Consider the following 144179-nt stretch of genomic DNA (forward strand, 5'->3'; position numbering starts at 1 on the left):
CAAAGAAAGTATCTTCCTGAGATGGAATCTAGTCTTGCCGAAGATGTGGTGAACATTATTGAAATGACAACAGAAGACATAGTTGGGGAAGCAGCAGCAGGGTTTGAAAGGATTGATTCCAATTTTGAAAGAAGTTCCACTGTGAGTAAAATGCTATCAAACAGGGCATGCTGTAGAGAAATAGTTCATGAAAGAGTCAATTGCTGTGGCAAACCCTACTGTTGTCTTATTTTAAGAAATTATCACAGCCAATCCCAAACTTCAGTAACCGCCACCCTCATCAGTCAACGGCCATCAACACTGAGGCAAGAACCTGTACCAGCCAAAAGATTATGAACTCACTGAAGGCTAAGATAAATATTAGCAATTTTTAGTAATAAAGTATTTTTAATCAAATTATGTATATTGTTTTTAGACACAATAATATTACACACTTAGTTGTTTTAGACACAATGCTACTGTATATTTAATAAGCTAATAAGCTACAGTTTAGTGTTAATATAACTAGTATATTCACTGGGAAACAAAAAGGTTTGTGTGACTTTGTGAATGGCAGAAGGGATCCGAGTTACTGGTGGTGAATCTGTATGGATCTGCAGCGACCTCAGTTCTTGCCTCCTCAGAAGAGTTTGACTGAAGGATGTAAGGCAGAAAAAAGAGACCGAGGCAAGTTTCAGAGCAGGAGTGGAAGTATATTAAAAAGCTTTAGAGCAGTAAAGAAAGGAAAGTACACTTGGAGGAGACCCAAGTGGGCACTGAGAAGGTCAAATGCAGCATTTTACCTTGATCCTAGGACTTTATAGAGCAGCCCACCTCTGGCGTCTTGTGCCCCTTTCCCATGAATCTTCCCTTAAGTTGGGCTGCCCACAAATGCAGTGCCCTCCTTACACTTGGGAAGTGAGCATGCGCAGTGTGCTTAGGAAGTTCTACGCATGTCCATCTGAGGCTTTCTTCCCTTTTTTTTCCAGTGGAGTGCCCCTGAAAGGTCATACTCCTCCATTTTGTCTTTTAATGTTGATGCCCCGGGAGTTACTTCTTCCTGGTATCTTCCTTCAATTAACACTTTAACGTGACAGCTGTGGACCATCAGGAGATTGTCGCTCCCTGGCAGTGACAGCCAAATTATCATTTTTAGAGAGGCAACGCGATAACTGTCAAATCATCCTCCAATAATCACCTTAGGGTCCTGGTGGGTTGGGGAGAGAGCCCTCTCCTCCCCTACTCATGGCCTGTCTAACTCTCTGCAACAAGTTGCTTTATTGCAATATTTGTTTTATTGTGTTGGTCTGGAACTGAACCTGCAGTATCTTTGAGGGTTGCCTGCATTAAAGAATTTCTATGGTATGGAACTGAGAAAACCTATAAAGAGAAGGGAATATATTTAACACTCAAAAGTTACATTTTCTGGAGGTAATAACAGACCAATAATACTAATAGCAATTATTTATGAACTTTTATCCATCTAAGATTGACATTGGTTTATTTTCACATATATTGTTCCACTTAATAGCTACAATTTCCATGCAAGTTAATTTTTAGTAGTATTATTTTTCATTTTACAGATAAAGGAAATCAAACTTAAAAAGTTACGTGAATGGTTTAAGAAAGCAAACTTCAGAAGAGCCCATGACCTTTAATAGAAATATCTATGTTCGTTTATTTAAAAACTATTCATAGTTGCTTAAGGTATTTTTTATCTTTAATAATACACATCAATTCATTTTCACAGGCTATATTCTACATTTAACAGTAACATTATTAGCTATTTATTGCAATATAACAAACTCATCCTAAAACTTAATGGCTTAGGGTTTTATGGGTTGGACTGAACTTAGCGAGACTAGTTCATTTGTGCTACTTAGCCTCACCTAGCATAGCTTGATTTGGGCTGGAAATTATACTTTCATAAAGGTTCACTCACTTAAATGGCAAGTGATGATAATTGTTAGTTGGGAGCTCAGCTGTGGCAACTGACCACAAGTCTCTGTTTTCTGCAGGTGATATCTCTTGATGTGATAGCTCTATTTTTCTTATAATATGGCAGTTGAATCCCAAAGAAAAAACAGTTTCACAGGACAATACCTCAAGTAAGATCTCTTATTTTCTCCTGTGACGCTCTCTAATGTCCCATTGACCAAAACCAGTCATATGAATAGGCTCACTGTGAAAGTGTGACAGGACTGCCCCAAGCATGAAATCTGGGAGACATGGATCATGGTGAGCATCAAAATAACATCAATATGAAAATATTTCTACAATTTTGGTGGGAAAGTGTAAGAAAAAGATATTTATTATTTATTCGTGGATGAACATTCAAGAGTAGTAAGAAACAAAGTGCTTCCTTCCATTATAACGCAAAATAAGCATTTAATAAGTACATTTAAAATGTTACTAATATGGAGTAAAGATTATGCTAGAGCCGTATGTCTAAAAATAATATTTTTAAAATGTGTAAGTGTAGTTTTTAAACATATGAGGTTTCTTCTCAGCAAGCAGACTAAGTAGCTTTATTGAGAATCTTACTGGGAAAACAAGAGAAAAATATCAAAAATGTACAATTAAACATTTTGAAAAAAATGTTCTTAATGGAATTGATTAAATACTGATATAGTTAGAAATATTTAAATACCAAAACTAAGTGAAAATAAAAATTCTATATCTGGCTTTTTCGTTAAGAATATTTGCAAATAGGGTAAATTTGAGTTTCAATTACCTTGACCTTGAGGCACACAGGGGCAGTTGGTAAAAGCCCGTGTCAGCCAATTTGAGGCAAACTACAAAGGTAGAAGCCAAAATTTCTTCCCCTTGAGTTATTAAATCCAAACTCAAAAAATCACATACACACACACACACACACACACACACACATACACACACACAAATGCAACAAAACCTCTGGACTGTGAGAAATGTATTTCTGCTCATTAAAAATTAGTCTCAGGTTTTCTGTTATAGCAGCATTTTGGTAATAACTAATAATAAAACAATACACTCTTGAGAATTCATAGCTATGTGATATAAGTATTATTTATAAGAACTAGTTTACAACTAAGATGTAATTCACTGTGAAATCAGAAAAAAGTATTAATGCCTAATTATTGGGAGTTATGACTGCATATTGTAACAATTTTGAACTGCTTGAGTTCAGTAAAAGAAGTCTTCATGGAAGTAAAGTAACTAACATCAAATTAGAGAAAATAATTCAGAAGCAAAACAATAACAAGTAACAGTGAACCTTCAGTACACTTCTCTGCATTAAAAATTATTTGTATATTTTAAAGACATAATTTAGAACTTCCTGACACTGCTGTAAAACATAGTCTACTGATCAGAAATATAAGTTTTCCACACATAATGCTTATCTTACTTGAAGAAAAATGTTTCAAGCAAAGATGTCTTTTATAACAAAAGACAGCCACCTAAGAAAAAGTAGAACACTTCTGTGGTTTGAATATGATCTTCAAAAAGCATGTGCTGGAGACTTAATTCCTAATACAGCAGTGTTGGGAGGTAGATCCTAATGAAGGGTGATTAGACTGTGAGGGCAGAGTGAATGAATCAATGTCATTATTGCAGGGGTAGGTTAGTTATAAGACGGGAAGTTCTGCAATCTCTCTCTCTCTCTCTGTCTCCTCTTCCCCTCTCTTTCCCTCTCTTTGCCCTTTCATGATCTGATACCTCCAATGTGTTATGAGGCAGCAATAAATTATTCACCAGATGCCAGCCCCTCAATTCTGGAATTCCCAGTCTCCAGGACTGTGAGAAATGGATTTCTGCTCATTATAAATTGCTCAGTCTCAGGTTTTCTGTTATAGCAGCATAAAATGGACTAAAACAGACACTATCTTGATTTATAGCTCTTTGCAATTATGTTTAATTATTTTGGAAATTTTGTTGCATTCACTGGTTTACCCTAGTGTATTAGTCCATTCTCACAATGCTATGAAACATTGAACTGCCTGTGACTCCGTAATTTATAAAGAAAAGAGGTTAAATTGAATCACAGTTCTGTAGGGCTGGGGAGGCCTCAGGAAACTTACAATCATGGCAGAAGGGGAAGCAAACATGTTATTTTTCACATGGCAGCAGGAAGGAGAAATGCCAAACAAAGAGGGAAAAGTCCCTTATAAAACCATCAGATCTCCTGAGAACTCACTCACTATCATAATAACAGCAGCATGGGAGTAACTGCCCCAGTGATTCAATTATCTTCCACTGAGTCCCTCCCAGGACACGTGGGAATTACGGGAACCTCAGTTCAAGATGAGATTTCAGTTAGGACACAGTGAAACCATACCATTCTGCCCCTGGCCCCTCCTAAATCTCATGTCCTCACATTTCAAAACACAATCATGCCTTCCCAAGAGTCTCCCAAAGTCTTAATTCATTTCAGCATTAACTAAAAAGTTCATAGTCCAAAGTCCATTCTGAGACAAGGCAAGTCCCTTCTGCCAATGAGCCTGTAAAATTGAAAGCAAGTTAATTATTTCCTAGATACAATAGGGATACAGGCATTGGGTAAATACAGCCATTTCAAATGGGAGTGATTGGTCAAAACAAAGGGGCTACAAGCCCCATGCAAATCTGACATCCAGCAGGCATTCAAATCTTAAAGCTCCAAAATGACCTCCTTTGACTCTATGTCTCATATCCTGCTCACATTGATGCAAGAGGTGGGCTCCCATGGCCTTGGACAGCTCCACCTCTGTGGCTTTGCAGGGTACAACCCCCTTCCTGGCCGCTTTCACAGACTGGCATTGAGTGTGTGCTGATTTTCCGGGTGTACAGTGCAAGCCATCGGTGGATCTCCCATGCTGGGGTCTGAAGGATGGTGACCCTCTTATCACAGCTCCGCTAGGCAGTGCCCCAGTGAGGAGTCTGTGTGGGGACTCTGACCCTACATTTTCCTTCTGCACTGCCCTAGCAGAGATTCTGTTTCTGTTTATCCTACTCTGTGTGGGCCAGGCCCAGGGCTCCCTGCTCTATGCAGCTTAGAGATATTGTGCCCTGCATCCCAGCTGCTTCAGCTCCAGCCATGGCTAAAAGGGGCCAATGTACAGCTCAGGCCGTTGCTTCAAAGGATGCAAGCCTCAAGCCTTGGTGGCTTACATGTGGGGTTAGACCTGTGGGTGCACAGAAGACAAGAATTGAGGTTTGGGAACCTCCACCTAGATTTCAGAGGATCTATGGAAATTCCTGGATATCAAGCCAGAAATTAGCTGCAGGGGCAGAAACCTCATGAAGAATATAAGGTTATTTTTATTTATCTTTTTATGTGATCCATATTTTTTCTCTCTCTCTCTCTCTGTCTGTACTTTCCTCCTTCATTCTCTCAAATTGCAGGTTATTCTTTTTCTCTCCAGTGTGCTAAACTTTCTTTACTTCCTGCCCTAGAAAAAGTCTATATTCTTGCCCAGGTTTAGGGCCTCAGTGGACCCTGAATTAGGAAATGTTCTTTAGTCCTGACCTATTTTCATGATCTCATTAAGGGTTTTCTACACTGTTTTCTTTTTGGAAACAATGTATAGGTTTATGCGTAATCTGTTCATAGGAATGGTGCATTAAGGAGGGGCCTCACTGACAGTCTCTTCAGTATTTCATTTTGGGCTGGTCAGTTTCTCTGGGAACTATTCCCGAAAGGTCTTTGTTTGATAGTAGAGGACAGGGTGAAAATAAAGATGGGCATTGGCTTTCAGTTTGCATGCATAATGAAGATTTCTGCTTTTGGCCTGTTACCTCTGCCTACAAAAGTGTCTGAATTCCCCTCATTAATAAGTCCTATTCTTTATCATCTCCAGAGAACAAATTGGCATTCTTCTCTCTGTTTGAGGGACTGTTAGACATGTGGCTGAATGCAGTGGAGGAAGAAACTCAGGATGCTGCTCATTCTTGAATAGGTTTTAAGTGACTATCCTAATTTTGTGACCCCTGGGTTATCACTACTTTCAGAGGTATCAGACGCTTTTAATTCATGAATCTTGTAAGTATTCTGTATTATAAATATATACACTTGATTATTAATCTTCCCCACTGCCAATTTAGAATTTCCATTTTATAGCTTATTTCACTACTAATTTATTTACTTTTCATTGTTCAACATTTCATTATTTTTTAAACAATCATTCCTTGAAGATAAGAAATTTGTCTTAAAGATCAACATTTATTTTACTCTCAAAAGCAACTCTAGTTTTGTGATACGTTAAGATTATACAGTTTGTGGAGGAGGTCCATTTTAAAAAAGAATAGATTGGAAATGCCTCATAGAGTAACTCTGTGGTTTTATTTTACCCACAGGACTATGGTTAAATATGTGGGAAAGAACTACAAGACAGTTGTTAAAAGTATGAAAAAGACAGTTGCTAAATGTATGAAAGACCTTTTTTACCTTAAGTATTGGCATATTCCACACGTCTGTACTATTCTTGAGTGAGCTCGCTTAAGAATGAATATGACTTGAACTCATTCATGTTTAGAGAGGATGTCAAATTGAGAACCAGGTGTATCTACCAACACTAAAAATGACCCTAAAGTAAATTGGTTGAAGAAATTAGATCTCAAAGATTCTTGGTGAATTTTTAAGTCTTCATCCGTATATCCATATTCAAAGGAGATGACAGAAGCCAAAATAAAAGAATTATGGGCTGACAGGACAACTGGAATAAAATAAGTATCAGTTTCATTAAAAAGGGCTAACTTGAAGATAAATCTTTTGAAGATAAATTTTAACTCCAGCTCTTTAGAGGATCTAAAGTGACCTTAATGGACAGTGGAAGAATCACAACATAGAATTCCTCGAATAAAAATTTATTGACTTTAAATAAAAATAAATAAATAAATAAATAAAATAGAAATAAAATAGGAAATTTCATACAGAATCTTGAAAGCAGTTCATGCAATTTATATGCCCTAAAGTTTAAGATTAACTAGCTTCATGATAAATGTATTTCTGATTCTAGTGTCAATTGTTTGGGGAGGACGATGAATTAGATGCTTATTTTCAGCTTGCCCTCATTATTCAGAAGTCTGATTTGAATCACTTTGTAAGTGTGCTCACTCAAAAATATCATGTTTTGAAACCGTTCATTTTTTGTATTTTTTTTGGTTATTGGATATTAACATATAACTAGAATATAATTTTAATGGCCTTAGGCCTTTACATAACACCTAAAATAAATTTAGCCTCATTTCCTCTATCATATATGCAAACTACTTTCAGCATGGTAAAACTTATTGTCTCACAGAATACAAGTAAGTATCAAGCCCATACAATTACACAAATATACATAATATACGAGTGTATAAATGCCAAAGAGAAAAAAAAATATGAAAATGAGGAAAAGGAAAAACTTGCAGAGAAGGTATAATTTTAAAGGGATCCAATACATCTAAAAAATGTGGTATTTAACAATCAGTCAATTGGTTTCTAGACATAAGCAATTCCATGAGAAACAATAGTAAGTGTAAAGGCCCTAAGGCAGGAGCTATTTGATGTATTCCAGAGACAATGAGGAAGTCAATGTAGATGAAGAGCAGTAGCAAAGGTGTCTCAAATGAGAGAAGGCAAGATCAGAGTTGTAAGAACAGGGGCGGAAGGGCAAATATGTGGCATCATCTATGTAGCATAAGTGTAGGCTATTCTATGGATTTTGGCTTTGAGACATACTGTTAACTATTTAAGGGTTTGTTCATAGATTAAACATTTAATTTGAGATATTTGTCATGAATAATTCCAAGATTTTTTGAAGAAATGTGTCCAAAGTCATGCAAAGGAAGACGGAATATGTGTGTATAGATGAGAAAATGAATTTAAAAAATTAGAAAAGAAAATTAAGTGACATATTTGGAATGATTAGTAAAATGACTAGCACAGAAAGAAGCAAAACTACTATACTTGTGGCATAAATAAAAATGAACATAAACATAAATATGAATAAAATTGCTTAGCTCCATAAAAAAGTAACAAATTTAAATAAGCACAAAATATGTCATTTTCAAATAAGACAAAATATTATATATCTCCACATAAAGTTATGTGGACTCATCTTGAAATCTTTTATCTTTTCATCTTTATTTGAAATTTAGAAATTCTAATTCTAATTCTTACATGTATTTCTTCTTTAGAAAAAGCTTACTGATTTCTGTAAGTTAATAGGAACCCTCTGTCTCTCTGTCTCTCTTTCTTTTTCTATAGACACATATAAAATACACACAAATATTTTACTTGTATATGCATGTACCAATAAATTATATGGTTTCATCTTAAAGTGTCAAAAAAGCTGCAGTGAATTTTAATAAAATTAGATGTTTACTATTTATTTTATTTTATTTTAAATTGACAATAGTTGTATATATTTATGGGGCACAATGTATTGATTTGATACATGTAAGTATGGTGAAATAATCTAATCAGGCTAACTAACATGTACATCACTTCACATAGTTGTCATTTGTTTGTAGTCAGGGCATTAAAAACCCACTTTAATTATTTTGAAATACACTATAATATATTCAGTAACTATAAATATAATTTAGTATTATAGTATAGTTAACTATAATTTAACTAAAATTATTAACTATAGTCACTATGCTGTGCAATACATAAACAGAACTTATTTCTCCACAGGACAATAATGCAAGTTTGTTGAACAATTTTTGCTGAAGCACCCCCCAAAACCAAAAACAAATATTTAACTACATGGATATTGGGAGTACCAACAAACTCATATAATGTAGAAGACCATAGAATAATTTGTACAAATTGAAAGATGATACGGGAACTTGACAATGACATTGCCTTTAATGTTAAACATGATGCAGAATTCAAAAAAGATTATGGAAAGGTTGTATTAATTTCAGCAGAGATGGAAGGATTTGGACATATTGTTTGGTACTGTCATATGAGATACAAAATCAGAAGAGGGAAAATAATAAAGACCAATGAAATTTAGAACATTATACACTTTTTGAATTTTAGGAAAAAAAATACTGCCAACATAAATCAGAAAAAGAGCATTAAAAAACCTATTTATATTATTATTTCACAATTACAAAATGGAGTAGGACTATCTGTGCATAAAAATATGTCAAGAAAGTGATTCAATCTATAAAAAGAAAACACGCTAACTTTATATAATTTGTCAGAAAAGTGGCATACTAAAGACAATAGAATTGTATACTTTGAAAAAAGATATTCAAGAAAAAAGAAAGAAGACATTATTACTTTCAAGGAAACCGAAACAATTCCTGGAGGTATTATGGATGAAACAAAGCTTCGTGTTGTGTTCTAGATTTAGAAACTGACAGAAGCACTTTGAATTTGACTCAGTTTTATAATATACTGCAGCTGAAAAACACTGAGTTGTCACAAATGTAAAAATTTATACTGAATTTTTATTGTATATAATAAAAAAGTTTGGTTGGGAGAAATAAAAAAAAAACTCAACAAGTTAAATATAAATTTAGCCAGATCTGAAATTATCAAAAAAGTTAAAATTTGTGCAACATTATTATTCATGTTTTTTGACTTCCCATAATTATCTTAAATATGTTAAGAAATGTTGAGATCTACACAAGATATACGTTAATATTTCATATTGGTAAAGACGGTATATGTCAAAAAATTATTTGATGTGGTCCAGACAATAGTACATTTCATAACACAAGGCAACAAAATTTATACCACTCATGATAAAGGAAATGATATGGTGGTAGATAATTTTCTTGAATATTTTACTTCACCCTAAATGTTTTAAAAATAGGATTTTTGTTTAGTTCTCTGAAACATATTACATAGCTTTTATTTAATCGGCATAGAGAACAAATTTAAGACACAGTACCTAATTAGGTGAATTAATTTTAATTCCACATGAATCCTTTAATTTCTTTTTTAATGAAAACTCTACCATAAAGAAAAACATAATTATTTAGTTATACTTTCCTCTAAAATTGGTCTATTATTATTTGGTTTTCTTACAATGAAACCAGAAATATATATAATAAAATACATGAGGCCGGGCGCGGTGGCTCACGCCTGTAATCCCAGCACTTTGGGAAGTCGAGGCAGGCAGATCACCTTGGGTTAAGAGTTTGAGAACAGCCTGGCCAACATGGTGAAAACCCGTCTCCACTAAAAATACAAAAATTTTCCGGGCGTGGTAGTGGGCGCCTGTAATCCCAGCTACTAGGGAGGCTGAGGCAGGAGAATTGCTTAAACCCGGGGGGGCGGATGTTGCAGTGATCTGAGAAGCTGAGATTGTGCCACTGCACTCCAGCCTGGGTGGCAAAAGTGAAACTCGGTCTTGGAAAAAAACAAACAAAAAAAGCATGAATGATGAGGAAAAAGTGATCAGTACAGTGAATGAAAGAACTGAGGAAAAAATAAAGGGACACATTATCTGTAGCTTGAACAATCAATTTTCAGGGGAAAAATGCTCCTTTATAAGATTGATCATAAGACCTAGCCTTGTGAAGCTATATTGAATATCAAATATAAAGAAATAGTAGCATTCAGGCAAAGAAAATAAAATTTTCCTCAAAGTCTTTTTTTAGTAGTTTTAGGTGTCAGAAAAGCAGATAAAAAAATTTCCTAAATCAAATAAACAATTACTAGAACCGAGTAAATTTAAACTTTACATAATACAAAGTTAATGTACAAAATTTAATTGAATTTTTATATCCTGGAAATAAATCAAATATGTAAACATCTGATAAGGGGATTTAAAATGACAGTAGTTTTGAGATTCAATAAACATTGCCCCAGAATATTATACCTGAGACAAAAGGTCAGTAGAGCCAATAGCCAAGATCTTACACCAAATTATATTAAAATGCATTTGCAACATACACCTATTATAGGTTATATATTTCTCTGTAACTAGAAAACCAAAATGTGTGTATGCTCAGGCTAAGTATAACATTGTTTTCTAAAGAACAGAGTTAGCTTTGCCCAGTCATAAATTCACTTCCTTCCCAGAGCATCAAAATATTAAAATAAGCAAGAATTATCAACTTGGCCTTAAAGATCTCTATTAGAATGTTTCTGAAATCAAAATCCTAGAAAATCCAGCCACCAAATTATAGTAAGCTTCACAAAGTTTGGTATTATGGACACCCACACAAAATTGTGTCCTATTTTTCTTGCCCAATCCCCCCTAAGTTTGCTGGCCAGTGTCCCAGAATATCTTCTGTGCATATCTCAGATGCTGGTACAATTCTGGCTTCAGGTTGTAGCTATGGATGACCATAAGTTCCAAAAACCAAGAATAATAGCAGCTTGGAGATGAGTTTTAGCATCCAGACTCGGATGTCTCTTGGAGTATATGTCATTTAGGATGCTTTATATCATGTAACAAGAAATAAAAAATGACAAGAAGTGTTTTAAAATAAGGTAAATTTATTATTTCAATTAACAGGAAGATTTAAGAAGGGAGCAATTTTATGGCTACTTAACTAAAACTTCATAAAGATCATCAAGAAATCATCAACATCCTCAAGGAAGGGTGATATGGTTTGGCAGTGTCCCCACCCAAATCTCATCTTGAATTGTAATCCCCATAATTTCCAAGTGTCTAGGGAGAGACCTGGTGGGAGGTGATTGGACCATGGAGCCATTTTCCCCTATCCTGTTCTTCTGATAGTGAGTGAGTTCTCATGAAATCTGATGGTTTTATAAGGGGCTCTTCACCCTTCGCTCTTCACTCCTCTCTCCTGCCACCATGTTAAAAAGGTCCTTGCTTTCCCATTGCCTTCCTCCATGATTAAAGTTTTCTGAGGCCTCCCCAGTTATGCAGAACTGTGAGTCAATTAAACCTCTTTCCTTTATAAATTACCCATCTCAGGTAGTATTTTTATAGCAGTGTGAGAATGGACTACTACAGATAGATTATATCAATTATTCTCCTCTGCCATTCTTCACAGGTTGGCTCTTAATAATTCATTCTTCATATGGGAAAATCTAAGGCCATAGGAGAAGAGAACATATTCTTTCCACATGTCTTTTTTTTAGAGAAAAGAAAACTTTTTTAAGTCTCTCACACCCCAGCAGATTATTTCAACTGTTAACAATACCTGTCAAAAATCTACAGAGATATGCAAAATGCCCGTGGGTTATCAATAAATTGAGAGCATAAGGAATATATGTATAATATGCTTTTAAATTAGGAAAATAGTAATTTTCCATCCATTGAGATATTTTTAAATACCAAAAGATTGAATGTACTCAAAACAATATTTTAGGCCTTTTGTTATATTGACAAGAGCAAAGAAATTCATTCTTTGCAGTTGACATTTCTAACTCCTGTTATGAATTCTTGTTTTATAATGGTATTTTAAAAGGATGTCAGTTTTAAGTTATCCTTTGTTGATTTAATTCAAACTGCTAGGCATTTCAATTTTGTATTTATTTTTCTCTTCTTTTTGTATAACACTTTATGGTGCTATAGATATGTTTGGTGCACCCAAAATGAAAAAAAAAGTTGGTGACTCACTTAGTATAGATATTCCATCTTTCAAAATTAGACTGCATATTAAAGCTTTTTAAATGAACTTATGTAATGCTGAATTGCTCATTCAAATGTAGTATTCAATTTTATGAACCATATATGTTTGGCTAACATCTGGAAAACTGCTCCAGCCTAGCAGCCCTCAGTGTGAAATTTAAGTGGTTGGTACCATCTACCAATTCACAAGCTTCTTCTCTTAATATTTAAGTACTTCTAAAACTACAGATTTTTAACTGTATTATTTAAGAAGAATCAAGAATCTTACTTAATATTAAGATTTAATATTAAGATTATCTCAAGCAATAATAAGAGACGATAATAGCAAATATTATAAGATATTACATGCTTACAAGGTAACCTATGTTGTTTTAAATGCTGTGGGTGTCATCTCAAATCATCTTCCCCAAATGTAAGTGCAATGGGTTTATATTTTTATGTTACATTTTGATTTTATTTTATAAATTTTACTTATATAGATGGTATTACAGATTTCCCCAGAGTCATATAAGGTGTTTCTGCTCACTGGAAGGCTTTCCCTTCATCAGTGTCCTTCAGGGATATCCCAGAAAGGGGCTGTAGTGCTTCAGCTGTACACTTTCAGGAGTGCCAGCATGTCACATAGGACCAAGTATAAACCAGGCTCAAGTCTCCTCTTCCTTTGTCAACTGGTCATAGGAAATTCCTAATGAAGCAATAGGTATGGGCTGGAAGAGAAAACAGTGCAAGAGAGGAAGGGGACATGGGTGAATTTTCTACTTGTACACGCATCCTATTTCTTCCTTCGGGGCCAGCTTGGGCCCTACCTCATGTATATCACTTTGATTTGATAATGCTGTGTTGCTGTGCATGCTCATATTTATGGCTTGACTCACCAGACCACACCCTATTCATGATGAGCGACTCAGGCTTCCATCTCCACTGAGGCCCAGCAGCAAGCCAAAAACCGTTTCTCAAATGGAGAGCAGTTTTCTGCATAAGATGACAAGACTTTTTTCCCCAAATTCTAAGGTCCTTCATGGTGATTCAACTATTGTGGCCTACCAGAAGCTCTAAACAGTATTAGTGTCTTCCACGAACATTTCAAGTATCACTGGATCTGCTGGATCTTACAACCCAAGTTTTAAAGCATTTTTAATGACAGCCTGAGCCTTTTGCAGAGCCGTCTCTTTGTCTAAGCCTCACTCAAAGTTTGCTTTTAGGGGTTATGCAATAAACAGAGCAGAGTAAAACATTCAAATGAGGAATATATTGTCTCTAGAGTTCAAAGGGAATTACTAGGCATTTTTTCCCTCGTGTGTGTGTGTGTGTGAGAGAGAGAGTGTATGTGTGTGTGTGTATGTGTGTTAGGAGGGACCAGAGGGAACAACCTATCATTTGCATTAAAAGGAATATCGCAACATTGTCCCCACTACTGAACCCCAACAAATTTTGGTGAGGTAAAATTCCCCTCAATTTTTGTAGGATTTATTTCTCACCTTCTGACATACAAGCTTCATACAAATATGTCTAGAGGTAGTTGCTATTTTCTGCTTACCAAGTCCAATCAGTATAATACCATCAATGAAAAGGATCCATATTAAGTCCTCTGGAAGGGAAAAATGATCAAGGTCTCTGCAGACTAAATTATTACAAAGGGCTGTAGAGTTTATATCCCCTTGGGGGGTTGGTCTCGCCACCTTAAAAAACAAACAAACAAGCAACAACAACAACCAAAAAAAAAAAAAAAAAAAACAAAAAACACAGCGTCTTGTGGTATTTACCAAGAGATAGAAAGAAAAGAAAAGCATTTGCAAGATGAATAGTTGTATGTCAGTAACTGGGGACATGTTGTCCAAACAACAAATTCTACATCTGGAACAGAAGCTACACTTAGAGTCACCTGAGTAAATTCACAATAATTCACTGTCATTCTCCAGGATCAATTTCTTTTCTGCACAGGCCAAATAGGCAAGTTAAATAGGTAAGTTGAAAATATTGTGGGAATAACCACCTCTGCATCTTTCAAGTCCTTAATGCACTAGTTTCTATAATCCATTCAGAATGTGGTGTTGCTTTTCACTTACTGTTTTTTGTTTGTTTGTTTGTTTTAGGCAGAGATAATTCTGGGAGTTCCCACACAACATTTCCCACCATAGTAGCCCTCTGTACAAGTCTGGGAATGAAAGTGGTGCTTCTGCCAGTTGCTGAGTATGTTTATTTCAATTATGCATTCTGACACTGGGAAAATAATCATGTGATGGGTTTGGGGACATAATCTAAAACTCCATTAATCACCTGACTTTCATAAACCTTTATTCTGAATACTGAACCATAGTAATGTCTCCAGGAATTAGTTATCAGCTGAGAACTAGTGTTCAGTAATCAATAAAAAGTCTGATCATTTCCCTTTCCCCAATGCACAGTCACCCCACTCAAAGGCTGTGAGTTAGTTTGGAGAGGCTGGGAGAGATTACCACTCTAAATTTGTTTTGAGGACTCAAATCAGTCTTTTGTTCACTAGACCTAGAATTCGGATTATGCAAACTAGTGAAGAATTCATTATAGTATCTGTCTATTTTCTAGGAACAGTAACATCAAACAACCATTGCTACAGGTCTCTTTATGGGTCAAACGATCCTGATTACTCTTTTGGTTCTGATGTCCATCATGGTAACAGCACCCACTGCATCTTTGGTGATTAAGTGCCACCATTTGATGCTAACACCCTGCGATTCTATTATTCCCGTTACAACTGGGGATTTTAGCTCAGTGGGAACCCAGCAGTTCTCACTGTAACTTCCCACTTACAAAGGAGATTAGAAACAGAATGCTTCAAAAAATTTGGGAGCTTCTCTCATGAATTTAATACTGACTGCCTTGGTGAAAAGTGTCCTGGGGACTCCTCCAAAGAGAAGCAAGTCTTAATTGATATATCCGTTGTAACATTTCATTTCCCTAAGCCTTTGGTTACATTCTTTTACAGAATACAAAGACAATTTTAATTTTTTAACTTAGAGTTGACCATTTTCTTTGTGTTGCTAGAAAGGGATACCTGTGGCTGAGGCTGGGTAATTTATAAAGAAAATAGACTTATTTGGCACAAAGTTCTGTGGGCTGTACAAGAAGCATAGTGTCAGCATCTGCTTTGGGTGAGGGTTTCTAGAAGCTCCCCCTCCTGGTGGAAGGTGGAGGAGTGGCGGCATCACAGGACCCTATGGTGATAAAAGAAGGAAAAGAGAGAGGAGGGAGGTGGCAAGCTATATTCAACAACCAGCTCTCGTGGGGGTGGGGACACTTGCATGAGTTAATAGAGCAAGAATTCACTCATTACCTTGAGGATGGCACCAAGCCATTCATGAGGAATTCGCTTCCATGACTTAAATTCCTCATTTTAGGTCCCACCTCCAACATTGGGGATCAAATTTTAACATCAGATATGGAAGGGATTAAATATCCGAACAATATCACTCACCTTGTGCCCATGTAACAGACAACAACCCAAATGGTTAGAGCCCTTCTAATTCTTCAACTTACAAAATTTATTAATATGGGGTCCATTATTGGGAACCCATATTAATAAATTTAGGTTGAATCTACTTTAAATTCGGTCCACATTAATCCCCCATTCTTAAAATCTATTTCTAGATATATTCTCCAGATTCTGTCTGTATAATTTGGCAAAATCATGTAATCCTGTCAGTGTGTAGTATACCTTGTTCTTTGGAGACTGCCTAGACTTGAGTGTAGTTATAGGTCTCAAAGCAAAGAGGTATGATGGAGTGTGATATGGTTTGCCTCTGTGTCCACATCCAAATCTCATATTGAATTGGAATCCCCATGTGTCTAGGGAGGGAACTGGTGGGAGGTGACTGGATCATGGGGGTGGATTCCCCTCCCCTGCAACATCTTCTTATAGTGAGTGAATTCTCATGAGATCTGATGGTTTCTAAGTGTGACACTTTCCCCTTTGCTCTCTCTGTCCTGTCGCCATGTAAAACGTGGCTTGCTTTTCCTTTGTCTTCCACCATGATTGTAAATTTCCTGAGGCCTCCCTAGCCATGCAGAACTGTGAGTCAATTAAACCTCTTTTCTTTATAACTCACCCAGTCTCAGGTAGTTCTTTATAGCAGTTTGAAAACAGACTGATACAGGGTGGGTGCTGAGGAGAATCAGCAGTGCCTTCTAAGGCAACTACCTCAGAAAAGGCCATTAGAGATTTATCAGGCAATCAAGGACTAACTTCCCCTGGCAAGGGTGGAGGGGTTGCATCTGTAGGCAAAAAAGACTTATCAGAATATGAAGGTGCAATAACCCAGGCTCATTAGGACCTGCCCCTATGTTTCAATTCCAATTTGTGATATCCTGTCCTTCTCAATCAATACACTCGCTTTAACAGAAGACACCCTGCCATGTTGAAAATAGAAATTATATTGTGATTCAGCCGCTAGAGAATTAGATTCTAGGTTTAGTTTTCAGAAATCTTAGCCCTCTGGTTATAGGATATGAGTTTCTGTCAGGGCCGAAATAGCTTCTATGTCATATATATGGGGGTTGAGCTAGGAATTTTAGTCCCTCAGCTCCTTGTTTTCTTTTTCAACTTTGTCCAGCTGAATTAGGAACAACCATCAGGCTGGATGTGATGACTCATGCCTGTAATCCTAACATTTTGGGAGGCTGAGGCAGGCAGATCACTTAAGCCCAGGAGGTCAAGACCAAGACCAGCCTGGGCAACATGGTAAAACTCTGTCTCAACAAAAATATAAACAATTATCCAGTCATGGCGTTGCATGCCTCTAGTCCCAGCCACCTAAGTGGCTGAGGTCAGAGGATCGCTTGAACCTGGGAGGTGGAGGCTGCAGTGAGTTGTGATTGCACCACTGCACTCCACCCTTCCAGCCTGGGTGACAGAGTGAGACGTTGTCAAAAAAAAAAAAAAAAAAAAAAAAAGGCAGTCTACTATACTCACTAGTTTCACTAGTTTGACAAAAATTTTCTCAAGGCACCAAATATGGGGCCACCCATCACCTCATAAGTATTTGGCTAAGTGTAGCCAATGGATACTTTTAAGAATATTTTGGGTATCGCTGTTGCCACAAAACACCATACAAACTTTCTCTTTCCCATTAAAATCAGGATCATTAGTGCCTTCAAATCTAATCAGAAAAACCAGTTCTCACACAGAGCCAATTCAAACCTCATCCTTAACATTTTCTTCATTTAGAACAACCCTTGGCCGGGTGCAGTGGCTCACGCCTGTAATCCCAGCACTTTGGGAGGCCGAGGTGGGCAGATCACGAGGTCAGGAGATCGAGACCATCCTGGCCCACATGGTGAAATCCTGTCTCTACTAAAAATACAGAAAAAAAAAAAGAAAAATTAGCCCGGCGTGGTGGCGGGCGCCTGTTATCCCAGCTGTTCTGGAGGCTGAAGCAGGATAATCACTTGAACCCAGAAGGCAGAGGTTGCAGTGAGCAGAGACTGCACCACTGCACTCCAGCCTGGCGACAGAGGGAGACTCCATCTCAAAAAACAAACAAACAAACAACACACACACACACACACACACACACACTCACACAAAACTACTCTCAGTACCAAAGTCTGTGTCTGTCAAGTTTCTCTAGGTCTATCAAGAGAAGTATACTAAGGTATTTATTGCAAGAAATGATTACATAATTGTGGGAGCTGGCCATGAGGAAGAGCTTGCTTGATCTTCTAGAAATAGGTCGAAGCTGTTGCCCATAGGCAGAATTTCCTCTTCACTAGGGAAGTCCTAACTCTCCTTTTAAGACCTTTTCGCTGACTGAATCAGGTTCATCCAGACTATCTAGGATAATATTTCTTAAATAAATGGATTATGATTATCTGATTATGGAATGTAATCACATGTACAAAGTATACCTTCAAAGCAACACCTAAATTAGTATTAGATTGAATAACTGAGAATTTTAGCCTAGACAAGTTGATGCATCAAAATGACTATTACATTAACCAACAGGAATTGCATGTAATTTGTGTTCAGAGGTAATTTTCTTCAGAAAATAAATAACATATATTCTCCGCTGAGAAGTTCAGGTTATATCCTGTGAAAGATGAAGAGATGATAAAAAATTTTAGGCAAGAAAATTGCCAAGATTTGAGCTCATTTTGTAATGATAACTCTGAGCCCTTTGTAGTTAATGCCAAGAGGCTTCTCTAATAAAAAGCCTAAAATATAAATGTTAGAACCATCAGAATAGAAGTTGTAGGAGGTGTAAACCATGGGAATGGGTAATAATCACTCATGAAACACATTTTAAATAAGATTATATTTAAAATCACTTCTTGAGTTCTTAGAATATGTTTAAAACTATGTTAGGATTTAAAAATGCTAACTTGATAAAAATCCTGTTCTTGACTATAGAAGCTGACAGTGCAGTGGCACTAAATTTGGAAAGAGGAAACTGCGAATACAAAAAACTGAATATAAAGTGATTGAGATATGCATGGAGTAATGTAAGTGCAGCAAAGGGCTGTTGGTGTGCAGGGGACAAGGCAAGTTCCAGAAGCAAGACTAATACATTGAATAAGATAAGAGGGCCTGGGGCAGGAACACTCTTTTTAACAAAATAGACTAAGTCAAAGAAATTGAAATTCAATATTTAGCTTGAATGCCAGGGGAACTGAGAAAAACCTAGTAGGGAATAATGTTACAGAAACTAAGAAAGGCCATTTTGAAGAATAAATTAATGGACCACAGATTTAATAGTGCAGCAAGGTCAAGTGAGACAGGAACTGAAAGGAATTTATTATATTTTAAAAATAAGAGGAAATGGCCAGGCATGGTGGCTCACGCCTGTAATCCTAGCACTTTGGGAGGCTGAGGAGGGCGGATCCCAAGGTTAGGAGTTCGAAACCAGCCTGGTCAATATGGTGAAATTTCATCTCTACTAAAAATACAAAAATTAGCTGGGTGTAGTGTGCGTGCCTGTAATCCCAGCTACTCAGGAGGGCGAAGCAGGAGAATTGCTGGAACCCAGGAGGCAGAGGTTGCCGTGAGCTGAGATTGCACTACTGCACTCCAGCCTGGGCAACATAGTGAGACTCCATCTCAAAAAAATGAATAAATAAATAAATAAATAAATAAATAAATAAATAAATGGTAATTTGTTAACTGGGAAAACAGTTTTATTAGAAACGTAGAGGGTAGAAGTTCTACTATAGTAAGTTGAGGAGTTAATGGAAGATCAGAAAAATGACTAACATTTGCAGACTCTAGAAACTTGGCTTTAAAACAAATTTATATTAGATGGTTAGAGGAGAATGGAGACATGGGTTGTTTTTGTTTTGTTTATGGATGGTAATAGAGCACATTTTAGGCTGGGGAAAATTAATCTAGTGGTTTGGAAGACATTAACAGAGCAATAAATGATCTGTTTTCCAGAACATAAGAGCCAAAAGGAAAAAGAATTTCTATTTGTTTGGTTTGCTGTTGTGTCACATGCATAGTAGTTATTCAAAAATATTTGCAGAATGGATTAAACAAATCCTTAAAAATAAGAGGTCTTCTAAGCTCAAAAGTGACTAATGGGGGAGAATTTTCATAATCATATAAGAAGAGCATGATCATCCATGTAAGAGAATGGACAAAAATAATATTTGTAGTATTTATCCATTTGCTATATTCTGACTTACTTCTAATTTAATTTGACCCTATAAAATTATTTTATTTAAATATTATTTTCCCACAATCACAAAACCTAAAAAAGTTTCAGAGAATTTAACAAACTGGAGAATCCAGAAATTTTAATCAAGGTTGCTCTGATTTTATAATCTTTGTGCTAGATGATACATATAATCTATCTGGTATGCTCTCTAATATTTTTTCTTTATTCTTTTAGGTGAAAAAACTTATAAAATATATAACTTGTTATCAAAGTAAAATCAAATCATAATTGTGTCCACATCTTCTCTGGTTTTAAAGATATAACACATAATTACTCAGGTGTATATATATTAAATAATATTGAGTATCATGCTTCAGATGTTGCTTCATCTGTCACCTCCTCAAAGGAGCTTTCTCTGATTTTCACACTAGAGTAGGTAATTCTCTTACATGTTCCATAGCACAATTTTGTGAAAGAATTGTCTTAGATGAGAAACTAAGCTTCTCTGCCCTTGTGTCTTAAATCCAGTTTCCTTGAAAATTAAGCCAAGGCAAGGCTTAAGTGTAACTGATTTCTTCAGTAGGGCATTTGCAGAACATAGACAATGAGGGAGGCAGAGACCGAGGTGGGGAAGATGGAAGTCAAATGCACTTGCTAGGGCTTCATTGTAATTTGTGGAGAGTTTTAGCTAGTTGCTGCACAAGAGTGCTCTCTCTACCATGTAGCTGTCTTCCAAGAGGCTATACAAAAATACTGTGTCTCCAAATTGTCCTCTGTAGGAAACACAGAGAAAAAAAATCTGGTATTTCCCTTCCTGATCCTGTTGGTAGAGTTTCTCCAGAAGGAGTTCAACACCACCCCAACCATGCCAAAACATACCAGAGAGCATTACCTGGTCACTTTTGCAGCTTGTGGAGAAGCCAGATTTCATGTACTAAGTGTGCAGGTATTTTAAGTATTTTAACCAAAGTCCACACTCAGTTCTTTATGGCCTCGGATGATGTAATTAGGTGTACTTGCACAGTGACCTTCATTGCTTTTTCAGTGAAGAGACAGACAGACAGAGCGAGAGAGAATGCAGGAGATAAATGAGGTCCAGTGAAACCAAGGAAAGGAAGAACATATGCAGAAGGCAATTTGCATCACTTGTTTCATAGGCACCTCTACTGTGTATTTCTCTGGGCAGAGGAAATAGGAGGGAGGGGGCGGATGAACAGACATATTCTTTTTGCTGCAAAAGGAAGTATGCTACCAGCTTCCAGAAAACAAAAGCAATTAGCAGATACAAATATGGGAGGTATTATTTATAAATTTAGTGATAACTTGTTTCATGCTTGCTCATTAAAAAATAAGAAATGGATCTGAGGGGATGTAAAGATTATAAAAAAAACTTTATTCTAAAATAATTTTCCTTCACAGAAACATTATTCTAAATTATTAGAAGACTAGAAGGAGAGAACAAATCAAAATTTTCTCTTTTGATGATGATCTGAGTTCTAACCTATCTTCTTCAACGTTCTCTGGACAAAAACCTTAGAAAGCAGTGCAGCCGAGTCATAATTCATGAGTGAATATTAGTTATGTATTTGCCCTCAAGCATATTTTCCTTGAAGGTGAGAATCCTGAGACTATAAGAACATTTTGTCCTGTTAATGGAATGAAAGAATCAGGATAATAAAAAATGAATATCATATCTTTACTTTTAATTGCACTAAATAAGGCTTTCTAAAGTTTCTGCTCTTGTTCTATATAAATAAACCTTAAAACAATGCATTTTCATGCTTCTAGCCAACTTAAGAATTACCTGCACAAGATGGCTCTCCACACTTTTCTCATGTAGCAGACTCTGTGCTTTCTGATTTGAGGGAAGAGTTATGGGAAACAGAGACATGACAGCTGTCAGGTCCTTTGTCCAAATTTAATCAGGAATCAGCCAGAGAGGAATGTCCTAATCCATCAACACCTGCTTGGGATAAGCAGTAAACCCACCAGAGACAGAGCCAAATATAGTGATTTAATTAATTGAAAGGTGTTGGCAATTCATCAACATGCGGTGCTTCTGAGCAATTTCCAGTACCAACTAATGTAGAGCAGAATTTTGCATAAGTATCTTAAAGATTTTTAATTTGTTATAATTTTTTAAATATCAGTTAATTTGAAAATATTTCAGAATACCAAGAAAAGATACAAAAGAACATCATCTTGACTTTTTGTTTTAAATTGATATTTGCTATTTTTTAATAAACTTTTAGATGGTAAAATTTTATAAACATTCACAATCTGATGCAGAGTTATACTTCTATATGAGTGACATTTTTACACAGCTAACATGGTGCTGATTAAACTGATGTGTGAGTGTTCTAAGACAAGGCTATATTTATCACTCTTGTTCTGAAATGCGTATGTAATAGCCTAAAGACAATTATTTCACAATTAAATTACAAATCAAAGTCATCATTTAGTCTTCCTTATTTTTTTCTTGTATACTAATTTGGCCTGAGTCATGTTAGATCAATCCACAATATTTCTCTCATCTCTTCCCTTGTTTCTGTACCCAGCAGCTATTCAAATCATTATTTAATGATTTCTTTCTCACACAAACCAACTTATTAATCTCCCTCCTTTTCCCTGACCCTTGATTATTCTACACTCAGTCTAGCCAGTCTAGATTTTGTTAATTGGTTACTTTTTTCCAAATATGTCTCCCCTAGTTTCAATAGATTAAAAATATGTACCTTAATTCCACATCTTTTTTTTTTTTTTTGAGACGGAGTTTTGCTCTTGTTGCCCAGGCTAGAGTGCAATGACCCGATTTCGGCTCACCACAACCTCCACCTCCCAGATTCAAGCAATTCTCCTGCCTCAGCCTCCCGAGTAGCTGGGATTACAGACATGCGCCACCACCCCCAGATAATTTTGCATTTTTAGTAGAGACTGGGTTTCTCCATGTTGTTCAGGCTGGTCTCGAACTCCCGACCTCAGGTGATTTGCCTGCCTTGGCCTCCCAAAGTGCTGGGATTACAGGTGTGAGCCACTGCACCCGGCCTCCAATTCCATATCTTTTTAAAGACTATTCATATTTAAACATTAATTTAAAATACTTTCTTCTCCAAAAATGCTTTCTTAATCCAACCAAACAGAATTGGTTGTCTTTGTTTTTTTTTTTTTTTTTTTTAAGTCCACATGGCAATATGATCTTCCCTTGTGGTTTGTAGTTACAATTTTTGTTTGTTTCATATATTTGCGTTTTCTATTGAAGGGGTGTGTGGGGATTTTAAATATATGTGCTTAATTGCATGACTTTCCATTACAAAGTCCTTTAAGACAAAGATCGTTTTGCTCTTTTAGCCTTTTGTTCTTATTTTTTTTTCTTTTTTGCTACTCAACTTTAATTTTCTACAACCTAGCACTATCCATTGAACTATTTTATTAAATTATAAAACTCTTTGGGGCATATGCTTGCAAATTCAATTTAGTTAAATTAACACAGTCTTTAAAATCTCTAAATATTGATCTCCAGGTTTGAAAACTTTCTCTAAATAATATTTATGCCAGAATTTTGGGCAGCCAATTCATAGTCATGATATCTTCAAATATCCTAACCTTATCAGCAAAATCTTTTGTTCTTCCAAATTTAGCTACTTATTTAAAACTACATAATGTCTTTTTTTTTCCTTTTTCTTTGTAAGTTTACATAATGTCTTTTTTTCCTTTTTCTACATAGATTTTTACCTATTTATAAAGCTCTGATTTTGGCCAGGTGCGGTGGCTTACGCTTGTTATCCCAGCACTTTGGGAGGCTGAGGCGGGTGGATCATGAGGTCAGGAGTTCGAGGTCAGCCTGACCAGCATGGTGAAACCCTGTCTCTACTAAAAATACAAAAATTAGCTGGGCTTGGTGGCACATGCCTGTAACCACAGCTACTCAGGAGGCTAAGGCAGGACAATCTCATGAACCTGGGAATTGGAGGTTGCAGTGAGCCGAGATCAAACCACTGCACTCCAGCCTGGGTGACACAGTGAGACTCCCTCTAAAAATAAAAATAAAAATAATAAAAAAAGCTCTGATTTACCCCCAACCCAGTCAGAAGTCCTCACACACATCAATAAAAAGAAATGAGTAGAGTGAACATTTTATGTATATCCAGTGCATTTTTACACTTCTCTCTCGGAGTCCACATGACTCCTTTATTTCTTTGAAGAATAGACTTTTATCCTTGCCAAATTCAGTTATTGTTTACCTCATTTTCTTATCTCTGCCTTCCCTACCATCTCTTCCAGTGGCTTGCTTTCTTGAATATTCTCTGCTTTTCCTTCCCTATTGTCAGACTTTCCACACTCATTAACTCATTCCTGTAAATGTAAAAATACACTCATTTTTTTCTAATAAATTATTATTTTTAGAAAAAATTTAAGATTTACAGAAAAACTGAGAAGATAGTAAAGAGGGTCCCATACACCTGGCACCCAGTGTCTTTTGTTTTTAACATAGCTTGTTAGTATGGCAGGTTTGTTACTGTTAATAAACCAATGTTGGTAAATTAGTATTAATAAAAGTTTATATTTTATTCAAATTTTCTTAATTTGTATGTAAAACACTTTTTCAGTTCCAAGATCCTACTCAGGATATCATGTTACATTTCAGCATGAGGTCTCCTTAGGCGTCACTTGTCTGTGACATTTTCTCAGACTTTTATTATTTTGATGATTCTGACCGAGAAACAAGGGTAAATTAGTTTATCAACTGCAGCTAGATTATAATTTGTCTTTTTTTCTCATTATTAAACCAGAGTTATAGATTATAGGGAGAAAGACAACAAAAATAAAGTGCCATATCCATTATAGAATATCAAGGGTATACACTGTCAACATGAATTACAACTGTTGATGTTGACCTGATACCTAGCTGAAGTAATGGTTGCCAGCTTTCTCCTCTGAAAAGTTACTTGCCCTCTTTCTCTACCTTTTTTGTGAGTCCAAAATCTATGTGAATATTTGTAATTATTCTGTACATATTTTTCTCCTCCCCCAAAAGCTCCCCCATTTATTTATTCAGTCATTTATTTATATCAGGATGGACCAATAGATATTTATTTTATACTTTGAGTTCTAATCTGATACTACTTTATTTATTTTGATGTTCAAATTTTCCATCGTTGCTTATCGAGAGGCCTTTCAGGTCCTGTCTCCCTTTGCTGTCCATAACCCATCAATGTGCCATTGTCATTACCTCCTTCTTCCTTTTTGTTCTTTACCTCCTCCCCCTCCTCTTTCTACTTCCTCTTTCCCTCAGCATTTTCTTACTTTGGCCACAAGATCTTCCATGCTCATCTTGTGTATTTCCTACCCTAATTCTAGAATCAGTCATTTCTCTAAGAAGCTTTGCTTCTGTTTATTGGAGAATGGTATGATAAACCAAGATATGGGCACTGGGTGTGCTAGTTACTAGTGAGGTGTCATTGATTCTGAAATATCTCAGCTGACAGAGAAGGAACACATATGTGTCTAGGCTAACCACATATCTATAAATATGTCTGTGGGCAGCTATGTACATCTCTGTTAAGCTAAGTAGGAGTTCATATGGATGTCTTTAACCCTACCTCATGACCACAAGGGCAATTCTAGACTCCTTCTCTTGCTTATCTGTAAATTCCCACTGCAACTGGCTGGTTCCAGACATTCATGATATATTCACTAAGTTGTTGAATTCCAGTATACACGTATTGTAGTATCAGAATTTGTAATCCAGATCCTTGCAGGAAATACCTTTTATTAACTAGAGTACAGTGATTATGAACAGTTTTATTTTTTACCTTTACTTTTATAGATCCATCACATTTTTACTCATTTTGGTGAGCCTTTTTTCCTCCCTAAGCCTCTTTAGTGAAGTTGCTTCATACATTCCTAATTAGGTTAAATTGTTTTGTCATATTGTGCATTTCATCCTGGAATTCCACTCTCCTACAAAATGACCCCATACAATTTACATATTTGAAGGTTCACTCTTCTATGCCTTTGGAGAAATGTACAGTGTCATGCATCCACAATTAAAGTATCATGCAGAATAGTTTTATATCTCCCCCCAAATCCCTATTCTTTATATATGAAACCCTCCCTTTTCTTCACAAAACACTGCAAAACACTAATCTTTTGCTGTCTGCATGGTCTGCTATTTTCTTTCTTTCTTTTTTTTTTTTTTTTTTTTTTGAGAAGGAGTCTCGCTCTGTTGCCCAGGCTGGAGTGCAGTGGCCTGGTCTCGACTCACTGCAGCCTCCGCCTCAAATGATTCTCCTGCCTTAGCCTCCAGAATAGTTGGGATTACAGGCACCCGCTGGGCTAATTTTTGTATTTTTAGTAGAGACGGGGTTTCACCATGTTGGCCAGGATGATCTTGATCTCCTGACCTGTGATCCCCCCGCCACGGCCTCCCAATGTGCTGGGATCACAGGCTGGAGCCACTGCACCCGGCCTGTTTGCCATTTTCATAAAGTCTTTTTTTTTTTTTTTTTTGAGATGGAGTCTCATTCTGTCGCCCAGGCTGGAGTGCAGTGGCGCAATCTCGGCTCACTGCAGGCTCCGGCCCCCGGGTTCACACCATTCTGCTGCCTCAGCTTCCCGAGTAGCTGGGACTACAGGCACACGCCACCACGCCTGGCTAATTTTTTTGTATTTTCAGTAGAGACGGGGTTTCACCATGTTAGCCAGGATGGTCTCGATCTCCTGACCTCGTGATCCGCCCGCTTTGGCCTCCCAAAGCGCTGGGATTACAGGCGTGAGCCACCGCTCCTGGCCTAATGTCTTTTATTAGAACCATACGTCATAGAGCATTTCAGACTACCTTCTTCACTAAGCAATGTTTAAGATTCATCTGTGTCTTTCTGTGGCTTTATAGCTCTTTACTTTTTATGGTTGAATTACATTCCCTGATATGGATGTACCACAGTTTGTTTATGCATACACATATTGAAGGACATCTTGGCTGTTTCTCATTTGGGACAGTTATTAATAAACTTTTCCTAAACATCACTGCTCAGGTTTCTCTGTGAACCTAAGTTTTCGAAACAGTTTGATAAATACCTACAAGTGCAATTACTTGTTGTAACTAAGATTATATTTTGCTTTGTAAGACATTGACCAACTGTCTTCCAAGTGGTTGTATGATTTTTGTATTCTCGCCGGCAAGAAATGAGAATTTATATTGTTCTTCAGTAATTGGCATTGGCAGTTTTTTGAAACTTATTTATTCTAATAGGTTGTAATGGTATCTAATTGTGGTTTAACTTTGAATTGCCTAATGACAGATGACATTAAACATCTTTTTATATTTTTATTTGCCATTTGTATAAGTTATTTGGCAATGTCTCGAGATATTTTGTCTACTTTATTGAGTTATTTGTTTCCTAATTATTAAGTATAGGAGTTTTCTGTCTGTTTTGGATACAAACTGTTTATCAGTTATTTGATTTGTAAAGAGTTTCTCTCAGCCCGAGGCTTGTGTTTCCAACTCTAAACATTCCTTTTGCAAAGTAGAAGTTTTTACTTTTATTAAAATCAACTTACCAGTTTTTCTTTTCTGGATATTTTTGCTATTGTGTCTAAAAATTCATCATTAAATCCAAGCTCACTTAGATTGAGGGAGGAGACCACCCCTCATATTGTCATATGCCCAACTTCTGCCTCCAAAGAAAGAAGGAGTAAAAACTAAAAGGCAGAAATGGAATCCACAGGCAGATAGCCCAGCACCACACCCAGGGCCTGGTAGTTAAAAATCAACCCCTGACCTAACTGCTTGTGTTATCTACAGATTTTAGACACTGTGGAAAAGCACCGTGAAAATCCCTGTCCTGTTCTGTTCCGATCTAATTACAGGTCCATGCAGCCCCCAGTCATGTACCCCCTGCTTGCTCAATTGATCACGACCCTTTCAAGTGGACCCCCTTAGAGTTGTAAGCCTTAAAAGGGACAGGAATTGCTCACTCGGGGAGCATGGTTTTTGGAGACGTGAGTCTGCCGATACTCCCAGCTGAATAAAGCCCTTTCCTTCTACAACTCGGTGTCTCAGGGGTTCTTGTCTGCAGCTCATCCTGCTACATTTTGCTCCTATGTTTTCTTCTAGAAGCTTTAAGGTGTCATGTGTTACCTTCAGATCTAAGATCCATTTTAAGTTAATTTTTATCATATGATTGCCTGTGTATAGGAAAATAATTTACATTAGTATATCAACCTTGTATCCTGCTACCTTGATTTACTTATTCCAAATGTTTTATTTTCCATTTTTACTTATTATATTGACTATCACATTGTCTTTGAACAAAGACAGCTTTATTGCTTCCTTTACAATCTGTCTACTATTTATTTCCTTTTCTTATTATATTGTACAAGTTCAGTTGTCTAGCACAACATTGAATAGAAAGGGTGAAATAAAACACCCTTGCCTTTTTCCCAGTCCTAGATGAAAAGCATTTCTACTATTCAGTATAATATTAGCTATAGGTTCTTTCTAAAGTTGAGGAAGCTACCCTGTATTGCTAATTTATGAGGGCTTTTATCATGAATGGGTACTAGGTTATGCAAAAGGCTTTTTCTGCATCTATTGATATTATAATATTTTTATTCTTCTTAGGCTCTTGATATGGTGAATTATATTAACGGATTTTTCAATAAGGAATCAGCCTTACATACCTGGGACAAATCCCACTTGATTGTGGTGCATAATTATTTCTATACATTTTTAAAATTCAATTTGCTAACATTTTGTTGAGCAACTGTGGATCTGTATTCCTGAGAATTATCAGTCTGAAATTTTCTTCACTTACAATGTCTTTATCTGATTTTGGCAGTTGATTCATTGTGACCTCTAAAATGACTTAGAAAATATGACTTATTCTTCTATAATCTAGAATAAATTGTTAGAAAATGTTGTAATTTTTTTCTTAAATTGTTCATAGAATTCACCAGTGAAGCCATTCGAACCTGGTGCTTTTATTATTTTTTGAAATGTTATTAGTTGTAGATTAAATATCTTGACTGAACATATTTATTCAGATTATCTGTTTCTCCTTGTGGGAGTTTTGGGAGTTTGTGCTTTTCAAATAATTGGTATATTTAATATATAAAATTTGTGAGCATAGAATTATTCATAGTGCTCATTTATTATACTTTTAATGTCATTTGTGAGGTGTACATTGAAGGAGTCTGTTTCCTTTACAATATTGGTAATTTGTAGCTGCTCTCTCTCTCTTTTATCCTTTGTCAGACTGGTTAAAGTTTTATCAATTTTGTCTACCTTTTCATAGAACTTGCCTTTAGTTGTGTTAATTTTTTTGTCATTGTTTTTAATTTATTGTTCTCTGCTCTAATTTATATCATTTCTTTCTTTCTGTTTGCTATAAGCTTAAATTGTTATGTTTTCACTAGCGTTTTGAAAGTGAAATAAATTGCTAGATTATTGAGTTAAGAAATTTTTTTCTAATATAGGCATTTAATGAAATGGATTTCTCTCTAGGCACTGTTTTCTCTGCATCCCACAAAGTTCAATAAGTTAGATTTGTATTCTTACTTAGTTCCAACTTTAAAATATCTCTTGTGAGACTTTTTCCTGGACTTCTGCATTACTTAGAAGTATGATGCTTAGTCTCCAATTATTTGTGGATTTTCCTGCTATATTTATATTATTGATTCCTAGTTTGATTCATTATGGTCTGTGTACATTGTTTGTATAATTTTATAGTTTAAATTTGTTAAGGTGTGCTTAATGGCCCAGAATGTGATCCGTCTTGGTGAATGTTTTATGTTAGCTTGAGAAGAATATGTATTCTGTTGTTGTTCAATGAAGTATTCTATAAATGCCAATACAATTACGTTAATTGATAATCAATACTCATTTTCTGCCCACTTGTTCTATTAATTACTGAAAAAGAGATGTTGAAATCTCTATACAGGTCAATTAGTCCATTTTTTTCTTGCACTTTTTTTTTCAAATTATGTCCATCACTTCTATCCATTGATGCCCTGTTGTTAGATGCATATATTGTAGATTGCTAGGTCTTCATGGAAAATTGATCACATATGATTATGTCACTATTTCTTTATTCCTGATGACTGTTCTTGAACTGAGGTCCACTTTGTCTGAAATTAATGGAGCAACTACTCCTTTTTAAATTAGTCATCATATTATGATATCTTTTATCCCTTTTCTCCTTTCCTAAAAAAATCCTTATAGTTAAAGTGGGTTTTACAGACAACATATAATTAAGTCTAAATTTCATCCACTCTGGGAATCTTTCTAATTAGTTTCTTTAACTTATTTATACTTAATGTACTTAAATAAATATGAGATACATAGCCAGGTATGTATACAGAAATAGAGATAGATATGAATAGATAGATAGATAGATCAACCATATTTGTAAGGTTACATATAATTCTATTTTTATTCTCTCTTAGCATATTAAGTATATTGCTTTATAAAGATAATTTCAGGAATTTCAGTATTTTAAACTATTCTGTATTCCTTTAAATAACACTCTACTGCTTTACTTATAGTACATATAACACAGTGTTACATCTATGTAACAGAGTATGTCCATTTTCTATTTCCCATCCTTTGTGACATTGCTGTCATCCACTTACTGTGCTATAATCATCCAAAATATTATTGTTATTATTATTAGTTTAAATATTTATCTTTTAGTCAGTTAACAATAATTTTAAATATTTTTAAAATTTATTCCTCCTCTGATGTTCTTTCTTTACGTAGATACTAGACTTTTACTAATATCAAAACTTTTCCGGCTGAGGAAAATTCTTTAATAGTTCTTGCAGCACAGGTCTGCTGCTGATGAATTCCCCCAATTTCAGTTTTCTGAGAAAGTTTTTATTTCGACCTCATTTTTGAATAATAATTTTAGTAGTTAGATAATTCTAGGTTAACTTTTAAAAAATGTTTAACATATTAAATATTGTAGTTTTCTTTTTTCTAGCTTGCAAATTTTCTGTCATGAAGCCGGAGATTTCAAATTCCTCTAGTGTCTTTTTGTTTCCACTCTTAACTTCTCTAAGTTTTCCTTTCAAGAGTTTGCGTCTTGAGGCCCTTTCATCTATAATCCACTATTATTATACTAGAGCCTTGTTAGTGTCGTGCTAATGTATGATGAATGGTGAAAGAACATGCCTGTTAAATCTGTCTTTCAATGGGTTTATGCTTCTTGTCTATAACCTTCACAAGTGCTTCTTCTTGTAACTTTCTCTTCATTCCCACCTCAGATGAGGCAAAAAGGATATATATCTCCTACATACAGATAGCAGCATGTTAAATTTTAGTATAGTACATTGGAACTTATGATTCTAACTTTTGAAAGTAGAGTGTTACTATCTACAGTTGCAGTCAAATGGTAGTTGGGGTAGAAGTCACCTTAAAGATTTCTTTAATGTTACGCCTGACTAGGAATTATGGTAATAAGCTGGGTCCTCAGTAGAGACCATTGGTTAAATTATATAAATGTGACCTCTACCTATAACCAGGAATTTCTTGTAGTGTGATGACCTGGTTTGAAGGTCAAGGATATCACATTTTCTTACCTGGTCTTAGAAGTTATGGAGCATCCCTTCAACCACATTATGTTTCTAATAATTGGGTGACTAACTCAATCCTATATTTAGTAGGAAGGAAATTAGATTCTAACTCTTAAAAGAAGTATCAAATAATTTGTGTATTTATTTTAAACACTCCATACATACTTTACACTCCATTTTGTGTATATATTAGCTTAGAACATCTAAATTAATCCAATAATGTCTTCTAGAATCTTCTATTTCCTATCTATTGCACAATGCTATCAATGTTCCCCAAATTCTTTTATGTTCCCTCATGCTCTGTTGTAATATAAAACGGATCACTGATTATTCATACACTTAATATGAATAGTTCACATTTGTTTATAGATTTCTTCTCCGTTTGTTAATGACCTTTTTTGTTTGTGCTTATATCTAAGGGCAAATACAGATTTCCAGTACTTCTATATTCCCAAAGAATTGCTGATTTAATGTAATTTTATTTTAATACTTCACTTCATTCTCTCTTGGCTGCTTAGCTTTCTTTTCTACTTCAAATTTCAGTTCTGTATTCACCAGGATATTCCTCAAAAGAAAACTGTAAATCAGGGTCACACTACTTGTCACTTAATAGGACACACACACATACATACACACATGCTCACCTGACTGTTTTGTTTTATATGGTCTTCTTCCTTGACATTGTAATACATATAGACATTATCGTTTTGTAATTATTTTAATACTTATCTATAGTATTTCATATCTGCCACAGTGTCGAATATATATAATGAGATATTCTCAAGAAAAATTCCCTGTCATATATGAATAACAAAAACAAAATGGCACAAATAGTCTGTAGGATGGTAATACATGTTTTTATTTTATAAAATTTTAATGACTTTAATGAGAAATAATTTTCATAATATATAATTTACCTAATTAAAATGTTCAGTGGTTGTTAGTATATTCTCAGAATTGAGCAACCATCACCCACAATAAATTTTAGAACACTTTAACAACCTCCAAAGGAAACTCCTTACCCATTAGTGGTTATTCAAAAATTACCCAAACTTCCTAGTCTTGAGCAAACATGAATCTTCCTGTTTCTATAGATTTGCCTCTTCTGCATTTTTTTATTTTGAGGGGGAGTCTCGCTGTGTAGCTTAGCCTGGAGTGTAGTGGCACAATCTTGGCTCACTGCAACCTCCGCCTCTCAGGTTCAAGCGATTCTCCCACCTCAGCCTCCCGAGTAGCTGAGATTACAGGTGTGCGCTACCAGGCCTGGCCAATTTTTGTATTTTTAGTAGAAACGGGGTTTCACCATGTTGGCCAGGCTGGTCTCAAACTCCTGACCTCAGGTGATCCACCTACCTCGGCCTCCCAAAGTGCTGTGTTTATAGGGCGTGAGCCACCACGCCCAGCCTGAATATTTTATATAAGTAAAATTATACAATATGTGGTCTTTGGAGGTCTGACTTCCTTCATTTAGCATACTGTTTTCAAAATTCATCTCTGTTGTAGCATGTGTCTGTGTTTCATTTTCATGTCTCGATAATATTAAATTCCTAGTAACTTTTATAAACAATTTAAAGTCTATTTTTGACTGAAATTATTATAGTAACTCAGTCTTCCTTATGGTTGCATGATAAAGCTTGCTCCATCCTTTTACCTTTAACCTAATTGTATTTTTTTTATTTAAAGTGTTTCCATTAGAAAGCAGAGTTGGATCTTGTTTTTATTGCCAAGTGTATTAATCTCTGTCTTTTATAATTATCAAATGACCTTAGCCATTTTCTTTACTTTCTGTATGTATTTGAATTACTGTTTTGAGTCACTTGATTTCAACCTGAAGAATATCCTTTACTATTTCTTCTAAAGCCAATCTAATAGCAGCAAAAGCTCTGTGTTTTTCTGTTTTGTTTTGTTTTGTTTTGTTTGAGACAGAGTCTCACTCTGTCACCCAGGCTGGAGTGCAATGGTGTGCTCACTGCAACCTCTGCCTCCCGGGTTCAAGTGATTCTCCTGCCTCAGCTTCCTGAGTAGCTGGGATTACAGGTGCTGCCACCACACCTCGCTAATTTTTGTATTTTTAATAGAGATGGGGGTTTCACCATATTGGCCAGGCTGGTCTCGAACTGCTGACCTTGTGATACGCCCAGCTCGGCCTCCCAAAGTGCTGGGATTATAGGTGTGAGCCACCGCGCCTGCCAAAATCTCTGTCTGTTAAAATTTTTCTAGTGATGTCCTTTTTGTCTTTATTTTTGAAAGATAGTTTTCTGCAGATAAGATACTTGATAGCCTTAACTTTCTTTGCTATAAATGTATTCCCAGTGATTTCTAGACTCCATTGTTTTTCCTGCTAAGAAGTTAGGTGTTATTTTATTAGGGTTTCCTTATACCTGAAGAGTGATTTTTCTCTGTTGTTTTCGGGACATTGTCTTTAGCTTCCTATATTTTTACTATGCTGTGTCTGGGCGAGACAACCCTTCGGCTTTTCCTACTTAGCATTTTTTAAATCTTCTTTGGTATATAAATTAATGTTTGCATCATAATTTTGTAAGTTTTGCCCTATAATTCTTCAAATTTTTTTTCTGCTTCTTATCTCCCTCTTGTCCTTTGTGCTTCTATGATGTGTATGTTGGTGTATTTCTCTGGAACTCCCTTCACTTATCTTCATTCTTTTCTCCTGTCTTCTTTAGATTGCATAACCTACATTGATCGACTTATGCCTTTTGCTTAATCTTTTATTTTATTTTATTTTATTTTATTTTATTTTATTTTATTTTATTTTATTTTTTGAGACAGAGTCTCGCTCTGTTCCCAGGCTGGAGTGCATTTGCACTATCTCGGCTCACTGCAACCTCTACCTCCTGGGTTCAAACGATTCTCCTGCCTCAGCCTCCCAAGTAGCTGGGACTACAGGCACACACCACCATGCCCAGCTAATTTTTGTATTTTCAATAGAGACAGGGTTTCACCATGTTGGCCAGGATGGTCTCGATCTCTTGACCTCGTGGTCTGCCAGCCGTGGCCTCCCAAAGTACTGGGATTACAGGCATGAGCCCCTGCCCCCAGCCAATCTTTTATTTTTTTATTGTATGGTCAAATCTGCCAGTGGAGCCCCTCTAGCTAATTGTTAGCTACTATGCTTTTTAATTCCAGAATTTTTATTCATTCCTTTTTGTAATTTCAATTTTTCTAATTGATATAATGTATTTGATAAGGTATTGTCATCATATCTTTCTTTTTCTTTTAAGCATGGTGTCATTTAGTTCTTTGAAAATTTACAATAGCTATTTTGCTTTTGTCTGCTGAGTTGAGATTGGGGCCCCATGAAGGACAGATTTTACTTTATTTCATAGGTATACATTGCTCTTTCTTGTTTATTTGCATTTCTCATAATTTGTCATTAGAGATTTAATATTTTAGATAACATATTACAGTAATTGCAGATTCTATTACCACTTCCCATCTTGCTCCTCATCTAGGGCTTGTTGTGGTTGCTATTGCCTACTTCATTTGTTTAGTGACTTGGGTGGAAAATTTTAGTTAAGCATATTTCCCAAGCAGGGTGCCCACTCTGATGCCATCTTCAGAGGTCATAGCCTTGGACTTGCACACAGTCACTTTGGGATAATGTTGGGGTTCACAGGTCTGCTTTTGAAAGTACACTGTGATATTTCTGTAAATCTACCTACCTCTGTTAGTATCACATGCAGCTATAGTTTTCATTACTTCCCAACTGGCTTCTCTCTTGTTTTTCACAATGTCCTCAGATAGAAATTGTTCCACAGTCTGATCAAAGTTTTGGTGCGTCTTCGTGGGTCTTCCGTTATGCTACTCTTTGAGGTTTGTTCTGACTCAGTGAGGAACTGTTATTAGCAATCTCTTTCCCCAGTTCTCAGTTCTCTCTGGTAAACCTTTAATTTATATCAAGTTTAGCTTGTTACCTTATGGAGTTATCAGTCTATTCTCAATTTTTTTTTTACCACCATTGTGTTCTAGAGTGTAATTGGGCTTATTTTTCCCCAACTCTGTCCCAAATAACATCAGTTCTTTGGGGTTCTCCCTGCGCAAACACTCTTTGCCACTTTTCCAGATCTAGACATAGATACAGCGACCCGCTTCTCTTGGCATGACACTTCTTATAAGTGGGATCCTAGCAAAGGCCCTAGCTTATGGTCTTTAGGGCTTGCCTCTCCAAGCCTGTAACCTCAATCCTACTATGAGCTACAGGAGATCTATTTGTGTCTTCATATACTCAGCCTGCCATGTCTAAGATGAAACTTCCACCCTACAGATGGGGCTAGGTGGAAGAAGAGAGTCCAAGCCTTTTCAGCTGTTCTTGCCTTAATGAGAACTTCTGCCAAATGAAGTGATGGTAAATAAAAAAAGGCTGATGGTTTGTTTCTTGGGGGAGATCTTTACCTCATGACTCATTGCTGGGAGAACAGGAAGTCCTGTGTCCTTGGATACACCTGCAAAAGTGGAAAATTCTGCATGCTGAGCTTGTGAGCAGGAAGAGTGGGTCATGGCTCAAATGCCATAGATTCACTATTCTTAGCAAGATTTGATCGACTTGCTTGAATAAATGCTCTTTTTATAGTTTCTGTATTCCATTAGGGTAATTTCTAGAGATTTATAAACGGCAAGCTTATAAATTTACCATTTTCACTAGTTATGCTGTTTCACTAGAGAATGTGTCTGCATTGATATATATGCCACCATTCTAGAAGTTATAAAGCTCTCATAGAAATGTGTTGAAATAGTTTACTTGTAAGGGCATCTGTTGATTTCCAAACACAATGTAAGACTAGATTTTCCACTTTTCTTTTATTTCTGCATCCATACATGGACAGCTGGTACTCTCAATTCTGCACCAGATGGAATGAAGTCTACTGTATGACTCTCTGGATAATGGTACCTATATTCCTGTGTTGACTCTTTCAACTTTCCTCTTTAGTACTTTGTGAAAACTGTAATTTTAAAGAACCTTTTATTCCCCTAGGATAAAGGATGTAAATGGCCCCCAATGAATATAAAGGATAAGTATATGATGATAGTTTAGTTTCTGAAAAATGAAGAAAAGAATACTATTTCAGTGAGTGAGTCCTTTTATCAAAATATCAAATAATTGACTTTCTGGCACTATCTTCATTCTTTCTAGTATCCTCAAGGTAAATCTACAAAAAATTATGTCTATTTAGTTTACTGAATCCTATGTATAAAATATAATGACTAACTCTTTGTATCTCCAGCAGAGTTGAGTCATAGGGTGAAATTTTGTGCTGTATAAACCTAGAAGACATAAATCTAGTCATTTTACTGCACAGATTGGTAAACTGAGGTTCACAAAGACTAACTATTTTGCCCATGGTGACATAAATGGTTACTAACTGAAAATATGAGCTTGTGAATCTGGGTTATGTTTTCTTCCCGCTACATCACTCTGCTTTACCAAAAATGTAGAACCACTTCTCTTTCCAAAAAACAAAATAATTCTGTTATTGTTGTCTTTCAGAAAATATACAGATGACACTTGGTGTAATTTATGGGCTCCAGGTAGTTATCCATCAGTGAGCAAAAAGAACCATATAGCTTCATGTGATTACACACAGAGTGATCAATAGCTACTGGTTACTTTTTTTTTTTCACTTTTATTGCCTTGAGTATTACTGAAGAAGTCAAAATGTTATAGTTTATTAGAAGCAGAGAAGGGACACTTAATTCTGTATCTCTTGGTAGTTTCTGATATTATACTATATTACTATGATAGGTGAGTTTGGGGGAAGTTTTAGAAGGAGCAAAATTAAGTGCCCATATGACACTAATATTCTTTTTAGGGAATCCAGAGGTAAGAACTTGCCTATAGCTATATTTTTCTCATAGGTTTATCTGAAAAGGTAGGGACGCATAGCAGAGACTGTCCTAAAACAAGTAAGTTATATAATTTATTAAATTATTTATTGAAATCTATAATTCAGTAAATTTCCACCCTCTGTTTCCTTCTTTCTTCATTCTTAAAGAGTAAATCCTAATTTTTTATCAAAATTAATCTCTTAAAAATAATCAATTCCACATCACTGTTGCAAACTTAAGTCGTTCTCATATATGTATTTAGACTTTTATCCTTCTAGTAGCTCAACTTTCAACATTTCTTCTACTTTTTTTTCAGATCAGTTATGTATTCCTAGCCTACAATTAACCTTACAAATAATTTCCATTACTCTATAATGTATTTATTGAATAATATCCTTTTTGTAATAAGATGAGTACAGTGCATGCAAATATTCCTGGAAGTCAGTACTGAATGTGAACCACATAAACATATAGCATGAAAGCCAAACTCAAAGTGTCCTTCAGCCAAAGTCCCCTTATATGCATACATAAATTCTTGTGGCTATTCTAGCACCATCTGATATAAGAGAAATGTGATTGTGAGAAAAAGGTGGACAGAAAGAAATAGTAATGTTAGCTAATTGCAGATAAATAGGTTATTTTGCAAAATTTATAAAAAATACATGCTCACGTGAGTACATTATTAATGCCCCCTCATGGGCCCATGTAAGAGAGTGGTCTTGAAGGTTAATCTGTATTAGTTTTCTGATAAAGATTCTTCTGCTTTTATTCACTCCCAACACTTTGGGAGAAGCATCTCTACTCATGTAACTCTTGAGAAACATCTCTACTCATTTGAACTCTTCCTGTGAAGGATGAGATTACATTTACTATGGGACTTTAGCTTCTTAAATTATCTCTAATGTTACCGCATTATTCTCTTTATTCATAGGAATTAATCCTATTTATAAAATACAAATATAGTATTGTATCACATTCTTCATTTATTTAGAATGCATCACATTCTTCATTTATTGTATCACGTTCTTCATTTATTTACTTCCAATGCCTTCTATTGTTATTTAAATAAATCTGAAGTCCTTATCATCGTTTACAAAGCCCTGTCTTATCACTACAACCAAGTCTCCTGTCCCTCACATTTGTTATTAAATATCCCAATCACACTACACTTATTTATGGTTCTTGAGAAACCTAGATGTGTTATAATCTCCTGGGTTTTTATCTATTTTTAATCTAACGTTCTTGGAAAGATTCCCCAGTTCTTCACAAAGCAATCTTCTACGTGCAGTGGATACCTATTTCTAAATGTTCTCCTAGAGAGTTTCCGATGAGCATCCCAACATCATTAATCTCTCTGCAGTTATTTTAAACAGTATTTGCCACAATTTGAAATTAACTACATTATATGTATAATAGATCTTTATAATTTTTTTTTTCTGTGAGAGCAAGGCATTCTCTCTTATTAATCACTATTTCCTCAGTGCCTACACCAGTGGCTAAAATTCTAGTGATGTTGGATGAATAAATGAGTTAATAGCTACGGATATTTAGAAGATGGAGAGAAGTTATCACCTGAAGAAAATGTGCAGGGTAAGTTGAGAGACATTGCAAAGAGAAGGAAACAAAAGACTACAAATTCTAAGTAGTTTACATTGTGAAACAGGCATGTCAAATTTACCTTTTTTCCACAGTTCACGCATACTTTGGAGATACTGTAGGTTTGGTTTCAGACTGTCACAATAAGTAAGTCATACAACTTTTTAGATTTTCGAGTGCATATAAAACTATGTTTATACTATATTGTTGTCTATGAAGCATGTGGTAGAATTATATCTTTAAAAAGTATGTATCTTAATTTAAAAACAATTAATTGCTTAAAAAATACTATTATCTTAGCCTTTAGCACCTTGCCATATTTTTGCTGTTGCAGGGTCTTACCTCGATGTTGATTCCTGGCAAATGATCAGTGTGTTTGTTGCTGAAGGCCGTGGTGGCTTTGGCAATTTTTTACCATCAGACAGTGAAGTTGCTGCACCACTGACAATTCCTTTTACAAGAGGTTGCCCTGTAGTACTTAGTGCTGGTTGATAGTATTTTACCCACAGTAGAACTTCTTTTAAAGTTGGAATCAATCCTCTCAAACCCTGCTATTGCTCTATTATAGTCTATGTAACATTATAAATCTTTTGCTGTCATTTCAACAATATTCACAGCATCTTCATCAGAAGTAGATTCCATCTCAAGAAGCCTTTACTCATCCAGCAGAAGCAACTCCTCATCCATTCAAATATTATGATAAGATTGCTGCAATTCAGTCACATCTTCAGGCTTCACTTTTAATTTTAGTTCTCTTGCTATTTCCACCACATCTGCAGTTACTTCATCCACTGAGGTGTTGAACCCTTCAAAGTCATCCATGAGGATTCAAATAAATTTCTTCCAAATTCCTGTTAATATTGATATGTTAGCCTATTCCTATGAACCTTGAATGTTCTTAATAAATGTAGAATGGTGAATTATTTCCAAGAGATTTTTAATTTACTTTGCCAATATTTATTGGATAAATTCCTGTCTATGGTAGTCATAGCCTTATGAAATATATTTCTTAATAATAAGACTTGAAAGTCAAAATTACTCCTTGATCCTTGGGCTGCAAAATGGATATTGTGTGAGCAGGCATAAAAATAGCATTAATCTCATTGCACATGTCCATCAGAGCTTCTGGAAAAATAGGCGCATTGTCAATGAGCAGTAATATTTTGAAAGAAATATTTTTCTGTACAACAGGTCTCAAAAGTGGGCTTAAAATATTCAGTAAACCATGCTGTAAACAGATGGGTTGCCATCTAAGCTTTGTTCCTCCATTTATGGAGCACAAGAAGAGTAGACTTAGCATCATTCTGAAAGGCTCTATGATTTTCAGAATGTTCAGAATGATAAATGAGTGTTGGCTTTAGTCACCAACTGTAATTGCCCCTAATAAGAGAGTCAGCTTGTTGTTTAAAACTCTCTTTCTTCTTGAATCTAAAATGCTGACTTTTTTCTGGATGTAACACTCCTGGCAGCCAAATATGTCTAGTTATAAAGAGAAAATTTTGGGGCCAGTTCTTGTGGGTCTGGAGACAGAAACATTGGATAAAGTCATCAAGATCATAAATAACAACCCATATGGAAATGCAACCGACATCCTCACCACCAATAGAGCTACAACTTGGAAACATTCCCACTCGTGTGGTGGAAGTCAGAGAAGTTTGTGGACAAACTTTCAGAAGATTCTTAAAGCCATTCACCATCTCTTCAGTGGAGATAGTAAACAATGATCAGCACTGCATTTTATTTAAAGATTGTCCCTCTAATCTTTCACAATGCTCCATTTCTGACTCAGTAATGAAAGATCAGGGGTGGAAAATTGGGTAGAAGGTGGGTATTTAAAAAAGGTCTCTGATGCTATTGTAGTTCCACATGATGTGCTTCTGTCTTTGAGTCCTTTGCTTAATATTTGACGTGGATTTATTCTGCTGTAAGCGAAAATGAATGCCACTAATCCAGTGCCTTTGCAAATGTTCCCTTTTGCCAGCTTCTGATCTTCCCTCATGGGAGACACTAATTTCTGTGGCAAACAGGTAACTTCTGAGTTAACTTTCTTTCCTTTAAGATACTTTCTTGAACATAATCTGTAGTAAGACTTCTACAAGGAAATGCCTGCCCACAGCTTCTGTGCAGTTACATGCTGTTCATCTGTGGTTCTCAGAAGGTCCCTGTGTCAGACACTTGTAATTTTTTCTTTCCAAAATATTGGGAAACATCATTTCACGAAAAGAGTCTGATAGTGGAATTTGCCAGGTGATGAAAGTTGGATCTTGAAGCTTACTTTCATTCCTCAATTTTTTTTTTTTCTCCACCGTCAGAGACAACACAGCCTGGAACTAGAGGTCTAGAAATCTGACTAAATTTCCTAGAAACAAAACTGTTTATTTTTGCAAAGAGAAATTTCATTACTTTCTCATTCTGCTCCCAGATCAAATCTCCAATATTCATATTTCCTTCAATACTTGTCTATTTCTGTCTCTGTAAGAGCCCGTTTCACTATTGATGCTGTGCTCTCTGTCATCAATTGTTCTGATTTGGGGATATTCCATTCTTCCTGTAAGTGCTGATCTCATTTGTAATTGAAAGCCCCTTGTGCTTTCAATTTAAATGCTTCCTGATAAATAGGATCTGTTATTTCACTTGGTGTAGGGCATTTAAAAAAGAACTGTCCAATGCTGTTCTCTCACCTAGCATGTTCTTGGCCAGCTTCTTCACTCAATTCATTTTTCTTTTGTTCACCTGACTTTGCTACTGCTTGTCAGTTTATACGTAACCTGATTGGTTCTCTATCATTGCTGTTGCTACAGTTTTAACACTTCAGTCTCAAACTCTGGTCCTATAACTTAGAGCAGTCTCCAACCTTACTACCTTCTTCTGAAGTGTTTGGATTTGTGTTTTCTACTGGGTAAGCTGCATAATCTTTTCCTTAACCAAGAGCTCATTAATCTCCTTTTGATGTAAAAGGATTTGATTCTATTGCAACTTCTGGGAGCGTTTTTGTAGAGCATAAACTTCTTTCAGGTGGTATGCAAGAGCATTCTGGAGATAACTACTCTCTTTAAACACATTTTTTCCATCATTGTTCAATTGCACGACAACTTCATGATGGGATCTCATCGCCAGCATTGTCTTTTTTCAGCCTTTTGTTCTAGTCGATGATTTTCTTCAAAAACCATGCCTTCCCAGGTCCTAACAGTCTCCTTATGTTTCTATTAATTGTTCTTTAAATTCTTCTTTAGAACATCTTATTCTTTCTTGTTTATTGTTTTCAGCTCTGTCTGAATAAGGCTAATTCCTTCGGATTTTTTAATGGAACTATTCCTCCAGCTTATTTATTTGCACAGTGTACTTTTGTTTCAGTTTTCCTTTCTCCTCCTGGGATTTTTCCTTTATTTCAGTCAGTTGCTTTTTCAGATTTTCAGTTTTTTCTGGTCCTTGCCTCTGCTCTTGCTTCTCCTTTTCCTTTTGTCCTTTCCCTTTGACAGCTATCTTGGCGTCTCCAGTGGCCTCACTGTTGTCCTTGACCAGCCACTGACACTCAGGCTGGCTTTTTCTCTAAGAAAAGCTGCATTTAAAGTGAGTAAATGTTCCCTCTGGGTCATTCCCATGCATAAAGAGTGCCTCTGCACCTGACATGGCTGGGGCACAGGGGTAAGGTAGATCACACCAGTGCAATGTATGTGCAGTGAGTATGCAAGTGGTACAGGTGCCTGAGCCTGCCCAGGATAGGTCACACTGGGTGGGCAGTCCTGCTTATCCTTTGAGCTTTGAAACCAGACATTGACTTCTCCTCTCTAGCTATTTAAGTCCTAGATGGCATCGTCTTTCAATAGAAGACTATTTCATCTCCGTTGAAAATCTGTTGTTTATTGTAGCCACCTTCTTCAATGATCTCAGCTAGATCTCTGGATAACATGTTGCAGCTTCTACATCAGCACTTACTGCTTCTTCTTGCACTTTTATCTTATGAAAACACTTTTTTTCTTTAAACCTCAAGAACTAATCTCTGCTAGCTGCAAAGGTCTCCAGATTCCTCATCTCTCTCCGCCTTTCAATAATTGAAGAGAGTTCAAGCTCTGTATCAAGCTTTGGGTTAAGGGAATATTAAGGACGGTTTGATATTCTATCCACACTACTAAACCTTTCTCCATGTCAGCAATAAGGTTGTTTTGCTCTCTTAACACGTGTGTCTTCACTGAAGGAGAACTTTCCTTCAAAAACTTTTTCTTCTCATTCAAAATTTGGTTAACTATTTGGTGCAAGAGGCCTAGTTTTCAGCCTATGTCAGCTTTCTTTTTTTAATAATTGCAATTTTTATTTTAGATATGAGGGTACCTGTGCTTGTTTGTTACATGGGTATGTTATGTGATGCTGAGGTTTAGATGTCAAGTTCTTGAATGCATGGATCATGATGTTTTTAATCTTTGTCAACCCAGTGTTCATCATAGTGCATGATATATGATAGGTATTCAATAAATCTTGGTTAAATTAATGGGATTTTATTTTATTTTATTATTATTTCAACAGTTTTGAGGGAACAGGCAGAGTTTGGTTACATGGATAAGTTCTTTAGGTGTGATTTCTGAGATTTCAGTGCATCTATTACCCAAGCAGTGTACACTGCACCGAATGCATAGTCTTTTATCCCTCACCACACTCCCAACCTTACCCCCAAGTTCTCAAAGTCCATATATCCTTCTTATGCCTTTGCATCCAAATATCTTAGCTCCCACTTCCAAGTGAGAACAAATAATGTTTGGTTCTCAATTGCTGAGTTACTTTACTTAGGAAAATGGTCTCCAACTCCATCCAGGTTGCACGAATGCCATTATTTTATTTCTTTTTTTGGTTGAGTAGTATTTTATGGCATTTATATATCACAAATTCTTTATCCACTCATTGGTTGATGGACATTTAGGTTGGTTCCATATTTTTGCAATTGTGAATTGTGCTGCTATAAACCTGTGTGTGCAAGTGTCTTTTTTATATACTGACATCTTTTCCTCTAGGTAGATATTCACTAGTGGGATTGCTGGATCAACTGGTAGTTCTACTTTTAATTCTTTAAGGAATCTCCACACTCTTTTCCATAGCAGTTGTACAAGTCTACATTTCCACCAACAGTGTAAGAATGTTTCCATTTCACCACATCCATGCCAACATCTATTACTCTTTGATTTTTAAATTATAGCCATTCTTGCAGGAGTAAGGTGGTATCACATTGTGGTTTTGATTTTCACTTTTCTTGATAATGATGTTGAACATTTTTTCATGTTTGTTCACCATTTGTATATCTTCTTTTGAGAATTGTTATTCATGTCTTTAACCCACTTTTTGATGAGATTTTTTTTTCTGATTTGTTTGAGTTCCTTGTAAATTCTGGATATTAATCTATGTATTAATGCAAATACATAATTTGCAAATATTTTATCTCACTCTGTGGGTTGTCTGTTTACTCTGCTGATTATTTCTTTTGCTGTGCATCAGCTTTTCAGTTTAATTAAGTCCCAACTATTTATCTTTGTTTTTGTTAAATTTGCTTTTGGATTCTTGGTCATAACCTCTTTGCCTAAGCCAATGTCTAGCAGAGTTTTTCAGATGTTATCTTCTATCTTCTATAAGGTGAAAGATGAGGATCCAGTTTCATTATTCTATGTGTGACTTACCAATTATCCCAGCACCATTTGTTGAATAGGGTGTCTTTTCTGCACTTTATATTATTGTTTTCTTTGTTGAAGATCAGTTGGCTGTAAGTATTTGGCTTTATTTCTGGGCTCTCTATCTGGTTCCATTGATCTACCTGCTTATTTTTATACCAATACCATGCTGTTTTGGTAACTATAGACTTGTAGTGTAGTTCGAAGTTGGGTAATGTGATGCCTTCATATTTGTTTTTTTTGCTTAGTCTTGCTTTGGCTATCTGGGGTCTTTTTTGGTTCCATATAAATTGTAAGATTGTTTATTTCTAGTTCTGTGAAAAATGATAATGGTATTTTGATGGGAGTTGAATTTATAGATTGCTTTGGCAGTATGGTCATTTTCACAGTATTGATTCTACCCATCCATGAGCATGAGAAGTGTTTCCTTTTGTTTGTGTCATCTATGATTACTTTCAGCAACGTTTTATAGCTTTCCTAGTAGATCTTTCACCTCTTGAGTTAGATATATTCCTGAATATTTTATGGTTTTTTTTGCAGGTGTTATAAAAGGGTTTGAGTTCTTGATTTGATTCTCAGCTTTGTCACTCCTAGTGTATAGCAGTGCTACCAATTTGTGTACATTGATTTTATATCCTAAAGCTTAACTGAATGCATTTATCAGATCTAGAAGCTTTTTGGATGAGCTTTTAGGGTTCTCTAAGTATAGGATCATATCATTGATGAACAGCCACAGTTTGACTTCCTCTTTACTGATTTGGATGCCCTTCATTTTTTTTCCCTTTTCTGATTGCTCTGGCTAGGGCATCCAGTACTGTGTTAAATAGAAATGGTGAAAATGGGCATCCTGTCTTCTTCCAGTTCTCAGGGAAAATGGTTTCAACTTTTCCTTATTCAATATAATGTTGGTTGTTTGTTTGTCATAGATGGCTTTTATTACCTTAAAGCATGCCCTTTCTATGATGATTTTGCTGAGGATTTTAATCATAAAGGGATGCTGAATTTCATCAAATTTTTTTTCTGCATCTACTGAGATGATCATATAATTTTTGTTTTTACCTTTGTTCCTGTGGTATATCACATTTATTGACTTGTGTATGTTAAACCAACCCTGCATTCCTGGTATGAAACCCACCTGATCATGGTGTATTATCTTTTTGATATGCTGTTGGATTTGGTTAGCTATTTTTCTGAGGATTTACATCAAAGATATTGGTTTGTAATATTCGTTTTTTGTTATGTCCTTTCCTAGTTTTGATATTAGGGTGATACTGACTTCATAGAATGATTTAGGGAGGTTCCCCTCTTTCTCTATCTTTTGGAATAGTTTCAGTAGGATGGTACAAATTTTTCATTGAATGTCTTATAGAATTTAGCTGTGAATCTACCTGGTCCTGGATTTTTATTTGTTGACAATTTATTTTATTACTGTTTCAATCTTCCTACTTTTTATTTGGTCTATACAGAGTTTCTGTTTCTTCCTGATTTAATCTAGGAGGATTGCGCATTTCTAGGAATTTATCCATCTCCTCTAGCTTTTCTACTTTTGTGTGTAAAAGTGTTCATAGTAGCCTTGAATGGTCTTTTGCATTTCTATTGGTTGTAATATCTCCAATTTTGTTTCTAATTGAGTGTATTTGGATTTTTGTCTTCTTTTCTTGGTTAATTTCATTAATGATCTATTGATTTTGTTTATGTTTTCAAAGAACCAGCTTTTCATATCATCTATCATTTGATTTTTGTTGTTGTTGTTTCAATTTTATTTCATCCTACTCTGATCTTTGTTATTTATTTTCTTCTGCTGGCTTTTGATTTGGTTTGTTCTTGTTTCTCTAGTTCTTTGAGATGTGAACTTAGGTTGGCTATTTGTGCTCCTTCAGACCTTTTGATGTAGGCATTTATTGATGTGAGATTTTCTCTAACACTGCTTTTGCTGTGTTCCAGAGGTTTTGAAAAATTGCACCACTATTATCATTAACTTCAAATAATTTTAAAATTTCCATTATGATTTCATCATTCACCCAAAGATCACTCAGGAGGATATTATTTATTTTCTATATATTTGTATAGTTTTGAGGGTTCCTTTTGGAATTAATTTTCAATTTTATTCCATTGCCGTCTGAGAGAGTACTTGATATGATTTCAATTTTCTTAAATTTATTGAGACTTTTCTTGTGGCCTATCACATGATCTATCTTGGAGAATGTTCCATGTGCTGATTAAAAGAATGCATACTCTGCAATAGTTGGATAGAATATTCTGTAAATATCTGTTAAGTCCATTTATTCTAGGATATAGTTTAAGTACATTGTTACTTTGCTGACTTTCTGTCTTGATGACCTGTCTAATACTGTCAGCAGAGTATTGAAGTCCCCCACTATTTTTGTGTTGCTGTCTGCCTTATTTCTTAGCTCTAGTAGTAATTATTTTATAAATTTAAGAGCTCCAGTATTAGGCACATAGATACTTAGGATTGTGATGTTTTTCTGTTGGCCTGGTCCTTGTATCATTATATAATGTTCCTTTTGTCTTTTTAAACTGTTGTTGGTTTAACATCTGCTTTGTCTGGTGTAAGAATAGCTACTCCTGCTTGCTTTTGGTATCCATTTGCATGGAATATCTTTTTTCACCCCTTTACCTTAAGTTTATGTGAGTCCTTCTGTGTTAGGTGAGTCTCCTGAAGATAGCAGATACTTGATTGGTGGATTTTTATCCATTCTGCCATTCTGTATCTTTTAAGTGGAGCATTTAAGCCATTTACATTCAATATTAGTGTGGGGATATGAGGTACTGTTCTATTCATCATGCTAGTTGTTGCCTGAATACCTTGATATTTTTTTCATTGTGTTACTGTTTTTTTATAGGTCCTGTGAGATTTATGTTTTAACAGGGTTTCATTTTGGAGTATTTTGAGGTTTTGCTTCAAGAGTTAGAACTCCTTTTAGCATTACTGGTAGTGCTGGTTTGGTAGTGGTGAATTCTCTCATCATTTCTTTGTCTGAAAAAAATTTTATCTCTCAATGTATAAAGCTTAGTTTCACTGGATACAAAATTCTTGTCTGATGATTATTTTGTTTAAGGAGGCTAAAGATAGGACTCAAATCCCTTCTGGCTTGCAAGGTTTCTGCTGAGAAATCTGCTTTTAATATGGTAGGTTTTTCTTTATGGTTACCTGGTGCTTTTTTTTTCCTCACAGCTCTTAAGATTCCTTCCTTTATCTTGACTTTAGATAACCTGATGACTACGTGCCATGGTGATGATGTTTTAACAATGAATTTCGTAGTAACTCTTTGAGCTTCTTGTATTTCAATGTCTAGATCTCTAGCAAGACCAGAGAAGTTTTTCTCAATTATTTCCTCAAATAAGTTTTCCAGACTTTTAGAATTCTCTTATTCCTTGGGAACATCTATTATTTTTATGTTTGCTTGTTTAATATAATCCCAAATTTACTGGAGGCTTTGTTCATGTAATTTTTTTTCTTTTTCTTTGTTGGATTGGGTTAATTTGAAAGACTTGTCTTCAAGCCCTGAAGTTCTTTCTTCTACTTGTTCTATTCTATTGAAACTTTCCAGTGTATTTTGCATTTCTCTAAGTATGTCTCTCTTTTACAGAAGTTGTGTCTGTCTTTTCTTTATAATATCTATTTTTCTGGAGAGTTTTGCATCCAAATCCTGTATTGTTTTTAAAATTTCTTAAGTTGTTTTTCACCTTTTTCTGGTGCCTCCTTGAGTAGCTTAATAATCAACCTTCCAAATTCTTTATCTGACAATTTAGAGATTTCTTCTTGGTTTTAATCTATTACTGGAGAGCTGGTGTGATCTTTTGGGAGTCCTTGTTTTGTCATTTTACCAGAATTACTTTTCTGGTTCCTTCTAATTTGGGTAGACTGTTTCAGGGGAAAGATCTGGAACTCAAGGACTGGTGTTCAGATTCTTTTGTCACACAGGGTGATCCCTTGATATGGTGCTCTCCCCCTTCCCTTAGTGATGGGGCTTCCTGAGAGCCAGACACCAGTAATTGTGTATTAGTCTATTTTCACACTGCTGATAAAGACAAACCCAAGACTGGGCAATTTACAAAAGAATGAGATTTAATTGGACTCATAGCTCCAAGTGGCTGGAGAGGCCTTACAATCATGGCAGAAGGCAAGGAGGAGCAAGTCACATGTTACCTGGATGGTGGCAGGCAAAGATACAGCTTGTGCAGAGAAACTCCCATTTTTTGTTTTGTTTTTTATACTTTTAAGTTTTAGGGTACATGTGCACATTGTGCAGGTTAGTTACATATGTATACATGTGCCATGCTGGTGTGCTGCACCCACTAACTTGTCATCTAGCATTAGGTATATCTCCCGATGCTATCCCTCCCCCCTCCCACCACCCCACAACAGTCCCCAGAGTGTGATATTCCCCTTCCTGTGTCCATGTGATCTCATTGTTCAGTTCCCACCTATGAGTGAGAATATGCGGTGTTTGGTTTTTTGTCCTTGCGATAGTTTACTGAGAATAAGCTCTCCTGAGACTCATTCACTATCACAAGAACAATGCAGGAAAGACCCACACCCATAATTCAATCACCTCCCACTGGGTTCCTCCCACAACTTGTGGGAATTCTGGGAGTTACAATTCAAGATGAGATTTGCATAGGGACACAGCCAAACCATATCAGATTGTTATTGTTCTTCTGAGTCTAGCCACCCAGCAGGACTACTGAGCTCCAGGGTGGTTCTAGGGAATGTCAGTAAAGATTCCTGGGATGTGATCCATCTTCAGGTCTCCAAGCTATGGATACCAGGACCTACTCTGGTGGAGGTGGCAGGGGAGTGAAGTGAATTCTGTGGGAGTCCTTGGTTATAATTTTGTTTAGTGGGCTGGTTTCCCCAAATACTGATTATACTAGCAGTGAATTTGTCAAATGGACAGACTTGGGACCCCTGGTTAGCCAGAGTGTTGCAGGTGGTGGAAGTAGCTGTTGTCTTCTTCTTCTTGGAACAGGGCTGCTCTGTTATGAGTTGCTGTTATGGTTTGAGTTGGTTGGTCTCCAGCCAGGAAGTTGTGCTTTCAAGACAGCATAAGTTGCAGTAGTAGAAGGGGGATATAATCTTGCCCTACATTGGCCAGGATAAGTTTTCAGGTTACTCAGGCAATGGCCAGGGCCATAGAGCTCCCAAGAATTTATGTCTTTTGTCTTTGGCTGCCAGAGACGGTAGAGAAAAACCATTAGGTGCAGGTAGGGTGAGGTGGATCTGAGCTCAGACTCTTCTTGGGCAGGACTTGCTGCAGGCCCTGTGAGGGATGGGGGTGTGGTGGTCAGGCCAATGGAGTTATGTCCCCAGGGGGATTATGGTTGCCTCTGCTGAGTCATATCAGTTACTTGGGAAACTGGGGAAAGCTGGCAGTGACAGGCCTCACCCAGCTCCCAGGCAGCCAGCAAGTCCAGTCTCACTCCTGCTGTGCACCCCCAACCACACTGAATTTATATCCAGGCAGCCAGGGAGCAGGGTAGAAATCTTGCCCAAAGCTACAAGCCTCCCTACTGAGAAAGCAAGCAGGGCTACAGCTTTATCTCTCTCCCCACCTCCCTGCACCTTCAGCTGTGGCTTCTATGCTCCTATCTGCACTTCCTTTTCACCCTTCTGGATTCTGTTCAGGAAACTTCATGCTCAATTGACATTATTGCAAAGTTCAGCTAGAAGCTTCTTTCACCCTGTGGCCCCTCCCCAGTTTTCCTGGCTGCCTTCCATTCCCCGAGGACCTCTGTAAAATAAGGCCAGGAATGGCTTCCCTGGGTTCTAGCTGGGGACTGGGAGTGCCCACAAGGTTCTTCCCACTGCTTGTTCTACTTTTATATTTCACTTGGCTCCCTAAATCCATTTCAGCTCTAGGTAAGTTTAAACCCTTCTCCCTTGATGTGGATTTTCAGGTTCCCCAGTGGGGATGTGTTTTCAGAGGCTAACTTTTCCCCCTCTCACACTTTGAAAACTCACAGTTTTTTGGCTGTCTTGTGGCACTTGCAGCAGCAAACTGTTTCTTTCAAAGCATTTGTGAATTCTTTCAGTTTTCCTGGTATGTTCCTGCAGTGGTTCTTAGAGCAAAAGTTCACAATGTGAGTCTCCAGATGTTGCTCTGTCCATCCAAGTGGGAGCTGCACATTAGTGCTGTCTCCCATCTGCCATTTTATCCAGATCATCCTGTGTCATCTTTCAGTATGCCTTCTTGAAAAAGTTTAATTATGTCTAGCTTTTGATTTAAAGTGAGAGACAAGAATTTTTTTTTTCACTTGAAGATTCAGAAGTCACCGTAGAGTTATTGGCCTAATTTCAATATTATTGTGTCTCAGGGACTAGGAGGTGCCCGAGAAGAGGGAGAGAGATGGAACAATGGCCAGTGGGTGGAGCAGTAAGGACACACACATTTACCTATTAAGTTTGCCATCTTATATGGGGGTGATTTGTGGTGCTTCAAAATCATCACAATAGTAACATCAAAGATCACTGATCACAGATCACCATAAAGATATAATAATAAAGAAAAAGTTTGAAATATTGAAAGAATTACAAAAATTTGACACAGAAGCAAAAAGTGATCATACATTGTTGGAAAAATGGCACTGATATACTGGCTCAAGGCGGGGTTGCCAGAAACTTTCAATTTGAAAATTGGCTTTGGATTTTTTATGTGAAGCATAATAAAGCAAAGCACAATAAAATGAGGTAAGCCTGTACTGAAACTTTTCTTGCAAGTTCAGAATAAACTAAGTAAATCCATCAGCAAAATATAAAAATTAATTTGTGTTTCTTTGTTGTTAAATTTTAAGCCATATGCATAAAATTAAAAGGGACATAATAGAAAGTGAGGTTAAAAACTCTGAAATAAATTCAACGAGTTTAAACTTTAAATACCCATATGTTATTGACTTAATTGTGATCACCCCTAAGGTTTTTATGTTGAAGGTCTTAACTCCTGGTACCTCAGAATGTGACTGGTTTTGGAGACAGGGCCTTTAAAGAGTATGGCTATTAGGATAAGGCTTTAATCTAGCAAGGCTGGTATCCTTTGAAGAAGAGGAAGAGACACCAGGGATTTGAGTGCACATAAGATAGACCATATGAGGACACAGAAAAGGTGATTGCTTGCCATCTGCAAGCAAAGGAGAGAGAGAGAAACCTTAAAAGACACCAAACCCACCAGCACCTTGAACTTGGATTTCCAGCCTTCAAAACTATTAGAAACTAAGTGTTGTTGCTTAAGCCAGCCAGTCTATAGTATTACAGCAACCTTAGCAAATTAATACTTCATATGAAGTTTTAAGATAACGTGAATTAATATTAGAGAACCCTATTGCATTGGCTCTCTTTGAAATGGATAAATTAACATCATTAGAATATGTTAAAATTTTATTTTATTTTGCTAAAATAAAAGAGAGATTTAATTTAAAAAATATTTTTAAAGAAGTTTTATATACTTGAACTTTGTAAAGACAATAACACATGCAGTCAGGAAAGGAAAAAAAGTCTGAGAAGAATGATTACATGATATTAAAATGTATGTTATTTTAAGAGTTATTATGAATTCAGCTAAGTGCAATTTGAAATAAGCAAAAAGTTAAGTTTGTAAAGATTAAGACTTTAAAAATTTGTGGTTAGTGGTGTTGGTTGCTTGTTTGTTTTTCACCAGGTATAAAGTTTTTATTATATTCAGTATTTTCCTTATACAAAAAAATTGACCAATGATTACATTATGTCTATGATGTCTTATTTAATATTTCCTCTGACCATCAAAAACTGATGATAAAAAAAATCATTTTTGCCTTCCACAGATTAAAAATTATAAATTTAGAGAAATCGAAAGAAACCCCCTACATACACAATTGTTATCCAGTAACCTTTTTATTGCACTTTGAAATACCAGGTGGGAATATCAACTTAGTATAATATTAAATTGTCACAATATTAAAATGGTGCTCTTCTTATACTTCTCATTTATAAAAGTCAATCTTATTTCAGGTTAATCTGCAAATTCTCACATATAATAACACCACTGTATGTGCAGATCTTTTATGGGTTTATTATTTTCCTTTAGTTCTATATAAATTTGAAAAAGAATTTTTATATAGCAATTTTATATAAATTTTAAAAATTGTCAGTTCATGTAAGCACATGTCACAGAAAAAATGGTATTGACTGAATTGTGCTAAATCTGTATATCAACTTGGAGAAAAGTAATTTATGTAGTATTTCAACCCACGAATATGAAAATGTATATTTACATCTACATTTATCATTTATTTTGTTTTTGATGTGTGATAAAATTTATAATTTACCTACACACATATATGGCCTTTCATAGATTTTGTTAGATTTATTCATAGACTTGATATTTTTGAAAAAAATATATAAATGGAGTGACCCTATATGAGGGCCCTATGCAGATGATATGAATGGCTTAGCTTCAGGGATGCTCTTTCCAATACCTTTCTGAAAGGTGGACATGGGAGATCTGCAGAACAATGACTCTGAAAAAAAATGTTATCTTGTTAAAAATATGCAGTGTCCACATGTTTACTGCTGGTTTATAGAAATGCACTTGATTTTTAATAATGTTGCTAAAATATATGTAATATATAATTTAAAATCTTAACTTTTTTAAGTGTATAGTTCAGTTGTGTTAAGTACATCTATACATTGTGAAACCAATCATCAGAATTATTATATTTTCATCTTGCAATACTGAAACTCTACACCCATTAAACAACAACTCTACTTCATAACCTATTCCCTTAGCACCTAGCAACCACTAGTCTACTGTCTGTCTCTATAAATTTGACTGCTTTAGTTATTTCATATAAATGAAATTATTAAATATTTGTATTTTCACAACTGGATTATTTTACTTAACATAATGTCCACCAAGTTTATCTATGTAAACCCTAATCCTAACCCTAGCATAGTATGCAGTTTTCTTCTTTTTATTTTATTTATTTATTTGTTTGTTTGTTTTGAGATGGAGTCTTGCTCTGTCGCCCAGGCTGGAGTGCAGTGGTGCCACCTTGGCTCACTGCAACCTCTGCCTCCCAGATTCAAGCAATTCTCCTGCCTCAGCCTCCTGAGTAGCTGGGACTACAGGCACCCACCACCACCCACTGGGCTAATTTTTTTATTTTTTAGTAGAGATGGGATTTCGCCATGTTGACCAGACTGGTCTTGAACTCCTGACCTCAGGTGGTCTGCCTGCCTTGGCCTCCCAAAGTGCTCAGATTACAGGTGTGCACCACTGCACCCAGCCAATTTCCTTCTTTTTAAAAGCTGAATAATATTCCATTGTATGTCTATACCACATTTTGTTTATGCTTCTACCTTTTGACTGTTGTGAATAATGCTGCTGTGTCCATGAGTGTACACATATCTCTTTGAGATACTGCCGTCAATCCTTTTGGATATATACCCAAAAATTGAATTACTGAGTTTTGTTAATTTGTGCTTGATTTTTCATTTTTAATTTGTATCCAACAAATTGCTGAATTATCCTATAAATTATAATAATTTGATATAGAAAATTCTTTTGAATATTATTGCTATACACATATCATTTGAAAGTAAAATATTTTTTATTCTACTTTCCCATTAACATAGTTTTATTTCACACATTAATAAGCTGGCTAAGACATCTAGTGCAATGTTCAATAAAAGTCAGTTTCTAGAATATCTTTTTTGGTTTTCAACATCTGCAAGAAAACTTTCCAAGTAGTAACATAGTGTTTTTGTACATATCTTTGCTAGCTTAAGAAAGTTAACTTCTAATCTTAAATTTGCTAACTTTTCTGTAAAGGGAATTCATTTTTATTAAAAGTTATTTTTCTACATCTAGTATAATAAGTATATGATGTGTTCCTTTAATTTGAAAAATGACAAATTTTAGTAATTTACTTTTGTATTTTAAGCCAAACTTGCATTTTTATAAAAACTGAAATTGGAAGTGATATACCTTTGATTCTGTGTACATAAGTCAGATTGGCCACTAATTGCCTTTAACTTCTATTTTCTTTGTTGAAATTATCAAACTTCTGTGCTACGCTTAATAAAAACAAGTAATATGAGTTTTTATTTCTTTCCAATGAGTATCTTCTCCCGCCCCACACTCTGCTCTCTCCCCCTTTTTGTTTGGCTAATATTTCAGTACAATACTGAATAGGAGTAATAAGAGACGCCATCTTTGCCTTGTTTGTGATCTTATGGTGAACATTTACAGTTATTCATTGTTAAGCATTATGTTAGCAATTGGTTTTGCATGAATTCCCTTTCTAGTCAAGTATATTCCATTTTAATTATTGTTTAGTCAGATTTTTTCTCATGAAAAGCTATTATTATTTGTAATATGATAAATTCCTTTTCTGCATCAATCGATATAATCTTTTTTTCTTCTTTAGATTTAGCATATGACAAAATAAACTGATTGATTTTCAATTATTGAACCAGACTTACATCCTCAGAATAAACTACAATTGGACGTGGTGTATTATGTATTTTATATATTTTTGCATTATATTTGCTAATATATTGTAAAATTTTGCTTATATGTTCATAAGTTCAGTAAAGTAGCAAGATATAAAATCAACATACAAAAATCAGTTGCATTTCTATACACCAATAACAATATATTCTTCAAACATAACAAATATTGAGGAATAAAAGGAAGTAAAATACTTGTACACTGAAAACTATAAAATGTTGATGAAAAAAATTAAGGAAGACACAAAAAATAGAAAGATATTTTGTGTTCATGGATTGGAAGGTTTAATATTGTTAAAATGTTCATTCTACCCAAAGCACTTTACATAGTCAATGAAATTTTTATTAAAATTCCAATGGCCTTTTCACATAAATAGAAAAAAAATTTAAATTTTATATGGAAGTTCAATAGAACCCAAATAGGGAAAGCAATCTTGAGAAAAAAACAAACTCATCACACTTCCTGATTTCAAATTATATTATGCAGTTATAATTAAAACATTATGGTACTTTAATTAAATAGATGCATAGACCAGTGGAACAGAATAGAGATCCCAGAAATAAATCCAAGCATGTGTGGTCAACTAATGTTCAACAAGGCCACCAAAAGACACAATGAGGAAAGGACTGTCTTGTCAATAAATGGTTTTAGAAGAACTGGATAGCAACATGCAAAAGAATGAAACTGGACTCGTTTCTTATACCATATACAAACATTAACTTAAAGTTGATTAAATACCTTCATTTAAAGATTTAAAACTGTAAAACTCTCAAAGGAAAAACAGAAGAAAAGATCATTGCCATTGGCTTTGGTAATAATTTTTTTGATATGTCACCAAAAGCTCAAATAACAAAAGCAAATATAATTAAGTGGAACAACATTAAACTAAAAAGGTTCTCCACAACAAAGAAAACAATGAATAGAAGGAAGGGCAGTGTATGGATTGGGGGAAACTATTTGAAAACCATATGTCTGATGAGGGGTTAATATGCAAATATATAACGAACTCAAACAATTTAATAGTAATTAAGAAAAAAAAACCTAACTACAAGTGGACAAAAATCTTGAACAGACATTTTTCCAAAGAAGACATAAAAAGGGTCAACAGGTATATGAAAAAGTACTAAATATTGTTAATCATCAAGGAAATACAAATCAAAACCACAGTGAGATATCACCCTATACCTGTTAGGATGAATATAATACAACAGACAAGAGATAACAAGTGCTGTTTAAGAGTGTGGAGAAGGAAAACTCTTGTACGCTGTCGGTAGGAAGATAAATTGGTACAGCCATTATGGAAAAGAGTATAGAGGTTCCTAAAAGATTAAAAATAGAACTATCACATCATCCACAAATCTCACTATTGGACAAATACACAAAGAGAATAAAATCAGCACCTTGTAGAGACGTCTGCATATCTGTGTTCATTGCAGCATTATTCACAATAGCCAAGGTATAGAAACAATCTAAGTACCCATCAATGAATAAATGGTTTAACAACTATAGTATGTATACATTATGGAATACTATTCAGCCTTAAAAAGAAGATACTGTCTTTTATTTAAAAAAAAAAAACAGGATGAATTTAGAGGCCATTATTATGCTCAGTGAAATAAGCCAGAAACAGAATGAAAAATTCTGTACGGTTTCACTTATATGTAGAATCGATACAAAGGTTGAATACATAGAAATGAAGAGTGGAATATTGGTAACCAGGGGTGGGGAGGGGCAGGAAATTAGGAGAAATGCATCAGTGGATACAAATTTTCAGTTATTTACAATGAATAAATCTAAAGATCTAAAGCATAGCATGATGACTACAGTTAATAATACTGTATTATATTGTACTGTGTACTGAAAATTTGCCACGAGTAGATTTTAGCTGCTCTTATTTCTCTTCCCCACCTCACAAAGATGCATAAAATAAGTCTGGGCTTGGTGAGGTTGGGAGAGAAAGATCAAGAAAGGATCAAGAAAAGTGGAAGATAGGTTGGAAAGTATTTATATGAATATTGAAATAAATTGTCATCAGATTTTTAAATAAAAGGAATTATGCAAATAATCACAGTGATAAATTTAAACTATCCTCAAAAGTAGAAAAGTACAAACTCAATTAGAAAATCTAATTAATATACGGTGAAAGAACCTTTGAAAGCAGGATGTTCTTCCTACTTCATAGATGACAAGAATAAAAATTTTTAAAAAGGAAAGAAAAAATAACTGTAGAAAGGTGAGCAGCTGCATGGGACTGAAAATGGATAACGCTTCATCCCACAAATAATTGACTCTTTAAAAGTTTTTTTAAAATACTTAGTCACTAGGATAGACAAATGCTTCAGAGATTTACTAAAGAAAACAAAAATATTTTGATGTGACCTAGACATGAATCCATAAATAAAAATAGCTTATTTTACTACAGCAAAAAATAATGAAATACAATAATATCTAACTATACCACTAAAACTATGAATTTCAAAAATCACTAGAAGCTCTGATAATCATCTTTAGGAAAAAAAGAAAGATGATAAAGGCATAGTAGGAATGAATCTGTGTATTTAGACCGTTCCTGTAAACAATAACAATAGCAATATAACACAGCAAATAGCAGCAACAATGACAAGGTCACCATTAATAAAACCCAAAATGTTGTACAATCGTTCAGATTTTCAAAGAGAAACTATGCTCCAATATGTAGAAAGTTTACTACTCATATTAATTTTCTGAAAAATATTTTCAAACTGTACCCTGGCCAAATGAGAGATGAATAAAAATAATCGCAAATGGGAACATTTAGATATAAAAGGCAGTGAGCAATGATGGCACTCTTCTAAGTTAGGCTTCAAGAGTCATTTGCACAGGATTTAGTAATCAGAATGAATCACAGAAAGTTGATACAACATCAGGTGCTGCTGCAGCTCTAGCTCATTGTCACACTTTCGCTGGTTCACCCTGTTGGCAACTAGTGGCTTCAGAACACTCAGCTCCTCTAAACCCTGCTGATCTCCCTGTGCAGCATTTGGGCTTTAATCCTTTCAGCTTCCACCACATTCCTTTGTTTATTTTCCTCAATTCCTAGGCATGGTTCATATGTATGTCTGTGGCAAAGTGTGCCAGTTCTTCTGCAGGTTGCTGGCATCAGTGAAGTTGGCGAATAGAAGGGGTCATTAAAAAACATTGATTCCTGTTCATTTAATGAATTCCATTTCACCCTTGAGGGGTCCACTTTGCCTGGATACTCCTTTTTTGAAATATAGGCCTCAAATGATCCTCCCACCTTGGCCTGTCAATGTGCTGGGATTACAGGGCTGAGCTTCCGTGCCCAAACCATATACCCCCTTTTCATGTTTGTCTTTGCTCCCTGCCAGCCAGACTAGCTGACATCAAGACCAGAACATTTGGTTACAGGATAACAAATTACATAGCTTGCTTAAGCCAGTCTCAAAATTGTGTAAGATCCTATCACCATAATAAATCCATTTGTATCACTCATAATGGTTCTATTCTTCAATACAAAGAATTTAGTAATGATTTATGTAATAACAATAAATTCTATCCTAATTTCCAGAATAAAACATGAGAAAGCATAGAATGGGAGAGAGTACAGTAGAAAGAGCTAATCTTTGCTGATATCCTCAATTTGTGCATGGGAAAAGGATGGTAAGTAAATAAGGACATTAAAAATAATGTTCTAAACCATCAACCACACAATGTCTCTGAGGAAGTATATTCTACTTTGCAAGATAAAACATAGAGAAGTTTTTATGGAGGTTGGATTAGATTTTAAGCGAACAAAGGGAACCTTTCAGTAAGGTGATGTGCATGAGGGAAAGAGACATTCTGGTTGATTAAGAATGTTATTTTGTTATTTTTTAAGGGAGAAATAAGGTCCTCTGGTTTACAATGATGGTGCATCTGGCAGACAGACAGATTTGTTGTGATGCAGCCATGCTTTTCGTTGGTAACAATGCCCCCACTTCTGATTGACAAAGAAATCTCTGAGCTGCCAGTACATGTATGAGGAAATACATCAACCCATTAAGCAGAATACTCTGAAAATTTTAACACGATTTGCTGTGAAATTTTATAAACAGCCTTCCTGTAGTAGAAATGTAATATGCTCAATAGAGTAAGAAGGATAAATTTTGCTATTATATCAGCTGTGACTTCTGTGACTTCTTTTTTAAATTTATTTTTGTAATTAACACTACAATTGTATGTATTCATTGTGTACATGATGTTCTTCAGTACATATACATTGTGAAATGCTCAAATCTAGCTAAGTAACAAATGTATTACCTTACACATAGTTACCATTTTTGTGATGAGAAATTTGAACATCTACCCTCTTAGCAGTTTTCAAGAATACAATATACCATCATTAACTAGAGTCACCATGTTGTACAACAGAGCTCTTGAACTTATTCCTTCTATCTAACTCTAATATGAATGCTTTGATCAGTATCTCTACAATTGCCCCTCCCTGTGGAACCACCCCAGCCTCTGGTAACCATGCTGCTCTCTAATTCAGTGAGATCAACTTTCTTAAGTTCCACATAGGAGTGAAATCATGCAGTATTTGTCTTTCTGCACCTGGCTTATTTCACTTAGCATATCAGACTTCAGGAACATCCATATTGTTGCAAATGTGTCTTTTGACTTTAAAGACAGTGAATGCTTCACAGTGCAAATGACATCATTTCCTGACACTGATTCCTCAACCCAAGTACAATTTGCATATCTATTCTCTGATTTGTTTATACTTTTTCAATGGAATAAGTTTCAGGAAATATACTCTGCTTACTGTACTTTGTAAATGAGATGAAATATTTAAATCTTAAATTTTCATTTATCACTGGCTTTGAGTTAAATGTGTGTGTGTAATTTCAATAAGAAATGTGATGAGGAATATTTTGGCTCCTGACTGATAAGAGAAGCTCATGCTTAAATCCTTCTTATAAACTAAGTTGAATTTTAAGAATAGAAAGAGGACACACACACTTGACAACAGATTTCTGTGGGCAAACTAACATAGGACAGAGGAGATTGGAAGAAAGTAATTCCAATTAGAGAGCATAAATCACCAAGCCAGAAGGATGGGATAAAATGAGTTAAGGGTTTATACACTTACAAAAGGAAACAAAGACACACGAATGAGTGAACAGATCTGGCTCTTAAAATGATTATTGAGCGTGTTAAGTCTACAGCTATCCTGTTTTGAGATCAAAGAGGAGTTTCAGAAAATTCAACATTAATTTGCACTATTTTTGTCAGCTGTGAAATCATATGGGAATCAAAGCTTAGCTAAAACAGTTCTTTTTTTATTTTTTGGTCAATCACAGAAAGTTAGACATTTTTAAAGTTGCAATGGGCTTTTTGATTTAACAGCTTCAATTATGGCCACTGAATATATAAAATTTAACTCAGTAATAAAACATAGAAAATATCTGGGGAAATGGACTACATTTTATACTGTCAAAATATAATTTTTAAAAAGTTAACAGCATGACTCAAAGAAATATGACATGAAAATGTGTCAAAAATGTATTAATTCACTAATGAGGAAAACAGTAAAAAGATAAAACTAACTTAAAGAGCATTTAGAAAAACTGGGCATTGAAAGTCATTTTGACAAAAATATTAAAGGATTTTAAAATAATGTGTCCCAGTTAACTACAAAACAAGTAAATGTCTTATGGGGCAATAAAATTTTGAACCCCATTATTTTCTTCTCTATGGGACAGAAATCTTCATACTAACATGTACGTCACATAGTCTGGGCTCAAATGAAATAATGGTAACACAGACACATTCCCTGAGATAATTAAATAATTGTAATGTAGGCTTGTTAAACAATAGCTCATATGGCATTGAAATTATACTGTACATATTTTGTTTTGTTTATTTTCAAATTTTGGGTACTTTTTCTCTACAGTTCATTTACAACAGAAGAAACTGGCAGGTCATGTTAATCCTTGTAATAAATATAATAGACGTATTTCAGTTTATGATTAAGGATGTACTTATGTAAACTAATGATACTGTATATGTAAAATTAGATTCTAAAATATTAAAACTTAACAATTCCATCTTTATATAAATAAAAAGTAATGCATACTTGATCTCAATTGATAATTATGGCTGTTCCATTCCATATGTTATTTACTTACAGAAATATGGTTGGTAGTATTTTAAAAAATAAGTTCCATTGCTGGCTATGCAATATATCTACACACCAAAACTACAATTTACCCCCAAGCATGTAAAAAAAAATTTAAAGAAAAATAAAAACAAGAAAAAATAATTAGAAAGTAAGTGCATACGAACTTTGTCAATGGCCACAGCTTTTACCACTGTTGCTTTTCACTATCATTTTAATTTCCACATTTAAATATTCATTTTTAGGTAATAATTTTTTTTTGGTAACTAGATCTTTAAAATTAACCCTTCATTTATATTATCAAGAAAAAGGATAGTGATAACTAGAAATAAGTCAAAAAGTGACAGAGGCAGAAGAATGGGAATGGTCCTATGGAAAATAAACTTTTAAGTCTGTAATAATTGGTATGGAAAGATGCCAAATGCATACTAACCTGCTTTTGAACTTGCAGCTACAGTGGTCAATTATTTTACAAGCCAATTTTAGACATTTAGCAAAGCTTCACTTAAGCCAATTTTGTCGGTTTATGCTCAATATAAAGTTAATTTTTAAAGGGTTGATTTGGGCAGCTAAGCAAATTCAGCTATAGCATCTGACATCTGCTGCTTAGCAAATAATAACATTAGTAAAGGAAGAAGAATTTCCAAAAGTGGAGGACATGGTTTAGTAAATCACTGGAAAACTTTAATCATAACTCTTTTCTCATATTGTGTCCAGACTTGGTGGGTTCTTGGTCTCACTGACTTCAAGAATGTAGCCGCGGACCCTGGCGGTGACTGTTACAGCTCTTAAGGTGGCGCGTCTGTAGTTTGTTCCTTCGGATGTTCAAATGTGTTCGGAGTTTCTTCCTTCTGGTGGGTTCGTGGTCTCCCTGGCTCAGAAGTGAAGCTGCAGACCTTCGCGTTGAGTGTTACAGCTCTTAAGGCAGCGCATCTGGAGTTGTTCATTCCTCCCAGTGGGCTCATGGTCTTGCTGGCTTCAGGAGTGAAGCTGCAGATGTTCACGGTGAGTGTTACAGCTCATAAAAGCACTGTGGACCCAAAGAGTGAGCAGTAGCAAGATTTATTGCAAAGAGCAAAAGAACAAGGCTTCCACAGTGTGGAAGGGGACCCGAGCGGGTTGCCACTGCTGGCTCCGGCAGCCTGCTTTTATTCTCTAATCTAGCCCCACCCACATCCTGCTGATTGTTAGAGCGGAGTGGCCTGTTTTGACAGGGTGCTTGATTGGTGCGTTTACAATCCCTGAGCTAGATACAAAGGTTCTCCATGTCCCCATCAGATTAGTTAGATACAGAGTATGGACACACAGGTTCTCCAAGGCTCCACCAGAGCAGCTAGATACAGAGGGTGGATTGGCGCACTCACAAACCCTGAGCTAGACACAGGGTGCTGATTGGCGTGTTTACAAACCTTGAGCTAGATACAGAGTGCTGATTGGTGTATTCACAATCCCTGAGCTTGACATAAAGGTTCTCTAAGGCCCCACCAGAGCAGCTAGATACAGAGTGTCGATTGGTGCACTCACAAACCTTGAGCTAAACACAGGGTGCTGATTGGTGTGTTTACAAACCTTGAGCTAGATACAGAGTGCCCATTGGTGTATTTACAATCCCTGAGCTTGACATAAGGTTCTCTAAGGCCCCACCAGAGCAGCTAGATACAGTGTTGATAGGTGCACTCACAAACCCTGAGCTAGACACAGGGTGCTGATTGGTGTGTTTACAAACCTTGAGCTAGATACAGAGTGCTGATTGGTGTATTTACAATCCCTGAGCTAGACATAAAGGTTCTCCACCTCTCCACCAGACTCAGGAGCCCAGCTGGCTTCACCCAGTGGATTCCGCATTGGGGCTGCAGGTGGAGCTGCCTGCCAGTCCCGCGCCGTGCACCGCACTCCTCAGCCCTTGGGTGGTCGATCAGAGTAGGCACTGTGGAGCAGAGGGCGGCTCTCATCGGGGAGGCTCTGGCGGCACAGGAGCCCACGGAGCGGGTGGGAGGCTCAAGCATAGTGGGCTGCAGGTCCCGAGCCCTGCCCCGTGGGAAGGCAGCTAAGGCCCAGCAAGAAATCGAGCGCAGCGCCGGTGGGCTGGCACTGCTGGGGGACCCAGTACACCCTCCGCAGCCGCTGGCCCGGGTGCTAAGCCCCTCATTGCCTGGGGCCGGCAGGGCTGGCCGGCTGCTCCGAGTGCCAGGCTTGCCAAACCCACACCCACCCGGAACTCCAGCTGGCCCGCAATTGCCACAAGCGGCCCCGGTTCCCGCTGACGCCTCTCCCTTCACAGCTCCCTGCAAGCTGAGGGAGTGGGCTCTGGCCTTTGCCAGCCCAGAAAGGGGCTCCCACAGTGCAGCGGTGGGCTGAAGGGCTCCTCAAGTGCTGCCAAAGTGGGAGCCCAGGCAGAGGAGGTGCCGAGAGTGAGCGAGGGCTGTGAGGACTGCCAGCATGCTGTCACCTCTCAATATTACAAAAAAAAAAGAAAGGAGGCCGGGCATAGTGGCTCATGCCTGTAATCCCAGCACTTTGGGAGGCCGAGGTGGGCGTATCACGAGGTCAGGAGATGGAGACCATCCTGGCTAACACGTGAAACCCGTCTCTACTAAAAATACAAAAAAATTTAGCCAGGCGTGGTGGCGGGTGCCTGTAGTCCCAGCTACTCCAGAGGCTGAGGCAGGAGAATGGCATGAACCCGGGAGGCGGAGCTTGCAGTGAGCCAAAATGGCGCCACTGTACTCCAGCCTGGGCACCAGAGTGAGACTCTGTCTCAAAAAACAAAAGAAAGAAAGGAAAAGAAAACAAACAGGAAGAGTTCTGCAGGACAGTGAGACTTCCAAATGAAGTACATTTTACTATCTGGATAGAAGACAAATTTTTATTTATCGGGGAAAACTACTCACACTTAAATAATAGACTTCAGTTTATTTTCTGTTCTTTGTAGCGAAATATGATTTTGTCTCTGTAAGTTGATATCCAAGGCTAAGGGTAAGCGTCTGCATTCTTTCCTTTCTTTTAAATTTTATTTCTGTCAGCTTATAGGGAATGCATATCATAGCAACACCAATGTTTAGGCAAGGGGAAAGTCGTAGTTTCTGTAAGTAATATTAGTTTACCAGGAAGGAGACAAAACTATTTTGAGACCAGAGAGGAAACACACCAAAAAGCAACAGAACCAATGTGAGTAAAAAGCATCTGCCCATACCCATTCTTTCTGTGTGGGGAATCTTAGTAATTTAAATCTGGAACCATAAGGTTGATACATTTTTAGCAACCTTTATAACACAGCCTCCATGCTATGAAATATTGTGCTAAAGGACTTGCATTATTGTTTTCAGTGCTACTTAAATCCTTGTGTATGTTAAATTTATAGTTGAAGTCAAGATAGATGCCTCATTCAGTCCAGGTTGCTATAGTAAAATACAATAGATGTGGTGGCTTAAACAATAAACATTTATTTCTCATAACTGGAGGTTAAGTCCAAGATCAAGGTGTCACCAGATCCAATATCTGATGAAGGCACTTCTTCTCGTTTGTAATGGATTTTTTTTTTCTTATATACTTATATGGTGGACAGAGAGAGGGAGAAAACAAATTCTCTTATGTATCTTCTTATAAGAGCACTAACTCCTTTCATGAGGCCTCCACCCTAATGACCTAAATAACTCCCAAAGTCCCCATTTCCATTACATTGGAGGTTAGCATTTCATTATATAAATGTTGAATGGACAACAACTTCAATCCATAACAATATATTAATAAGCATTAAACATCTACGATACATTCAAAATCATCAAAGTGATGTTATGAGATAACAATGATGTTAAAAAAAAAAAAAGGCTTTCCTGGTGTGAGTAAATAGACTTGAACTTTCAGGTTCATGGTTTTCAATTAAAATGTTATTCAAAGGGATCAAACTGTCTACTTCAATAGAAACATGGAAAAAAATGAATCACCATGGCAAATAAAGTATTTTATTATCCTTGAAGAAAAATATCTTTTATTTTTCTTTCTTTCTTTTTTTTTTTTTTTTGAGATGGAGTTTCACTCTAGTTGCCCAGGTTTGAGTGCAATGGCATGATCTCAGCTCATCACCATCTCCACCTCCTGGGTTCAAGCAATTGTTGTGCCTCAGCCTCCCGAGTAGCTGGGATTACAGGCATGCACCACCATCTCTGGCTAATTTTTGTATTATTAGTGGAGACGGGGTTTCTCCATGTTGGTCAGGCTGGTCTGGAACTTCTGACCTCAGGTTATTTACCCTCCTCGGCTTCCCAAACTGCTGGGATTACAGGTGTGAGCCACGATGCCCAGCCTATTTCTAAGGAATCTTAACAATATGTCACTTTACATGAATAAAATCAAAAGTTAATAGATCTGCTTTTGTAGAACCATGTATAGAATAGCAAATACTTTGTTATGTATTATAGTTCATGATTGCTGTCTGAATATCAATAATATTTTAAAATGCATTATAAAAACAATAATTAAAATAATTATCTGAAATTTAAAAATCATCCCTGCATTAAAAATGCAAATAATTTGTGATAGATGCAATTTTAAAATAAGTGTGTTTGCCTTTGTAATTATTTTCTTCCACCTTTATATAAAATGCCCTTATGTGGTCAAATGAAATTATAATTTTCTTTCAAATAAAACCCATGAGCATCTATTTAGTTTATTTTCTAGATAATTGGCTAATTATGTGTTTCTCTTTCCATCTCATTTTTCTCTCCATTTATTATGGCAGAAAGGTTAAATAGCGTATAGGTGGTCCCAGAGAATTCACTTCTATCACACATGAATCTCCATTTCTCTACAAAATTCACATGGATTATCCTTTCTAACTCACCCCTCAGTCCTTATCACTTTGAATGAGCCTCTTTCATGGAACACTTCTTTACATCTGTGCCTACTGTAAAATGTTCTTATAGTTGAATATACATACCGTGATGCAGTTGAAAGACAAACAGTATAGTATAATTATGTCAGGAAGCATGAAACTTTCCAAAGTTCATGAGACTATAAATGTCTAAACATAATGAAATTTCAGAATCTCATCCTTTTTTTACATGCTTCTTTAAAACTTATTTTTTTCAGGAATTCATCTGCTAATCCTTTCTTGCCTACCCTTTTGCAATTGTCCTCTCATATATCTCTCACATATTTGAAGTCTTACCATAGAACAGTAACCTGGGAGTAAAAATTTCTGGCATAACAAAGGGACATTTCAAAATACAGTACTTAACTGATGAAATCTCTCTTATCAAAATAAGAGCTATATAGGCCAAGCAAGCATAGGAAAAAAAAATGTTCAACATCACTAATCATTAGAGAAATGCAAATCAAAACCACAACGAGATACCGTCTCACACCAGTCAGAATGGCTATGATTAAAAAGTCAAAAATTAACAAAAGCTAGCAAGGTTGCAGAGAAAAGGGAACACTTGTACACTCCTGGTGGAACTGTAAATGAGTTCAGCCACTGTGGAAAGCAGTGTGGCAATTCCTCTAAGAACCTGAAACAGAATTACCATTTGAGCCAACAATCCCACTACTGGTTATACACTCAAAAGAATATAAATTGCCCTACCATAAAGACACACACACCTGCATGTTCATTGCAGCACTCTTGACAATAGCAATGACATGGAATCAACCTCAATGCCCATCAATGGTAGACTAGATAAAGAAAATGTGGTACACATACATCATAGAATCACACACAGCCATAAAGAAGAATGAGATCATGTCCTTTGCAGCAACGTGAATGGAGCTGGAGTCTATTATTCTTAGCAAACTAACAGAGACACAGAGAAACAAATCCTGCCTGTTCTCACTTATAAGTGGTAGCTAAACAACATGAACACATGGACACAAAGAGGGAAACAACTGACACTGGGGCCCGCTTTTGGGTGGAGGTAGGAGGAGGAACAGGATCAGAAAAAAATACCTATTAGGCATTACGCTTATTACCTGGGTGACAAAATAATCTGTACACCAAACCCCAGTGACACACAGTTTACCTATATACAAACCTGCACATGTAACTTTGAACCTAAAATGAAAGTTATAATAAAAAAGTTATATAGACCATGAAATTTTATTATTAATACACATCAAAATTTATATACAGGTTTTAGATAATACTGTACTGATAATTTTATTTAAAATGTAAACTGAGAAGCATCTATTTAAAACTTAATCACTCAAAAATCAGAAAATTACCAGTACTCTTTTTGTCTCTTTTCTGTCACTAACTCCACCTACAAAAATGTAAGCCCTATCTTGATTTTCAAAACCAAAGATGAGTTTTTTCTGTCTTGATATACATTCATATAGAACATATTCTTGGATCTTGGTCTTTCATAAATATTATCCTCATAAGACTATTCTATATCATTCTATGTACTTATTCTAATTACTAAATAATATTCTATTACATAACAAAATGCTATTCTGAAGTTGATGAGCATTTAGCTGATAGACAGTTTCTGATTTTAATGTATAATGTACATTTCTTCTTGTAAAAGTGTAAACACATTTCTGTTAGCTATTTACCTGGAAATAAAATTACTGAGTTATAGAATATTCATATGGTTATTTTTTCAAATTTCATTACCAACAGTAATTACGATATTGTAAGCAGTTTGAGACTTCCTAAACATTTTGTTTTGTGCATTTTTCTTACATTAGCCATTCTGGTGCTTATATAGTGATATTTGAAAGTAATGTAACTGAGTATCTTAGCCTTGAAATTAATTTTGAATTTTTTTTCTTTCCATCCGAATCTCAGAATATAGCCTTGTACTTTGAAAACTATTTTTTTTTTCAGACTAAGTCTTGCTATGTCACCCAGGCTGGAGTGCAATGGCATGATCTCAGCGCACTGCAACCTCCACCTCCTGAGCTCAGACAATTCTCCTGCCTTAGCCTCCTGAAGAGCTTGGATTACAGGCTCACACCACCACGTCCTTCTAATTTTTTGTATCTTTAATGTAGACGTGGTTTCACCATGTTGTCCAGGCTGATCTTGAACTCCTGACCTCAGATGATCTGCCTGCCTCGGCCTCCCAAAGTGCTGGTATTACAGGCATGAGCCACTGCGCCTGGCCCAAAACTTTTTATTTATCTCCCTTTCCCACCAGCACTTTCTATGCACAGCACTCCCTTATCTAATTACATGCTTGCTTAGAAATTCTAGGGGCAATTTTAAACTATACTATAAAGCTACAGTAACCAAAACAGCATGGTACTGGTACAAAAACAGACATGTATATCAACAAAACAGAATAGAAAACTTAAAGTTACACACCTACAACCATCTGATCTTGTACAAGGCAGACAAAAACATGCAATGGAGAAAGGATTCTTTATTCAATGAATGGTGCTTGGATAACTGTTAAGCCATACATCAAAGACTGAAGTTGGATCCCTACCTTTCACTATATACAAAAAATTAACTCAAAATGTATCAAAGATTTAAATGAAAAACCTCAAACTATGACAATTTTAGGCAGCAACTTTGAAAATACTCTTCTTGATATCAGCCTTGCAATGAATTTGGAGTAAGTCTGCAAAAGCAATTGTAACAAAAACAAAAGTAACGAAAACAAAAGTAGACAAGTGGGACCTAATTAAACTAATTACTAATAAAATTAGTAATTAGTTAATTAAAGAGATTCTGCATAGCAAAAGAAACTATCAACAGAGCAAACAAACAGCCTACATAATGGGAGAAGATATTCATAAACAATACATCCAACAAAGTCCTAATAACCTGAATCTATTGGGAACTTAAATCAACAAGCAAAAACAAAACAAAACAAAACAAAACAAAACAAAACAAAAAACACCAAATAACTCCATTAACAAAATGGGCAAAAAATATGAACAGAAACTTCTCAAAAGAAGACATGCAAGTAGCTAACAAACAGATGACAAAATGCTCAGCATCACGAATCATGCAAGAAATGCAAATCAAAATCACAATGGGATACCACTGCACACCAGTCAGAATAGCTACTATTAAAAAGTCAATAAACAGATGCTGGTGAGAGTGTGGAAGAAAGGGAAAACTTATACACTGTTGGTAGGAATGTAAATTAGTACAGCCACTGTGGAAAGCAGTCTGGAGATTTCTCAAAAACCTTAAAACAGAGCTACCATTCAACCCAGCAATTTAATTACTGGGTATGTACCCAAAGGCAAATAAATGATTCTACCAAAAGGACACATGCAGATGTATGCTTATTGCTGTGCTATTCATGATAGCAAAGACATGGAATCAAACCAGGTGTACATCAATGGTAGACTGGATAAAGAAAATGTGGTGCATATACACCATTAATTCTATGCAGCCATAAAAAATAGAATCACGTCCCTTGCAGCAACATGGATGCAGTGGGAGGTTATAATCTTAAGTGAATTAATGCAGGAACAGACAAACAAATACGGCATGTTCTAACTTATAAGTGGGAGCTAGACATTGAGCACACATGAATATCAATGTTGGAATAATAGACATTGAAGACTGCTGGAACAGGGAGGGCAAGGGGGGGATGGGTTGAAAAACTACCTATTGAGTCCTATGCTCATTGCCTGAGTGATGGGATCCTTATCCCAAATTTCATCACCCAATATCCTCATGTAACAAACCTGCATATATACCCCATATACCTAAAAGTTGAAATTTTTAAAAAATTACATTTTACCTTGTAAATATATATAATTATTATATATTAATTACAAATAATTAAAAAAATCCCCCTCCCCCAAAAGAAAGAAGTTCCAGGGGCCAATTTGAATCAAATCAGGGATAGACATCAAGCTGCCAAATCCCCCTGCTTAGTCTACCACTACTGGGCCAAAGTCAGCATGACACAAACCCAACCTCCAGACAGGTGATTATGCAAGATAACATTCAGAACAAGACACGCAGAGCTGCGCCCTCTTGCCCCACCCCTGTATATTCCCCACACCAAATTTTACTTCCTAAACCCCTTCACTCAGCCCAGAAGGCTGAGATGGTTCCTTTGAGGCTTGAGGCCAGCCATTCTCCCATCTGCTGGCATTTGGTTGATAAAAGCTGCTTTCCTTTACCACACCTAGCTTCTCATGTTTTGACTCTGAGCACCAAACAGCTGGACTTGAGCTGGTACATTAAGTGCAATCATCTCTTTTTTTTTTCCAAATAATATATCTTTTATTTTAAAAATTTTCTTATGGTGTTGCATTGTATTGTCTTTATTTGTCTTGTATTGTATTGTATTGCCCTGTATTGTACTGGTGTTGGTGGAAATTTTTGGCCTTCTTGTCTGGCTGTGCCCCAGTTCTGTAGAATGATTTGTAGTATACACGATATCAGGCATCCTTGTCTCATGCAGAACTCAGAGTCAACTTGTTCCTACTTCACTATTATTTGTCATCTTTGTACTTTGTTGTAGTTTTCTGAACTATTATGTTTTTATTGGTTTTATTTTTTATCAATACGTAATAGTTGTACATATTTTTGAAGTACATGTGATACTGCTGGTGATGATCCTGGTGCTGGATATTTGGTTTTGGTTTTCTGTCGGGGAGTGAAGCCAGATTACTTGCATTCTGCCATTTTTGGTGATGTCACTCCACTGAGGTATTACTCTTTTTTCTTTTCTTTTTCTTTTTTCTTTTCTTTTCTTTTTTTTTTTTGAGACAGGGTCTAACTCTGTTGATCTGGCTGGAGTGCAGTAGCACAATGATGGCTCACTGCAGCCTCAACGTCCTGGAGTCCAGCAATCCTCCTAGCTAAGCAACTTGCGTAACTGGGATTACAGGTGCACAGCACTACACCTGAATAATTCTTGCAATTTTTGTAGAAAGTGAGTCTCACTATCTTGTTTAGGTTGGACTCGAACTCCTGGGTTCAAGCGATCTACCTGCCTCAGTCTCCCAAAGTGCTGGGGTTACAGGCTTGAGCCACCACACCTGGCCAGTATTACTCTTTATTTTAATAAAAAGGTCATTCTCTATTTCTACTTTACTGAAAGTGAATATTATGAGTACATTTATTATTATTTATTAAGTTTTCTTTATTGAAATGATATGACCTTCGATTTTTGTTAACGTTATGAATTATATTGAATGTTTGCAGATGCTAACTTACTATTTCATCTATGAATTAACCTGCTTTGGTCAATGAATTTATCCCTTTCCTTATTGCCTAATTTCTTTTGCTAATATTTCATCAATGATTATTAAATCTATGTTCCGGACATGATGTTTCTGCATTTTTCTCTTCTTGTAATAAATTTATCCTGTGTTAGTATCATTGCTACTGTGGCCTCATAAAAATAATTGTTATTTCTTCCTTCATTTTTCATTATCTGGATGGTTATGTATAAATTTGATATGAATTTCTTAAGTATTTGGAAGAATATGATGAATCTATGTGGGTCTAAGCATATGAGTTTATTTTTATAGTTTTTTTAAATAATAGATTTTAATTTTGTAATAGATATCAGACTTTCAGAATACCTATTGCTTCCTTTATTTGTTTTGGTACATTGTGTTTCTCAAAAATTACCACTTTCACAAAAATTGTCCAATTAATTGGTATAAAGTTGTTCCTGCTATCCCCCATCTTTTGAAAACCTGTTCATGTTTCCGCTACACCAATAAGAAATGCTAATAGTAAAGTTATGATGTTAGATCATAAAAATCATTTCTAGAAACAAAAACATAAAATATTTGTAACATACTTTTTAAGTGAATGGTGCTTTAAATTTTTAATTAGTTCGACTATATATGCAGAGAAAGAAAAAATAGAGTGAGGCATACACAGGCAAAGGGCATACACTAAAGTCATAGCAAAGCTATCCCTGGACAATGGGAAGACAAAAATGCTTATCATTTTGTTATTACAGGTTTATTTTTCTACATTTTACAAGGTAACCATAAACATAAGTTGTTTTCATAATGAGAGCAAGGATTCAAATTAAAAAAAAAGGACACCATCGTTTTGTCAGAATCAGTTTTAAAATGAATTCAATTTCTAAATAATATTTATAGTTATGTAAATAAATGCAGTAATTTTATGTATTCCAAGGGCTTCCTAAATGGGCAAATGTACAGACTTTTATTTCAATATTTGTTTACAGAAGAATAAAATAGTATGTCTCTAAATCTTTTTCTACTTTTTCTGTAATGTTTACTTTCATTAGAAAATAAATGTGATGCCATTTATTTATAATGATATGCCAAATGCAGGTTGTTATTTCTCACAATTATAATTTAGTGTCATAATTTAACAGGGTATAAAGTTGGAAAACATTATAGAAAAACTACTTTTTGTTTTTGCTTGTGAAAATCTCTACTGACATAGAAGGCATGGCAACATGATCAATCAGTTGCACAATTGGGCTCTAGGTAAGTAATAATAGGAGATAGACGTGACATCAAGAGGAGAGTTATGCATACTTCTGAGTCTAATTTAGTCCTCTGCAAAACTATTAACATGTTATGTGATGGTCCCTAATATCACTGAGGTTCAGTAATTCATCAGAAGGGCTCACAACACTCAAAAGTTGTTATACTCAAGGATATGGTTTATCATAGCAAAATTATACAAATCAAAATCAGCAAAGGGAAAGTGCATAGGGCAAAATCTGGATGAAATCAGGTTCATATTCTTTCCCAGTGGAGCAGCATAGGACCCACTTAATTTTTCCAGCAAACAGTGTGACAAAATGCTTTAAGTGTTGTCTCTAAGGAAATATCATTAGAGAATCAGTATTCAAGGTTTGCACAGAAGCTGTTGCTGTACGCATCCTCTGTCTTGTGGTCAGCCTACAGAGCAGGATAGATCAGCACCCAAAATTTGGTTTGAATGTCAAGGCTGATGAGGAACCATTTACCCACCAAGTTTCTAGACACCAGCCAAGGGCCAATCTGACCAGCAGACTAGAAGGACTCACAGCACCCAAAAGTTGTTACCCTCAAAGTTATGGTTTATCATAGCAAAATTATACATATCAAAATTAGCAGAGGGAAAGTGCACTGAGCAAAATCTGGAGGAAACAAAGTACATGAATCCAAGAGTTGCTTAGGATAAAAGTCTGAGCCAACAGTGTAAACTCATTTTTTTTCCACAGGTGTACACTGAAGTTTAGATTGATTACTTGGCCACTTGGAGAGCATAAGATTTTTTTTAGCAAAGCATTAGAATTTGTTTCCTAGACTTGTGCTCCTTATGTAACCTGCAGATAATAGGACGTATTCAAATAGAGATATGAATATATAATATTCAAATGATGTGTTGTACAAAATATCTCGTCTGTCTAGAGTCTGGGTTTTTATTTGAGTCATCAACTTTAAACTTTTTCTTCTAACTTTCTTTGTGTAGTGTGAATTGATGAGGTGATTTTATGGGGAACAGATCTACTGTATTGCCAAGGCATAGTGTCTTAACAACCAAGCAATGAATGTGTAAAATATATTTTTGCCTTTTTGCCTTCTCTGCCCTGAGTGGTTTGTAGTTTGTATCTGTAGTTGTCTTCATATATAATCTAATTCTTTTGGATAGCCTTTGCCTAAAAAGCTACTATTTCTATATCTACAGTTACAGATATTTATATATTTATATTAGTTCCCATATACTTTAGTTTGTCTTTTTTAATAAGAAATCAATTAATAAACATTTTGAAACAAACCTTGCACAATACGAAAATAGAGTTTAGTTAACTTACATCTATGTGTCTGGTAAGTATCGTCAGTATGCTTTCAAGGTTAACACTTTTCCATTTGAAGGTTATAGTTTTAAAATGTAATTACCTTTAGATATGGGAAGAATCAAGTTATTTTTGTTGAAGCATAGTTATAATTCTTTTAATGAAAAGGAGCTTGAATATATATGCAAAGAATGGCACATTTATTAAAGTAATTATACTTTGAATACTTAGCTACAAATTTTATACCTCCTGGCTGAGGAGTAAAATTGAAATAGAAAACATGCTATAATGCAATTTACAATGTAATTAGTTGTCAGTGGCATTATGTATTTCGTGTAACTCCATTATTAAAACATTTACAATTTACATAATCAGACAAATAATTTAATGAGTTTGAGATAGAAGAGTTTTTTTCCTACTTACAATAAAAGGCTATTTACAAGCAGAAGTAATGGCCAGTTTTAGATACAGGGACAGATTAAGCACCATAAACTAGTTTGAGATGTTTAACCTGAATAAAATGGAAAATTTTATTTTTATTGTATTTATTGCCTGTTTTTGAAACAGAGTCTCACTCTGTCACCCAGGCTGGAGTTCAGTACCGTGATCTCGCCTCATTGCCACCTTCGTCTCCCCAGTTCAAGCAATTCTCCCAACTCAGCCTCACAAGTAGCTGGGACCACAGGCATTCGCCACCACACCTGGCTAAATTTATGTATTTTTAGTAGAAACGAGGTTTCACCATGCCTGGAGAACTTTATAAAGTTCCCATTGCCTGGAGAACTTTATAATTTAGTGTAATCTCAAAAAGAGTTAACTGTGAGTGGGTTTTGGGGTTAGGATTACAGAAGGAAACACAATTTCCATGCACGCAAGTGGTAAATAAGGGAACTATAATGGTGCATTTTTTGTTAAAAGAGCAACTGAAATACCCCAAGCTTCTCACAGAAACAATTCTGTAATACTTTACAGGGCTCTGAGGTCTTTGTAAAGAGGAGCCAGTAATAAAGGGGACTATTTCAGTTAATTTGTTATCATCATTATTGTGTCTTGAAATGGCTACTCTGTGCCTCCAGTTACTGGTGTGAAATTGTTGTCAATTTAGAATGATAATCTTCCATTCCTCCCTGGTGCAGCTATGTTTGATGGCAAGGCTGATTTAGCACTGAGTGAAACTCAAGATATTTTTTGTACCACCTCTGTCTTTTCTTAGAAAAAAATCAGATTAAAATTAAGGAATGCCTTCAATGACAAGAAAATCTAGAAGTTGTGTAGGTTTTTAGTTTTTATTTTAGGCCTTTTGCACCCAACAGAGTACTTTGCACATCTCTTCTTGTAAGTATTATTTAATCACTTGTTTTATCTAAAAAATTGTTACCTAGAATGGGCATCTACATACTATGGCCTATACACCACATTCACTCCACAGCATGTTTTTCTATTTTTTTTAATTAATTAATTTTTTGTTTACCCACTAACCAAGTATTGCTTACCATTTTTTAAATGGCTTGTTAAAGAAGAAGTAGAGGGAGGAGAAGGAGAAAAGAGACTGCATATAGGCTGCAGAACCTGAAATATTTATTTCTTGACTCTTTACAAAAAGTAAAAATAAAAATTGTTGATTTTTGCTGCAGAGCAGCACTTTCAATATTACTTTCAGCAATGATGGAAATATTTTACATCACAGATATCCAAGACAATATTCACTCTTACAGGAGTAATTATTTAACACTTAAACTATGGGGAGTGGAGTATTACAGAAGAAATGAATTTTCTTGCTGTTTCATTTAAAATAAGTTACATTTAAGTGTAAATGCCACACATGACTGGTGGCTACCATACAGTGCAGTAGAACAGAATGTAAGCTACTAAAAGGTAGAGTCCATTGGATATTCTTAAGCATTGAGTATTAAATTTTAATGTGCACATACACCACCCGGGGTCTTTGAAAAACAAGGATTTGGGTTTGGTAGATCTCAAATGAGGTCTGAGATTCTGTGTTTTTTAGAAGTTTTCAGGTAATGTTGTTAAATGATGGTGTTCAGATCATACTTTAAGAAGAAAGGCAGAATATCTTGAGAACAGCAGGTAACAAATTGTTGAATAAACAAATTTTACAATGTCATTTTCAGGAATTCTTATAAGATGAATAAAAAATTCATGAAAATAGGTGATTTATAACTACACATGTAAACTTAAGTCTGTCTTAGCACTAGCTCCTAAGCTATATCTGTCACCTTACTAAGGGGTGCTGTCAGAAGGTAAGACATCTAAGAGTGTATTAGACCCCAAGTTATTTTCTTTCTTTTTTTTTTGAAACAGAGTCTCACTCTGTCACCCAGGCTGGAGTACAATGGAGCGGTCTTGGCGTACTGCAACCTCCGCCTCCTGGGTTCAAGCAATTCTCCTGCCTCAGCCTCCCGAGTAGCTGAGACTACAGGTGCATGCCACCACACCCAGCTAATTTTTGAATTTTTAATAGAGACAGGGTTTCACTATGTTGGCCAGGCTGGTCTGGAACTCCTGACCTGGTGATCCGCCCACCTGGGCCTCCCAACATGCTGGGATTACAGGCATGAGCCACCACGCCCGGCCAGACCTCGTTATTTTCCAGGAATTATTCTGGGTATGTGTTTGTGCACATGTTTGTGGTTGGAAATGTTAAAACTGGTCACTAATTGAGTACTATTATAATGAACAATTATGATAGACTATGCCATGTAACATGAGCTCTAAAAGAAATCTAACTTAATACAGCCTGCATTTGTAAGGACTAAGGATACTTAAAATAATGAATTCTAAGAGATGGTGATTAACAGCGTGAACTTTAGAACCAAATTGCCTGGACTCCAACACAGGCACTACCACTAACAAACTTTGTAAATTTGGATATATTACTTACCCTGTCTGTGCTGCAGTGTCACTTTTTGAAAGTGACATTGAAAATAATTAGGGATAATGAAGGTAATTATGACATACTAATACATATCATGTTTACTAGGTGTCAGCTATTCATCTCAAAATTTTAATATATATATTACTTACCTAGAGCCCAATTGTGCAACTGATTGATCATGTTGCCATGCCTTCTATGTCAGTAGAGATTTTCACAATCAAAAACAAAAAGTAGTTTTTCTATAATGTTTTCCAACTTTATACCCTGTTAAATTATGACACTAAATTATAATTGTGAGAAATAACAACCTGCATTTGGCATATCATTATAAATAAATGGCATCACATTTATTTTCTCATGAAAGTAAACATTACAGAAAAAGTAGAAAAAGATTTAGAGACATACTATTTTATTCTTCTGTAAACAAATATTGAAATAAAAGTCTGTACATTTGCCCATTTAGGAAGCCCTTGGAATACATAAAATTACTGCATTATTTTAATATATTAACTCAATTAATCCCTAAAAGAAACCTCTGATATAGGCATGCTATTGTTATGCTCACTTTCTGGACAGAGAAAATGAAGCACATTGATGTCAACTGGAAAAGTTGCATTATAGTAGATTCAATCATTCAGCATCATTTATTTTAAAAATCTATCCTTTGCTCACTGATTTGTGATAAAATCTCAATTAAATATCAAGTGTCCATAAAATGAGTCTATTTCTGATCTCTCTTTTCTGTGTTGCTATGTTTCCATATGCCATATTATATTAATATAATTCTGTCTGAATTACTGTACCTTGATGACAAATCTCATGATTAAGAAAAGTTCATTAGCTCTGTTATTCTTCTCTAATGGTATCTTCACTATTCTTGGTTCTTTGTATTTTCAGATATATTTTTTAAAATTTTGTTCAGGACTGTCAACAAAGTAAATTTTTGGAATTAGGATTTTGATTGATATGGCTTTAAATCTATATCCCAATTTAGAGATAACTGACATCTTTACAGTTTTAAGTCTTATTTTATATGATCACAGGAAGTCTGTTCATCCGTTTGGATTTTCTTTTTTGACTATGTCATTTTCCCATGACAATTATTCATGAAATCATTTGGGGTAAATGATTTCAGAAATTATATGTATTTGCTTATCTTAGACATTTAGGAAAACCATCTTTTGGATTAAAATATTATGTGATCTTGGCTTGCAAATCTATGTTAAGATTTTCTTTTGATTATACAATCTCAAGGAAATCCTTACTAGACCTCCTGCTCTAAGATCAGTAACTTTTATTGTAATCTTCTTGTGATGAGGAAGTTGGAAGGGTTTTAGACTTGCTTCTCACTTTCACAAAAATTATAACTTTGTGTGACTGTAGATATTTAATTTTTTTAACTTTTATTTTAGGTTCAGGGTTACATGTATAGGTCTGTTATGTAGGTAAACTCATGTCATCGGGGTTTGATAGCAGAAAAAATAACTACTGGGTACTAGACTTAGTACCTGGGTGATTAAATAATCTGATAGTAGATTTATATCAAAAGGTTATTGAAATCAACTGGGGAAGGTGTTTGGGACTGTGTTCTCATCTCTTGGTATATACTGTGTCAAGGAGAACCAAAATTTGTCAAGTTCATAATTTTTGTGATAATGTCTCCAGGACAAAACTGTCTCTGATTCTGGGTCCCCATGTTCCCTTAAATATTCTATCTAGCTCCTTCTTTAATGAATTTAAGAACTTTCATAAAGAGTTCACGTACTCCTAACTGCAGCCTTTTTGTTTTCAGGACATCTAGTCACCTACTTTAACAAACATAACTCAAATTTATTTACGTAAATATTTTATAGTTATTATTACCTGCCCTTGTTGAATATCTGTACTGTTGTAATATAAGAAGAAATATCTATTTGTTTTTTTCCTTCAGTTCTTGACATACGGCTCCTGAAACTTTTATAGATAGGGGTACTAAGAGAATCTTCTGTTCCAATATTTGGACTTTGACCTCAGTTCCTGACACAGATCTCCTAAATCCTTGGCAATTTCCTGGATGATAGGATCATCTTTTGTTCTAATGAAGCAACTCTTGGTGGGCTCACAGAGAGTCTCAAGACAGGAGCTGGTTGCCAAGGAAACCAACCATGCAATAAGAGGATTAGAATATTCAGCCCCACCCCATGACTTCCAGAGACAGAGGAAAGGCTGAAGGTTGAGTTGATTACCAGTAGCTCACGATATAATCATTCATGCCTACATAACACAGCTTTCATAAGAACCCAATAGGACAGGGTTCAAGGACCCTCTAAAGAATGCCACACCTATAGAGGCATGGAAACTCTTTGCCACTTTCATCTGACTATTGATCTATATCCTTTGTAATGCCTCTTATAAGAAATGGGCAGATGTAAGTAAAGCGTTTCTCTGAGCTCTATTAGCTGCTGTAGAAATTAACCAAAACGCAGGAGGCTGTCTTGGAAACCTCCCATTTATAGTTGGTCAGTCAAAAGTATAGGTGATAACCTAGTTCTCAAGATTGGTGTCTGAAGTTGGGTCAATCTTGTGGGACTGAGCCTTCAGTCTGTGAGATCTGATGCTGTCCCCAGGTTGGCAGTGTCAGAATTGAGTTAAATTACAAAACACTAGTTTGGTTTCCACTGGAGAATCTGGAATCAGAAATATTCTTTTGAATGTCCATGTAAAAGAGTAGAGAGAAAAAACGTATGCTTTTGTCTTTACAATATCCTATTGCAAATTTTTCTAACTTTTACAAACCACATATGTTTATATGATTGTTTGTATTTATATACAACATATTTATTATTCCTTTATTTGTACTTTCTAGGAACAAACTTTATTAAAAATTACTAATATTACTGTTTAATATTAAATGTTGTGATTTCTCACATATCATAAAGATATAAGGGACTATAAAGATGAACTGATTTTATCAATAGAAAACATTCATATGGTGTATAATATATCAAAAGAAAGTCTAAAGCTGGAAACACAGTAATTAGTCATTCAGTGTTATGTATTGAGAGGTACAGTTTAAAAACTTTATTGTAAAAACAAACAAATAAACAAAAAAGAAGCCTCTCATACTTTTAATATTTTCAAGGATAAAGATCAGTTGAATTACCCATATTTAAAATTTAAATATGAGAACTTAATGTACCAGTTGATAATTAAAGACAAAGCCACCTAATTTCTTACAATTTAGAAAGAAATTGTGGAGATTCCACAGTTGGAAAATGAAGAAAATATTCTGGGCTTTAGGGATGTGGACAAAGTTACAGATCTTTCAAATCATATGCTAAAAACTTAATAAAAATATATTTTTGCCAGCTGTTTGCAGATTTTGTAAATTACAGTAAATGAGTTTTAAAAGCCATGTGCCAGATGGAGAAAGGCTCATATTTCCTAAAGTGTTAATGAAATTTAGTTATAGCAAGAGAGACACAGGGAAAAAATAATATTAGTATGAGACTGATAATGATTTTGTCAAGCCACAGCTGTCACAATGAACTACTCATCTGTCCGTATTTGGGCATGCTTCCCATATTTGCTACCACATTTATCATATAATAAAATACTGAAACTGTTGGTTTTTGATGCAAGTCAAGTTTAGTGGAGGTCATTTATTTTATAGATAACAGTTCTAATATAATGTGATATTGTATAACTACAATAATTCTAAGAAAACATGAACGGTTTTATGGGTAATTTTAAAATTCACATTAATTATAAAGGGTCACCATTTGAAAATATTTCAGGAATTGATAAGAAAGAACATATACAAATAATTCTATTCATTTTGTGATTTCAATGTGTTTTTAAATGCATTAATGATAATTTGAGAAATCAAAGCTTTTACTACACAAAAGTAGAAAATTAGCCATCGATAATATTGATAAATCCTGCAGCTCAAATTACTTCTCATTTTAGTATTACAAAAAGTTGCCTTCACAAACACAGTATCTTTTTGTGTTAGAAATCAATAGGTAAAAATGTCTTCCTGAAACATGAAATAGTGTCCAGTAAAATATGGCACACTCTTAAATTTCATATATTGTATCAATCAAATAGAGAAAATAATTTTGCAACGGTGAGAATGTTGTAGGATGAGCAAGGAAGTTATCAAATCCTGACACATTTACCAGAATATATTGTTTAAATGTATGCGATATTTAAATGGGTATTCTTCCTTCTCTCAAATATTAAGGGAACGGATATTGTCCAAATTGGCTCCATATCTTCTTTTAGTTAGGCATGCTAAATGAGAGCTTTAGAATTATTTAAATCCACTGACATGCTTAATTTGAAACAATGTTGTTTGTTTGGGGGACATCCAGAAATTTCAGTTTTAAATAATGATATATTAGCTGCAGGTGTAACAGTACCTATGCATTTATTGCTTCACAGTCTAGCAGTGTTTGTGAGAAAAACTGATGGATCCTGCAGATTAACTATGGACAGCCAAATATTGAGTAAAGTGATGTCTACAACAGCATCAGCTATGCCTGATATGGTGTTAATTCACATTGTGAAGGTAAATTGGTATTTTGTGATGGAAAACCCAGGGCCAATTTTCATTAATGTGAGATGAAACAAAATACACATTTATTGTTCTCCTAGAAGGACATTTAAATTTGTGTATGTGTTGACACCACTCAGTAAGAAGAAACAATTTTGATTTAATTGAAAGCTATTGTTATTATGTTGATGATATAATGCTGATATATATTTTAACCTGAAGATTAAGCTAAAAATGAATGAAAAGTAATGGTTATTTATATAAATACCCAGGGAAGAGTTACATTACTGATTATATGGATTAATTTGAATGAAGTACAGGACAAATAGTAAAATTCATGTTTATTACTTGGGCCAGAGTAACTAAAGACATTCCTCAATCAACCAAAAATAAATTATTGTGCTTTTCCAGTTCCAAAATCAGAAGATGATACAGAAAGATTGCTCTGGTTGCCTGGTTTCTGAAGAAATCGTGTACCCTGTCTGGATAGTGTCTTACTTCCTATCCACAAAGTTGTGAAATAATCTGGAATTAAATGGCAACCTAAACAACCCTAGAGTTGCCTGAACACAGAGCCATTGCTGTGTTGATCATTATAGCAGGTAGATTTTAATTTGGCCCCTAATATTCTTCACCTCTTAGTATTTTCACTCTTATGCAATCTCTCTTATTTGAGTATAGGCTGGTTTAGTGACTTGCTCCTTATCAACAGAATACAGCAAAGGAGATGAGATGTCACTTTCTTAATTAGTTTATACAAAATATGAGTTCTGCCTTGCTATCTTGTTGGCTTCAATAAAGGGAAGAGCCATATATATGAGGTCCACATGGACAAGGAAATGAGAAATTCCCTGAACAACAGCTAGCAAAGAACTGAGACTCTCATTCTAACACCTCACAAGGAAATGAATCTTGCTAACAACCACATGAGCATAAAAGCAGATTCATTCTTAGTCTAGAGTTCAGTTGAGACCCCAGCCTTGGCTAATACCTGTATTACAGTCTTGTGATAGACAGAAACAGAGAAGCCAGCTAAGGCATACAGAGATTCCTGATCCACAGAAATTATGAGAAAACAAATGTGTGTTGTTTTAAGCACCTACATTTGGGAAAATTTGTTACATAGCAATAGATCAATAACATAAGACCACGTGTGACCCTTGTGCTTAAAAGATATTAGAAGTGTCAGCAATGACACTTATGCTGGATGGAGCCTTTGGCAAAGGCCTGCAAGTACCACCTGGTGGTAGTCACTAGAAAATAATCTGAGGCTGCCTTCATGTCTACTCTCCTTGAAAGGCAAATGATGGCCTTTTATTGGGGTTTAATGGAAACTGAAACATTCATATTAGGATTTATATAAGAACAATATTCCAATACAAAGAAAAAGGCACAGAGAAACCCCCTCATCAAATGAAAATGGTTTATTTAAGAATATGCATCAGAACTGACCACAGGCAGTATTGATCATATCTATGAACAGGTAGCTCATAAGTCTTTAGGTCCTGTGTTAAAATTTTAGATGTTGACTAACCCCATAATTTTAAAAAGCTTAGAAGTTCTCTTGTATAATCAGTTATTAGAGGACTTCCTAACAGGCAGCATTGCTCAGGATGGAGATTCCACATTCAGTCCGGAAGGCATCTATATTGTGTCCTGTGATCGCTGCATTTTACTGACGAAGAAAAATATGTATCTTCTAAATGAGCAGAATTATGAGGGTGTTTCCATTGCCTTAGAAAAAATACACAATAACAATAATAGCAAGGTTAAGGGTTTATACAGTTTCTTAGGTAGTAACTGAGAGACTGACAATATGGTAAGGAAATGAGCCTTGGATGACTGGAGGATAAAAGAAACCCTACTGTGATGGTTAAGTTGAGGTGTCAACCTTGCTGGACTAAGGGGTACATAAATAGCTAGTAAAGCATTGTTTCTGGGTATATCTGTGGGAGTTTCCAGAACAGACTGCCATTTGAAATCAGTGGACTGAGTAAGGAAGATTCACCCTCAATGTGGGAGGCAGCATCCAATCAGCTGAAGACCAAGTAAAATAAAAAGGTAGGAGAAAGGCGAATTCAGTCTCACCTGAATTTGGGACATACTTCTGCCCTTGGACATCGAATCCTCAGGCTCTCTGGCTTTTGGACTCTGGGACTTGCACCCACAGCCCCCTGGGATCTCAGGCCTCTGGCCTCCAACTGAAAGTTATACCATCAGCTTGCCTGCTTCTGAGGCTTTTGGATTTGGACTGAACCAACCTACTAATATCCCTGGATCTGCAAATTCAGACAGCGTATCATAAGACTTCTCAGCTTCCATAATCCCATAAGCCAATTTTCCTAATAAATTCCCTTTCTTCTATCTATCTATGCATCTATCTATGTTATCTATCTATCTATCTATCTATCTATCTATCTATCTATCTATCTATCATCTATCTATCATTTATCTGTCTTACTGGTTTTTTTTTCTTTTTTTTATTATACTTTAAGTTTTAGGGTTCATATGCACAACGTGCAGGTTAGTTACATATGTATACATGTGCCATGTTGGTGTGCTGCACCCAGTAACTCGTCACTTAACCATTAGGTATATCTCCTAGTGCTATCCCTCCCCCCTACCCCCACCCCAAAACAGGCCCCAGTGCGTGATGTTCCCCTTCCTGTGTCCATGTGTTCTCATTGTTCTATTCCCACCTATGAGTGAGAACATTCGGTGTTTGGTTTTTATCTCTCTGCAGAACACTGACTAATACTCATACTTTGGGCAATGTGTTAAGAAGAGGAAATTTCAAAGTAGACTTATCAGTATCAATGAAAACAAAACACTTACAAATTCAGTGGCAGCCAGAAACAAACAAGGGGATGCCCCTTGTTCACTAAGTGGAAGTGGCCACTTGGCTAAATGAGATACACGGTTATGGAGGAATTCAAACAATGCAAAAGAGAGAAAAAGAGGAATCTCTTTGTTGGCCTCACTATCAAGCATGCACTTTTTCTTGCTGCCGTCTGTGGAACAATTGCTGAACTATTGAAAACTGCACACCAAGGGTAAAAGCTGGAGCTTAATTCCCCCTAAATATATCTACCCTCTTCTTTTTTAAAAATGTATTTCAATTAAAATTAGTGTTCTCTCCGTTTTAACAGGCATACTTTTGGATTTTTAATTTGTAATTTAAATAACCCTGCATAGTTTAGATGAGAAAAGTGTGTGAGAAGTCCTACTGATATCACTTTTCCTACTACTACTATTACCATTAGCTTAATTAAATATTTGCTGAGTCCGGTTTTATTTAATCATTTTCTTGAAATTTTTTTAGTAAAATTTAACAATTTTTCTTAGCGAATATTATTAATATCCTCATGGCAAGTGAATTACTTTCCTGAGGCACACAGTTGGTAAGTGAATAATGAATAAATATTTTAACCCAGGCAGGCTCCCTTCAGAAAAGACATTCCAAAGCACTTTGTTACACTGGATTTAACAATATCTTAACATAATTCCTCAGCAGGTGGATCATAGATAATGAAATGTACACTAATGTAAGCTGTTCAAGTATATGAGCTATGATTTTACTTCTGATTTGTTCTGTAGGCAAATGTAGAAATCATTCTCTTTAGAATTTCCTGGCCTCTGTGGTCATTCCTGAGTACATCCCCTCTCCCCTCAGACACACACAGTCTTCACTAATGATTAAGAATACATTTTCTGATTAAGAATACATTTTCTGTTTCTGATACCTGCTGTGGTATTGAACTCTGGGAGAAAATACTCTATTTTCTTATTTTTTTTCCATATACTGGAATGTACCCAAAAATATTTCCACAGAACAATTCTACCATTATCAGCAGGTAGTGACCAGTCAACTTTTCTGTGATGTTTGAATGGCTTATTATGAGAGTGAGAGCATTGATTTTGTTTCTCAGTTTTTATAATAGAATGTGACCTGCACTACAGAAATCATTTTTAACTCATTTCTGGGTATGATTGAGCAGTTGTGTGATAAAGAATTTGGCCTTTGTCCCCAGTTTCTGGGAGGTAACCTCTAAATACTGGGAATCTCTTCAGTGATAGAAGTGTCTTTGTTATTCATGGTGGACTCTTTAGACCACATCTGATGGTTTATGTAGAGGTGATTCAGGGTGTACCTTTAGATAATTTGTGCTAAAGACGTGATTTAAGATGGGGACTGGTCATGCCAGAAAGATCAACCTTGTAAAGCTTAGAGCTTTGAGCCACATTATATCAGCCAGACATCTGGAGAGGGGAAGGAAGCTGGAGGATGCGCTCAATAGCATGCACAGTGATTTAGTCTATCATTCTTAGGTAATGAAAATTCAATAAAAACTCTAGACATGGAAGCTTGAGTGAACTTCCTTGGTTGACAGTGCCGTATATTGTCATACATCGTGGTTCTAAGAGGGTAATGTGTACTGACTCCGCAGGGAGGAAACAATGAAACGCCTGTAGTTACAATCTTCCCAGAATTTGCCCTACATGTCTCTTCCCTTGGCTGATTTTGATCTGTATGATTTTGCTATAATAATAAAACTGTAATCATAACTCTTTCTGAGTTCTGTGAATTGTTGTAGCAAATTATCAAACCTGAGCAGGTAGTGAGAGCCCCAGAATTTATAGCCAGCTGATCAGAATTGAGGGTGGCCTTGGAGCATGTAGCTGGTGTCTGCAGTGAGGGTGCTCTTGTGGAGAACCACTTCTTCCTTAGGTGTGGACACGTGAAGTTACGTGGATGTCTGTTTTCCTCAAATCCGTATATGGTTTGGTTTGACTGTCACTCTGAATAGAGTCAGGTGTACCCCAAGGAAGAGGCCCTGGGGTTGGCAAAATACCTCTTTATGAATATTCATGTGCCTTGGCACTTCAAAAGGCTTGAAAAAAAAAGTGCTTCAGTGTTTGCAGGATGCTAGAATCACTTGCTGTAAAAATATTTACAGCTGTGCTTCAGTTTCCAGGTCTTTGAAAAGATGTTTCAGTAGTGTGGGTGCTGAGTAGCTTGTGTAAAATTTTTATTGTGAGCACCACCTTTTCTGGGCACTGACTCCATTTACAAGTGTATCATTCCCCACTGTGAGCCAAGTTTACAGCCAAACCAAGGCAGAAAAACACCCTGGAATTCACATGCAGTTTTCATCCACAGATCCCAACTCAGGAGTCTGCCTGAACTACAATCCCCAGAATCACCCACTCCTTACCTGACCTCTAGAACTACTTACTGTTCCTCCACTTGCAGGCATCTCAGTGTCATTAACACTCATCCCCTTGCCTTTTGCGTTCCACTTGACACTGACCTCCTCCATCAGCAGAATGAGATCTGTCATTTGGGATACACATTCTGTCCATTATGCGTAAATGTAATTTAGGTCCTTGCTGCCCAGGTTGAGTCTTAAGTCTTTCATGCAGTGAATGCACAGAAAATAGAATAAGCTGAAACTTGTTTGCTCCATTCTAAACAAAAATGTTTATGAGAAAAATAGTAAAGTGGTTTCACCAGTTTTCCTCAAGTAACAGTAATAATTTAAAAGTATTAAATATTACCAACTTCTGTTAGTGAATAAATTACAGTAACACCTTAAAACATAAGGTATACATAGTAGTCTAAGATTTAAAGGTATTAAACTTTTTTTTTGAGTTTAAACAGTATATAATCTCAGGACCTAACCTTGTTGTCTATAGTCATGTTTTTAATTATTTAAAAAATGTATCAGGTAAGTTACGTAAGGTTAAGTTGTATGAGGTTTAACTTTAAGTGATCACTTTTACTTTCAGTAAAATTTCATAAATATATTAATCAGAAAGGAAAGTAAAACTTAGAAGTATGCTAATTGTCTTGTGCTTTGCGAAATAGATGGAATGAGACCACTTAGAATAGAATGAGGCTTTGTTCTTAATTGCTGTCAGGTGAATGATGTTACAATTTTGCACATAAAACAGAAATAACTTCACAGATTTCAAAGAAAAAAATATATTCTAAGGTTCAGAAAAATAAGGAGTTGGTTGTCTTTCCTCTGTTCCCAATATAGAGAAATAACAGCCATTGATGCAATGAAATTTTGCTGATGCAGTTCTCCTGCAAGTCAAGAAGCATAAATGATTCAAGGAGTTCCAGAATATGAAATTCATTTATTCTTCCAAAATTATTTTATATATTTCTATTACCTAGAACTTTTTTTGGATTTGAAATAATAGAAAATGAATGATGTCAGATTAAGCACAATGGATACAGGGTCTCCTCCCAAGCTAGAGGCAGAAGAATTAGTGTGCAGGAAGGCCTCAAGCATGCCTGAGAAGCTGGTCTTTAACGTATCTCCTTCTCTTATTTTGCTGGTCACCTGCTCCATTATTCTTCCTCCGGATGGGCAACTGAATTTATACGGCAAAAGAGCCTATTCAGATTTCATGAGTTTACAAGTTAAACATCCAAAGGACGTGGGAAAAGTGATTCTAACATCAGTTGAAAATTCTGTGGGAAGAAGTTCTGACTGTTGCAATTTAGAATAGGTACCCACTCCTTGTCCAGTTAGGTGCAACTGTAGGATTGAGTAGAATCTCTCTGCAAATAAAATGGTCTGACCCTACCACTATACAAATGTTAGAAGCTGAACTCATACTCACTCTTTGAGGGAACTTCTGATAATTATGCCTGAGTATTGTATTATTATATGTATATAATTAGTAAATAAGTAACTATTATTTCATTGTAAGTAGAGTCAAGTGATTAATTAAATTTTCACTTTTCATATTTTAGCTATGTTGCCTCCAACCATCAATAAGTGATAACAAACAAAGGGGATTTGCAGTTAATTTTGTATAATCGTAGATTCCTATGGGGAAGCCAGAGTTCTTGCATGTTCTTTCTGTAATATGATTTCATTGAACCCTTTCTTCCTTGTAGCTCATTCTCTTCACATAATTTCAATCTGTGTCATCAGCTTATTTTCTTTCTCTTAGGATTAAAAATTATTTTAATAATAGGCTCCCAATTCCTCACAGCAACACAAATAAAATAAAGAGAAAAGAGGAGGTGAAGCAATCCCTAATGAAACAAAACATATATTTATGTTTACCTTTTCAGCACAATGTGTTGACAGGCTGGATGAATTAAAGTGTGCATTGGGGGAGGGGAAAGCTGCATTTTAGGCATTTTTCTAGATATTAACATTTAACATTTAGTTTCACTTCATTCTTTAAATATGTATAATTCCCATGCATATAAATACATTGGATTTCATTTCATAGGTTTTCATTAGGAGGCCAATTTGTAAATGTAACCAATAAGCATTCAAATGATTGCTGAGACACTGAATTTTTTTAATTACTCATGTATGTTGAGGAATTCTGATTTTTTTCTGTAGTTAGAATAGCTCTCCACAATACTAACTAACTAACTAAATAAATAAATAAAACAACCATTCAGTGGCTTAACAAAACAAATTTATTTCTCATCCATTTAGCTGATATATGTAAGCATTCCTATCTAACGTGGGATTGTTTGCTTTCTATGCTGATTCAGGAACCAAGTTGCTTCCAGAGTAAAGTTCTCCAATCCACTCGATATTTATAATTCTCTGCCCTCAGTCCTCAATAGGAAAAAGATGCCTCCCTGGTCGACCTTCCTGGAAAGTATGCATATCATTACTGCTTAGATTTTGTTGGAGAGAAATCACACTACCATCAAAGACAACGGGTCAAAAAGAATGCCGTCCTAAGCTGAGAAGCCATCTTCCTAACGACAGCCATGTAATATGAAAGGGAAAAACACACTGTTATTGAAGAACTTATCAGCTATGTCACATCTTCCACACAAATACTCAGGAAAGTTAAAAGAAAATTTTACCTCGGACACAGTTGATGTACCTCAGTCTTGTACAAAACTTAGAACTCACTAAGTCTGAAATAAGACTTTAAACTCTCTCTGAGGTGAAGTTGTAATACAGTGAGAATGATAATATATAGTATATTAGGATTTACTTACTCCTGTGTTGTTCTGGACTATAGACTGCCACACATATCAGATGCACATGACTGACATGTATATCTTCATTTTGCTATTATTTGTGGTGAACTAATACAGGATTTACTGTAAAAGTATAATAATGCAGTAGCAATATACTAATAAATCAATGCAGTTAATATACAAGTGCTGCTTATAAGTTACTGTGTATTCATCAAAGCCACAGAATTTGCAAATGAAATAATCTATTACATAGTCTACAGCTTGTGAAACTAAAATTGTTTAAATTTAAGTGCAAATTCATTAAAACTTCACTTAAACAAGCACTATTTCATATATAATAACATAGAGATCTTCTTTGCTCAATTCTATATGAACACATTTCTACTCTGACTTTATAATTTTAATGTTCTGATGTTTTTATATTTATATTTTTATATATTTGTTCTTATATCTTGCCTTGTTATTACTATGTTTACTATTGTTGAATTTACTAAATCTTTGACTGGGCTTATTTCAGTAGAAATACTTTTAGTTAATTGCAACCCACTAAGATTTTGGCTTCCAAACTACAGTATTGAAAATGGTAAATAGACTGCTAGGGAGTGACATAGTAAAAACTCATTAAAAACGCTAATTAGCAAGCTGAATCGTTCTGACATACCCACTTTACTAATCCACTAGCTAAATACACCATAAAAATGAGTCTGTATTGCAAGTGAGCAAATATCCAAAGGAAGGCCTTTTTGAGTTTCCAGATTACTTTCAATTAACTGAATGCTGAATAGTCTAGAGTATGATATGCTGTGTTATCAGAATTTTAATAGAAGTCCCTAAATGAGCCTTAGAGTCTAATCATACTATTTCCTTAACTTATTTAGAGGATTCTTGATGAATCCTATGTTCTCTCTCACTCTTCCCCTTCCCCTCTTCAACCACTTAACCATTTTTACAGATTTTGGTACATTTATAATAACATTTTTCACATTTCATCTTTCATTATATTTATATACAAATATTATCAGTTCTACTAGATAGAAAGCTCTGTGAAGTCAAGGATTAAATTCTGTCTTCTTAGTTACCTATTAATGCCCTGTTTAGTTTGAATTTGTATAGATACAGTACTATAGTATCTATACTGTGAGTGTTGAGTTTGTATAGATATTGTACTAGGACTTGGAAAAGTAGTTCTGGAAGTTGGAGATGGTATCTGATTAACAGTCAAGTTAAACACAACTCTTTCCTTTTATTTTCATTACTTCTGTATGTATGAATGTGTGTGTGTGTGTCTGTGTAATTATATTCTTTTAAAATACAATAAATAGATTTCTTTATATTCAGTTAAAAACATGGACACAAAGTGGGGATTACGTGTTCCTTAAAGTCTAGTTTTAATAAGCCTCAAGGACTCACTGATCGTCATTTCTTTTTATGTGTGATGCTTTAAATTACCAATGCATATTTTAAAGACTGATTTTGGATACTTTCTAATTCCTCCTTAAATGGAAATTCCAATTTTTTATTTTTTCAGAGACATGAAATTCTCTTAGGTTTTCACCACATTAACACAGTTTCAAGGAGTTCTCTACTGAATATTCTGACCTGTACTCTGCACTTTAATGATCCTTGTATACACATTTGCTTACATAAGTTTCTTATTTCCAACTTTGTTGATTTGTCACTTCTGCCTTCCCTTTAATTTCTTGATTAGTTAGAACTTATAAGAAGTTTTTCTACGTTGTTGGTTTTTCCTCCCAAAACTTCAGTTTCAGCTTGCTTGTTTATTCTTCCCTCTCTCACTACCTCTCTCTCTTCTCCTCTGCTTCATATTCCTATATATTTATTTTTCTTTACATTTTCTTTTAGTTTATGTTGTCATTTGACTAATAATTTTTATATACTTATTTCTAAATAAATACCTTAAAGCCTAGGACATTGTACTGAATATGTTTTTGTTTGCTACATGCCGCAGTTCTGATTTCGGATTACTGCATTTGGAGTCTAAATATCTTATAGTTCTAATTTGTTAGAGGGCTAACATTTCTTCTGTATTTAAAGTTCCACTGGAAATATCTTTCATGATAAGAAAAATTCATAAAATTTTCTCTTCACTTTCCCTATTCATCTCTCCCTTGGAGGCTGAGTGTGTTCACTGATTGCTCTCCGATATCTACTTGTCCAGTATTCCTGATAGTAATGTATTAATCTCTAAGAAGCCTGAAGGCTTGTCGCGGTGGCTCACGCCTGTAATCCCAGCACTTTGGGAGGCCAAGGTGGGTGGATCACGAGGTCAGGAGATCGAGACCATCCTGGCCAACATGGTGAAACCCCATCTCTACTAACAACACAAAAATTAGCTGGGCGTGGTGGCACGTGCCTGTAATCCCAGCTACTTGGGAGGCTGAGGCAGGAGAATTGCTTGAACCAGGGAATCGGAGGTTGTGGTGAGCCGAGATCACGCCACTGCACTCCAGCCTGTTGACAAGAGCAAGACTCTGTCTCAAAAAACAAAAAAAGAAGCCTGAAAGTACCAGAGATTCTCCTTGTTTTGTTGACTCTTTCCTAAATTGATATGAAGCAATAATCCTAGTTGGTAAGAATGTGCTACTCTCCTCAATATTTTCCAGGTTGAGAATCTCATTGTTTAGGCTAGAAAGATGGCAATTCATAGATCATTAGTCTTTTGACTATAAATGTAAATCCATATTATATAAATGCATTTGTCAGTATTAAAGCATGCATCATAGTTTTAATGATCTGTCCCCCAATTTATTTTTTAATTTGCTTGTATTCTAGCAGGTGTCTTAGAAGGCTCCTGCTGCTATAACAAAATACCTGAGCAATTTATCAACAACAGAAATCCATTTTCTCAAAGTTGTAGAGATTGGGAAGTAAAAATTCAAAGTGCTGGCAGATTCAGTGTCTGGTGAAGTTTTGATCTTTGCTTCCAAGATGGAACTTGGTTGTTGTGCTCTCAGATGTCGAAAAGTGGAAGGGGCGAAAGGGTCTGGCCTGTTCCCTCGAGCCCTGATAATAATCACCACCTAAAAGCTCCAAGTCTTAATACTGTTACGTTGAGTCTGAGACTCCAACATATGAATTGTGAGCAGACACATACATTCAAACCATAGCAGGAGGGGAAAAAGTATATAACAGAATAGTACCTTAAAATTTTAACTTTTTAGTGAATTGGTCTGAAACCTCGAAGAAGAAAAATAAACAACGGACATGGAGCAATCTAAAGTCGTCCAAGTGGGTGGCTTCAAATTTTAATTTTAGTAAATACAGTCCAGGCAAGGTTTTGACAGCAGCAGTTCACTGAAGATTACTCTCGTTTTATCTCAATCATAGAGTTTATTTAGTAGGGAGAAGACTGATGTTTAATAGGTCACTGGCAAGCCTGGTAACTAAAACTATGATATCCTTTGCAACTGACCATTATCATTTATATAAGTTTATTTTTATTAAGCTGGCATGGCAGAAGCAAGGATATATAGAGAAGAAAAGAGTCTTTTAGAATACTGGTATTTTATATATTGAGGACTAGAAGTATGCATTGAAAATTTAGCCTAATTGTTTAAGAAGGTCTGAAGACTTAAATTTACTCTGAAAAGAACTAAGTTCCAAATGGACTGCAGGACACGCTGTGTGCACTTTTTCCTGTGCAGTATTTAATGACATGCCTTAAACTTCCTTCCACTGAGTTTTGTTCTGTTTTCAGATCATGAGGGAAATTGTAGAAGGTTGTATCACTACTATTTATGTAAACTACCCCTTGACATAATTGCCCATTGGAACCTAATTAAAAGAAGTCCCAACATTGTTACACTATGCTAATTACAGAATCTCTGTGTTCAACCACCCATTGTTCTGACCACCTTTCTCTGACTCTCACCCAACTCAAGTCCTTTAATCTTGTTTACTCTGCCTAAATTCATGTTTTATCATAATAATTAATCTGCAGACATGCTCAATTCCTTTCCTCTTCCTTGCTGTTTATCTGCTTACCAGGAGCAAAACCCTACTTAAATACAATTCTTTACATTTTCATGCAACTGAAGAAACTGGAAAAAAAAATGCTTTTCTGACTGCTCTCATGAAATTCTTGACCATGTACCTCAGGTAGGATTTTACTGAACAAAAATCATACAGCATTATTCAATTCTAAATAACCATTTCATATTTTTTCTTATCTTCTCAAATATCTAATACATTCTCCAATTGTACTATTTACTGTTGCACTGGACACTTTAAAGCAATCAGAAGAAAATTTCCACAATGAATTTTTGTGTGGTCACTGTGAATACTAAAATATACCTCTTTAAGGTTTCACAATCTATCGTCAAACACAGTCTAATGCTTAACCAATCTATCTTCAAACATATTCTAATGCTTAACCAACAGATAAAAGTGTTACAAGGGAAAACCTTTAATACATTTTCTCTTTTCTGGCATAACTTCTAAAGTCATTTATTTGATTTCTGTATATATAATATAAATCCCAGATCACATCAAAAATTATTCTTAAAATATCTTTTATTTTGCATATATGTCATCATTACTCTTTTCCCCCAGTTTTTGTAATAGCCTGTTTCTATCAGATACCATTTCTCTGGTTTAAAAGAAAAAATATTAAAAAGCATGTTTTTATATTTTATTTCCTCTACAGCAGATCTGTTCAAGAAAAATTTTTCAGCTTGCCTAAAAATGTATTTGTTTTGACTTTGTTTATGAAAGACACTTTCACTAAAATTCTAGGCTGACTGTTTTTTTTCATAATTGTTATTATATCATGTCATTGTTTTCTGAGCTCTATTGTTCATTTGCTGCAGTGCAGAGATCTGTTATTTTCATTGCATTTCTCCTTATACTGTTTTATTTTCTTCATCTAATGGCTTTTAAATGTTATATATTTTTTTCAATTTGAATAGAGTGTGCATAGGTGTGCTTTTTTCTGCACATATTCTGGTTGGAATGTGCTGAACTCTTTGAATATCTGGGTTGATATCACTAACCAATTAAAAATACTATAAAACATCATTTCTCAAATATTTTTAACATCAATTCATTATATTTTATATTTTATCTGGGGCTCCAATAATATGTATATTAGACTGTGTGATATTGTCTCACAAATTTCAGATTATTCATCATTTTCTTCTTTATATATTCTCTTTTTCCCTTTTGTAATTCAAACTGTGTATTTTCTACCTGTTTTCAACATTATTTATTATTATCTCTGCTAATGAGTCAACAAACAATGTATCTATAATATAACACTTTTAGTTTTTTGGGTTTTTTTTTCTTTTTTTTTTTTTTGAGACCGAGTCTCTTTCTGTCTCCCAGTCTCCCTCTGTCACCCAGTGGTGCAATCTGGGCTCACTGCAACCTCCGCCTCCTGGGTTCAAGTAACTCTCCTGCTTCAGCCGCCTGAGTAGCTGGGACTATAGGCACATGCCACCACATCCGGCTAATTTTTTGTATTTTTTGTACAGACAGGGTTTCACCTTGTTAGCCAGGATGCTCTTGATCTCCTGACCTCGTGATGTAGCCGCCTCAGCCTCCCAAAGTGCTGGGATTACAGGCATGAGCCACCACACCCAGCCAACACTTTTAGTTTTGATAATTTTCATTTTGCTTTTATTAATTTTTAAATTTCACTTTTTCCCCTGTATGTAATGAATATTAATTCCCTTTATTGACTAGGTTTCTTAATGTATTTATCTTGTCTATCTGTAGTAATTCTAGAATTTGTTATCTCTCACTCTTGTTCTATTGACAGTTTCCTTTCTTGATGATATACCGTATAGTGCCTTGTTCCTTTGTGCTTTGTAATCTTTTGCTTAATTGGATGCCAGACATTTTGATCATATAGTCTTACAAATGAAAGTAGGTTACATTTGTCCACAGAAAATTGTAGGCTTTCTCTTCTGTCAAGTTGAATACTTTTGAGGTAATCAAGTCTGCGTTGAAACAGTTTCGTTTATTATTATTTTGCTTTTGTGGGGTTCAATTAATTGCATACTTCAGGTTTTTTTGTGTTCAGGACCAGAAGCTTCTGTTTTTCAAAAAGTCATATTTCAATTAGCTCTTTCGGCTTTTAGCCTTCAGCTAGCCTGAGGCAACTGCAACCCTGGAGAGATCTCTGCCAACTTTCTTGCCCCTCATCCAGATGCAGGTATCCAGTGTTTAATACTCACTGTAAGACTAGGAGAGACTTTTTCACAGTCATTAGTGAGCCACAGACTCTGTCAACTCTCCTGTGTGTATTGAGCACAGACTTATCCACTATTTCCCCAACTGTAAAGGGTGGCTGCCTTGGACACAGTTAAAGCCTGAGGTGCTTATAGTGTTCATCTCTGTTTTCCAAACTTGCCCTAATATTTCTGCAGGCCTGATACATCTATACCACACAGGGTAGTATCTCCAGGTGTTTTGCTCTGCCTACAATCTGTCTGTGAATATATCCTGTCTTTAAATCTATGCCTGTAGAGAGTGCTCCTTCTTATGCTAGCCATCATTTTGCCTTTAAAAGAGTCATAAAAAGAATTCTCATTTTCTGTCTTCTTACCCAGGTCTGTTCTTTTTACATCTATTGCTCTATAAGGATAAAAGCAACTATGAGCCTCTTTGTGGGCAAGAGGTATTTATCAAATTGTACTTTAGTTCATTGGGTATTTTTGTGACATGAGTTCTTATATGCTTTTAAAAATTTGTTGGTTTTCTACTTATTATTGTCAGAGAGGATTCATAATTATCTTCCACATGATAGGTAGAAGCAGCTTTTCTCTTTGCTTAAATTGCAATAAAATCCTTGGAATTATGTTGGAATGCACTAATTTGTGTCTACTTGACGTTTCAAATCCTTAATAGTATGTATTATTTAGATCTTATCCAAGATTTCTAATTTGTAAAATTTTTAAAATACTTAGAACTGACTCGTAATAGCTGTACCTATTTTTGTTTCATATTTTTTGTCTATATATTTTAAAATAAAGATCTTAATTTTATTCCTGTAAATATCTTGAATATTCTTAGTATATTTCATGTTGTTAAGTAACATTTTTTTCTGTTGTGAATTTGTATTTTAATTATAAAATGTATTGGTTATCTTTCTTAGGTTTATCACCTAATTTTAGATTTTTTTTGTTATTTTGGACTTCTCTCTCTTTTGCATACTCTTGCGCGCTCTCTCTCTCATCCCTGCTTTTCCCTCCTTTCTCCCTATGATTCTCTCTCTTAAATTTGACCTGTGAGGCTTGATCCAGGTTCTCATCCAGGTATGGAATGGGTTTAGTCCATGTTTTGCTGCAGGAGTCAAATTTTTGCCATCTGCCTATGGAACTAAAACTCCTTTAGACAATAGGATAAGTATGTTCGCTTATTTTTTTATTGTTGCTCTCTTTTCATGTTGATTTATTGGTGGTGGTTTTAATTTTAGTTGTAGATGTGTATTCATTTTATAAGCCCAGTTTTGTAACTTTTGTTTTGCCTACTGTCCATTGATGTATTTGCAGCAAATGTGATTGTTGATGTGTAAATTCACTATACCACCTTGGCTGTACAAACCACCCCTCTATTTTTAACTATTTTTTTTTCAAGAAGCTCAACACAGATTTCCTAGCACAATTTGTTATCAATAGTGTTAAAAATACATATATATGATAATCATAGAGCCCAAACCTAATGCTATAATGTTGTAGAAAGGCCAAGGCTCATGGAAAAGCAGAGTAAATGAATGCTGATTACACAATGTGTTTGCTCTTCTCTTTGCCTTTCTCTTCACTGTGGCAGTAAGCAAGAGAATGTGAAAAAAAAATACTAGTTAAACTCTTTGACTTCTATTAGCCTTTTTGCCTTCATGCTACTACTTAGTGTCTCCTGGATAATTTAGAAAACTTCTGCTTAATAACTATAGTGAAATTGGCTTTATAATTTCCTGAGGCTTCCATTAGGTGGAGGCAGCAATTTAGAAACTCTCATGGATAACATAAAACAGCTAAGTGCTGGTGCAAGACATTAAAACACAAAAGGCTTAAGCTGAAAAAAAGGGCTTTAAACTAAAGCTTATAAAATATTGGTGGGCTTTTCAAGTTTATATTCAAATAGTTAATGGCAGGGACTGTCTTCTCACTTTCATCAAATTTTATTTCAAATTTCCCTTAATGTGTAGTTCTTCAGTAGCCTGAAATTCAAGCCAAAAGCCCTTTACTATTTGAGTACAATTTCCTAATCTTTGTAATTTAACTGTTTGAATAATTTTATATGTCCTTTAGACTCCAAAAAGAGATTGCAAGCCACAGGACATGCTTTGTTTTAAACCAGCAGCTTAGTCTTTCTGGCTCTCTGAGACACGATGGGCACTGATATTGCAAGCTGGCTTAATGAATGAAGCCTTTGAATGAATGTCCAGAAGAAGCTAGGAAGTTTTTGTTAAAGTATCTGCTTTTGCTTTTTGAATCCCATTTGCTGCTGTTTTGGCTGTTTAATATTTCTGAGATCTGTGTAACAATGATCCTGACTTTCTTGAACCAGTAAAAGAAATTCATTTCTTATAATGAGAATATTTGTTTCTACCTAGGATTGCTAAAGTCCTATTGCATGCTTTAAGATGCCTTGCGTTTGGTGAATTGAAGCCTGATATGTCAACATACTCTCTGTAAACACAGCAGCACAGAGGGCAAAGAAACACTTATCCAGCACCACAGCTAGGACAAAAGGAATTATTTTGACAGTAAATGGACTTGCAGCTTAAGTTAAGTGCATTAATATTGGGATGGTATTAACTATACAAAATTGTTTCTAAGCAAAGGTGACCAGATGTCCTAATTTGACTGATTGATTTGTTTGCTTAGTTAAATACCCTTGTAATTTGATTGTTTATAGATGTTTGCCTACTCTTATTTTTATCAATCTGCTAAGTGCTATGCATAGAAAAGTATATATTTGAAATTAACTATTTTTCATTACAATATTCTAGCTTATGTGCTTATTTTTCATAAACTATTTATCTAGTAATCACCATGAAATCAAATGGTTATTTGTAGTGGGATGGTTCTAAAAATATTAATGTGATATTTTATTTCTGATAGTATTTAATAAGACAAGTCCTAAATTTAAAACCATGTATTTCTTTATAGACAAATCTTTCTCTTTACTCACCAACTCTTTCTACTCTTTTGTGGTAGAACTTTTTGTCACCATTTTATTAGCTCAGATTGTGAGCAAAGACACATTAAAATGGATAGAGAAGTTGATGTCACAATTGCTAAACTGATTAAAATAACTGAATAATGATTTTAATTTACTCATTTTGGTTAAACCAAAAATACTTGTCTCTACCATCAAAAAAATGCAAAAGTCCATGTTTTGGAGCATGTTAATGAAATATATAATTTTTAAAATAAACAACATCAACAGTTGTCAAAAATTAAAGCGATAAAAATATAGATTTCATCTCTTGGCAGGGTAAAGTCTTCATGTTAGTTGAATAGTAAATGTTACTCTTTCAAATTAAGATGTCTCTACCAAATGGGGCATTTAATAAGGACTGACAATTTGGATCCAAATTTATTGTTCTGTGACCATATTAAATTGAGAAATACAGAAGTGTACACATATTAAAAATGTACACTACATGATTCCCAATTTAAGAAAAACTAAAGACAAACTATAAAATACATAGATCAACCACATGTTTTATTCATATTACTTAGCATACTTCAAATGAAGTTTCAAAACTCTACATTGTTTGTGTCATGTTAATAAACCATACTATCTTGAATAATCATGAAATAAAATTAATTGAAATAATTCAACTAGTATGATAAGTGTGTATTTAATTAAGTCAATTGCAAGCATAATAAAGAAAAACAATAAAAAATCACAATTTTTATTCAGTTAGAGGTTGTAGTATTTGTCCCCAAAGGAAAATTAATCTATTCATAGTTGCCTTAATATTGGGGATAGTATTCTCAAACATTTTTAGGTGTACAAACTATGCCTTTTTGTTTATCTAATTTAAAGTTATCAAATTTACAGCAAATGTACTTTGGAATATAAACTCTCCTTCAATAATACAATCCAAAAAACAAAGACTTATTTCTGAAATATACTATTAGAAATAAGGCATATTGGCAGGGCACGGTGGCTCACGCCTTAATCCCAGCACTTTGGGAGGCCAAGGCCGGCAGATCACAAGGTCAGGAGATTGAGACCATCCTGAGTAACACGGTGAAACCCCGTCTGTACAAAAAATACAAAAAATTAGCTGGGTGTGGTGGCATGCGCCTATAGTCCCAGCTACTCGGGAGGCTGAAGCAAGACAATCACTTGAACCTGGTAGGCGAAGGTTGGAGTGAGCCGAGATCGCGCCCCTGCACTCCAGCCTGGGAGAGACAGAGAGAGACTTCCAGTCTTAAAAAAAAAAAAAAGTCGTATTTAAAAAACAAGGAGTAACTGAAAAAGTAACTATATAACTAATATATTACTCTCTGAACTATGTAACAAAAATATTTCTCTACAAAATACTATTATTCCTATAATCCATTTATTTCTATATACCATGTTTGTGTCACTATAGGTTGGTATGTACCCAATTGTGACTAAACCAAAAGAAACAAATCTGGAAACTGAAGTATCAATACGTGAAAAGCGTTCTTTTGGTATTGGGAGTGCCAGGTACTTTTGCCATTGTATTTTACTTAGTAGTAATAGCTGGCTTTTTCTATTGAGCACGTGCTACTACAGAAATTTAAAGGGGTTATTTCTAATTTGGGAGAAAAATAGAACAAACAGCTTTTAATCTTATAAATAATCTGCTCATTGAAATGTCTTATTTAATCCAGATCTGTGCAAAATGAACTTAAAACTAATTTTTAAAGCAGTTGGAAAGCATCATTTAACAAAAGAGGTATCTGTCATAAATTTAGGTCTATTTGTGCACATTTTCTAAATTTTAAAATATAAATCAAATCTTTACAAATTAAATCATGTTTCGTTCTTGATTTATGTTACCATTTTAGAGTTGCTTTCCCTTGACTTATTGGTATAAAGTTGGAGATAGCTATTAACATCTTGACTGTGTCTCTTGCAGTTGTCTTTGTTTCATGAACTACTTCTCCGTAATAGCATGCAGCCATCTTCAAGAGGTGAGAATTTCACTTAGCGACTTAAACAGAAGTGTTATCTCAAGATAATATAATATCTGGAGGTATGTGGCTGCTACTGTTTGGTGAGTAATTCAGAGTAAAAGGGACAACATTGCTTGAGATTTCTGTGGCCTTTTCTATAAGATCTATCCTGTGACTTCAGTCATCGTAATCATATTCAACAAAGAAGAGAGAAAAAGATGGCAGAAAAATCACTCCCTTGGAAAGGAGAGTAAAAGTTTTCGTTGAGGCCGGGCGCGGTGGCTCACGCCTGTAAACCCAGCACTTTGGGAGGCCTAGGCGGGGGGATCACGAGGTCAGGAGATCCAGACCATTCTGGCTAACATGGTGAAACCCTGTTTCTACTAAAAATACAAAAAAATTAGCCGGGCGTGGTGGCGGGCGCCTGTAGTCCCAGCTACTCCGGAGGCTGAGGCAGGAGAATGGCATGAACCCAGGAGGGGGAGCTTGCAGTGAGCCGAGATGGCGCCACTGCACTCGAGCCTGGGCAACAGAGCTAGACTCCATCTCAAAAAAAAAAAAAAAATTTTGGTTGGAGATTCCCAGCGGAGTTCTTCTCTAGTCTTCTCTAATATAAATTATTTCAGTGGTCATTTCTAGTAACACTGGAGAGTAGGCACAGGTATTTGGCTTCTCCAATTTCTGGAGTGAAGTTGATAAGGGAGGAATTATTTGGGAATGGGTGTTGGGTTAGCCAACTATTTTTCTGTCTCTGAAATTTTGCTTGACTCTGGCTTTTGTTCATCACTTCTCATGTGATACAACATTCATGTTCATACACACTCATCTACCTAAATGTTACCTTTTCCCAAAACTCTATCTATACTTCATCTCTAAGTTCCATATTCATACTCACATGCAGTACCAACCTGCTTCTCCCTCCTGGTATATATTAAATATATTAGACAACTCAATGTGCACCGTTTTGAAAGCCTGCCAAAAATCAAGCATCCCCTGACTCCCAGCAGACATATAACACAGCAATAACAACAACCCACCCAGGCATTAAACCCAACACACATGAATTTTTAAGGGACATCAATGCTAGAAATTCAGGCCATGGCATTAAACTTCCCTCACCCCTTTTCTCTATCATGATCTGCTTAGAAAATCTCTAGAGCTATTAGAATTTGCTCAAATGCAAACAACTTGAAGGCAGTAAATCTTGTTTCTCTCTGAATCTTTGCAGCCTAGAGGTTTACATAGCCTGCAATAGACACTTTACAGAATGTTTGCTGAACATCAAGAGATTTATGATTGGTATACATTCAGTGGTCTCATTTTGCACAATAGAAAAGACCTATATATTATAACAGACCTGATAATTTCCAAAGCTTTATAAGCCATTATTTGCTTTCTTAGAAAACAAATGACATTGAAAATTTTTGACTTAAATTTGGCTTATTGAAAAAACAATACATTGCTTTTAAGTTTCCTGTGAGGAATTACTTTTGAAATTGTGACAGCTTGCAGCATAATATTGCCACCAAATTAATTTTTAAAATCTACTACTTAAACCATTTTATTGTATCAATGGTTTTAACAATGACAAATAATTTATGCCCTACTCAATGTTCTAATTAAAATCAGAAGTTTACTCTGCACTTCATCGAAGCAGGTATCAAAATGTGCTCAAAATAATCTGTGATCTTCCCCAACCCCGTGCCTGAAAGTATGTGTGTTGTGGGTAGGGAAATATTTTAAGAGTTTAAATGAATGTTGGCAATATCTTAAGATTGATAACTCTTATTTTGTATATTGAATAAAGACTCTCAGATTGATATGCCTCTTGGCATAATATTGCAGAAAAAAATTTTGCCTTGGAACTTAAACTTTCAATATTAGGTTAGTTCAAAGAAGCAAGTCACCTCTGACTTTGAAAGGAATACAAAATGTAAGACTTGCATTTGCCAAATGAAAACCACTTTGTTATTTGTGTGTGGTCATTGACTCTATGGTCATACTGTCAAACTTTCAGGTAGATATTTGGGATGTCACATAATTGTTTTCATTTATGAGGTCTGTAAACAGGATCCAAATTTTTGTGGTTCAATATGTTACGTAAGTATGAAATTAGATATATTTTAGTTGATTTTCATTTCCTAAATGAAAGACATCAATCCCATTTAGATTGTTGATCTTGATGTTTTACTAGTGTTTTGGACTGAATAATTTCTCTCAAAAATGCATCTGCGGATGCCCTAATGCTCAATGTGAGAATATGTGGAGACAGGACCCTTAAGGAGGTAATTAATGTTAAATTATGTGAAAAAGGTGGCTCAGCACTTTGGGAGGCAAAGGCAGGCAGATCACCTCAGTTCAACAGTTCAAGGCCAGCCTCGCCAACATGGTGAAACTCAGTCTCTACTAAAAATACGAGAACTAGCTAGGCGTGGTGGCACACTCCTGTAATCCCAGCTACTCAGGAGGCTGAGGTAGGAGGATGGCTTAAACCCGGGTGTCGGAGGTTGCAGTGAGCCGAGATTGAGCCACTGCACTCCAGCTTGGGTGATAGAGTGAGACTCTGTGTCAAAAAAACAAAACAAACAAACAAAAAAATTGGGGCCCTAATCCAATGTGACTGATGTCCTTTTAAAATGAGGGAGAGGCACCAGAGCTCACTCTCTCTGCTGCAGCACAGAGGAAAGGCCATACAAACACACAGGGAGAAAGCCACCATCTGCGAGCAGAGGAGTGGGGCCTCACCAGAAACCAACCCTGCTGGCACCTTGATCCTGGAATTCCAGCCTCAGAACTCGGATAAAATAAATTTATGTGATTTATTACACCAAGTTTGTGTGATTTTGTTATGGCAGTCTGAGCAGACTAATACAACTTGTGAATCAATTTTCCATTAACCTTACCTGATAAATGGTATGTTGTGCTTTTCTATGAGACAGCAGAAGACCTAAGAATTGAGCGCACACCGTTATGACGTAAAGAAATTAGCATTGAAACTGCAATTTATGTGGCAGGTTTTTTTTTTTTTTTTTTTAGATGGAGTTTCGCTCTGTCACCCAGGCTAGAGTCCAGAGTTGCAATCTCAGCTCACTGCAAGCTCCACCTCCCAGGTTCACGCCATTCTCCTGCCTCAGCCTCCAGAGTAGCTGGGACTACAGGCGCCCGCCACCACGCCTGGCTAATTTTGTATTTTTACTAGTGATGGGATTTCTCCATGTTGGTCAGGCTGGTCTCAAACTCCCGACCTCAGTTGATCCACCCGCCTCGGTTCCCAAAGTGCTGGGATTACAGGAGTGAGCCACTGCGCCTGACCTTATGTGGCAGTTTTAATGGATTGCCAGATTATGGGGTAAAAATTACTGGATCTGAATATTTTAATTCATGATTATAGTTCGAATCTACATCAGGAGACAGTAATATAAATTTAATTCCCAGCATCAAATTTTATTTTTAATTTGTTTACTGCAAGTTCATTTTCATACAAAGAATGCAGAAAGACTAAATATATCCGTCATTTTTTTCATAGTTGAAGGGCTTTTCTTTTATGAAATAGAGATTGATAGTTTGTTATATAATTTTAATGTAAATTTTAATAGACTTGATTAAATTACTAGTTTGTACAATCATAAACCTACAGGTAATCTCTATATAAAATGAATTTAAAAATAAATAATTTGGATATCTTTATTGACTTTTCCCCTCATTTATAGAATAGTATATTTTAATTATATTGATTAACAAAAACAAAGACACATAAGTAGAACAACTTAAAAATCCCCAGCATATCTACATAGTAGGACAATAAGGGACTTAAAAAGATTCCACTGAGAAAAGAATATTAAGAATTTGCAACATTTTTATCTATGTGGGAAATTACTTTAGGTGCCTTTTTATGGTTATTACTATTGCTTGAAAATAAAAAGACTTAAAGAAATATGACAATTATAGTAGGTGCTGGAATTTTAGTAAATTTTCTGGCACTGACTCCAGGCTCTACTTTGTTTATGGCTTTGGGAAATGTATTTAACCTCTCTGAGCTTCAGTTTCTTCCACTGAAAAAGGAAAATAATTATGGCACTCACTTTCTAAGGTTGGTTTAAAAATTGAATGAGATAATATATAAAAAATGCTTTGCATAGTGGATGGCACGTAATAGACACTGAGTGAACATTGGCTATATAATAATGTAAGAAGATATTTATAATCCATTTTTCTTTGATATTCAAAATGAACTTTAACATGTTTATGTCAGGCAAATAGAATTATACCAATTTCACATAATATACATTTCAGAGATAAGTCTAGCTCACTCACCCACTTATAATAATCTGAGAATTTGAACTTTTGGCCCTAACAAAAAGCATTTTACCTATAAAAATAAGAATTTACAACACCTTTCTGATATGTGTAGAGGAAAGAGTTTGCTTATTTTCTACCAATATGATAAATGCTTCCAAGATGCAGTTTCTGCATAATACAGAATCATTGAAATAATCGAAGTAATCAGTCAATTATCAGGTTATCTTGATACCAATTTGTTTTCTCTCTCTCTCATGTTCCCTCTCTCTCTCGTTCTCTTTCTCTCTCTCTCAGGTAAAACAGCATCCCCAGGATAAACAGGTGAGGAATCACAGAGCAATTTAAAAAGTATTACAAGATACATAAAATCATATATTATGAAAGGAAACACTCAAGTGAAAATGCCATTTATACTCTAATAATGTAGTCTTACTTTGTATCTTGATACACACAAACACTTTCTCATTTGACAGAATAATATACCTTTGTTCAGCTGAGGGTGTTTTGGAATTAATAATAAAGAATGAGGTGGTTTATGGAATACTATGCAAGGAAACTTCTAACTTTTAAAAAAATATTACATGAGGGATTTAGTCAAGAGCTAAAAAAAAAAAAAAAAGGCAAGCATAGTGGTGAGGAAAAGATATTATCATTAATTACTTTTCAAGGTTGTCTGCTGCCTGCAGATTTGTTAGCTCCGTCATGGAATATGTCACAAGGGAGTTACTTTTGAAGGAGTAACAGAAGAGTGTGAAAAATCTCAATATGATGCATGAGTGTAATCTCCTCTTTGCAGATGTTAATTCCCTGCTTGCTGCAACTAGGAAGCAAGTGCCAACATATTTGGGAATGCTCCTTCCTGCTGGACAGCACACAGACAAGTTGGAAAGGAATCCTATAACAAGCTAGCTGCCATGCATATGGAATGAAGCTTAGTTAAAAAGTCTTTCCAAGTGCTTGAGTATTTTTAGATGATATTTAGCCCCCTTTAAATTGAAAGACGAAATGCAGCAATTGAAACTGAGTATGTACTCTGATCTTGGTGGGGAGGTAATTCCCCATAAGATGTTGTGTCTCTGATGAACTCTCAACAAATTCAAAATATAGGATGTTATCAAACTTGCCCTTTTTCACGGAGCACTTTCTTTAAAAAAATAATGATAGTAAAAGAAAACCTAAAGAAACATTTTCAATTTTCAAGGTCACATAGGATAACTTTGAAAGTCTAAGTTCATAAAAACAACAACAACAAAAAAATCTAAAGAAAAGTAAAAACAAGGATCAGGAAAAGATCATAAAAAGATTGACCATCTAAACAACAAACATTGGCTTTCTAAAAGAAAAACATATATTTATTTGGGAATAGAGCATTGCAATGAGAATACTCATGCCATATTAAACCATGTGGATATTTAGAGATGTAAAGAAAAACTGTGGTTTCTAAAGGAAAAAGAATGAGGAGAATTACATAATTGTTTTGAAAGCATTATCCCTGCCTACAAAGGTCACAAGGGTGATGCCAGTCTGAGTTTGGACAGGCAATTGCTGGGCAGATATCTCTGCAGAAGTATTTTGTGTAAGGTTGTGATGGTCTTTGTACAAGGGTGTGGTTTTTGCAGAGGTTACTGTGATACTTTTTGTTATTACGCATACAAACATGAGGACTTTCTCCTCACTGCCTTTCCTGGCTCTATTTGTGGGGGATTTTTTTTTTTAACATTAGTAATTCCATTTTGATTCTGACAATTTTCACAAGATTATAAAGTTTATATTTTTCCCATGGAAAAATTAAATATATAACTTAAAATATTGAACAAAAAGTGGAGGATTTTTTAAAAATAGAAATGTTTTCAGTATTAATATAAACTTCTAACTGGTCACACATGATAATCCAACAGATGGCCTTAACTATCTAATAAAACAGTCATTCTATATGAACAAATGCAGAAGAAAATAGGTTTTCTAAGTGTTTTATTCGGTTCTAATTGTCCTAATAATAGCTTAAACACATTGTCCATGTACTGAGAACTTTTATTAACATCCCTTGGGATTATAAATATAAGAAGTGGAGAGCTAATATTGACTTTTTAGTGTTTGCAATCCACAATTTTATAAACTACAAATGTGTAAAATAATTTAATTTCTAGATAACTCTAAAATACTCTTATTTTCTTAATTTGACACACGAGGAAACCGAAGAACAGCACAATCATTTTGCATTCCCTAGTGGTTAATTTTTGTCAGATCTGGGATTTGAACCACTGTTATGTATTGCCAAAATGGTCTCCTAAACCTTTTTGTAATCAGATAAATTTCCAAGGATGGAAGAATTAAGAGTTTTTCTCTAGAAAAAAAACAATGTATGTACCTATTATTTATAAATGAAATGAGAAAAAGAACAAGAAGCAGCAGGAGAGAAGCAATAGAGAGATAAAGAATTAATTAATTAAGAATTATACCCTATTAAACCTGAATACCTACAGATAAAAATAAGCCAGCATTTCTCGAAAGTTCAAAGGTGTGTCTGTGTTGGGGGATGGGGGGGCAGGGGCAAAGACGGCATTTCTGTTAACAGTTATTTTGATATAAGCTTAATTATTTTCATTCTAGGCAAATCTAATCTGATTTTAAGATAGCAATATTGAAAAATGGGACAGAATGGCTTAAAAGTAACCATTGTACAATAATGAGGTGAATGCATCTCGTTCATCTCATAAAACAGTGAAGTGTTAAAGCCAAATTCAGCTGTAATTTTCATTTGTTTTCTATCTCTCAAGGAATACTACACTCTTCCTTAAATAACAAAAACTGCGGCTGGGCGTGGTGGCTCACACTTGTAATCCCAGCACTTTGGGAGGCCGAGGTGGGCGGATCACGAGGTCAGGAGATGGAGACCATCTTGGCTAACACGGTGAAACCCCGTCTCTACTAAAAATACAAAAAATTACACAGGCGCGGTGGCGGGCGCCTATAGTCCCAGCTACCCGGGAGGCTGAGGCGGGAGAATGGCGCGAACCTGGGAGGCGGAGCTTGCAGTGAGCCAAGATCGCGCCACTGCACTCCAGCCTGGGCGACAGAGCAAAACTTCGTCTCAAAAAAAAAAAAAAAAAAAAAACTGGAAAATTTGTTCTAAACAGCTTCATGGGAAGAGATAATGAGCTATGCAGCTCAACATAATTCAACAAATATTTGTTGAGTATCTATACTAGAACCTGTTCCAGATGTTTGAAATACTTCAGTGAACATACCATTTTTTATAGAAAAAAGACCACTTTCTTTACCTTTGTGGAGCTTGCATTCTATCAGTGGGAGACATACACTCCACCATTGTTACACTAAGTAAGTATAATATTTAGCCAATTCTTATAAATTGTATGTTACCTCAGCATCCATTTTGAAAATAGGTTTAACTTGCACATACCAGAAGCTTGGCTTAGTGACCCTCAAAGGAGTTTTCACTTCCTCCAAAGTCCTATATGTGGTCGCCTCCGATATCTGCCGTATACAACTGTCTCCTGGTGACCACCTCCCTGTGAGACAGCAGATACAACCTACCCCTCTGGCCTTCTCACCTCTCGTGGACTGTGTAGATGCTGCAGTGGCCCCTGCTCAGTTACAGTGTGACTATTGGACTTGTTCCTGCTTGCTATAAGCCCACTGTATTAGTCCATTCTCACGCTGCTAATAAAAACGTACCTGAAACTGCCTAATTTATACAGAAAAGAGGTTTAATTGACTCACAGTTTTGCATGGCTGGGGAGGCCTCGGGAAACTTACAATCATGGCGGAAGGGGAAGCAAACACATCCGTCTTTACATGGTGGGAGGAGAGAGAAGAATGAGAACTGAGTGAAGAAGGAGGCCCCTTAAAACCATCAGATCTCCTGAGAATGAACTCACCATCAGGGGAATAGCATGGGGGGGAAAGGCTGCCATGATTCAATTACCTCTCACTGGGTCCCTCCCACTATGTGTGAGGATTAGGGGAACTACAATTCAAGATGATATTTGTAAGGCCGAGCATGGTGGCTCACGGCTGTAACCCCAGCGCTTTGAAAGGCCAAGGCAGACGGATCTTCTGAGGTCAGGAGTTCAAGACCAGCCTGGCCAACATGGCAAAAACCCATCTCTACTAAAAATACAAAAATTAGCCAGGTTTGTTGGTGGACGCTTGTAATTCCAGCTACTTCGGCGGCTGAGGCAGGAGAATCGCTTGAATCCGGGAGGGAGAAGTTGCAGTGAGCCAAATGGTGCCACTGTACTCCAGCCTGGGTGACAGAGCAAGACTCCATCTGAAAAAAAAGAAAAAAAAGAAAAAATGATATTTGGGTAGGGACAGTGACAAACTATATCACCCACCAATTAAAACTTCCCTTGGAAACCTGCTTAGATAATGCCCTTAGCCCCCAAAAAAGGCTTCAACTCACAGGTCTTTCTGCCTTTCTTACTCTCTACCTGATGGTTGAATGTGTGTGCTATATGGCTTCCCATTTCCTATTGTCCCTGCAAGACTTGCCCTTTTTTCTCTGGATCTGTAAGTAATAAACTGCTTCTGTTATTTCATGTGTTTTCTTGAGTTGCCTCCTCTGTGGCTCACCTGAGCAACACACCAAAACCTATCTTCTTTCCTAGTCAGAGTGCTCCTAGAGAGTGGCTATGGTAGAAATAAACTGGACACAAGTCAGACAAGAACCACGAAAATGTCTGCCCATATAAATGAGTTTCCTGTGAAAGGGACCAGTGATCACAAATTGGATACTTAAATATTAGAATGTATACAGGGATAAAGAAGCATTCTGTGAAAGGCACATTGTCATAGGTACAACCAAATACAAATCCTCTGGAGCCCCATCAGGGCATGGCCAGAGTTGATAGCTAATCTCCTAAAAGAGATCTTGAGACACACACAGGAAAAAAGCACTTTGGCAAAATACAATCATAGCAAGATTATGTTATGTATAGGCATTGGAAGTATGGATTATGATTTTAAAAGTGAGACTGTGGTAGGCCTCAGTAAGAAGAGCACATGTGAGCTAGTGAGTAGAGGTAAAAGCATTTGTTATAAAGATATCTGGGGAGACAACCAGTACAAATGCCGTAAAGTGAAAGTGTGGCTGGCATGTTCCAGGAATTTCAAGAAATACTCCTCCCTCCGTGCCCTCTGTGATATGAAGGCCATGAGTTATCGGGAGAGCAGAAGATGAGGTTAGAGAAGAATTAGAGGCCCAACCACACAGAGGGACTTGTACCAATGTAAGGATATTGTGTTGTTACTTTTAGTTACATGGAAACCTATAAGCAGGATTTTGAGCAGATAAGTGACATGATTTCACATATGATTAAAGAATCACTCCAGCTGCTCTGCTACAAATAGACAGCATGGGGGCAAAGATAGAGCACAGAGACAGTGAGGAAGCCACTGCAGAAGTCTAGACTAGTAATGATAGAGGCTTGGGTTAGAATGATGAGTAGTGAGATATCAATGAGATAGTTAGAAGTAGTCAGAGTCTGTTTACATTTTAAAGGCAGAGACAGAAATGTTTCTGAGTGTCTGATGTGAAGGAAAAATATACTTAAGTATAACATCACATGCCATTTGTGTCTGAAGGCATGAAAAGCTGAAATTGTCATCAACTGAATTGGAAAAGGTGGTAGGTGAAGTAGATTTTGGGAGAGATAGGAAGGATTCAGTATTAGATATGTGGAATTTGAAATGTCTATAAGACACTCTAGTTGAGAAGTTGAGTAAGTAGTTTGATTAATCTGTATTTTCAAGAGAGAGGTCCGTATTGGAGATGGTATTTGGAATTCATTGGCACATAAGCCATTTGATTGAATGAGATAACCAATGAGATAACCACTGCAGTGGAGAAGTAGAGGAGAGATTTGAGGATTGGCTCTTGGAAGTCAATATTATTGTGTAAGATATAAAAGAAGAAAAAGAAAGAAGACAAGAGTTAGGAAAGCAAAGAAGAAGAGTAATATCCTGGAGGCAAAATGAGAAAAGTGTATCAAGAAGGAGATAAAGGTGGGCTGCATTATATGGTTCTGATGGGCAGTGTAAAATCAAATATTAGATTTAGCAAGGTAGAGGTCAATGATTACACCAAGAGCACTTTTGCTAGAGTGGGGATAACTGTATGATCAGTGTAGCTTCATGATAGGATATGTAAAGGAAATTTGGGAATAGTGTATCTACACAACTCTTTCAGGGAGGTTTACTGAAAAGGGAAACAGAGAAGTAGATTGGTACTTAGTAAAGGAAATAGGATCAGGTCAAGATAAATTACATTTTTAAATGAGAGAAATTTCAGTTCATTATTATGCTGATGACAATGACCTGATGGGATTGTTAATTTTATGTATCAACTTGGTGAGTGTATTGTCCACAGTTGCTTGGTCAAATACCAGTCTAGAGGCTGTTGTTAAGGTATGTTTTAGGCGTGGTTAATATTTAAATCAGTAAATTTGTATTAAAGCAGATTACCCTCCGTAAGTGGGGTGGACCTTCTCCAATCAGCTGAAGGCCTTAAGAGAAAAAATCACTGAGGTTCCACTAAGGGAAAATAATTCTGACTTTAGATTGGCCTTCAGACTGAAGACTCCAGCATCAACTCTCCCCTGATCTCCAGCCTGCTGCTCTTCAGCATTCACACTTGCCAGTCCCCACAATGGTGGGAGCCAATATGGGGGATACTGGCATTCAGTTTAACACCCTGCTCTACAGTGATTAAGGAGCAGTTAGAGGATGTGGTATAGATACCATACATGCATAGATTTAGTGACTGGAATCTGTAAGTTTGCTTTTGGTGGTGGAAGCCACAATTTCATCAGCTGCAACTTAGGAATAGGAAGCATGGAGGTTTGGAGAGAGGAAAGGACGGCTAATAATTAAGATTTAATGTGCTAAGGATATTTAGTATGGTTGCTAAAATGCATTAAGTTTCCACTTGAAGTTCACGTCAAAAATCTTCAGTGAAACCTGTCAATCTGGTTGTGTATTTTTCTCCATTCATGTCAAACCCCATGGGTGCAGATAAAAAACAGCTGGAGAGTTAGATTTAATCAGAGTGTGGTTTTGTCATTCAAGTAAAAAGAAACAAGAGAGACCATGGGAATCAAGTGTGTGATCATGGATTTCAACTGGGTAAAAAAGGGGGCAAAGACTTTAGAGGATAAAGAACAGTGAAATAACAGAATTAAAGGATTTATGATTCTTGGGGTCTGGGTTAGATAGTGAACAGTAAATACAGGAAACCAGATAATGTTATGTCTTTTCACAAAGGGACCGTATTTTTTAAAAACAGAGTGTTCTTTTAAACCAGTACTCCTCATGAAATAATGAGAAAGAAAGTCTTAAAAAGAAATTTCTACAAAAAAAAATTCTATAGTGATACAAGGATTGCCACCATGTCCAATTGTAGGCCCTAGAAAACTAGTCTGAACCATATAAATACTATTTTTTATTTGTACTACAATGTAAGTAATTCTGGTCCAGGTGTCCCAATCATGTAGACGGGCCAGAGGCACTGGATCACGGAAATATGTGCCCACATGTTTAGAGCAAATTGCTTTGTTACTTGGCAGGAATCAATAAGGAAAGCTGGAATATTCTTTTTTCTCACAGCTATGTCATTTCTATATTGCCTGACCTAAAGGAAAAGAAAAAAAAGGGCCAATGTCTTCATTACAAGATAGACTCCTGAGAATGCTTATTCCAGCAAAGAAGAAGATCTTCCTAAAAAACAAGGTCTAACCAATGTTTTTAATATCATTATTTTTTTTTTGGCTTGGTTGTGGAGTGAAATAAAAAGTCTTGCTCTCTCCTCGTTGTATATTGGGCAATGGGAGATTAAAGAAGGAGAGAAGATTAAAGAAGGATAGGATAAAGAGAATGGGAGATTAAAGGATAGGCACCAAGTCTTCTCACAGGCCTATGAATAGATATAAGGCAGGGTATATATAAAAATATTTTGGACCCTATGTACAATATCTATAAATTATCAGAATTTCAAAACAATGTCTTTTAAGAGACTTTAAAGACATGCAGTTTACACAGTATCAAACCAGTAACAGAATATAAAAATTGTTTGATAAACATTTATAATTCCATAGAACTGTACTGTATCCAAGCAAGGGAATGTGTTGTATGTCAGCCAATGCCAACGAAAGCTAGGGTAAACCTTTGAAACACAGGCAATTCTCTGTGGGACAGTTCAATAATAATTGAACTATTGCACCTTTTCCATCGTGTTTGTAGATGTTTTTAGCTAAATTTTGATCTCAGGTTTAGCTTTGTGTGATTTAAGGTAGCAGTAAAAGTAAATGTCTTGAACCTCTAGGAGTATGGTGAAGATCAAATCACATAACATATATGAACAAAGTAAAACATGAAAATTGTTAATATCCAAATAAAATCTAAGTTTATTAGAACAAGTTATATATATATATACACATATATATGTGTACATACACACACACACACACACACACACACACACACATAGGTTTCCTCAGTTAAACATTGCCTACAATAAGTCAGGAACACAAAATGAAAATCAATATCAATGTCAAAGAACTTTTTAAAAATATAGCTATTATTTCATCAAATAAAATGCTACCTGCTGCCTGCTTTATAAAGTTAACCATTTTTATGTCAATTGACAATTTCAGTGAATTGGATAATCAACACATTTATTTTATCAAAATGTTTAATACGTAACTATTAAAATACATTTATGGATATATGTATTTAAAATTAAGTTGGCTATTGTGTACTTATTCTTTCAATATCATAGACAAGCCTCTACTCACTGTTTGCATACCCTTTTCGCCTTCCTTGCCTCGCCTTGAGAAAGAAGTGAAATATAATATAGTTTGGACAACAGGAATCACAATAGTGCAATGGGCTAAGGATAACCCTTTTTTATTGTCTGGAGCAAGTGGAAAGAAAATGATGAGATGAAATGTTAGCACTGTATGTAAATGGGATAAAACAAAATATGGAAGAGATTCTCTTTTAGCAAACTTACACAAGTGTTCAGAGCTTAGGGAAAACACTAATATGCTTAGCTCCTGAGTTTTGGTGTCAGTGAAATACAGGCATGCATTTTTCTTTCTAAAGTACAATAAATCTTATTCTCGAGAAAGTTCATGCTGTTAAATAGGCTGATTCAGATGCAAGATAAGCACGGGGAGAGATTTTCTTCAAAATTAAAGTTCTATCCTTTATTAAAAACACAGTCCTAGTGACAGAAACATGTTCCAGAAATGTGCTTAGTTATAATTTGAATGGAATTATTTGCACAATTCAAAATTATAATGCTTTAGTTTATCGTAAAGATCATTTATATGTCTAAGGAATTATCTGGAAATATTTCCCATAAAAATACATATTAAAGTAACAGAAAATTATGGTTTATTAGGAAAATTATCTTTTATTATATGAATAGGTGACATTCTTAATGTGTAGGCAGATAATGAAATGTCCTTCAAAACATTGTAAGACAGATGCATTTATTTTTCAGTGATGATAACATGTTTACTATAGTCTTTTATTCATTAATTCAAAACATTTATATTTAATATTTTCTATCTGTTATGTTCTGTATGCAAAGTTTTAAAAACATAATATACAGAACATAACATATAGGTGAGAAATAATGTATAGAAATTATTACAAACAAATTAGAATATTATGAATTCTGAAGAAAATAAAATGTGGAAAAAAACTCAGTTCAGAGTTAGCCAAAAAAAGGAAAACCCTTGTCTTCAAGAGTTTAAATCCTGCAATTCATCTATTTCCAAGTGTATAATGATATTGAAATGTATGTCACATACGATGTAAGAAATGGAGGTAAAAATAATAAATAAATCAGTTGCAATTCTTATGTTACAGTTCTTTTGAAGACATTATAAATAGATACATGTATGTGTGTATTTTATTAAATGAATGTGTGTGTATTTAGATGACAAGTGATGCAATTACTATGGTGAAAAAAGTACAAACTGCTGAATATAAGGCTGAATGGATAATTTAGTCATTATGTGTCGTAAGCAGATTATAAGTCACAGTCTGTAAGAAAAGAAAAAGTAAAACAAGATAGACTCCTGAGAACACTAATTCCAGCAAAGAAGAAGAAGATCTTCCTAAAAAACAAGGTAAAAAACAAGGGGATAAAAAGAAACAAATATATAATTCAGTTTTTGAAAGGGTACATTAGAGAGCTTTGTGAGACCTCAAAGATATATCAGGAGACAAGAAATGTCTCTTGTCAAACATCAAGAGACAAGGTTGTGATAAAGTGCTGGAAGGAAGTTGCTATTCTTTCCATAGTGTTACTCTTTGAAACCAGAGTTAAAAAGTAAAATTGTCTATTTAAAAACTAAATTTTATGACTGGGAACTGTGCCTCATGCCTGTAATCCCAACGCTTTGAGAGGCCAAGACAGGAGAATCGCTTGAAGCCAGGAGTCTGAGACCAGCTTGGACAACAAAGCAAACCCTGTCTCTACTAACAATAAAAAATAAAAATAAAGTAGCCAGGCACGGTGGTGTGCACCTGTAGTCCCAGTTATTTGGGAGGCTGAGGCAGGAGGGATACGTGAGCCCAGGAGTTTGAGGCTTCAGTGAGCTATAATCATGCAACTGCACTCCAGCCCAGGGAAGTGAGACCTCATTTCTAAAAATAAAAAATAATAATAATAAAGAATGAAAACACTATATATTTCACACACACGTATATTACATTTCATAACTATCAAGCACTTGAAATTTAATTACAGAACTGCATTGTGCAACTATGGAAAGACTGGGAGCAAAAAGGGCTCCAGCTTGAGTCCTAAGTTACTCCAAAACTACATGACTATTAAAGAGGGAGCAAGTGGAAAAGGACACCAAGAAAGAAGAAACAAGAAGGGGGAGGGGTAGAGAGAGAGAGAGAAGAAAGAATTGGCAGAAGGAGAAAAGAGAAAGTGCATGAGGAGCTATATCATACAAGAAATAAAAAATGTATTACTAATGAAAGAAATAAATGCTGCCATGAAATCTAGTAAAGTATGGTACAGTGAAATATGTAAAAGTTGCCCTTCACTTTGGTATGGAAATTGATGGTGACTGTAGGAGAAATTTTGGTTGAGTGATAGTAGCAGATCCCAAGTAAGAAGGTGTGTAACAAAATGGACTGGAGTGTAGCAAAATACTGGCTTTATATGAAAACAACTCTTAGAGTCCTATGGCTATGAAGATGGTAGAGTATAAGGCAGTAGCTGTAGGCATTATTTGTAATTAAAGGACGTAACAGGTGTGGTATTCTGAATTCCCACTGAATTCACCAACAATAGACCTGATCAAAACAACATACTGCTTTTAAAATAAAAGTGCTACACATTTTAGAATGCATTTATGGAAATATGTTATCTTTTAAAACTGTATTTGAATATGCATTAACATTTTGTCTTTATTAAGACACAATAACTATTGTGAATTATTTTATTGAGATAGAATTATGTAAGATAAATTTCAATGCAATTAAATTCTTTTTCTATATAACACAAAGAACTTTCGAATCTTAAAATCTTCCATTCCATATACTCTTTTAATTTATTGAGCAAAATGTAAAAACACAGGAATAGCTTTGCATACTCTAGTCATTTTATTCTTCAAAAGATTTAGCAAAGGTTATAAGAGAAATGGAAATTCTAAATATAAGTTAATGTAATATAGTCTGAAGATACACTTTTCTAAATTATCAATAAAAGTGAAATCACACAACAAATATTTATATTGCATTTAAACAAACAAAAGTAGGACAGTTCTATATTTAGAAACATTGAGAATTGTTAAGAAATATTAATTATTAAAGGTAAGTAACATTATCCAATTGTGGGTTTTTTAGTACATGTATATCTTTTCTGTAGATCTGAGTAATAATTTGAAAAGTAAAGTTTAATACACATACAATATAATAGTAATTTTCACCAAATCTATAATATTCTATGTGAGTAAGTGATTAGAATATCCCCAAGCAGCTACAAACGTTCATTTTAAGATGTAATTTAAAATCAATTACTTGAATAAAAGTCAAGTTATGGAACATAATTCCCATTTTACAGGGATACGTTTAAAGAAGCTAGATTGAGTCCCTATATGGCTATTTTTTAACTTCTGATTCATAATTTTTAATAGTCTGTCTTCATAGAATTTCCAGTAAAATAGGTAATCTGTGAATATATGACGCAATGTGAAAATGGGAAAACCAAAACGTCTCTCAGTAAATGAAAGCCAGTGTGTCCAAATGTGTTTTGAAATTTTAAAATGCTATTGTGACCAACTGCAATTCTGAAAATGTCGTAAAACAGATTTATATTAGAAGGGAAAAAGATATAAATTACATACCACTTGAAATAAAATGGTCTTTTTAAACATACTGGGTCATTAGAGAGCAAGCCCCACCCCACAACTTCCACAGTGGTCCCAAGCTTCTCTCTATCCTGTGACTCCAAACTTCATGATATAATAAAGTGAGGAAGTATTCTCCATTCTTTCCAGGATTATCCATCTCTCTTATTCATATTGACTCATGAAAAAATTAATAGGACCACCAAGGCTTTCAAATCAGCTTCATTGTACTAAGAGTTGTGACATATTATCTTACTTGCTTTTTGCAAGACCCCACTTTATTTTACATTTTCTCATTTAAAGACATTTTTCACTTTCCTTCACCACCACCTACTTCAACATAGGCTTGACGTGTGCTATATGTGGATATGTGTGTATTATGTTATATTATGCAGATTGTTCTGGCTATACATTTGATTGCATAAGCGCTATGTATTACAGATCCCATTCCATTGTTAAATTTTTAAAATTTGACGTTGTCCTTAATTTCTACCCATATTGTTTTTAACTGTTCCATAATATTCCACAGTACAAGACTACATTATATGTACCTATTGGCAGAATAATGAACACTTAGAGTGGCCTCTAAATTTTGACTACAATCCTTAACATATCCATGTGTTTCCTTTTTAAACATATATAAAGAAATTTCTGAGATATATTCATAGAAATGTAACCAAAGAATGATAGGGTATACAATACTTAGTTTAATTAAGTTATTTTAAATTTCTTGTCATAATGCTTATACCACTTTATACTATTCTTGGTACATAAAGCTTTCCATTATACCATAATTTCACCGATGCTAGATATTATCTACCTTTATAAACTTTGACAAGCTCTTATAAAATAGTATATAAATTTAAATTGAGTATTTCTCTAGTTACTCAAAAGTATGATCATCCTTTCCTGTATTTGTTGGATTTTCAGATTTCTCAAACTGCCTACTTTGTTCTTAGTGAACTGTCTTTTCGGTGTACTTTCTATAATTTTTTGTTTGTTTTGAAGATCAATATTTTTCTTTCAGAATTAAATATCTGATAATTGTTCTATCTTTACTTCAAGAGGTAAATTATATCCATAAGAACAATTTTCCTCTTCCTGTGATAAAGGGCAATTTATTAAAAAATGACTTTTTAAGTATAGTAATCCCTTCTAAATATATATAAGGCCCAACACATGTGTTATTTGTTTATTTGTTTTGTCATCTTGGGATTATGAAAGCTATAAAATGACTTTAGTGGTTGAATGCAAATCCTTGAAATGTGTTTACTACATATTTATGGCAATATCAAAATATAAGTAGATATGTTACTATAGAGTTTGCAATTAGGAATAGGGGATTTTAAAAGTTAATTAGTTCCAAAGAATTACATATCAACAAAGACATAAAAAGTGGTTAAATGAAAAATGATTTGTGGTGAAACTTTGGAAATAATAAAATTGTAAACAAGTACAAATAAGATAAAAATTATGGAAAATTACAACAAACAAAACAACTCTAGGTATCTATTGATTCCTGAAAACACCTGTTCTTTAAATTCTCATTGTATCAACACTAACCGTATTTTGAAGACCTCATTTTATAGCAAAAAAAAGGATGCATAATAATAATAATGAATACTATCTTTTCTTTTCTAGGATTACTCAAAGTTATTGAGAAGAAATACAGGTAGATGCATCATTACTTGTTTCTCCCTTGACATAGCCAGAATTCCATGCTAGTGAGTTTCTGGTGTAGAGAAGTCAGATCTTTTGTCATAGTAGAGAATATTGACTTAATTATTTTAGCTGTTGCATGATTATCTCTAGTAAGGAAGCACAAGTTTCTTAGAATTCATTTGTCCAATGCCAAAATTCATACAGTGTTAGAATTCAATAGAAAATAGACATCCTGTGAATACTGATTAACTAATGCATTCATTAAATATGTACAAATTTGACTGTATCTCTTTATAAACTTACAGTCTAGCAATAAGTTAATTAGAATGAAAAGCTGAGGTAATTCAAAAAATATATGAAGACCCTAGGCTTTGGGGGCACAAAACTGTGAGGTACCTAATTTGGTTTAGATGAGGTCTCAGGAATAATTAAAAATATTTTCTGAAAGAAGCTGTAACTGAGATTACTTTTAGATGACTAGTAGTAATTAGGTCAGAGAAGGGATTGGAAAGGACATTTTAATATAAAGGGAACTTCATATATGTATTAATCTGTTCTGACACTGCTAATAAAGACATACTGTGAGACTGGATAATCTATAAAGAAAAGAGGTTTAATGGACTCACAGTTTCACATGGCTGGGGAGGCCTCACAATCATGGCAAAAGATAAAAAAAGAGCAAAGGAATGTCTTACATGGCGGCAGGCAAGAAAGAGTACGTGCAGGGGAACTCCTCTTTAAAAAACCATCAGATCTCATGAGACTTTCCACTAACACAAGAACAGCATGGGAAAGACTTGTCCCTCTGATTCAATTACCTTCCACTGGGTCCCTCCCAGGACATGTGGGAATTAGGGGAGCTACAATTTAAGATGAGATTTGGTTGGGGACACAGCTAAATCATATCAATGTAGAAGGCAGAAAGGACAAATTATTGGAACTTAGGCTGTGAAGCAGAAAGAATTGTGACGTGAGTTTAGAAAAAGGATTCAAGTAGTAGAATATATATAGCCCTATACACCATCTTGAAATTTGTTGTGACTTGCTTTATGGGCCAGCATATTGATCAATTCTGGGAAATGTTCTCTGTGTATTTTAAAATATTGTATTAAATATGATTATATTAGTGCATCAGGCTATTTTCATTATATTGTTTTAAATTTTATCGGTTGCTTCTGGGTGTTTTACTTTTTTTTTTTTGTACTCTCTTAGTATATTCGAACTACTGTAACAAAATATCTTAGAGTAACTTAAGAACAACAGATATTTATTGCTCACAATTCAGGAGGCTGGAAAGTCCAAGATCACGGCACTGCAGATACAGTGTTTGGTAAAGGATCTGTCTGCTTCACACATGGTGACTTCTTGTTGTGTTCTTGCATGATGGAAGGGAAAAATAAACTCGCTTTCACTTATTTTATAAAGGCACTAATCTTATTCAAAAAGGTTCCACCCTCATGACCTAATAAACTCCTAAATATGCCACCCTTTAATACTATTGTTTTGGGGTTTGGGCTTCAACACATGAATTTGAGTGGGATACAAACATTCAAACCATAGCATGCACTTTACTATAATGTACTTAAGTATGCTTTAAAAATATGTATTGTCTATCCATGGGGTAATTAAAAATTTTTTAGTTTATGGCTTGATGTTTTTCATAATCTTGGAAAATATAGAGAGCTTGTATAACTTCTAATATTAATTCTATTCCTTAAAACTCTACTCTCTCTGGTCATTCAATGACATGCATTTTACACATTTTCACTTTGTACCGTATGTCTCTTACATTTTTAAGAGGTTTTCTTTCTTCCTCGCTCTCTCCCTCCCTTTCGCCCTTCATACTGTTCTTTCTTTCTTTCTTTTCTTCTCTCTTCTGTGCCTCCTCCTTTTTTAACCATATGTAATCAACAGTCTGAGTATTGTCTAGTGTTCTATTTTCCAGTTCATTAACCTGATATTCTCCTTTGTCTAATATATAGATAAATTATCTATTGAGTATGCCATATTGCTAGTGCTTTATTTTACTTATTATACTCTTCATTTTTAAAATACAAATTTATTTTTTCTATATTTATTATGAGTAGAAATAATCAACTTTTTTTTTACATATTACAGCTTTTAAAGTTTATGTTGTTTACTTTTGACACTGACATTGTTAGTTTTGTTTCTGCCGATTTTCAGATATTTGGTCTTATCTTTTGTCATACTTGGTGCTTGTTTATTCACTTATTTGCTATTCATTTGAATACTGGTCATCTAGAAATGTCAATTTCTTGATAACAATTTGTTTTTTCTTCAAGTGAGGTTTACTGTCTCTTTTGTTAGATAGTTACATAAAGTCACATTATCTTAATCTAAACAGAGCCAGAGTATTCAAGGCTGGGATTAAGGCTTTGTAAAGGATGGCCTATTGCTGATTCACTTGCTTCTAGAGCATAGCACTTCCTGGGTCATAACGGCAATGTAGATTTTATGCTTCCTTCTTGGCAGCCCATGAACTCCAATGTTTGTCTCCAATATAAGACAACAAATATTCTGCTTGGCTTTTTGGTTTCTTAGTTTTCATTCCTTAGCCTTTCATATGAGCTGCTTATAGACTGGGAAATACCTCAAGACACAAATCATTGTTGCATATGCTTTAGCTCACCTCGTGGAACTGGCCTTCTGTCTGAGATTTTGCCCACTAAACCTGGTTGACTTGACAGCTTTGCAGTGACTTCAAATATAAACTGTATTCTTCTTTCTTAGGTATTTCTAATCTTTTTCTTTGGATCTGTTAGTCTATGATAAAGTAATCATCAACAGGAGATAAATTGTATTTATTTCTGACTCATTCAGTTTCAGTAATTCAAATATAAAGCAATGTATCCTAATAAAACCCCAAACCTTTTAATATATATTACATCAACAGAAATAAACACACCAGAAAATACACAAGTCACACACAAATACACACATACACAAGATGGTTTATCCTTTTTCTTTCTTTACCATAATTTTAGCTCTTAATCAAAACATAGCAAAAAAGACAAAAACATACAGATAATACATCAGTATATATGTAGGCATTAGTTACTAATAGAAAGCCAAATATTTGTATATTTTTCAATTCATAAATAATGATTTTAAGGAATACTCTAGTTTAGTATTGTCCATTGAAACATACGGCCAATATATGAGATATTTTAATTTTCTTTCTTTTTTTTTTTTGAGTATTTTATTTTATTTTCAGTAACTTCTATTTATTTATTTATTTATTTATTTATTTATTTATTATTATACTTTAAGTTTTAGGGTACATGTGCACAATGTGCAGGTTAGTTACATATGTATACATGTGCCATGCTGGTGCGCTGCACCCACTAACTCGTCGTCTAGCATTAGGTATATCTCCCAATGCTATCCCTCGCCCCTCCCCCCACCCCACCACAGTCCCCAGAGTGTGATATTCCCCTTCCTGTGTCCATGTGATCTCATTGTTCAATTCCCACCTATGAGTGAGAATATGCGGTGTTTGGTTTTTTGTTCTTGCGATAGTTTACTGAGAATGATGATTTCCAGTTTCATCCATGTGCCTACAAAGGACATGAACTCATCATTTTTATGGCTGCATAGTATTCCATGGTGTATATGTGCCACATTTTCTTAATCCAGTCTATCATTGTTGGACATTTGGGTTGGTTCCAAGTCTTTGCTATTGTGAATAATGCCGCATAAACATACGTGTGCGTGTATCTTTATAGCAGCACGATTTATAGTCCATTGGGTATATACCCAGTAATGGGATGGCTGGGTCAAATGGTATTTCCAGTTCTAGATCCCTGAGGAATTGCCACACTGACTTCCACAATGGTTGAACTAGTTTACAGTCCCACCAACAGTGTAAAAGTGTTCCTATTTCTCCACATCCTCTCCAGCACCTGTTGTTTCCTAACTTTTTAATGATTACCATTCTAACTGGTGTGAGATGGTATCTCATTGTGGTTTTGATTTGCATTTCTCTGATGGCCAGTGATGATGAACATTTTTTCATGTGTTTTTTGGCTGCATAAATGTCTTCTTTTGAGAAGTGTCTGTTCATGTCCTTCGCCCACTTTTTGATGGGGTTGTTTGTTTTTTTCTTGTAAATCTCTTTGCGTTCATTGTAGATTCTGGATATTAGCCCTTTGTCAGATGAGTAGGTTGCGAAAATTTTCTCCCATTTTGTAGGTTGCCTGTTCACTCTGATGGCAGTTTCTTTTGCTGTGCAGAAGCTCTTTAGTTTAATTAGATCCCATTTGTCAATTTTGTCTTTTGTTGCCATTGCTTTTGGTGTTTTAGACATGAAGTCCTTGCCCATGCCTATGTCCTGAATGGTAATGCCTAGGTTTTCTTCTAGGGTTTTTATGGTTTTAGGTCTATCGTTTAAGTCTTTAATCCATCTTGAATTGATTTTTGTATAAGGTGTAAGGAAGGGATCCAGTTTCAGCTTTCTACATATGGCTAGCCAGTTTTCCCAGCACCATTTATTAAATAGGGAATCCTTTCCCCATTGCTTGTTTTTCTCAGGTTTGTCAAAGATCAGATGGTTGTAGATATGTGGCATCATTTCTGAGGGCTCTGTTCTGTTCCATTGATCTATATCTCTGTTTTGGTACCAGTACCATGCTGTTTTGGTTACTGTAGCCTGGTAGTATAGTTTGAAGTCAGGTAGCATGATGCCTCCAGCTTTGTTCTTTTGGCTTAGGATTGACTTGGCAATGCAGGCTCTTTTTGGTTCCATATGAACTTTAAAGTAGTTTTTTCCAATTCTGTGAAGAAAGTCATAGGTAGCTTGATGGGGATGGCATTGAATCTGTAAATTACCTTGGGCAGTATGGCCATTTTCACGATATTGAGTCTTCCTACCCGTGAGCATGGAATGTTCTTCCATTTGTTTGCATCCTCTTTTATTTCATTGAGCAGTGGTTTGTAGTTCTCCTTGAAGAGGTCCTTCACATCCCTTGTAAGTTAGATTCCTAGGTATTTTATTCTCTTTGAAGCAATTGTGAATGGGAGTTCACTCATGATTTGGCTCTCTGTTTGTCTGTTGTTGGTGTATAAGAATGCTTGTGATTTTTGTACATTGATTTTGTATCCTGAGACTTTGCTGAAGTTGCTTATCAGCTTAAGGAGATTTTGGGCTGAGACAATGGGGTAGATATACAATCATGTCGTTTACAAACAGGAACAATTTGACTTCCTCTTTTCCTAACTGAATACCCTTTATTTCCTTCTCTTGCCTAATTGCCCTGGCCAGACCTTCCAACACTATGTTGAATAGGAGTGGTGAGAGAGGGCATCCCTGTCTTGTGCCAGTTTTCAAAGGGAATGCTTCCAGTTTTTGCCCATTCAGTATGATATTGGCTGTGGGTTTGTCATAGATAGCTCTTATTATTTTGAGATACATCCCATCAACACCTAATTTATTGAAAGTTTTTAGCATGAAGGGTTGTTGAATTTTGTCAAAGGCTTTTTCTGCATCTATTGAGATAATCATGTGGTTTTTTTTCTTTGGCTCTGTTTATATGCTGGATTACATTTATTGATTTGCGTATATTGAACCAGCCTTGCATCCCAGGGATGAAGCCCACTTGACCATGGTGGATAAGCTTTTTGATGTGCTGCTGGATTCGTTTTGCCAGTATTTTATTGAGGATTTTTGCATCAATGTTCATCAAGGATATTGGTCTAAAATTCTCTTTGTTCATTTTGTCTCTGCCCGGCTTTGGTATCAGGATGATGCTGGCCTCATAAAATGAGTTAGGGAGGATTCCCTCTTTTTCTGTTGATTGGAATAGTTTCAGAAGGAATGGGACCAGTTCCTCCTTGTACCTCTGGTAGAATTTGGCTGTGAATTCATCTGGTCCTGGACTCTTTTTGGTTGGTAAACTATTGATTATTGCCACAATTTCAGATCCTCTTATTGGTCTATTCAGAGATTCAACTTCTCCCTGGTTTAGTCTTGGGAGAGTGTATGTGTCGAGGAACTTATCCATTTCTTCTAGATTTTCTAGTTTATTTGCGTAGAGGTGTTTGTAGTATTCTCTGATGGTAGTTTGTATTTCTGTGGGATCGGTGGTGATATCCCCTTTATCATTTTTTTTGCGTCTATTTGATTCTTCTCTCTTTTTTTCTTTATTAGTCTTGCTAGCGGTCTATCAATTTTGTTGATCCTTTCAAAAAACCAGCTCCTGGATTCATTAATTTTTTGAAGGGTTTTTTGTGTCTCTATTTCCTTCAGTTCTGCTCTGATTTTAGTTATTTCTTGCCTTCTGCTAGCTTTTGAATGTGTTTGCTCTTGCTTTTCTAGTTCTTTTAATTGTGATGTTAGGGTGTCAATTTTGGATCTTTCCTGCTTTCTCTTGTGGGCATTTAGTGCTATAAATTTTCCTCTACACACTACTTTGAATGCGTCCCAGAGATTCTGGTATGTTGTGTCTTTGTTCTCGTTGGTTTCAAAGAACATCTTTATTTCTGCCTTCATTTCGTTATGTATCCAGTAGTCATTCAGGAGCAGTTTGTTCAGTTTCCATGTAGTTGAGTGGTTTTGAGTGAGATTCTTAATCCTGAGTTCTAGTTTGATTGCACTGTGGTCTGAGAGATAGTTTGTTATAATCTCTGTTCTTTTACATTTGCTGAGGAGAGCTTTACTTCCAAGTATGTGGTCAATTTTGGAATAGGTGTGGTGTGGTGCTGAAAAAAATGTATATTCTGTTGATTTGGGGTGGAGAGTTCTGTAGATGTCTATTAGGTCCACTTGGTGCAGAGCTGAGTTCAATTCCTGGGTATCCTTGTTGACTTTCTGTCTCGTTGATCTGTCTAATGTTGACAGTGGGGTGTTATAGTCTTCCATTATTAATGTGTGGGAGTCTAAGTCTCTTTGTAGGTCACTAAGCACTTGCTTTATGAATCTGGGTGCTCCTGTATTGGGTGCATATATATTTAGGATAGTTAGCTCTTCTTGTTGAATTGATCCCTTTACCATTATGTAATGGCCTTCTTTGTCTCTTTTGATCTTTGTTGGTTGAAAGTCTGTTTTATCAGAGACTAGGATTGCAACCCCTGCCTTTTTTTGTTTTCCATTTGCATGGTAGATCTTCCTCCATCCTTTTATTTTGAGCCTATGTGTGTCTCTGCATGTGAGATGGGTTTCCTGAATACAGCACACTGATGGGTCTTGACTCTTTATCCAATTTGTCAGTCTGTGTCTTTTAATTTGAGCATTTAGTCCATTTACATTTAAAGTTAATATTGTTATGTGTGAATTTGCTCCTGTCATTGTGATGTTAGCTGGTTATTTTGCTCGTTAGTTGATGCAGTTTCTTCCTATATGGTCTTTACATTTTGGCATGATTTTGCAGCAGCTGGTACCAGTTGTTCCTTTCCATGTTTAGTGCTTCCTTCAGGAGCTCTTTTAGGGCAGGCCTGCTGGTGACAAAATCTCTCAGCATTTGCTTGTCTGTAAAGTATTTTATTTCTCCTTCGCTTATGAAGCTTAGTTTGGCTGGATATGAAATTCTGGGTTGAAAATTCTTTTCTTTAAGAATGTTGAATATTGGCCCCCACTCTCTTCTGGCTTGTAGGGTTTCTGCTGAGAGATCCGCTGTTAGTCTGATGGGCTTCCCTTTGAGGGTAACCCGACCTTTCTCTCTGGCTGCCCTTAACATTTTTTCCTTCATTTCAACTTTGGTGAATCTGACAATTATGTGTCTTGGAGTTGCTCTTCTCGAGGAGTATCTTTGTGGCGTTCTCTGTATTTCCTGAATCTGAACGTTGGCCTGCCTTGCTAGATTGGGGAAGTTCTCCTGGATAATATCCTGCAGAGTGTTTTCCAACTTGGTTCCATTCTCCCCATCACTTTCAGGTACACCAATCAGACGTAGATTTGGTCTTTTCACATAGTCCCATATAAGAAATATGTCCTTTCTGTTTGTTAGTTTTCCTTCTAACAGACAGGACCCTCAGCTGCAGGTCTGTTGGAATACTCTGCCGTGTGAGGTGTCAGTGTGCCCCTGCTGGGGGGTGCCTCCCAGTTAGGCTGCTCGGGGGTCGGGGGTCAGGGGTCAGGGACCCACTTGAGGAGGCAGTCTGCCCGTTCTCAGATCTCCAGCTGCGTGCTGGGAGAACCACTGCTCTCTTCAAAGCTGTCAGACAGGGACATTTAAGTCTGCAGAGGTTACTGCTATCTTTTTGTTTGTCTGTGCCCTGACCCCAGAGGTGGAGCCTAGAGAGGCAGGCAGGCCTCCTTGAGCCGTGGTGGGCTCCACCCAGTTCGAGCTTCCCGGCTGCTTTGTTTACCTAAGCAAGCCTGGGCAATGGCAGGCGCCCCTCCCCCAGCCTCGCTGCCGCCTTGCAGTTTAATCTCAGACTGCTGTGCTAGCAATCAGCGAGACTCCATGGGCGTAGGACCCTCCCAGCCAGGTGCAGGATATAATCTCGTGGTGCGACATTGTTTAAGCTGGTCGGAAAAGCGCAGTATTCGGGTGGGATTGACCTGATTTTCCAGGTGCGTCCGTCACCCCTTTCTTTGACTCGGAAAGGGAACTCCCTGACCCCTTGCGCTCCCAAGTGAGGCAATGCCTCACCCTGCTTCGGCTCGCACACGATGAGTGCACCCACTGACCTGCGCCCACTGTCTGGCACTCCCTAGTGAGATGAACCCGGTACCTCAGATGGAAATGCAGAAATCACCCGTCTTCTGCGTCGCTCACGCTGGGAGCTGTAGACCGGAGCTGTTCCTACTCGGCCATCTTGGCTCCCTGATATTTTAATTTTCTAGTAGTCACATTAAAAAAGTAAACAGAGGTTAAATGTATTTTAATTATATATTTTATTTAAACCTGTGTCTCTAAAGCATTACATCAACATATAATCAATATTTGAAAAGAATTAATGGGATGTACTACATGCTTTTTTGTCCAAACTGTCTTCAGAATTCAGTGTATATTTTTCAGTGTATTTGGTGTATTCAATGCTTATAGCACATCTCATTTCAGACTACCCATATTCCAACTTCTCATTAGTCACATGTGGTTAACAGCCATCATATTGAAAAGTAGAATTCTAGTTTCATTTTAATATTATCTTTATAATTAGCAAGTGAGTCTGAAAATCAGGAAGGTAGATGTATCTCTTGAATTTTATCTAGATAATCTTTGTAATATAATTGATGAGAAAAAAACAAATACAAATCAAGAGAGGGGAACTTCAATTAATGTCAAGATATACTATATATAACTGTTTAATCTATTCTCTTCCGTATTACTTATCTTTATTAGAATTAAGATGTATTGGTAGTTTTCGCTGAGTTCATCCTATTTATACATATAGATTTCCTTGCAGTTCAGTTTTCCTGTTAAACTGTGTTTATTTTATTAAATTAATTATCCTGTAAAATAATAGAGAATTATAATTACAATGTAATTGAATATTAGTGGTTTAAATAAAGCCCGTTATTAATTTTGCCAAGGAGATAAGTTTCTACACCACATAATTCTAAAATTATTGTAAAATTTAGAGGAACATGGGACCCTATATATTTCAAAGTCAGAATATTGGTATAGGGAGAGTAGATTATTCACTTATTTCATTTATAAAAATGAAAAGATTTGTTTTCTCAAGTTATCTCTGTGAAATATTTTTGTTAATATGTTCCAGAAAAGTTTGTTTGTTTATTTATTTACTAATTTTTTCTGAGTAGGTTCTGGTGGACAATTTCCAGTCTGGAGTCTGCATTTGGAGAGATTCTACAGCACATGCATGAATGGTAATAATCTTTTATTACAAAGTGGTTTCCAAAATGATCAGAGAAAGCAATACAATTCTAATTTCATTCCAAAAATGTCATTTGTTTTGGTACATTTGAATCATATAATCTATGCTTTATTTTATGCAGTGCCAGCAACAGCTTCTGCTAAACTACATAATCAATTTTTTCCGAGACATTCAGCTCTTCTAAACCAGTAAATTTTTATGAAAGGTGGGGTTTGGGGAGAAGTAGAATAGAAGGGTTTGAAAAATATTAAAGCATGTAATCGTCTAATTTATGTTGCCATTAATGACAGCCAAGGGTCAGAGTGCTAGGTTTATTACCTTTTAAGCACAAATTAATAGTTGATAAAAGTAGGAACGTGTTATGGAACATACAAGTGATTGTAACACCTACAAACATTGAAATACTAGGGCTAAAGCTGTTCTTGCTTGTGGGTTCCTAGGTTTATTAAATCATAGAAAATGAGTTTTATGAACAATCATCCAGATGGGAAAGTGTTCACATGTCACACAACATTTCACATATTTATGTGAAAAGCAATCTGTAACCACGTGCATATTAGAAATGAGAAAATGAATCTTCACATATGCAGGGGATGCCGTTAGGTACACAGCTGTATGAATTTGATGTTTTCCTGCCAGTGGATTTACCTGCTGCCACATAACTTTTGGGAAGTCAGGGTGTGTCAACCTACATAACAGAAAAAGTCTCTTTAAAAGAAAAAGGTAGTTATTTGGGACTAGAGCATTGACATGAGAATACATGTGCCGCAGTAAATTTATGTGCATATTCAGAAAGGTGAAAGAAGAAAAAGGTTTTTAAAGAAAAAAACAAGGATAATTACATAATTGTTTTGAGATAATTATCCATGGCTGCAAAGATAAATAACAAGAATGATTCCAGTTCCAGTATGAACAGGGAGTTGCTGGGCAGATGTCCTTGCAGAAGAATTTTGTGTGTAAGTTCGTGATGGTCTTTGTGCAAAGCTGTGGTTTTTGCAGAGGCCATTGTGATAGGTTTTGTTATCAGGCATACAGGCATGAGAACTTTCTCTTCATGGCCTTCCCTGCCTTTATTTGGCAGGGAATTTTTTTTTTTTTTTTTAACAGTAGTGACTCCATTTTGATTCTGACAACTTTCACAGTAGTGATTAATCTTTACAAGAAATTAAATTCCTAGGCATAAAGTGCTTTTCTTTGAAATCCACATTTAAGACTAACCTTCACATTTATAGTTTAACAAAAAAAGGAAATTAATTTTACATTACGCATGATTCTCATATCCAGAAATACAAAGATGTCACAGAATCACATATTTAGCTTCTCCTCTCCCTTTTCCCTTTATCTGACCATCTCTCTGTCCCCTTTTCCTCCCACCCCTTCTCATCTCCCTTTTTCTGTTCCTCCCCTTTCAGAATTTAATGAACACCCAATTGATTCACTTACGTGATTAATTGCCAGATGCAAAAATGTATAAGAGATAGCAAACAAATTTACTTTCTTCTTTTATTTTACAGTGAGAGAAAATTCTGATAGAATATATATATGCATGTTTTATATACTTATTTACACATTTGTATAATTTTAACTGCTTAACTCTTGAATTTCTTAAGATCAGAGTTTCTTCTTTGACTTAGTGCCCATGGGACTTGGAATTCTTCCTGGACTATAATAAACTTTTAAAAACTACTCAAATAAAATTGAACCCACTAAGTCCAATTGAATTCCACTACAGATCTTTAGAAAATCAATTACCATTAAAGTATAAAATGTATTATTTGCTCATGGACTGCCTTTCATAGTTTCCCCATAGAAATTATATTCCATTAATGCAAAATTGTACACATGACATTATATCACAATATGTTATAATAATTTCTGAGTAAATCTTGAAACGAATTGTCTAGCATTACTTTTAATATCTTTTACATTTTGAATTCTCAGGATCATTCTGAGCTACTTTACAATATGGCTAAATTTATTTATAATCACGCAGATAATCCACCATCCTTTCTTAGCCTTTTTATAAAAATTAAAGCACTAAGTATTTCCCTGCTTGGTGGCCCCGTTCAACTAATTCCTGAACAAAACAAAATCCCATCAGGATATTCTTTTTAGCCCATAAACTGAACATTATAAAGTTTGAAGTTTGGTAGCTGTAACAAGATGGTATGTTTGAAACTTGAATTTGAATTTGTGTAATAAGTTGCCAATTATGAAATGAAGAAAAGTTATTTTGGCAAAAATTGCAGAATACAAATCATTGCAATGACTAAAAATGGTTTAGCTTACCTTCTTTGTAACCCTGCTAGCTTACTGACAATGTAAATCTTTACATGTAATTGATATTCACTCATCTACTGTCTCCATACAGAATAATATGATAGATATTTAATATGTCATTTTACATATTTCCAACATGCATTGATTCATTTATTAAAAATAGAAGAAGAAAGACTAGCACAGGATGAATTAGAAATATTACTGACTTAGGAGTTATTGTTCAGTTCTTTATATTCTTCTATATCTGAATTCTGTTACTGAGCCCTAACTGCCTTTTATCTTGTTTCTTCTCCACAAGTAACTAGAGGCTAACGACTTACTTGTTGCCTTTTCCAAATTCTGATGTTTTCTGTTTCTCACTTGCGTTTTCCATATTCTTATGTCTCTGTTTCTCCCTAAAATTGATTATACTCTCTCACCATGTCTGATAACGTTTTATGCCTTACTTAACTAGACCTACTGATATCACACTATAGGAATAGCTTTCATTCATTTTGGGAGGCTGAGGCAGGCGGATCACCTGAGGTCATGAGTTTGAGACCAACCTGACCAACATGGAGAAACACCATTTCTACTAAAAATACAAAATTAGCCGGGCGTGGTGGCGTATGCCTGTAATCCCAGCTACTTGGGAGGCTGAGGCAGGAGAATCACTTGAACCTGGGAGGCAGAGGTTGTGGTGAGCTGAGATGGCACCATTGCACTCCAGCCTGGGCAACAAGGGCGAAACTCCATCTCAAAAATGAGAAGAAATAAAAAAAAGAAGAAGAAAAAGAAATAGACTTCATTCTTTTGAGAACCAGATAACCCTAGTTTTGTGTTATAAATTTACCACTCACTGGAAAATGTTATTTAATTTGTCCGTGTCTCAGTTTCCAAAGATGTAAAATGATAGTATATTTTTAGAGGTGGTTGAAAATCAGGTTCTGATATAAAAGACAGGACAACATTTAGGCTAGAAAACTTGTTGCAATCCTTCTTTGAGAATTCATTTCATCTCTCTTCTTTAACCCTTCTGAGAGATCTGTTTTGTGGCAGGCTGGACCAGGACCTCCATAATCATATGGCCTATTTAGCTATAAATTGATGATTGTGATAATTGAAGATAATGTTTATACTTTTCCCAAATCTAGCCTCAAAATAAAAAAAAGGAGAGTATTTTTTACATTTTATAAGCTGTTAGCATGTTAAAGAAAATTACAGTGACAAATTAGCAATTTTAGCTCATTCAGTCTCACTGGAACACAGCACCATCTAAATAAGTAAGAATTATATTTGTATGTTACATTAACATATTTCACTATTTAATTTAAAAATGTATATTTCCATGAATTTGCTAGTAATATTTTGGCAAATAGAGCTTTACAAAGGAATATATGACTTATATATTAATAAACCACTTACATATAATTTGGTATTTTTAAATGCAACTTTTCTGATGTATTTTAAGCATACTTGTTGCAATTCTAGTTTAAAAGTCTTATTTGTTTTATTATTTTTCATACGAGAGAGCACAGCTGGATTTTACATTTTGTTCAAATAATATTTATTTTAAATGAAACTAGTCTAAATGATTTTTTTCTGTAGTATCCCCAAAACATTGCTTATTTAAACATTTCAAAATGCAAAAATAAAATTAACATCTATTAAGTTACTTAACCATCTCAATATGAAAGTGAGCCATACTGGGAATTATTATCATATCCAAAAATCTTTCATTGCTATTCTTGATCAAACACAACCTACAAACGTTCCTGAGCCCAAGGTTACAAATAATGTGGTTATAAATAATGCTGCTACCCTGTTGGAAGAATAGTCCCGTGTATTTTCACACAGCCTTTGCTTTCCTTAGAATAATGAGAATAGAAAATATAAAATACTTTTATTAAATTTTATAATTTGCTGATGCTATTTGATTCTTACACAGTCACACATAATTAGAGAAACAAATTTATCATGCTCATTAATACAAAAAGAAACTAATACACTTACCCATAGGGACTGCACCCCTACGAGATGCATCCGTCCCAAAGCTTATTTTGTGCTACCAGAAAAATATCTGAATACCTTAAATAGCTATGATTCGACGTGGCTATGTAGTTCATTTTGTCATTTACACCTTTGGCATATATTGTTTCTCTAGTGCTACTTTAATATCATTAACGGAGAGAAAAAGAGATACCTACTAAGTGTCATAACATTGACATAAATATTTACCTTATATATCCCTGCATATACTCTGTAGTGTTCAGAGGTTTATTGCATTCATTTTTGAATTGCACACTGTCATTACCAGACACATTTTCTCTAGATACAACTCGAACTGCTTTGTTTTTGTCTTTTGGGATATTAAATCATGACTGACACCTATTCTACATTATTTTTCTCCCTTTTCTGTAGTAAAAGACTAAATCCTTAGTCACAGAGTAGTGTTACATATGACTCAGGCCAAATCAATTCTGTTTGCCATTCTTGTTCACAGAGATTGTTCAAGGAATAAATATGTAGTTCTTAAGCCAGAGCAATAAGAAACTGTTTTCATATATTTTGCTTCTATGTTTGTTCTGTTTTCTATGAAGAGCAGATAAGGAAAACCTCTTTTTTCTCTCTAGGACACTCTTAGAAACAGAAGCACATATGTGTTTGCAACCATAGCTTCAGTTATGTAAAGAAAACTGCCCTGAGAAAATGAAGTAAAAACACAAGGAAATCAGAGAGGAGATATGGAAAGAGATGAGACCAGAAGAGATTGTGATCAATTTTGTAATTCTAATCATCTATTTATGTTATACACATTTCTAACTGGCTTACAGATCTTTTATGAAGTCATTGAATTCCACGTGTTTTTACCTAAGCTAATCTGCTGAGTAAGTGCTAGCTACTGCAATGCTTAACTAACAGTATTATGATGTATACTAGGGTTACATATTTAGATCATTTTCAGATGCCCCCCCTCCCAAATTAATACCAGCCCCCCTGAAAGTTCTGAACCAAATGAAGGAAAAAACAAAAGCAGATAGAGAAATAACTATTGTTGCTGTGGTTAATATTAGAAAATATTAGCTTGGGTGTTTGGCAACAGGGCTTTGATACCGCACTCTATAATTGGATAGACTTATCCTCTTGATCAGGGCTGTACTAGACCTTTACCTCTTTCTGCAGTAGAGCCTGTCTGTGTAAAAGCTACAATGTAGACTAAGAAAGAAAAACATGTGTCCCAGAGAGTAGCCTAACTGCAGATAGACATAAAGTTTAGGTTTAAACCTAGATCTAGCTGCATAGATTTAGCAAGAGACTTGCCAATTTCTCTTCCAAATACTCCATTAAGGCAGTTAATTTCTTCTGCCAGAGAAAGAGGGTGAAGGTGAAAAGAAGACCTAAGTGTTACCTTGTTGGATGCTGCTCTGCATGGAAGAAAACATTAGGACTGGTAAAGAGGCTCTCCTCCTAACACACGTAAATACAGCTACATGAAATTTTTAATTAAAAAATATATTTGGTGTTACTATATACAGCATTTTAGAAAAAGAAAATCTAAAATGGAAGGCAATATGTTTAAAAGAAAGCTTGCTGTCATGTCAAACATGACATTTTCTTTTTTATAAAATACTGCTTTGTAGCCTCTGTGTTCAGTATAACTGGCTTCATAAGAATGTTTTTGCATCCTAATTTTAAAATAATTGAAACATGAATTTCGGATAGAAAGGAACAAATTTCAATAGAAAAACCAATATATGCCTTTTATAATCTAATTGGTAGGTTGTGAACAAATACTACCTCAGGAATATTGGGACTCTAGCCTTTCAATTTCTGGTAATCTTCAGTCATACAGCCTCTTCTCCACTACAAAGAAGTCATATTTCCATTTTATATTCCATAATTTTTCTCTTTGCTCACATATACTTAGAATTACAGAATTAATCTAAATGAGGATAAGAAAGATTTTATTGCTGTGAATTCAGTTTTATAAGACACTGCTAATATAAGACAGTGTCTTAGATTCCCAGGACTCAAAAGAATGGTCACTGTTGCATTTTCAACGGCAAATAGGAGGAATGTATTCACTTTGTCCTTTTGTATTTGCCCCATTAGTTTTTCTAATGAATAATTAGTAATCCATTGTATTAATTATTCAACATGAATACATTCAATACAATGTGAAGTTTTGTGAGAGTTGGCAAGTGCAAAACTGAGTCAGCAAGGTAAAATAATTCCCATAAATTTATCCTATGTCTAACAACCTTTAGGTAACATTTATTAGACATATAATCTCATAGATTCTGAAGAATATGTCTACATTACAATTTAAGAAACAATACATTGAAAATTATATTCTTTCACTTTTGATGATCACTCAGCAGCAAAACAATGGAAAACACACATAGATATGACCAAAGTGTCAAGGTAGTAAGAAGTTAAAGCTATGTACAAATCACCTGCGGATTATTTGTGAAATATGGGATCAAATAAATAGATATTTTAACTATGATGTGGGTGCTAAAATTTTAAGCAAATAATTCCTAAGTGGGTAACTAACATAGACAAGGTACCTAAGCTGATGAGACAGTTTAAAGAAAACATTTCCTTATCTTCATATTGGCCCTGAATGTTGCAGTATTTAAAATTACGTTCCCAAGACAGAACTTCTATCTGAATTATAAGTAAAAGTCACCAATGAAAAGTCTTCAGATGAATTTTCCATGTGATTGTCTCCATCCTTACTTGCTACATATGTCGGATATATTGTTGATAATTGTATATTTCAGTCAACTCTATTTACTGGACATATGATGAGAAAACATATACAGCAAATTCATTGTAAATCTTAACTCTTTGACTGAATAAAGATTTCTTTTAAGGAACAATTGAACCATCAAATTAAACAGCTTACCAAAACTAAAAACAAATATTTAAATGTGATTTTAATGCAACAGCTTGATATAGCCTACTTTTAAATTACCATTACTCTTTGAAATATCAACCAGTGTAGTCCAATGATATTTATAGAAATAAGATATAAGAGTAGCTTAAAAGATTTAGAGAATCACAGTTCAGAAATTAGGCATGGTTAAGACATAGTCTATGACCACTAAGTAGCTCAGATAGCGATATTTACTGAAACTTTCCAAGATTTTTCTTACAATGAAGTATTTTCTAAAATCTTCATACTTCTTTCTAAAAAATGAAATAAACAAACATGAGCCATTTTTTGTTATATGAACTCTTAAAGAGTAATTCCATCTACTATTTACTGTCTCATTCAAAAGCTATTCTCTTATGAAGTGCTTGAAATCTTTTGTCATTTAAAAACACTAAGCTAATATATTTGCCTTCTGTTATGACAAGGATGGCTAGGAGCAACAACAATCATTTCATATAAGAAACAACAACAATCACAATAAACACACACACATATACATATATAGGCACATATCCATATAATTTCTCCATCACAAAGGGTTTTATATATTTTTTTAACTTTCCTTAAGAAGTAGTCATTTTAGATTTCAGCTAGTGCCTTTACTGAATGTCAGATTAGGTATTACCCTGATTTGCTCTTCATTATATTATAAATTTATTACTAAAACAAGTTCAAGAAATGATATTTCTCATCAAGCTTTAAAATATTAGTTTCCATTTTGCCTCAGAATAAGGTGTTTTATTCATTGGCAAAATTCCCAGTCCAATAATATAAAGGGAATAAATTATGTACATTTGGATGGCACTTTAGTGGATTCTTAATTAAGGAATGGTAACCATCATCTAAGGGGACACATTTTATTTAGCAAGTAAAAGAACAGATCCATTAACCCCCATACATTCCAAGATTTAGCACTAGGGATGAATATTAAATTACTATTAAGTTTTTTTCACTGTGTAAAAAATGTAACCTTAGGATAGTGATTAAAAATAAGGAATAAATGAATTCTCATAGCTGTATAGGTTTAACAAACATTTTGAATATTTAAATATAAAACATGGTGTGAACACAATGATTATTTAGCATATTTTTTACTAAGGAAATAGCTAACTTTGAAGCAGTTTAAAGCAGCTTTTTCATATTGCAATTTTTGGCAGAGATAGCTTTTGAACAGGCAAAAATTTCTTTAAGGACACCTACATCTTTGTAATCATAGGCCAGCTATTTGATTGGATATGCTCTGTTGATGAGGAAACCCCTTAAAATCAGCAGTGTATATTAAAAATTTACTCAACAAAAATTTTATAGTATAGCTGTAGGTATGTTTCTGAACAGAGAGAAAACAGAGAAGCAAGAAGGTACAGTCTTGAATGGGAAAGGAAGGAATAAATTAATAAAACATTTTATATATGTTATGTATCAATGTGACATTAAACTAGGGTAGAAACTGATATTTTGCTAAAATAGTATCAAGTTAAAATATCTATGTGTTGAAACACATGTGTATAAAAGCTAACAGATAATAGCAAGCATTTTTGAAAATTTTAGAAGAAATTGCTCCTTACAAGTAATATTTTCAAATTAAAAGCAATTGAGTGTTCAAGCCAACATGTTAAATATTTATTGATTTGTGTAATTCTGCTACAAGTTCTTTGCTAGTACTTGCAACGGAGTTCATTAGCTTCTCAACCTGTTTTCAAAGGTGTGCTGCCTATTCATTTAAGAAACTGATGGTTTTACGACTAGTAGCATGGTGTATTTAACAAACACTGGCCTAGGACTCATAAACAGAGATGACTACAGGTTGATGATCTAATAAATATTCTAGTCATCACTGCCTGGGCTAAAGGTAAGAAACTGTCAGTAAAAATCTATTGTATGTGACTTTCTTTCCTTATCAACAAAAGATAATATTGACTTTAGACACAAAAATTACTAAAAAAAAAAAAGCCAGAGATACTGATATAGTAATTCCTTGATATTCGTAACGAATTGATTCCAGGATATTCATGGATATCAAAATCCACAAATACTCAAGTCACCTATATAAAATGGCATAGTATTTGCATATTATCTTGTACATCCTCCCATATACTTCGAATCATCTCTAGATGACTTACAATGCCTAATATGATGCCTACACATTGCTTCATTTATATGAATTCGATGTAGTCCTCTGCGTGGGCAAATTCAAGATTTGCTTTTGAGAATTTGAAGAATTTTTTTCCCAAATACTTTTGATTTCATGGGTGATTAAATCCATGAATGCAAAACCCAAGAATTCTCAGGCCAATTGTATCCTTCAGTCAATTTCAATAAATTATATTTATCTCATGGCATATATATTTGACGGTTGTAATAGTTGGAAAGAAGGGGATTGGTTCAAATTAAGCACCTTTGTTTTTATATTTGCTATATAATAATTTCTTTATCTCTCAGAAATAATTTTGACTCTTAAACAGTATTTGAATGTCATATGTTCAATTATATGACATTCCCAATTATTTTGAAAAATATTACTCACTTAATCTTAAAGTTAAATTTTAAAAATAACTGGAGTATCAATATAAATATTTTATAAAATACTAAAAAGGTAATGCATATTTCCACTTTATGTAAATGTATACATTTACATTGTGTAACACTTTTTTATGTTAATAGCCGATTAGTATATTATACTACAGTGATACAGTTATACACACACAAATATGCCTAAATTTGAAAATTGATAGAAATGGCAGAAATGAATGTATGTATAATTAATTTATTTCCAACCACAGCATGTATCTTTAAATTTTAGACTAATAAAATGAAATTGTTGAACCAGATATGTATGTTGATTATCAGAATCTTGATATATCTTGCCAAATTATTTTCAGGTGAAAAACTCACTTTTAGAAAAAAAGTAAAATAGTCTCAAGTTATAGCCCTGTCAGCATTCTTTTAGATATTTACTATAATGTACTGATCTCTAATTTTATTATGACTTTAAATTATTTTTATCAATTTAATTGGCACAGAAATCTCATTACAATGCAATTATTCATATTTCTAGGCTTCTTTTAAAAACAAAAATAAATTTAAAATATATAACTAACAATTAGACACCTGGTTTCAATCAACTTTGATATTGTGGGCAAGAATCTTATTTTCACTTTTTAAATCACAATGATGAGCTATAATGATTATAGACAATATTTGAACAGGTAACCCAGGATATTTTAGTAATATTTATAATGGGCATTATTATTATTATTTTATGATTTTTGTTTGCAATTCTTTAAAGGAAATTCAATGTTAGTAAAATATGGTCTCTGTATTATTGGAATATTCTCACTTCACTGACAATCTTGAATAAGAGTTTAACCTATGATAGACTTGTAAAAAAATAGTCCTTTTTATTTAATTTCTTAAAGTCTTCATTCCATCTTATTTCCCTTCTTGTATTGCTGAGAGGAAGGACCTCGATCTCAATGCCATTCTTTTGTAGCTATCCTTTGAGATTTTCTCTTTATAGCTGATATTTTCAGTTTTATTAGGTTTTGTTTGGGGTGGATTTATTTTATTTATCCTATTCAACAGTTTGTGTCAACTTTTAAGATAAAGATGCATGTCTTTTTTTTTAAATTAGAACAAATTTTCATTATTTTTAGCTCAATTTTTTCCACCATTTTTAAATTATATTTGAAATAATAATTAAGAACATAGCGATGGCTCTTAATACTGTACACATGTTTTTTAACAGCTTTTTTATGTTTTTCGTCTTCCTGACTCTGTGAAGTTCTCATGGAGTTATTAGTTCTAAATTCTAATTGATTAAAATGTCCTAAGAATCTGTACAGTCTATAGTGTGTAACACCTAGTTTGTTTTTACTTCAATCATTACGTATTTTATCTTAAGCATGTTAAATAGCTTTTTATAATTTACTTCATCTTTCATTTTTCTCTTATATACTTTGATAACTTAATGAAAGTTATGTGGATGCTATCATATTTTTATGTCTGAAGTAATTAAACACACTTAGTGTATTTATTTATCTACAGGAAATGAATCCCCTTTCTGAGTTTCTTGGGCTACAAGTTATTATTATATTTTAGAGTAATACTAGTTGTTTTAGTAAATATTCCTTCATTTATAACATTTCAGAAACACCTTTTTGTTCATATAACAGTACAAAATGGCTGCTTTGTCGGTAGATGACCTGACTTCTTTCCGTCCTAAGTACTAGCTCCTAATATAAAAGCCTCATCATTTTCTATATCCAGAAGACAGAAGGGGAAAGAGACGTGTGGAAAAAGTAGATTCACAACTTAGAATCTTTAATTTGTAAAGAGTTATCTTCACATTGCAATTGGGAAAATAAGTCATATGAGGTCACAAATAGATGTACAGGAACCTGGGAAGGGGGACCCTGGTTCAGTCGCTGCTTTCAACACACAGTCATGGGGACTCAATCTTGGAAAGGAAAGTAAGCACTTACAGGAGGGCTAGCCGTTTCTGGCAATACACAGGTTTTTTTCTTCATGTACTTTGGTTTCCAGTTTGTCAGCACACCCTTGTTCTCTCTCTCTCTCCTTTCCTCCGACCATCCCCCACCTCCATTTATTCCCCTCTTCAGTTGGTTTTGTGGTTGTTTTACTTAGATACTCAAGATCTCTGATCAAAAATACTTTCTATATTCACAACTCAGATATTCACAGCTCAGTCGTCCTTCATGATGTTGACTTTGGGGGCAGTGTACCGATCTAGCTGGTGGTTTGAGTATGATACAGGCTATGAAACTGTGTGTGCTTCTAAATCCCCAACAGTAAAATTTTAGCATAAACTATGGCCCAGATAGAGTGTACAGGTAGGATTGCCTTGTCCCACCTCAATTTTTAAAAGTGAGACTGGTTTTAGTTCCCAACTTAGGCTAGTGATACTGCCCACTGTTACTCTACAGACTTCTCATTCCTCAACTAGAATCCAGGTTGCTAGCAATATCAACCTCTTTTTACTTTGAATATTTGTTTGATTTCTGGTTAATAGAAACATCATTTTTTGTTTTTGCTTTTGTTTTAAGAGGAGGAGGTGGTGTCCCAAGGGCATTTATATCTTTGCTCTGTATTTGGAGGAGAATGGAGAGTTCCAAATGATCAGAGCTTGCACATTACTAGATCCCCTTTCTGTAAGTATTTTTTTATATATTTTGTGAGTTATATTTGTTCATATACCTCACCACTCACCAATTGTAAATATTCTTCTATCTTGCCTTGTGTCATCTTCTAGTTTCTCTATATGTTAAGGTATTAAAATGTATTCATACTTAGTGTGACCAGTTGATTAGGCACCTCCACTTACTTCTGATGTTTATGTGGAAGAGTAAGCCAATAAAAGCACACCGTTACCAATCTGCATCTTTCTAGGATTCATTTTATGCAAACTCTCTATACTCTTATCTTTTCATTTTATTTTGCTATGTATGTATACAGCCAATATTCCCCACACTGTATACAACCTGAAAGTTCTTACAGGGATGGAAATAAGGGAGCTATCAAACCTTTAGAACAGCCACAGGAAGAATGACCCAGAAAAAAAAAAATTACATGATTATTACAGTTGTAACCTCCAGATATTTGGGAGTGAAGCAGAACTTGTCTTTTAAAAACAAAGTTAAAGCAATCTGTAGCTATTCCTGAGAGTCTAGGAGACTTTGCACCATAGTTAGTAAATTCATCCATGGCTTCTTTGCTTCTCAGGGCCAGAGAAGTCACAGAGCTTACTCTTGCCTTAGGGATAAATTTGTGCTCATTTGCCTCGATCCTAAAACACAGTGAGTGATAATGATAGATATTGCTCCCATGTCTCCCTCTAAAATGTCTTTAAGGTACACTTCAAGAAAAAAAATACCTTTTCTGATTCTGATGTAAACTTTAATGTCATCCAATGATTCTAAGTCAGTCATGAAATTTAAGCAGTTTCAATTTTCTGAAGTTCAAAGTTAAAATTGTAAGATAATAAAAGTAGTACTTAAGAAAATAAGGCCATCTAAATGGCTCTGGTCTAACAAAATCATCTTTTATTTTACATATTTTTTTCACATATTTGCATTACTACACTTTTTTACTAAATAATATTAAAAGAGTACCGTGAAAAGGCTACTACTCATCACAAACATTGTAATATAGGTTAAGTCCATATTCTAAGATCCTATTTTCTATCAACATGTTTTATGCCATGAAGGCCTTCAGGTTTATAGTTCCATTTGGGTTTGCATGTAGCTATCTTTTCAGTTAAAATGACTCAGATTCTCATTGAATACTTCACTTTGTATAAACTTAAAGTCAAATATTTACTGCTGAGACAGGTATACATCTAAGAAGGCTTTCGTTTTCTAACTTACAAAATTCTCTAAATTTCCAGAGGGAAAATGCTGCGATCAATTGAAGTTGTCATCCTCATGAAGCTCATACTGTTTTGCCTGAAAAATAAATGTAAATGCACATTCTTGGTCTTAAAATACATAGAAACAATACTTTTTTCCCTGCTACTAGCTTTGTAAGATAAATAGGGTTCATGTTTAACATATATACTCAATACTTGGGCAATTTGTCTTCATCTAATGAATTATTATTTACCATTTTTAAATTATCTGCTCAGATTACAAGATTCTTTTTAACAATAACCAAATTTTAATTAGTAAAACTTTTGGTCACTTTATATTTTCTGATGTGCATATTACAATAAAATATTATTTTGCTGATTGAATGAATATTGCTTATTTATTTAATAGATATATATACAAATATTTATATATTCACATTTTATTTTATGTATATACTAGGAGAATATTATATTTATTGATATAATTTAAAAAACAGTTATTGATAGGATTACTGAAAATTAGTTTTGACTTCGTAGTGTCTAATTCCTGATTTATTTTAAAATTTTGTTTGTTTCCCTTAGTTGTATCTAAAAGAAGGTTTAATTCTGCCTTATCTCCCATTAAATTAACTGGAACTTTATTGGGGTATTGATCTAAATTTGGTGTAGAAGAGCAAACATTTATTGCCAATGGTTACATATTATATAAAGATGATGCACAGAGGTTTTTAAGATAATTTTTTTATTATTAAATGATACACAATAATGAGAGAAAACTGTCAACTACAAATAGGTCTAAAAATAAGAGAACCTATAATTCAATTACAGACAATAAGCATGTTTATGCTTCCCTCTAGGTTATTTTATATTTACATATGAATATATATATATATAAAAAATGCAATTATAAACTTTCTGTATACTTGTATAACCTGTATTTTCACTTATTTTGATAACTTGCATATTATTCCAATATATTGAGCCTCAAAAATTTATTTGAGTAATCTCTTATTGTTTCTAAATTGCAGTTTTGGGATATAACTTTGGAAATTACTGGTTTCCAAATTATTGAGTCCTTAGATAGAATAAACTTCAAGATGTTGATGAACTCAAAATAGATATTTTATGTACTTTCAAAATATATTGTCAAGTTATAATATCAGAAATTTTGTATAAATTTATACTTTAAAAATATAAATCAGAACCAACTACTGTTCTTTTATTAACACAGTTTTTAAAAATATAAAATATGTCACATAATATTTGCATTTGCATGTTTTTCATCAGTCATAAGAATGGTGACAGAAAAACAAGATGAAAATTTTCTCACATATCATCCATTTTAGAGAAGCAGGCAGAAGGGATTTAGGTATCATAAGGAGAGACACCAAATAACCCTGTAAGACCAAAAAATCTTTCCAAACTGTAATGAATGTCTTGATGTTCTGTTACCTCACTTCCTCTTCTACACTCTGGCCTGGAAGATTCATTCTCCTAGTTGCTGAAAGTGTGGGCAGACAATAGCTCCCAACTGAGTCACTCCTAGCACTTGCCATGGGCTGAGGAGAGCTGCTTGCTCAATATCATTACCTTCTTCTTGGAGTAACCCATGTCAAGTGACCAGCTGAGCTGGCAATATAAATGCCTAGAACCCTCATTCCAATTCAGTACAATTTTGAAGAGTCATTGCAGCTCCAGTGCCCCTGTTAAGATTGACTGAGATCTTTGGTATAGTTCAATTTCTCCTGCTACCCAGCCTTACGTTTT

General features: G+C 35.1%; 3 long non-coding RNA genes and 2 pseudogenes across 4 annotated transcripts, besides 2 other annotated features; 3 read left to right on the top strand and 2 right to left on the bottom strand.

Moving 5' to 3' along the window:
• The first annotated feature begins 967 nt into the window (after positions 1-967).
• On the top strand, positions 968-8947 carry LOC101929645 (uncharacterized). The gene is made up of 4 exons (NR_109948.1): positions 968-1341; positions 1563-1686; positions 1998-5980; positions 8624-8947. It is a non-coding gene; the product is annotated as an uncharacterized LOC101929645 (long non-coding RNA).
• Positions 6220-6334, top strand: LOC124900206 (uncharacterized; annotated as a pseudogene).
• A 13054-nt stretch (positions 8948-22001) lies between the features above and the next one.
• On the bottom strand, positions 22002-78998 carry LOC105374699 (uncharacterized). 2 transcript variants are annotated; one of them, XR_925879.3, is made up of 5 exons: positions 78910-78998; positions 77850-77970; positions 77196-77310; positions 24367-24478; positions 22002-22088 (listed from the first exon to the last, which is right to left on the bottom strand). It is a non-coding gene; the product is annotated as an uncharacterized LOC105374699 (long non-coding RNA). The 2 variants fall into 2 exon arrangements; XR_925880.3 differs by lacking the exon at positions 77196-77310.
• LOC100533677 (basal body orientation factor 1 pseudogene) lies at positions 41338-42556 on the bottom strand (annotated as a pseudogene).
• A 228-nt stretch (positions 78999-79226) lies between the features above and the next one.
• On the top strand, positions 79227-108699 carry LINC02109 (long intergenic non-protein coding RNA 2109). Its single transcript, NR_130777.1, has 9 exons — positions 79227-79453; positions 81472-81598; positions 81995-82185; positions 89183-89344; positions 98140-98314; positions 100141-100238; positions 100654-100770; positions 105284-105310; positions 107767-108699. It is a non-coding gene; the product is annotated as a long intergenic non-protein coding RNA 2109 (long non-coding RNA).
• Positions 126989-127535: an enhancer, noted in NCBI's record as "H3K27ac-H3K4me1 hESC enhancer chr5:29191372-29191918 (GRCh37/hg19 assembly coordinates)". NCBI's record gives its function as "activates a minimal SCP1, AML or CMV promoter by ChIP-STARR-seq in naive H9 embryonic stem cells {active_cell/tissue: H9 hESC(naive)}" and the evidence as "EXISTENCE:reporter gene assay evidence [ECO:0000049][PMID:30033119]".
• Positions 127536-128082: an enhancer, noted in NCBI's record as "H3K27ac-H3K4me1 hESC enhancer chr5:29191919-29192465 (GRCh37/hg19 assembly coordinates)". NCBI's record gives its function as "activates a minimal SCP1, AML or CMV promoter by ChIP-STARR-seq in naive H9 embryonic stem cells {active_cell/tissue: H9 hESC(naive)}" and the evidence as "EXISTENCE:reporter gene assay evidence [ECO:0000049][PMID:30033119]".

This window comes from Homo sapiens, chromosome 5, assembly GCF_000001405.40.
Source record: "Homo sapiens chromosome 5, GRCh38.p14 Primary Assembly".
Classification (NCBI taxonomy): domain Eukaryota; kingdom Metazoa; phylum Chordata; class Mammalia; order Primates; family Hominidae; genus Homo; species Homo sapiens.